Source organism: Elephas maximus, chromosome 25 (genome assembly GCF_024166365.1).
Source record: "Elephas maximus indicus isolate mEleMax1 chromosome 25, mEleMax1 primary haplotype, whole genome shotgun sequence".
Lineage (NCBI taxonomy): Eukaryota > Metazoa > Chordata > Mammalia > Proboscidea > Elephantidae > Elephas > Elephas maximus.
In genome coordinates this window covers 37,253,024-37,368,122 of record NC_064843.1, presented here as the reverse complement: position 1 = coordinate 37,368,122, position 115,099 = coordinate 37,253,024, and the positions used below count along the sequence as shown (strand labels likewise).

The 115,099-nt window shown below is 46.9% G+C and overlaps 4 protein-coding genes and 1 long non-coding RNA gene across 5 annotated transcripts; 3 read left to right on the top strand and 2 right to left on the bottom strand.

The window, feature by feature from the left end:
- The first annotated feature begins 11,070 nt into the window (after positions 1-11,070).
- Positions 11,071-61,579, top strand: TM9SF4 (transmembrane 9 superfamily member 4). Its single transcript, XM_049869080.1, has 18 exons — positions 11,071-11,299; positions 29,608-29,721; positions 34,501-34,600; positions 39,325-39,493; positions 39,595-39,724; positions 41,081-41,204; positions 42,460-42,578; positions 42,683-42,794; positions 44,309-44,379; positions 46,331-46,463; positions 47,357-47,438; positions 47,535-47,610; positions 51,145-51,228; positions 53,354-53,529; positions 54,051-54,114; positions 55,249-55,368; positions 56,199-56,288; positions 59,390-61,579. The coding sequence occupies exons 1-18, from the start codon at positions 11,285-11,287 to the stop codon at positions 59,537-59,539; spliced, it is 1,929 nt and encodes a 642-aa protein (XP_049725037.1). The 5' UTR covers positions 11,071-11,284; the 3' UTR covers positions 59,540-61,579.
- A 2,946-nt stretch (positions 61,580-64,525) lies between these two features.
- LOC126067335 (putative testis-specific Y-encoded-like protein 3) lies at positions 64,526-73,457 on the bottom strand. The gene is made up of 2 exons (XM_049869136.1): positions 73,393-73,457; positions 64,526-72,239 (listed from the first exon to the last, which is right to left on the bottom strand). The coding sequence occupies exons 1-2, from the start codon at positions 73,455-73,457 to the stop codon at positions 70,961-70,963; spliced, it is 1,344 nt and encodes a 447-aa protein (XP_049725093.1). The 3' UTR covers positions 64,526-70,960.
- Positions 73,458-74,311: 854 nt separating this feature from the next.
- LOC126067484 (uncharacterized) lies at positions 74,312-76,244 on the top strand. The gene is made up of 3 exons (XR_007515415.1): positions 74,312-74,587; positions 75,103-75,191; positions 76,116-76,244. It is a non-coding gene; the product is annotated as an uncharacterized LOC126067484 (long non-coding RNA).
- A 1,024-nt stretch (positions 76,245-77,268) lies between these two features.
- PLAGL2 (PLAG1 like zinc finger 2) lies at positions 77,269-87,861 on the bottom strand. Its single transcript, XM_049869437.1, has 3 exons — positions 87,773-87,861; positions 82,075-82,446; positions 77,269-79,337 (listed from the first exon to the last, which is right to left on the bottom strand). The coding sequence occupies exons 2-3, from the start codon at positions 82,332-82,334 to the stop codon at positions 78,107-78,109; spliced, it is 1,491 nt and encodes a 496-aa protein (XP_049725394.1). The 5' UTR covers positions 82,335-82,446; positions 87,773-87,861; the 3' UTR covers positions 77,269-78,106.
- Positions 87,862-87,971: 110 nt separating this feature from the next.
- POFUT1 (protein O-fucosyltransferase 1) lies at positions 87,972-109,485 on the top strand. Its single transcript, XM_049869599.1, has 7 exons — positions 87,972-88,206; positions 90,175-90,296; positions 95,277-95,459; positions 96,631-96,743; positions 101,771-101,963; positions 103,525-103,767; positions 105,896-109,485. The coding sequence occupies exons 1-7, from the start codon at positions 88,074-88,076 to the stop codon at positions 106,082-106,084; spliced, it is 1,176 nt and encodes a 391-aa protein (XP_049725556.1). The 5' UTR covers positions 87,972-88,073; the 3' UTR covers positions 106,085-109,485.
- Positions 109,486-115,099: the final 5,614 nt, after the last annotated feature.

The following is a 115,099-nucleotide window of genomic DNA, read 5'->3' as shown; positions in this document are numbered from 1 at the left end:
AATCAGTCCAATGTCTGCGAAACCACTGAGAATCATAGCCTAGCTGTCATGGATTGAATTATGTCCCCCCAAAAATAAGTGTATCAATTTGGCTGGGCCATGATTTCCAGTATTGTGTGGTTGTCCTCCATTTTGTGATTGTAATTTTATGTTAAAGAGGATTAGAGTGGGATTGTAACAGGTGACATTCCTGATCCAACCTAAAGGAGTTTCCCTGGGGTGTGGCCTGCACCACCTTTTATCTCTCAAGAGATAAAAGAGAAAGGGAAGCAAGCAGAGAGTTGGGGACCTCACACCACCAAGAAAGTGCCAGGAGCAGAGTGCGTCCTTTGGACCCCAGGGTTCCTGCACAGTGAAGCTCCTAGTCCTGGAGGAAGATTGACGAGAAGGCCGACAGAGAGAGAAAGCCTTCCCCTGGAGCTGACAGCTTGGATTTAGACTTTTAGCCTGCTTTACTGTGAAGAAATAAATTTCTCTTTGTTAAAGCCATCCGCTTGTGGTATTTCTGTTATAGTAGTGCTAAATGACTGAGACAGAATTTGGTACCGACAGAGTAGGGTGCTGTTCTAACAGATACCTAAAATGTGGAAGCGGTTTTGAAACTGAATGGATAGAGGAGCAACAGTGACAGAGGGCCAGCAGCAGCAGAGAACTTGCAGCGGTAGAGAAGCAGCAGCAGCAGTCTGCAACTGCAGCGTGAGATGGCACTGGAGCTGACCCATGGAGCGAGAGAGCCGACTGCCTGGGAGCAGGAGGCTACATGGCTGAGTAGGGTGCCTCCAGGCACTTTTTGGTAGCACTAGGCTTCTTGACCCACAGAGAAAGAGAGCGGCGTGCCGGTGAGCAAGACGCCTCGCCTCCTGGCAGAGTGGGGTGCCTCCAGGCACTTATCTGTGGAGCTACAGAGCTTTGGAACACTTGCTGCAGCAGGGCAGATGTGGGCATGAGGCCCGAAGAGCTGAGAGGCCAAGAAACTAGGAAACAGAAGCTGAAGAGACTACACAAGAAGGCCAGCTGCCTGAGTCTCTAAAGGTGTGGCCACAACCTCTGGGGTTTCAAAGGGTGAAATCACCACGGCCTCTGGTGTTTCTAAGGGTGAAATCACCACTCAGATAGACTAGGAGAATGGTGCGCCTAAAGCCGAGGGAGCACCTAAAGCTGAGGGAGCGGAGTTGCCATCCCAGGGGGCCTGGAAGGTGGAGTTGAAGCCCTGGGCCGAGGGGCCTCCACTCAGAATCCAGAGAGTGTGGCCAATACCTAGAGTCTGGAGGGCAGGGCCATTGTGTAAATTGTCTCAGAGAACAAAGGATTATTTTCAGAGGTTTGAGGGCTAATGTAATGTGTTCTGCTGACTTGCTTGGTGCCTGTTATCCCTTCTTTTCTACCACTTTCTCCCATTTGCAATGGAAATACCTAGCTTGTGTCTGTTCTGCCGTTGTACCCTTGGAAGCAGATAACTTGTATTCTAGAGTTCACGGATGAAGAGGAATTTTTGAATTTTGGACTTGGAGTTAAGACTTTTGCTATGCTATGATGGGGTGAATTATGTTTTGCATGTTGCAAGGATGTAATTTTTGGGGGGACAAAGGGTAGAATGTCATGGATTGAATTATGTCCCCCCAAAAATATGTGTTTCAGTTTCGCTGGGCCATGATTCTCCGTATTGAGTGACTTTCCTACATGTTGTAAATCCTGCCTCTATGATGTCAGTGAGGGAGGATGGGTGGCAGTTATTTCAGTGACTCCAAGACTGGATTGTATCTTGAGGCAATCTCTTGAGATACAAAAGAAAGAAGTGAGCAGAGAGACGGGAACCTCATACCACCAAGAAAGCAGCATCAGGAGCAGAACGCATCCCTTGGACCTGGGGTCCCTGCGCCTGAGAAGCTCCTCAACCAGGGGAAGATTGATGAGAAGGCTGACGGAGAGAGAAAGCCTTCCTCTGGAGCAGACATCCTGAATTTGGACTTTTTAGCCTACTTTACTGTGAATAAATAAATTTCTCTTTGTCAAAGCCACCCACTTGTGGTATTTCTGTTTTAGCAGCACTGGATAACTAAAACTCTAACCAAGGTGACACATAGTATTAACCATTGCAGCATCTGTTACTGTTGAAATCCTGGGGTCTGGAGATGTGGCTGCTGAAAGCTACTTGGTACCCTGCATGGGAGGCTCTCATATGGGAGGGGAAGGAGACCTGGAAGAAAACACAGGGGACAAGGAGGTGGTGGGCACTTCCTGCTTGTTGCCTCAGCTGAAGATCCCTGGAAGTGAGCTTATGTCACAGAGGGTGTTACTAATTGCCAGTCTGACACAAAGGGTCCTTGTCTTTTCCCGAGTAAGAATACACGCAAAAGACAAACTTTATTTTCAGCAAGCTTTATCTTGCTTGAGTCAAGCAAAAGGAGTCAGCAGGGATCTAAGCCTCTCCAAAAGACTGACTTGAAAAGGGAAGCAAGGCTAGGGCTTATATGGGTTTGGTGGAGACAACAGAGTAATGAATATTTAGTGGGCTTCTTTCAAGGGGCGGGTACTTCTCAGAATGGCGGCGCATGTTAATTAGGTTGCATGTGTATCTGGTATCCAAGATGGGACCCGCTGATATTCAAGATGGAGTCCTCTAGGCAGCCCTTGGCATCACTTATTATGGGATATAGTGCAAGCACACTTGATCTTCGGCACTACATCGCCATCTTTGGAGGGCTAAGGAGGGTCATACAGCAGTCACACTCTGCTCCTCTGTGCGTATGGAACCTGCAAAGGAGGAGGGGACTAGAAAGACACTAAGAAGGAGATAGTAATTCACAGGCTGCCCCAATCATATCTCCTGTTGATGGAGTGGGTTCCTGTTTACCCAATTTCTAGATAGTAATCTTTTAAAAGCTCTTTTGTTCAGCCACAGTTAACCCTATTTGTTTCAAGGGAAAGAGGGAGAGGTGGTCTGTGGGGTAAGAAGCAAATGGCACTTTTCTGTATTATTGCATCCCCTAAAGGATCTACATTACAGTACCCTCTAGGGTCCCATGGAAACCCTATGCTGAATTGATTCTGTACCTGCAAGTAGGACAGGGACCTAACCTTAGACACTGGGTATAAGAGCAGTGGAAAACAAAAGTAACAATGTTTCAATTTACCTAGCTAATGATTGAATTTCTCTCTTGCTCCCTGGCTTGGGATGTGTCCTTTCTTTATCTGAAGGCAGAGTCCAGGGTCGCATGATGGGAATCTGCAGTTGTGACTTGTATATTGGATTACTGTTCAGCAAATATTTACTCCCTCCCCCTGGGAGGGGTACACTTCCCTGCCTTGTTGATGTTGTGCTTGGCCATGAGACTGTTTTAGCCAATGGGATATTAGGAGATACATGCAAGCAAAGGCTTGAATGTGCTTGTGGTGTTGGCCTTGTCCTCTTGTACTCCAGCCTTTTGCCTTGGAGAAAACACGCTTCAGGTAGCTGCTGGTCCAAGGAAGATTAGTGACATATGGAGCCGACCTTGTCCCAAACTGCAACTTGGAGTTAAGAGCCCAGCCTGGATCAACTGAACCTTAGCTGCCCTGCAGATGTGTGCAAGAGAAGTAGATGCTTATTATTATAAATCTTTGAATTCTGAAGTTTTTTGTTTGTTTTCTGTTTCATAGCAATAACTGACAAACATGACCTCAGGGATTAGAGCCTATCATGGGGTCAATTCCTTCTTCCCTTCCAGTTCATACTGTTCTCTAAACCCTACCAGCACTCTGATTCATTCTTCTGATGACAAGAAAGATGGATGAAAACATGGGGATAGATTTTGTGTCACCAATTCTATGGGAAAACTGTAATAATGCCTCCTCTAGAAGGTGACAATGGAAGAGATGGGTATGATGCCTCTTCTAATGTGTCAGTGACCTACCTCAATCTAGCCTCTAGCTGTGGCTTTGGGTTTAAACACAAGGAAAGTATTTGTATCATCTTTCCCCTGAGATTTGAAATAAAATTCCCACCTAGGCCTTCAATTTTGTCCTGTGTCCACCGCCATCACAGTATGTTCTTGCTTAAGGCTATATTGATTTGCATTCTATTTCTATCCTGTTCGTTTTGGGAAGTTGGTGATGACTGCTAGTTGTCCCATATCCACACTCTCCCTTCTTTCAGAGAAAAAAAAAATTATTAGAATCACATGACCACCCTGAATGAAGGCTACACTGACCACCCCCTTTTGCAGCCAAGGGTGGCCATGTGATTAAGCTCTGGCCAATGGATTGTAAGTGGAAGTGAGACAGATATGGTTAACTGCTGGTGGAACAAAAGAGCTGTTAAAAGATTACCATCTAGAAGTTGGGTAAATAAGAACCACACCCTGTCAACATGAGATAAGGCTGAAACAATTATATGTGACTGCTGTTTAACCTTCCTTAGCCCTCTGAAGAGAAGATGGTGATGTAGTGCCAAAGATCAGTGCGCTTGTGCTATATCCCATAATAAGTGACGCCAAGGGCTGCCAAGAGGAGACAATCTTGAATATCAGCGGGTCCCATCTTGGACACCAGATACACGTGCAACCTAATTAACATGCGCCGCCATTCTGAGAAGTACCCGCCCCTTGAAAGAAGCCCACTAAATATTCATTACTCTCCTGTCTCCACCGAACCCATATAAGCCCTAGCCTTGCTTCCCTTTTCAAGTCAGTCTTTTGGAGAGGCTTAGATCCCTGCTGACTCCTTTTGCTTGACTCAAGCAAAATAAAGCTTGCTGAAGATAAAGTTTGTCTTTTGTGTGTATTCTTACTCAGGAAAAGACAAGGACCCTTTGTGTCAGATTGGCAATTGGTATCAGAAGTATAGTATAACAGCTTCCAGGAACCTTGCTTAAATGACAGCTGGTGTAGGTTCTTTGCCCCTTGTTTTTCATTTCTTCCTCAATTTTACCACCTGGAATGTGATATGAATGCTGTAGCTCTAGCTGCCATCTTGGACCCGGAGAACCAAGGATGAACTCTAGGAATAATGTCATGGATTGAATTGTGTCCCCCAAAAATAAGTATATCAATTTGGCTAGGCCATGAGTCCCGGTATGATGTGATTGTCCACCATTTTATCATCTGATGAGATTTTCCTATGTCTTGTAAATCCTACCTCTGTGACGTTAATGAGGTGGGATAGGCGGCAGTTATGTTAATGAAGCAGGACTCAATCTACAAGACTGGATTGTGTCTTCAGCCAATCTATTTTGAGATATAAAAGACAGAAGCAAGCAGAGAGACAGGGGGACCTCAAAACATTAAGAAAGCAGTACCAGGAGCAGAGTGTGTCTTTTGGACCTCGGGTTCCTGCATGGCGAAACTCCTGGTCCAGGGGAAGATTGATGACAAGGATCTTCCTCCAGAGCCTACAAAGCCTCCCCCTGGAGCTGACGCTCTGTATTTGGACTTCTAGCCTACTAGACTGTGAGGAAATAAATTTCTCTTTATTAAAGCCATCTTGTTTTTTGTGGTACTTCTGTTATAGCAGCACTAGATAATTAAGACAAAGCTGAATGGAGCCTGGGTCCCTGAGGATGTTTTGGGGCAGAGCCACCATACCAGGCTGGATTGTTCTCCTCCAGACTTTTGCCCCGGAGGCTATGGCAAACACTGTTAGCACCCTGACCATATCCCTTAATGTCCCCTGGACTTTCAGCTGTTGTTATCTGCATGGCTGTGCCTGAGGGCTCTTCTTCTAGAACTGCAGAAAGCCTCGGTTGCCAGTGTTCTCAGAAGGCTGGACTTGCCAAGGAATTACCACCCCATAGAAAGGCCTGCTGATCGGCTTCCAAAAGGTCACACTTTGAAAACGCTGTGTAGTGCACAGGTTGCCATGGGTTGGAATCAACTTATGGCAACTGGTTTGGGGGTAGTTCTCAACTAATGACTCTGGGGAGTTGGTGTATGCCTACCCCAGCTCCCTTGCGCCTTGGATGGGACAACTCTGCAGTGCATGTTTTGCACCATTTCCCAGAATTTCCCTGTGGGATTAAGCTCTAGTTACCCACAGTGGTAACTTGCTTAACAACATACTTTTATTGGTTACCTTTCCTTCCCTATATCACTTCCCCGTTACACCAATGGTAGTGGTGTGCTGGTAAAGTTTAACAACAGGTTCTCCACGTATAGTTCCAACATGAATGTGGCTTGACATTTTTGTTTCTACTAATGAATAAGATGAAAGTGAAACGATGAAGACATATATCAGAACTTTACTTGTTAGTCAGGGATGTGAACAACTTCCTGACTGAATGTAATGAGTTGTGAATACTGTCAAATTTTTTTGCTATTCACAATGTAACAGCTACAGACAACACACTTTTAAGTTTAACCTACATTATTAATATTTTGTCCATCGCTTTAAGTCAAGACCAGGGTTTAGCAAACTATGGCAAAGCATGTTTTATTGGAACATGCCCATTATTTACCTACAGTCTTTAACTGCTTTTACCCTATAATGGCAGAGTGAAGTATCTGTGACACAACCTTATGGTATGTAAAGCCTGAAATATTTACTATCTGGCCATTTACAGAAAAATTTTGCTGATCCCTTGTCTTAGTTATCTAGTGCTGCTATAACAGAAATACCACAAGTAGATGGTTTTAACGAAGAGAAATTTATTTTCTCACAGTCTAGTAGGCTACAAGTTCAAACTCAGGGCATCAGCTCCAGGGGCAGGCTTTCTCTCTGTCAGTTCTGGAGGAAGGTCCTTGCCATCAAACTTCCCCTGGGCTAGGAGCTTCTCTGCGCAGGAGCCCTGGGTCTAAAGGACATACTCTGCTCCTGGCACTGCTTTCATAGTGGTGTGAGGTCCCCCTGTCTCTCTGCTCACTTCTGTCTTTTATATCTCAAAAGAGATTGGCTTAAGACACTATCTAATCTTGTAGATCTCATCAATATAACTGCTGATAATCCATCTCATTAACATTGTAGTGACAGGATTTACAACGCATAGGGAAATCACATCGATGACAAAATGGTAGAAAAATCATACAATACTGGGAATTATGGCCTAGCCAAGTTGACAGATAGTTTTGGGGAACACAATTCAATCTACGACACCCTGGTCTAGACCATCAACAAAACAATAAATCAAGCCCTAATTTGTAGCATTCGCTGATTTCCTTGATGTAATTATTCCCACCGTGACCAATTCCAAGCTACCAACCAGACCTCCATGAATTTCATGGGCCTTAAGCACTTTTGCCTTTTTGGAACACTTCCTTCATAAAATTATATTTTACAACTGTATTTTTATAAAGAAAAATAATATTATATATTAAAATGTTTTCTTCAACCTAAAATGTCATTTTTTCCTTCTGATTTTAAAAGAAATCAATTTCTTTTAAACATTTCCATGGCCTCTATAAGTATCATGGGCCTTGGGTACTGTGCTTACCGTGTTAATTGATAAGTTGGCCCTGCTACTAATCGGATGTCACTGAACACAGAGTTGGGAAGAGATGCGCAGTAGCATACCATTTAACAGTGTTTCCACCATACAGATACAATAGACATAACCTCAAGAGCACAAATAATAGTAAAATGTAGTAAAATAATTATGAAGTAATGAGTTTTAGAGTATTTATTACCTTTGTTTTTAATATAATTTGCTTAATGTTAGTTTAATTTTCAATAATGCCTGTGGTTCACAACCAGTTCACGAAATTCCTAGAAATTTACCAATTAGCTCTCGTAAGCCAGTATAAAACGGCTCCAACATACCGCCTTCTGTTAATGTCCCATCACCTTCCAAATAAATACTTTTATTTGAATCCTTCTCTCAGAGTCTGCTTCTGGGGAACCCAAACTAAGACAAAGGAAATTAAGCTTCTATCTTGTTAAGCCATTGTTATTTAGGGGGATCATTCTCAACTGACAGAGTAAGGTTTGAGGTTAATATACAATGCAAGTGTTCAACAAATACTTTTTTATGACGTACATAATAGAGATACAGATGTGTTACAGAAAGGTCTGTGCCTGGAACATGGTAAGTAAGGAAAAATGGTCGGAGACAAGGCCACACCATGCACAGCATTGCAGGCCAGGGTGAGGACTCTGGATTTTATGTTAATCACAATGGGAAGTACTAAAAAAACTAGAGGGTTGTAAATAAGGGAGAAACATGGTCCAATTCTTGTTTTTAAAAGACTGTTTTGATTGCCAAAAAGAGAATAGAGATTAGCGGTAATAGAGTGGGAGTAGGAAAACCAGGTAGAAGACCTGGGTGAGAGAGAGGAGAGTGGCCTAGATAAGGATGGTGCAATGAATTAATGAATTGTTACAAAATGGCTCCCAACCAATCATGCTTCCTTTGTGTGGTCCTCTCCCACTTTGACTCCAGACTGACTTTGTGACTTCCATTGACCAATAGAATGTGGTGGAACTGATGTTACTTAGGAAACCTTGCAGCTTCCAATCTTACCCTCATGGATCCCTGAGACCATGTGAAGAAGACCCTCCTTGAGGATGAGAGAACATGTGGAGAGCCAGCACCAACCACCCAGACATATGAAGCCAACTTGGACCCTCCAGCCTTCGTTGAGCTGTCAGATTCATTCTTGTTTTGAGTCACTGGGTTTTGAGGTGGTGTGTTATGTAGCAATAGATAACTGAAATCCATGTGAGAAGGGCAGATTTAGTACATTCTACCCTTCTCCTCGAAGACAATTTAGGAGCAGATTTGTTTCCTGAAAGCCCATCCCCACCCTCCCATTCTCCTTGGAAAAGCACTTTCACAGGTGTCTGGGACTGTATGCCCTGATGTTAACCATGATAGCCTTTTTGGTTTGGATTTGGTTTTCTATGTCTGTTTAGTTGTACAGCAGAGGTTTGGACATGATTTAGTGGATTTGATTTGAGCCTTAGCCTCCTTCTGATTCATTGGGTTATCTTATCTAAGCCCCTTAACCTCTCTGCCTCTCACTTCTATATCATCCCAAGGATAAGAAGGCCTGCTGTACTGACCTCAAAATAGTAATAGCGAACATGAATATGGCACTTACCATTTAACAGCACTATTCTAAGCCATCTACATATATTAAGTTCTTCAGTCCACATGACCATCTTATGAGGTAGGATCTTTTATGATCCCTGCTCTACAGATGAGGAAGTTGAGGTTTAGAGAGGCTAAGAAACTTGCCAAAGTCATGGAGGTAATAAGTGGTAGAAATAGGATCTCAACCCAGGCAGCCTAGCCCCAGAATTTTGGCTTATGCTGTCAAAGGAGATTGGGATATGAAAGCCCTTTGGTAAAAATACAAAGCATGAGGAGAATGGAAATACCAAGGAATAATATGCCATTCATGAAGCTTTGTTCCTCATCAGTCATCCCTCTTCAGGTAGCCTGAAATGGTGGGAAGTATCCAGAATTCAAGGAGCAGGAGAACTGGTTGCCAGTCTGGAATCTATGACTTAACTATGAGACCCCGGGAAAATCCCTTCCAGTCTCTTATCCTCCACCATGGGGATAATGTCTGTTCTGCTACACCTCATGATGGTTGTGCAGGTCATAAGTGTTCATGAGTGTGTGTTTCAGTTATCCACTGCTGTATAACAAACCACCACAAAACTTAAAACAACTGGGCTCAGCTGGGCAGTTATTCTGTTCCACATGGTATTGGATGAGCCATTTTCTATGACATTGTTTAGGTCGGTTGAGTAACTTGCTTCAGTCATACACTTGGCTAGATAGCACATGATGAAGTCCATGAAGATGTCTCCCTCCAACACAACAGAGACTCCCTGATGGACCAGGAGAGCAGTGGGATGCAGGCCTCAAATTCTCATAAAAAGACCAGACTTAATGGTCTGACTGAGACTAGAAGGACCCCAGGGGTCATGGTCCCCAGACTTTTAATTAGCCCAAGACTGGAACCATTCCCAAAGCCAACTCTTCAGACAGAGATTGGACTGGACTATAAGATAGAAAATGATGCTGGTGAGAAGTAAGCTTCTTGGCTCAGGTGGACACATGAGACTATGTGAGCAGCTCCTGTCTGGAAGCGAGATGAGAAGGCAGAGGGAGACAGACACTGGCTGAATGGACACAGGGAATACAGGGTGGAGAGAAGGTGTGCTGTTTCATTAGGGGGAAGAGCAACTAGGAGTACATAGCAAGGTGTATATAAATTTTTGTATCAGAGCGTGACTTGATTTGTAAACTTTCACTTAAAGCACAACAAAAATTAAAAAAAAAATTACAGCCAAGGGGAAAAAAAAAAAGAGATGTCTCCCTCCACTAAATATGCTGGTTTTCATTTAATAAATATTGCATTGGGCACCTACCATATACCAGAAGAGATACTGTTGTTTGCTGCTGTCATGTTGTCGGGTCTCCCGGACTCACAGTGACCCCATACCCAACCAAGTTAAAGGCTGACCATTCCTGTGCCATCCCCATGATCAGTTGAGGTTTGGGCCATTGTGATCCATGGGGTTTAACTGGCTAATTTTCAGAAATAGCTTGCCAAGTCTTTCTTCCTAGTCTGGAAGCTCTGCTGAAACCTGTTCAGCATCACAGCAACATGCAAGCCTGCAGACGTTGGTAGTGGCTGCGCATGAGTTGCATTGGCTGGGAATCAAACTGGGTCTCTCTCAGGGAAGACAAGAATTCTACCACTGAACCACCATTACAAATTAGCATATAAGGACAATTACTTATTGAATACATACTATGTACATTATGTCATCGATTCCTCATTGTAAATCTACTATGAAAATGTTATCTTAAGTATCTCCCCATTTTATAGATGAGAAGACAGAAGCAGAGGGACGTTAAAAAACTGATAGGATCCTACCCTCACAGGCATTACAATCTATTGCAGAAAATATATGACAATCAAGTAAATAATTAAATATACAATTTCAAATTATTCTCCGAATCGGACTGCTATTGGAGCCCAAGTGCCAATCCTTCTTCCCGACATCAAAGCTCCAGGTAACCCTGGCAACGGGTTGTACTGCCAACAGTAAAGATGGCGCCCAGAAAGCGAGCGCGTTTCCACATACCCCCACTACCCACAATGCAGTTGAGAGAGGAGGCAACGTCTCTGCCAGGAGCTAATATGGCGGCCATAGTTACACCACTCTTTTTCTTCACCTAATCGGCGACCTAACGACCCACAACAGCGTTCCGAGCAGGAGCTAAGTCTCCTTTACCCCTCCGGTGGGCACAGCTCCAGTAGCAACTTAAGTCTGTGGGACACCTCGCTGAGTTAAAATCTGTAACCAGGGAAGCGCCATTTCCGCTGACATCATTACGGCGACACGTGGATCCAAGATGGCGACGGCGATGGTGAGTGAAGGAGACTCCGGGAGCCGGAGCTGGAGCTGGGCTCTCCGGGGGATCCGAGGACCTTCCGGCTCCCCATGCCTGGTTCCGAGCCGCCTCTGGGACCCCTATATCAGGCCTGAGAACCGCCCCTGACTGGGCTCGCTTCCCTCCAAATCCCCCCCCCCAGCCTTGGTCCCGCTCCCCGCACTCAGGCTTGTCAAGGCCCTGAGTTTTGGGGGAGGCGCTGGGTCGGAGGGAAGGCCTTGGCCACTGTCTTAGCCGGGTGCCGTTCCTGTTTTCGTTCCCGCCCCCGTCACCCCCTTTTCTAGTCCTCACCTCCAGGCCCTGACCCGTTCGAGAGTCCCCCATTATCGTCACTTTCGCTCCTCCCCCTCACGTCCGGATCTTGCTCACCCCGCATCCCCGCCTTCCCACCATCCTGAGCGACCTACGAATGCGACCTCACTTCTGACCGGCCTCACAGTCCAGGTCCTGTCTCAGACCCTTTCCAGAGCCCTGTCCTCCCAACCTCATGCACACCTCTTGACTTCCCGCTGCCCCAGAGTATGCCCTCATCCCCCGCCCCCCAGCTTCCATCCCCAGACCCCTGCCCTTGTATTCTCTCAATCAACTCCCTGGCCTTTTGGGGGGACCCGTTGATCCCATTGGTTCTCAAACTTTACAGTGCATAAGTATCTCGGGTGTGTTGGGGGAGAAACGTGTTAAAATTGCAGCTTCCTGATCCTGGCTCTCAAAAGATTCTAATTCAGCAGGGTTAGGTGATGCCCAGAAATTCCATTTGCACTTTATAAGCATGCCAGTGATTTTGATGGAAGTGGCCTGTGAACTATGTTTTAAAAAGCACTATACTAGCCCCACCTGGCTGCCCCACACCCCCCCACACCCCAGCAGGGCCACACAGCTCTTCAGGAGTGCAGGTTCGTTCCCAGGGTGTGTGCATCAGGGTGAAGGTAAGAGAATTGTGCTTGGACGGTGGATAAGAACTTGCTGGTCCCAGGACAGAACCCTGGAAATAGCTCTTCGAAGGACTGGCCTTGCTTGCAGAAGCTCAGCTGGAGACACCAAAACCAAAATTGAAGTCACTTAGTCCAGAGTGATTTTCAGGGTCTTCTTGTATGTTGCTTCCTCAGCAGATACTTTTATCCAGGGAGTGAATGCAAAGGAAGACTGAGAGAAAAGGACGTGACATTTGACTTTAGCAAAGGAAGATTCTTGCTTACACTCTTTGGTGTTGGTTTTCTTGAGCCAGGGTTAGCTTATTGACTGATAAAGGGTCTCCCTGCCTCTGTTAATGAAGTATTCCTTATTTAGCACCTCAGAGGTAGGGTAAAAGGTTTCACAGCCTTAATGGTTTCTGTGGTCTCAGACTTTAGTCTAAACCACAAGTGGGGCAAATCCCAAAAGTGGTATGTTGAAAGCTCCCCCCTCCCCGTTTTTTTTTCACCAGACCACATTCAGAATAAGGATGATGTAAGAACTTAACAGGAAGTCACACCCTCTCTTGGCTATAGACGGGAAAAGTTCAATAAAGTAGCATTTATGGTATTTTACTGGAAAATTCCTGCCTGGTTCAGAGACTTTTAAGAGGTGATAAGTTGGCAGTACATATTTCTAGTACACATTTATTTAATCAACAAATATTTGAGTGTTTCTTCTGTATCAGAAACTAGCACAGAATTAGAGGGTCAAGGTCCCTACCCTTGTTGAGGTTTTCTAGTCTGAGGAGACAGGCTATGAACAAGATAATGTCAGAGTGGTAAGTGCTGTGAAGATAGCAATATGAAGCCATAGTGACTGGGGGGATGGAGTGACACAACTACTTTGGATTGGGTGGTCAGAGACGTCTTCTCAGAAAATGTGATACAAGTTGAGACCTGATTGATAAGAAAGAATCAGCATCCAAAGTTCCAGGGCAGAGTGTTTCAGGCAAAGGAAATGGCAAGTGTAAAGGTCCAAGGGTGGAAAGAGTTTGGTATTGAGCTTGGTTTGAGAAACATACAGAAGGCTATAGGGGGCTGAATCGAGGTGAGGGGTGGGGGGTGGGGGTAGGAGAGAATTATACAAGACGAAATTGAAAAGAAGCAGGAGCAGCTTAGTTTCTAGAAGCATGCCTGTGATTGCTTTGAATTGAGTCTACAGTTTACAGTCTGTGGACTAGATCTTGAAATAGCCTTTTCTATTAGTGTGCTTTCACTTTCAGGACTATACATTAAGGGTGTCATCTTGTTCTCAAACTGGAGAGTTTAGATTTTATTCTAAGCACAGTGGAAAGTGATGTTTGTTGTGTCACCTGGGAGTATTGTGTTTTCATTAATGAAAAAAGTAGCTTATTTCAAGGAAGTATATATGTATACCGTGATCCACAGAGGCCAATTTAAAGGGTGCACTTGGGAAATTTCATGTTTGGTGCAATCGTGAAAAGGTGTACAGGCAGGTTTATTACCAGGATATGTGTGTAACGGGCAAAGTGGAGCCACAGATAGACGGTTTGGTCTGTGTCGAGCACTTTTCTTACACAGAAGTCAGAACAGTCCTTACACCCTCATAAACACAAATATTTCGCATTTCACAACCATTGGGGGTGGGGGTGTGTCTGCTTTGGGGTACAACCAAGGAGGTCATACAACCAGAGAGGAACTGAGTGGCCATGGGAACAGGCTGGTTTTTTTGTTTTGTTGCATTGAAGACGGGGGTTGTGGGTGCAAGTTTCTGACCACCCAAGTGTTATTTATGGGCTTTTCCCTGCTCCTTGTCCTTGGTAAATGACTCTTTCCTCCCTGAGGGTTGGGCTGCCACCACCCAGGACTGTGTTAGCCTGGTGGGTGTTTCCTGAACGTTCAGGGCAAGACTTCTCCCACCGTAGGAGCAGATAGCTGGTATAAGCTGGAATTTTCTTTGGTTTTCCTGCCTTTCTCCTGCACTGGATTTAAACTATTGCTATAAAGCTTCAGAATCCAGAGTTGATCTAACTGGGTCTGAGGTAAGAGGCAGGCTCATATATCTCACTTTTTATGGAAAACTTCTCTTGGTAATATTATTTTGGTAGAACTTGGGAGATGCCCACTGGGTATATTTTTAGGCATCTTAGGAGTCTAAAAGTTTTAATTCGGAGAATAAAACCCTGACTTCTCTCACATATATCATTATTCACACTTTTTAAAATACTTTTTTTAACCTGGGATATAGTTTACATAACATAAAATTAACTCTATTAAAGTGTGGTACAGTGGTTTTTAGTACAGTCATAAGGTTGTACAACCAGCATCACTATCTATAATTCCAGAACATTTTTATCACCCCCAAAAGAAAACCCATACCCATCAGCAGTCACTCCTTCAAGCCCCTGACAACCACTAATCTACTTTCTGTCTATGGCCTTGTCTGTTCTAGACATTCCATATAGATGAAATTATACAATATGTAGCCTTTTGTGTCTGACTTCTTTCATATAGCATAATGTTTTCAAGGTCCATCTATGTGGTAATGTGTCAGTACTTCATTCCTTTTTATTGCCAAATAATATATTGTATGATTATGCCACATTTTCTTTTTCCATTCACTAATGGACATCTAGGTTATTTCCACTTTTGACTGTTATGAGTAACGCTGCTATGTACATTCATATTCAGTTCTCTTGAGTGTATACCTAGGAGTGGAATTGCTAGGTCCGTTCGTACTGTTTTGAGGTTACTTTGGGTTGATCCAGTCCAGAGTGGGGGAATGGACCGAATGACCTCAAGGTTCTTTTGAACAGATGGAGGCAATGCTAGCCAGTCTCCCACCTTCAGTCAAAAGCAGAAGAACTGTTTTTAGTGACAGAATCTGGTGCTAACCTTTGGGCAGCTGAATGGGTAGAGTCCTGGAACGGAAGGTCTGAGCTGTGCCCCCAGTCTCGTGTGTGGGGTTGTGGGAAGTTGCTGTCTCCTTTGGGCCTCACGTGTGGGTGGGAGAGTCAGGAGCCTGGGTTTAGTCCCAACATTGTGCGTGATTCACTGTTTGGCCTGGGGCAAATTACTTTGGCTCTCTTAGTTTCCACATATGGACTTGATTTCTAAATTCCAGGTTGAAAATTCTGTGGTTTAGAGTGTTCGCGTTTAAGGTAACTTAGGCAAATATGCCTACAAAATCAGATTCGTTTTGCTGGGGTCTTTGTTTTTTTTTTTTTCATAGTCATTTACCCTGAGGTCTTTCCAAGCTGTTGCTGGTTGTGTTATCTGTCTGAGCTCTTGAGTTGGCCCATCTGGCACGTGTTCAGCAGGAGCTGCTATGTTCTTGGAGCTGGGGTGCTGGCTGACACCCTTCAAACCCGTTGCCGTCAAGTTGATTCCGATTCATAGCGACCCTACAGGACAGAGTAGAACTGCCCCATAGGGTTTCCAAGGAGCACTTGGTGGAGTCAAACTGCTGACCTTTTGGTTGGCAGCTGAGCTCTTAATCACTGCACCACCAGGGCTCCCTATGCTGACACCACATCTTGGTTAAAATGTGTTTCTCCAAGGAGTTCTTTTCGAAGGATGCTCTCAATCCCCCCCGGAAGTACAGAGGAGGCAGAGATAGCACTAAGTTGCTTCTTGGTTTCTCTTTTACAACCTGGACAAAAGTTTGCCTTTGATCTCAGCATTAAAGAAGCAGGTTGCAGAATGTTGGAAAAGGTTGAGTTTTGATCTCTTGGCACTGTCAGGAAGGTGGGAAGGACCATGGATGAACAGGGCCATCTGGTCAGAGTTGAATGATAGGAGCCACTTAAACGTGCATCCCCAAACCTGCTTTGATCCCTGAACCATTTGCTGACGCCAGCATTTCCCAAATGGGGGCATAGATGGATGGGAACACCCAGGACTGCTCAGTTCCGTCTCATTCCTCTTCATTGCTTCCGTCTCTGACTTCCTAACATGATTTCTCACCTATGCCTGATGCATTAAACTGACAGACCTCCCAGGTTTTATGTTTAGAGGGTACACTAAATGCTACTTGCATTTCTTAGGAAACCAAATTGAATCACAAGTTGGAACTGAATTCTTAAGCCACTTTAGTAAGGGAATCTGGGTGCTTTGGCAAGTCCCTTAACCTCTCTGGGCCTCAAGTTCTACTTGAAGTAGATCAGATGCTCTAAATTGGCAGTCCATGGACCACATCTTGATGTAGACTTGGGTTTGTCTGTTTGTCTTTTAGCTGGCACAGGACTTTAAAATGTTTTTAGTTGACAACATTTAATAATTGGGAGATTTCATGTTAAAAAGTCTAGATTTCCATTTTCTCTTAAAATTTGGGCCCGAATTCCCCAATAGGAGAATAGGCATACAGGGGCCAGTTCTCCACTTGGCCTTCAACTCCCTATTGTCTCATTCCCATGGTTTAGGTCACTTACATGGCCCCTGAGTGGTTGAATTTGTAACCTCCGAATGAAATGGTTTCTATGTGATGTTCTGATTCTGATTTTCTGATTCAAAAGCTATTAAAGGCTTGTGGTAATTCCCTATGTTACCTGACGCCCAGGGGAAAGAATTCTATTTGCATGGTACATTTATTTGATAAACTATACGCTCACTTAATAGTCCATGTAATCCTTACGAAAGTCAATTTTGCAGATGAAGAAACTACAGCTTGGCCCAAGAACCTGGGCTAACTAAACTGATGGGTTTTGTGACTTTGGCCAAACTGTCTGCCTCTTTAAGTCTCAATTTCCTTATTTCTTAAACAGAGATGATATCTTCCTCAAAGGATTATTGCCAGGATTAAATGAAATGTGAGATCAAAGTTCCAAGCACAAAACAGGCTCTCTGTAACTCTGAGTACTCTTTTCTACTCCAGGTATTGAAGTCTGCCAGTAGAGTTGCTTGGACCAGCTGGAAGCTCTTTTATAAATACCCAAAAGGAAGAGGGAAGTTCATTGCATTCCTTATTTCTGTACTTGTGTGGCCTCAAGGTTTAAGTCTGGTTGCCTGTTGCTTTGTGAGGGTGCTTATTAGTTTCACCTGGATTTGCACAGCCTGTTAAGGTGTTTCCCTACCCCAATAGCAGTTTTTTGGGTCTAGTTTATGTGTCTCTGCTCAACAGCTACTCCGTATCTGTGGTCTCTGACATAAAGGCTACATTTTCAGATCTCCTGTGGCTAATTTGGTTCTGTTTTTCTTGCTCTGTGAGTTCTTTAGCTCCATGGGGCTGCTTGGTAAGTAGTCTTTAGTTGTCATTCATGTGTGGTTGAATTCTTAGGGAGCTTTAACTGGTTGGTTAATTATTTCTGTTAACTGTTGGCAAACTGTGCCCCAGAGCCTTTTTGCTGTTGTTAATCTGGGGAACAGTTATTAATGTGGCCTTACAATGGTGACTTTGAGATAGAAAGAGAAGAATTTAGCTTATTTTTAAAGAAAGGTATGGAACAGTGGCCAAAAAAGACTGTTCAGACTAGTCAGACTGGGTGATGCTATTTATGGGAAAGGAAATTGCAAAGCAGAGGAGCTCCGGAAAAGAAAAGGTTAACTTCTGGTCACAGAAAAATGTGAGTGAATGAAATATTTTGAGTTCTCAGAGGAAACTTCCCTATTTTCCTTGGTAGAGGTTAATTGTTCATACCTTTCAAACTGGGTGGGGCAAGTTTTTGTGGGGCTGGGAGTACTTTCTAGCCCTAGCAGCCATTCTTTGGGCTGTTGTTTAGGAGAGATTTTTCTGCATGCCTACCCCCCAAGAATAAAACAGATAGGGAGAGAAAGACCTTGATTCTTGGGTCTCTTCAGTTTTACAGCTTTCCTGGTTGCCATGTCTTTGCCAGTGGTGGGGTATTAGATTATAACCTGAAGGGCTTCTAGATTGCCGTCGCCTTGTTCCTTGACTTGCTGCCTGTCCTTGCAGTCTCGTGACCAAACCCACTGCCGTCGAGTTGATTCCGACTCATAGCGACCCTACAGGACAGAGTAGAACTGCCCCATAGAGTTTCCAAGGAACGCCTGGTGGATTTGAACTGACGAACTCTTGGTTCGCAGCTGTAGCTCTTAACCACTACGCCACCAGGGTTTCCAAGTCCCATGACAAGTAGAACAAATTAACTGTGAATGGGCTGCATCACATCTCTTGGGACTCCTACTCCTTTCAGGGCTCTGAACATTGCAAAAAATGTTTGCTAAATACTTGATTGACTTCTCAGACTGAACCTCATATGGGAGTTACTGTGGCGATCAATTAAAAATTATAGGAAGATACAAAGGAGCTTCCCAAGAACCAGGTTATTTGCTGCACCTTGACTTCCTCGCAGAAATGCAGTGTTCCTCTATCAGGCCGTCAGGCCTTCAGAGGTAGAGCAGCAGCATCCAGGCCAAGGGCCTTATCAGGAGCTCGTGAATTTCTAGGTCCCTGACCTCTCTCTGGAATCATACACCAGATTCTGTGTATTGGAACTTTTTTTTTTTCCCTGGGAGGAGGGTCTCTAGCTTTTATAAGAGTCTATGAGGAGTTCGGGACACCTTCCCCAAGGTTAAGAATTGCTGATCTTGATTCACTTACCCATATACAGGATGCCAGAATCCCCTCTGCGTTGTTCTTGCTTTGTTATGCCCACTTCCTGTACATCTTCAGGGGAACTCACCCAAGATTTTCAGAGGCAGTCCATTTCCTCCCCCTTTTTAAAGTCTAAATATATTTATTTTGAATAAAGGTGATCTACATACATGGGAAAAAAGTTAGTATAAAAAAGCTACAAAAATTTTTAAAAGGTCACTGCTACTCCCAATCCATTCATGAAAGGTACTCTTTTTTCCTCCAGAACATTTTTATGTATATATATTTATGTGTATAAATGTACATGTATGGACATAGATTTGTGTATATAAAAACATCTCTATGTTTTTAAACTGTTCTAAAAATTTCCAGTGTATACAAAAATAGAAGAAATAGTATAATAAACCCCCATTATCCATCACCCAGTTTCAACAAGGATCAATATATTGCCAAACTTGTTTTATTCCTCCCCATACCCTATCCCTAGCTGGGTATTCTCCCCCCTCCCCGGGTTTATTGAGGTATAATTTAATATCCTAAAATCACCCATTGTGAGTGTACAGGTCAGTGATTTTTCAGTGAATGTATAGACTTGTACAACCATCACCACAATGACACAGTATTTTAGAACATTTCCGCCACCCCAACAAGTTCTCTTATGCCCATTTGCAATCAGTCTCTGCTCCCACCCAGCCAACCACTAATCTGCTTTCTGTCTCTATAGATTTGCCTTTCTGGGCATTTCATATAAATGGAACCATACAGTGTATAAACTTTTGTGTCTGGCATCTTTTATTTAGCATAATGTTTTTGAGGTTTTTGGGGTGGTAATATATATTGGTAGTTCATTCCTTTTTACTGCTGTATTGCATCGTATGGATACATTTTGTTTATCCATTCACTAATCCACCTTTGGATTGTTTCCAGTTTTGGACTATTGTGAATAAAGTGGCTATGAACATTCATTACAAGTCTTGTACAGACAAATATTTCTTTTTCTCCTAGACAAATACCTAGGATTAGAATTGCTGGGTAGTTTGGTAAGTTTAACTTTTTAAGAAATTGCCAGACGGTTTTCCAAAGTGGCTCTACCGTTGACATTCCCACCAACAGTCTATGAGTGTTGTAGTTTTCTCCACATCCTCAACAACACCTGTTATTGCCTTGTCTTTTTGAGTTTAGCCTTTCTAGTGAGTGTGGTTTTGATTTGCATTTTCTAATGACAAATTATATTGAGCATCTTTTCATGTGATTATTAGCCATTGGTATGTCTTTGGAGCCCTGGTAGCAGAGTGGTTAAGAACTCAGCTGCTAATCAAAAGGTTGGCAGTTGAAATGCACCAGCTGCTCCTTGGAAACCCTATGGAGCAGTTCTGCCCTGTCCTGTAAGGTCGCTATGAGTCAGAGTCAACTCGGCGGCAACAGGTTTGATTTTTTTTGGTTTGGTATATGTTTGGTGAAATGTCTATACATACCTTTTGCCCATTTTCAAATTGGGTTTGTCTTCTTACTAAGTTGTAGGATTTCTTTCTATATTCTGGATACAAGTCCCTTATCAGATACATGATTTGCAAAGTCTTTTCTGCCAATCTGTGGCTTGTCTGGAAACCCTGGTGGCGTAGTGGTTAAGTGCTGTGGCTACTAACCAAAAGGTCGGCAGTTCAGATTCACCAGGTGCTCCTTGGAAACCCTGTGGAGCAGTTCTCTGTCTTACAGGGTCACTATGAGTCGGAATCGACTTGACGGCAGTGGGTTTTTTGGTTTTGGTGGCTTGTCTTTTTATTTTCTTAATAGTATCGTTTGAAGTGTAAAAGTTTTTAATTTTGACGAAATAACAATTTATCAACTTTTTTATTTTATGGATTATGCTTTTGGTTTTGTATCTAAGACATCTTTGCCTAACCCAAGATCATGAAAATTTTCTCCTGTCTTTTCTTCTAGAAGATTTATAGTTTTAGGTTTTATATTTAGGCCTGTGATCCATTTTGAGTTAATTTTTGTGTATGGTTTGAGGTTCCTTTTGCATATGGATATCCAATTGCCTGAGCACCAGTTTGTTGAAAAGACTGTCCTTTCCATGTTGAATTGCCTTGATACCTTTGTTAAAAATCCTTTCACTGTAAATGTAGGCATTTATTCTTAGACCTTAAAATTCTGTTCCATTGATCTATATGCCTACTATTACCATAATGTCTTGATTGCTTTAACTTTTTAATAAGTTTAGAAATTGGGTAGTATAAATCCTCCATTTTTTAAAAGTCATTTTGGATATTCTGGGTTTTTGTATTTCCATATAAAATTAGGATCAAGTTGCCAGTTTCTACAAAAAAAAAAAAAGCTTGTTGGGATTTTGATAGGGATAGCATTGAATCTATAGATCAATTTGGGGAAAATTGCTATCTTAATAATATTGAGTCTTATAATTCATGATCGTGGAATGTCTCTCCAATCTTCAACATTTTATTTCTAAATATTTCATCTTTGTTGGCGCTATTATAAATGGAACTGTTTTCTTAATTATGTTTGCATCGTTTGTTGCTAGTTTGTGGAAATACAGTTGACTTTTATATATTGATCTTGTGTTCCGTGACCTTGCTCACCTTATTAGTTCTAGTAGTTGTTTTGTGGATTCCTTAGCGTTTTCTATATGTAGGATCATGTGATCTGCAAATAAAGGCACTTTTACTTCTTTCGAAACTGGATGCCTTTAACATGCTATTTCTTTCTTTCTTTATTGCACAGCTAGGAGGTGATGGGTCAAGGATTTGAATTCATGTCTGTATGGCCCGCAAAGCCTGTGCTTTTTCCACTATACCAGTGGCTCTCAAAGTATGATCCCAAGACCAGCAATATCAGCATCTCCTGGGAACTTGTTAGAAATGCAGAGTTTGAGGCCTTACCCCAGACCTGCTGAATCATAATCTGCATTTTAACAAGGTCTCTAGGTAATTTGTATACACCCATTAAAGTTTGAAAAGCACCAGCCTCCAACCAAAAACTCCTTATAGTTGCCACCAGGCCTTTGTGTATGTTCCTTGACTTTCCTGGAATACCACTTCTTCCCTTCCTTCTCCTCTCCCTTCAGGCCTTAGATTTGAGTTTTTAGACCTACACCCCTCCCTTCAAGACTTGGTATGTTTCTGGTCCTGTGTATTCCCCAACCTGCTGTCCTCAGGCCGCTGATAACATCAGGGACCTAGTGTTGTGCTTGGTCAATGACTTGTTGCCATCGGCCAACTGACTGAAAGCTCCTTGTGAGGGTGCATTCTATAAGGCTTACGCGATGCCGTACACATAGTAGGTGTTCAATAAATAGATGGTGAATTGACTTCTGTACTGGTAAAAGCATAGATCTTGGGGTCAAACTGTTGTTGTTAGGTGCTGGTAATTTTCAACTCATAGCAACCCCATGTAACAGAGTAGAACTGCCCCATAGGGTTTTCTAGCCTGTAATCTTTATGGGAGGAGTCCTAGTGGCACAAAGGTTAAGCACGCAACTGCTCACTGGAAGGTCAACAGTTCGAACCCACCAGCCACTCTGTGGGAGAAAAGACCTGGCGATCTGCTCCTGTAAAGATTACAGTCTAGGAAACCCTGTGGGCAGTTCAGTTCTGTCCTATAGGATCACTATGACTCAGTGGCACAGGACAGCAATGGTGGGTTAGCAGCTGAGTACTTAAACATTGTGCCAACAGGGCTCCTTGGGGGCAGATTGCCTGGGCACAAATTATGTTGTTGTTAGGTGCCATCGAGTTGGTTCCCACTCATGGCGACCCCATGTACATCAGAACGAAACACTGCCCAGTCCTGTGCCATCCTCACAATCCTTGCCACACTTGAGCCCATTATTACGGCCACTGTGTCAGTCCATCTCATTGAGGGCCTTCCTCTTTTTTGCTAACCTTCTACTCTACCAAGCACGATGCCCTTCTCAGGGATTGGTCCTTCCTGATAACATGTCTAAAGTAAGTGAGACAAAATATCGCCATCCTTGAGTCCAAGGAACATTCTGACCGTACTTCTTCCAAGACAGGTTTGTTTGTTCTTCTGGCACTACATGGTATATTCAGTATTCTTTGCCAACACCATAATTCAAAGGCTTCAGTTCTTCTTTGGTCTTCCTTATTTATTGTCCAGTTTTCACATGCATATAAAAAACCCAAAAACCTGTTGCCGTCGAGTTGATTCTGGCTCATAGAGACCCTACAGGACAGAGTAGAACTGCCCCATAGGGTTCTGAGGAGCAACTGGTGGATTTGAACAGCTGACCTTTTGGTTAGCAGCCTTAGCTCTTAACCACTGCACCACCAGGGCTAGGCAATTGAAAATACCATGGCTTGGGTCAGGTACACCCTAGTCCTCAAAGTGTTATCCATAATTTGTTATGATCCACATAGTCAAATGCCTTTGCATAGTCAGTAAAACACAGGTAAACATCTTTCACGTGAGAGCAACAATAGGTTAGCAGCTAATGCTTAACCATTGTACCAGCAAGGCTCCTTGGGGGCCAGACTGCCTTGGGCACAAATTATGGCTCAGCCAATTGCTAGCTTTAACCTTGAGCAAGTTATGTCACCTCTGTGGGCCTGAGCTTCTTCTCTATGAAATCAGGATGATAAAAGAGTCCCTACCTCAGGATTGTTGTGAAGATTTGCTAAGTTAGTGGATGAAGAGAACCTAGAACTGTGCCTGGCTATGTACATAATTCCGTGTTTGGTAAGTGTTAACTGCCGTCGTTAGCAGCTTCATCATTACATGCTCATCACCTTGTACCACAACTCACCTGCCCCTACATTTGGGCTGGGTGAACTTGGACAAGCTGTTGGGTTAAATGGACATCACCTGTGAAATGATGGTCAAACTCCCCATCTCCCAGGTGGTTGTGAGGATGGCACAAATCAGTGTTTGTAAAATGCTTAGCACAAAGTAGGGACTCAGTTCATGGGTGGGAGGGCCCATGTCTGCCGTAGAGCCTTGCCATGGTACTTAGGGACTTTGTGGCTTCTTGTTGCTTTTTGGCATATTTTCCTGCCAAGGTGAGTATTATCTTTGTTGCTGTGTCTGTCTTTGTTTTGTGTGTGTGTGCTTGCTCCAGGGGTTTGAGACTTTGGAACAAAAGTGTATTGAAGTCTTTCAGGATTTGCTTTTTATTCCTCACAGCCTGAGCTCTCAGGGAGCCCTTGAGTACCCTCAGGGTGGTGTATCTCAGCTGGGATTGGAGGATTCTGTATCAGAAGAAGGCAGAACTGGAGTAACTTCTTAGAGTTAATCGGCTTGATAACCAGAGGAGATCGTAATCCTCTGCCCTGGCTTCCAATCACATATCGGATAAGGTAGAGAGGTCAGATGTCCGGGTTCTTCAGAGGGGGAATTCAGAACACATGCGTTTTTGATTAGCAAGAAATAATGACAATACCCTATATAAGAGTGGTGGTTTACTGCATATTCATGTTTTCAAATCCATGTCTTTGGATCCCCACTTCTACCATATGAATCCAGCCTAATAAGTGAGGCCGTGGAGCCCGGCAAAGTGGACCGGCTAAGGATGCACAGCTGAGGGTGCACGCTCTGCCCTTATTTTAGGGCCCCAAGCTTATGCTGTCCTGGTATGTGAAAGCTGCCTGCCTATTGATTATCAGGGTGTAATTTTAGACCTGCTCAAAGAGAAATATAGATGCAGCGCCTTTGTTGTAAGGGATTTGTATCACCTAGGATAGACACTTGTACAGAGCAGAACAGTGGTTCTTAAACTTTAATTTGGGGAGCTTGCTTAAAAGTAGATTCTGATTTACTAGTTCTAGTGTAGAGCCTGAGATTCTGCATTTCTAAAGAGCTTCCAGATAACACTGATGGTGCTTTCCACAGATGCCACTTTGAGTAGTAAGGATCTAGAGACCTTTTAAAAACGCTGATGGCAGGCCCGCATCTCTCAGAGACTCTGGCTTTTAATTGGTGTGGGATGAGATCAGTATTTTTAAAAAATTCTTCAAGTTATTCTAATATGCATTGAAGTTGAGAACTGCTGTTCTGGACATGCAGATAGGTTGTGGGCATGGTAGGCGTTCTCAGCCTAGGTCCGTGGACAGGAGAGAAGGTGAGGGAGAATGTCAAGAACTGCTGAAATGTGAGGGGTTTTTTTTTTTTCTTTTTTAAACCAGATTCTCAAGGGGATACAGTGAAGATTAAGAACCATAGTATTAAACCTGTATGTGAATGAATGCTTTCATATTTGTATAGATCAAAGGTTAGTTGGTGCTTATTATTAATTTGTTTGATAAGAATTTATTGAATACCCCATCAGCAAAGCTAGACAAGTGATTCGTGCAGGTAGAGGAGTTGGCAGATACTCAATGACCATAACTTAACACAAAAAATGCTGTAGTAGGGCTTTAAACAAGTGCAAATTTATATATGTGTCAAGTGAACTAATAAGCAACAGTCTTTGAATGTGTATAAGTGAGAAAGTCCTTTTGAGTATTGGGTAATGTTTCCATTCTCTTGCCTCTAGTGCCATCATAGAGATATTTACAAAGTGCCTTGGAAAGTAAGGGAGAAAGAGAATAATTCCCCCCACGGGGTCTGAGAGGTCCTTGAAGGAAGAAATATTTCACCTGGACCTTGAAGGGTAGGTAGTACTTGAATAAGGCTAGTCCGAGTGTCATACGGCCTGAGTAAAGGCTCAGCGGTAGCCTCACCTGTGTCTCCCTGAAGGCTTAGAAAGGAAAGACGGGAGGTTCTCCTGGAAAGTCGTAGGATTGCTCTGACCTAGGTGTTCACAATCGTGATGTTTTCTCTTGCCTGTTTTATTTCATAAGTGGTATAAATACTATATAATCCTCACAAAAAGAAAATATAGATACACAAAAAAGCCCACCAATTAGATAATCCATTTTGTCTCTTAAATCTTTCCAAAGATAACTTAAAAAAAGGAATCCTGGTGTACAGTGCTTTATACCTTACCTTTTCTACTTAAAACTTGGACATACCAACTAAAGAAGTAATACATTATCACTTTTTGACTACATAAATGGACATACCATAATTTAATCCATTCTCCTAATATTGGATATTTTACTATTATAAGTAGTGAATGAACTACTTCACTATTTTAAATAATGCTATAGTAAACATTTTCTTTTGTGCATTTTTGGCATACTTGTTACATTTTTCTTAACATGTCTAGAAGTACAATTGCAGGGTCAAAGAGAATGTACATTTAGGGGGCTTTTGATATAGAGTGCCAAATCCCCTCCCCCCCACCCCAAAGTGTTGTTCCAGCTTAGTCTCTCCAGCCACATGAAAACAGTGACATTTTAGCATCCAAAACTGAGAGTGTCATCTTGGTGTGGTCATTAGTTCTCAGCTAAACTTCTCAATTGCTTTTGGTTGCCAACTTCAGTATTATCAATTATGTTCAAAGATTCTAGCTTATTACCAGAATATTCTTTGCCATTTTTCATCTCTTCATCCTTCTAGGATAAATTGATTTATGCTTTGTCAATAGTACCTTTGGTTGAGGATGTCAGTTTTCTGCCTAGTTTTTCAAAAATTCAAAACTTTTTTTAATTGTGCTTTAAGTGAAAGTGTACAAATCCAGTCAGCCTCTCACACAAAAATTTGTGTACACCTTGCTGTATATTCCTAGTTGCTCTCCCCCTAGTGAGACAGCACACTCTTTCTCTCCACCTTCTATTTTTGTGTCCATTCAGCCTGCTTCTGTCACCCTCTGCCTTCTTATCTCCCCTCCAAACAGGAGCTGCCCACGTAGTCTCATGTGTCTACTTGACCCAAGATGCTCACTCACCAATATCATTTTCTATCCTATAGTTCAGTCCCTGTCTGAAGAGTTGACTTTGGGAATGGTTCCTGTCTTGGGCTAACAGAAGTTCTGGGGACCATGACCTCCGGGGTCCTTCTAGTCTCAGTCAGACCATTAAGTCTGGTCTTTTTATGAGAATTTGAGGCCTGGATCCCACTGCTCTCCTGCTCCCTCAGGGCTTTTCTGTTGTGATCCTTGTCAGGGCAGCCATTGGTGGTAGCCTGGCACCATCTAGTTCTTCTGGTCTCAGGCTGATACAGTCTCTGGTTTATGTGGCCGTTTCTGTCTCTTGGGCTTATAATTACCTTGTGTCTTTGGTGTTCTTCATTATCCTTTGCTCCATGTGGGTTGAGACCAATTGATGCATCTTAGATGGCCACTTGCTAGTGTCAAAACAACTTTTGAATGTCAGTTTACGCTATTTAATACAGAATTTGTCTTATGTTTTGGCTGGTTGGAATTCAGGTACAAAGAGGAAAAAGAGGGCAGGATTTATTTCTCTCACATGAAGCAATCACATTCTAAGGACTGACAAATGAGGGCTAGCAAAGGGCTCCAAAGAGGGAGGGTCAGAGTCTCCAGGTGACGGATCAAGTGGGAGAAGTCCTCTGATGGAGAGGAAATCAGATGCTGTAACTAGGCCACAATCAGTAGGCCTTCTATCGCTACTAAGAAAGAATAAAAATCTGTTTGATGTTGTATTCAAGGCAGACCCACGATAGTAACCCCTTCCCTTTGTACACGCGTAGACTGTCTCTAGCAGAATTTCCTAGGAACTGGTGATAGCGATTGTCTATGGGGAACTAGAGTGCAAGGAAGATTTATTCAGGGTATACCCATTTGTACAGTTTGAATTACTTATTGTATATATTGTACTTTTTCAAATTTTTTTTTAAAGCTGGTTATTTTTAAAAAGCCTTACCCATCTGTGGTTGTGTAAGACGTTAACATAAGCTAGGTGAAGGGTATATAGAGACTATAGTATCTTTGCAGCTCTTCTGTAAATCTAAATTTATTTCAAAATAAAAAGGCTTTTTTAAAAAAGACAAAATACTATATTCTCTTCCTATACCAAAACCTGCCCCATGAGGCAATTTTGTACCTTCTAGCCTTATTTCTTTGAAGAATCACCCTGTTCTACCCCTAAATCTGCTGAGCTCCTGATTACCAAAACGATACAGTGGTCTTAGCCTCTGTTTTTATTGGGGCCAAACTATTATTTCATATTTTATAATGAACATCATAACTGAGTTCACATCAACTGGTAGATGTTTATAAAAGTTTACAACGAATTGGCGGGGGGAGGGGGCGGGGAGGAAACACTGTGAGCATATTGCTTTTAAGACTTTGACCAAGCTGTCTATCTACAAAAAGTGCACCGGGCTCAGAACTTGAAACTGTTAAAGCCATTTTTCTCAACTTATGGTCCATGTGAAAATGCAGATGTCTGTTTTTGGCAAGCCCCCTTGATGATTTTGATGCCCTATAAAACTGAATTTCAGAAAGAATCATCAGAGAGAGTGTGTGTATGTATTAGCTCTGTGGGTAGAGGGGCTGCAGCAGCAAGATGATCAGCTTGGAGGCTGTGGCCTTCGTCCGGGAGGGAGGAAATAAAGGACTGAAACATAGCAGCAGTAACGGGGGTGGACTGAGGAGGCAGGTGCAGAAACACAGTTGAGTTGGTGATTCAGGTGTATGGACGACGAAAGTCTTTGGGGAGACCAGGAGGAGGGAGAGTAATCAGGCAGGCAGGTCTTCTCATTCCTTAAGGAGGTGAAGAGCTGCTATTGCCGAAGAGAAAGGGATGTTTTGGCCAGCATTGATCGGGTGAATTTCTTGAGGCCAGAAATTGATCTTTCTTACCTTTGATTCCCAAGTGACTATCCTGCATGCAAATATTTACTGAGTGCCTATTCTGTGCCAGGCACTGTTCATGGCGCTATGGATACAGTCCATGCATCCACAGTTTACACTCAAGTGGACAGAGCAGATAATACTCCAATAAATAAATATGTATTGTACATGTCAAGTAGATAAGTTCACAAAGAGAAATAAAACAGAGTAAGGGGTTGGAGAAATGGGTCATGGGAGCCCTGAGAATGTTATTTTAATAACATGGTTCATAAAGGCTTCTCTGAGGAGACATTTGAGAGAGACCTGAGTGAAATAAGAGAGGAGATGAGCCATGCTATTATCTGTGGGAAAGGCATTCTGGCAGAGGGAACAGTGAAGGCAAAGGCCCTGAGGGGTGGGAAACAGCTTGCCGTGATCAAGTGACATCAAGGTGGCCAGTGTGGCTGGAGCAAGTGAGCAGGGAGGCGGAGAATAGGAGGTGATGAGATCAGTACAGTTTTGGAGAAGGTTTCCAGGAAAATCAGGAGCTTCCTGACAAAGCAAACCTATGCTATAAGAAGAAACAAGAATTAATGGAACATTGTAGAGCTTTATTTCCTTCTAGCTATATTAGAGAGGGAGCCCCTGGGTGGTGCAAGTGCTGTTAACCGAAAGGTTGGAGGTTTGAGTCCACCCAGAGGCACCTTGAAATAAAGTCCTGATGATATACTTCCAAAAAATCAGCCATTGAAAATCCTATGAAATGCAGCTCTACTCTTACACACAACACACACGAGATCGACATGAATTGGAGTCAACCCGACAACTGGTGGTGGTGGATAATGGAGAGAAGTACAACATGAAATGGTTAAAAGAACACTGATCTGGAAGCAGGGAGATGTGGGTCCTGTATTACAGTCTTTGCTTTGCCCTGGTGTTAATTACTTGACTCATTGTATGGCTCTTTTCTGAAATGCAACATCAGTACCTTGTTGCCCTCTTGGTGGCATTTGTGTGGCAGCACTTACAAGTGTCCCAGGCTTCTCAGAGAGAGGACAATTCTGGGTCAGGTAAAGCAGACATGAAGGTGGAATGACTTTGTCTGCCCCAGGGTGATGGTCATCACTTTCCCCCATTACAACTGGGCCTCTCTTCTTCCAAGCAGGATTGGTTGTCATGGTCCCTGCTGCTTCTTTCTCTCATATGCGAAACAAGAGCGTTCTATGTCCCTGGGGTTGCACCAATCAACTTCCACCAGAACGACCCTGTAGAAATCAAGGTAAGTGAATTCCTGGACTCTTGGAGCCCCTGTACCAGCCATTCCAGCTGGAAGACCCTGGGAACTGTTCGTGTACATCCTGTGATGCTGTAGTTGAAGAGAACAAAGACCAGTGACAGTGTCCTGTGAAAAAAAGGGTTCACTGCACTGGCAGGAAGGAGAGTGTCCTCGGGAACCCAGCAGGTCCAGGAACTCTGCCTCTGACCCTCCATCTCTCTCTATGCCTGTGGCTCTCTGGCTCTGCCTGTGAGTGTATCCGCCCCTTTTTCTTTTTGTCTCTACTCTCTCCGTTTCTGGCTTTTTCTGTGTCACCATCTCTGTGTGTGCATGTGTCTCTGTCTCTCTCAGCCTGCCTCCTCCTCTATGGTATCCCTGCTTCCCTTTTTCATCTGCTCCATTCTCCTCTCTGTTACCACTTTCTCTGCATAACTTACACACAGCATATAATGGCCTCTCTGGTTTTTCAGTTTTAGCTTCCACCACCAGCTGAGTTTTCCAGTTCGTTATTTCCAAATTGTGTACTGCATACCAGAGTGGTGGTATATGAAATGATTTTAAGTGGCTCATAAATATTTTAATAATTATTTTCTTTTAATATGTACTAAGAAATATAGCTAGTACATCAATTCATGATTTTATGGCTGTCATTGTTTTCCATTTTTAATAGAGATATAATGTTTGCTTATTAAATAAATGCGCTTAAGTAAAAATGAGCCAGATACAAGTAAATAGTAGAATAAGTGGAAAGTAGATAGGGTAGGTTGGTGCGTGAACAATTAGGGTTTGGGAAACATTGCGCTAATTCAGAGTCCGAAGGAAAGCCACCCAGCGGGGGCAACCTCAGCTTTTCAAGCTGGATGCTTACCTTTGGGCCATCAGCTATGGCAAGGGTGGAGAGTAGGGAATGGAGTCTCCTGGTTGAGCAGGGCCATTGGGCAGGCTGGCACCTTGATTAATGTCTCTACAACAATGGATTCTTGGTGGCATTTCCAGAGCCCCAGTGGGGGAGTGCCATCTTGAGTCAGGTTACCAGGAAGCAGACTCTGAGGTGGTGATTTTTGTGCAGGAGATTTATGGGGGAGTCTCTGGGGTCACCACTGTGAGGGAGTGAGGGAAGTGAGATTGGGCGGAGGGAAAAGTTGAGCAGCCGTGGTGCAGCAAAGGCCATGGGAGGCCCTGGAGCTGGAATGGCCTTTAGAGTTGTTCACACTAGGGCAAGGGAACCAGGTCTCTACTCCCCTGCATGGACCAGTCCTTGGATATAGACTGCCCCCAGGGAGGGGACTCTCCTCTACCATCACCTGAATATCACTACGGTTAACACTTAAGTGAATGTTTCCAAATCTTGATGTCTGTACAGTGTTTATACTGTAGGATACTTGGCAATCTCATGCCTCCATAAATCTCCAACTTCTTGACTACCACGCTGGTCGCCTGTAGGCAGAATAACGTGGTTGAAATTTTTAAGGTGCCCTTCAGATGTTTAATGATTCTATCAACGTGTAAAGTTATGGAAATAAATTCTCCTAAAACAAACGTACATTTCTTGCTTCATTACCATGATAATGTTAGCCACATCTTCATTGGTATGTGCTAAAGCAAAGTAGTGAGGATGCGTGAAAATAAAGCTTTTATTCTGTCCTGAATCGCAGTGTTCCAAAGGAGAAGCAGAAAGCAAGAAAGTCATGAAGGGCCATCCTCATGACTTGCCCTCGTGTGCACGCTCCTTTGTTTGTCACCATTTTTGGGGTATTAACAAAATTACAAATTACTGCATGCCATGCTCATTTGGGGCATCAGATATGCTGATAACTTCTGATTATCCAGGGGAAGGTTAACTAGTTTATAGGTTAGAAATATAAATAATATGTCTTAATTATCTAGTGGAGCCCTGGTGGCGAAGTGGTTAAGAGCTCAGGCTGCAAACATTAAGCAATTCAAATCTACCAGCCACTCCTTGATCACTATGAGTCAGAATCAACTCAACGGCACACAACAACAACAACAGTTATCTAGTGCTGCTATAACAGAAATACCACAAGTGGGTGACTTTAACAAACAGAAATTTGTCTTCTCACAGTTTAGGAGGCTAGAAGTCCGAGTTCAGAGTGCTGGCTGTAGGGGAAGTCTTTCTATCTCTGTCAGCCCTGAAGGAAGGTCCTTGGCTCTTTGGAGCTTCTCCTCCTGGGAGATCTTCGTGTGGCTTGGCATCTCTCTTCCCCCATCTCTGCTTCTCAGTTTGCTTGTTTAATCTCTTTTATATCTTAATAGAGACTGACTCAAGACACACCTACACTAATCCTGTCCCATGAATATAACAGAGACAGCCCATTCCCAAATGGGATTATAACCACAGGCATAGAGGTTAGGATTTACAACACACATTTTGGGGGGACACGATTTAACCCATAACATAATACATTTGTAGAAAAATTAAAACTGCCATAAATCAAGTTAAAAAAGAACAGAGATTTTATCAGTCTTGTTGTCTGCTGTATCACCAGCTCCGAGGTACTGCTCCAGACCCAGCTGGAAGGTGTTACAAAACCTGTGATACATACACATTGCCCTTCTAAAATCTGGAAAGTTCTTAATTCCAAAGCAAGAACTTCAGATAAGGGTTGTTGTAGATCTGGACTCTAAGAATTATGTATACTTTTGCATGGTACATGAGGAATGGTCCTCATAGTCCTTAAATAATAAAGATAATTTTATGGGTATCAGTGGTGGTTCAGTGATAGAATTCTCCGCCTTCCGTGTAGAAGACCCAGGTTTGATTCCTGGCCAGTGCACCTCATGTGCAGCCACCATCCCTCAGTGGAGGTTTGCATGTTGCCATGATGCTGAACAGATTTCAGCAGAGCTTCCAGACTAAGACTAGGAAGAAAGGCCTGGCAATCTGCTTCCAGAAACAGCTGATGAAAACCCTGTGGATCACAGAGGTCTGATCTGGAACTGATCGTGGGAATGGTACCGGACCAGGCAGCCTTTTGTTCCATTGGACATGAGGTTACCGTGAGTCAGGGCCAACTCGATGTCAGCTAACAACAACAACAAAGATAATTTTAATTACTTTTAGATTTAAAAAATTCACGTTTTGCAACATTTTGATTGGTTCTGTTTTATCTGTGGTTTGAGGTTGTCTGTGACTTTCACCTGTTCCTTTTTCAGCCTTAACCCAGATACTTGAGTTGACTGTAGTCAAAATCATGCATGTTAAATCTATAAGATTTTATTGTGTATGTGCAATATGTCTGTATTTCTCCTACACATGCATCTCTTAGCCTGCGGCTTTCATATGACCTTAGGTCAGTATTTCCCAAACTGCAGTATATTCACAGTAGCACTGGAGTAACAAAGTCAACCAGGCTTCTTTGCTGTAGACCTTCTCAGAGCCCCTTAGTATGCTTAGTCATGTCGGGGAGTGGGGGGGGGTGGTGCTGGTTAAGTGTAGCATTTGTTCAGGAAAGCATCTGTCACCATTTCCAGAACCGTATTCTCTGTGCTTGCATCATTTCCTAAACATTCTCCTTTGTGGTCTTCCTAAGCCTCAGTTTTAATGGCTGCGTAATATTTCATTGATGACTATATCATGGTTTATTGACTGATTTCCCGTTGTAGGGGCTTTTGATTGTTTTCCATTTTTCCTCTCTTCTCTCATTCAGCAAACATTTAATGAGTACCTACTCCTCTGTGCCCCGGTGGTGCAGTGGTTAAGAGCTCAAAACCAAAAACCAAACCCACTGCCGTCGAATCGATTCCGACTCATAGCGACCCCATAGGACAGAGTAGAACTGCCCAATAGAATTTCCAAGGAGCGCCTGGCGGATTCAAACTGTCGACCTCATGGTTAGCAGCCGTAGCACTTAACCACTACGCCACCAGGGTGTCCGGTTAAGAGCTCAGCTGCTAACAAAAAGGTCAGCAATTTGAATCTGCCAGCCATTCCTTGGAAACCCTATGGGGCAGTTCTACTCTGTCCTTTAGGGTTGCAATGAGTCGAAATTGACTCGCGGGCTATGGGTTTGGCTTTTCTTTTAACTCTGTGCCTAGCTCTGTAGGCACTGGGGTTACAGAAGTGACGAAGATCCCCATGGCCCTTGCCCGTATACAGCTTAGATCTTAAATTCAAGTGGGAGTGACTGAAAAAAAACAACGGGTAAACAAAACAATTGCACCTTACCAGACATGCTGTGAAGGAAACTTCATGGTGCTGAAGTAGAGAATAGTGGGGCGTTCCTTTAGATGAGATGGACAGGGAAGGCCTCCCAGGTAAGGGGCTTCAAGCTGAGTCCCGAATATGACAAGGAGCCAAATACGCACAGAGTAGGGCAGAAAGGAGCAGCAGGTTCAAAGCCCGAGGCAGGAGAGAGCTTGATGTGTTAAAGGAGCTGAAGGGAGACCACTATGGTTATGAACAAGGAGCGGACCTCTTTGTGCCTCAAGTTTTTTCCTCATTTGTAGTTATTTCCTTAGGAAAGATTCCCGGAAGTGAAATTATTGGATCAAAGGATATCAACATGTTCATGACTCAGTGTATATTGAATTTGGTTGTTTTTAAACCTATCATGTAGTCTAAAATTAATGAAATGTGAAGTAATTCAGAGTTGTGCTCAGTATGCTATAGTCTGTGTCTGCTGCACTTAGTTTGCTTATTAGGTAATATTGTCAGCTGTACTAAAGATGTGTGGGCGCCAGGGAGGGCTTACTGAAACAGTCATCTTGATCTGGGAAATTTCTGCTAGACTCAGGACTTAATGGCCTCTTTTCTCCCACCAGGCTGTGAAGCTCACCAGCTCTCGAACGCAGCTACCTTACGAATACTACTCACTGCCCTTCTGCCAGCCCAGGAAAATAACCTACAAGGCAGAGAATCTGGGTAAGTTCTTCTCTGCTGTCAGCCTGTCCCGAAGGAGAACCCAGATCTTTTCATAATAATAAAGGCAGTTAACCTTCTACAGCACTTACTGTGTGCCGGGCACTGTTCTGCTTAGTGTACACATACATTTGCTCTTTTAATCCTGTCCCAGCAGCCCGGGGGAGGTGCTTAATGGCTAAACTGGGCTTCGAATCCACTAAGCCTGGCTTCAGAGTCAGAGCCCTAGGCTACTAATCAGCACTGGCTCTCCCTTAATTTCTAGTTAACTCCTCCTCTTTTGTGACTTTTGTCACCTAATCTCCTTTTAAGGAGCCCTGGTGGTGCAATAGTTAAGTGCTTGGCTGCTAACAGAAAGGTCAGTGGTTGGAACCTACCAGCACCTCTATGGGAAAAAAGACCTGACAATCTGCTTCAAAAAGATTACAGCCTAGAAAACCCTATGGGGCCGTTCTGCTCTGTCATACAGGGTCGCTTTGAGTTGAAATTGACTTAGTGACAATAGATTATGATTATGAGTCGGAATTGACTTGACAGCACACAACGACCATCTGCTTTTAATTGAAAGAGTGATTACATTTGGCCCTACAGCAAGCAGCGACATCACCGTAGTTGTGAAGCTGTATGGACTCTGCTCAAATAACGTGTGACACCCCCAGCACGGTCCTGACACAGGTCTTTCATAAAAGTAGCCATTCGATTCTAATTTAAATAATTCTCCAGTTGGTGAAATTTCAGGCTTAAAGGAAAAAACACTTGGTGGCATCTAATCAGGGTATAATTATTGGTGCTTATTCTATGCCTGTCTCTGTGTTAAGTCCTGCAGATAAAAACGTGGAACGATGCTCTCCTCGACCTTAAGGAACTTAAGAGACTTTCCTCTTCTCTTATACCTTAGAAGGAGAAAGTAGAGAACTGGCTCTCGAGCAGGCCCCTGAAAGGGCTGTCTTCTCTGTCAGGGCTACGCATGGCTCAGATAGCTCTGCAACCTCTAGCTGACAAGTGTATGTACTGCCAAGTATTAGGGTCCTGGAACAGCTGGAAGTAAGTCTTGGAGCTACTTTAACCAAAAGCAGATAGCACCACCTACCCCAAATGCCACCTGTGCCTAAGTCTTGCCTTGTGGTAAAGAACAGAGATTGGCCTCAGGGCCCAGGCTGGCTCCCATGGACTGCCTGGGTTCTTCCTCCTGCCCACCACCTGCCTTTCTTCTCTCCACACCGTGCTGTGCTCCAGCCATTTTGCCTCTGCCTGGGAAGCCTGACCTGCTTGGTCCTCCAGGCCTCTTTACAGCAGCTCCTCCCTTCCCCTTGGAGCTGGTGTGGATTAGTTGGCAGCCCAAGGCTCTGCAATGGGCAGACCTCAGTGTGACCCTAACTTCTCTGAGCCTCTGCTGAATCTTTCATGAACCTGGGGGCAACATTTCTGCCTGATTGAAGTGGAGGCCTTGGTGGAATCTGTGTAAAAAAGTTATAGCTCATTCTGCCTACTTGTGGTGCCTCCTTCATGGTCTAGGGGCTCCTTAGGAGGGGAGATTCTGTCTTCCAGCCTCCTCTCTCTCTCTCCTGGGCTTCTAGCCCAGTCTCTAACACACAGTAGGCACTCAGTACATGGTGGCGTCCTACCTGAGTGAAGCAAAAACATCCTTCGTTGACTGCCTGTTGGGTTGCAGGCCTTGTGCTCTGCTGTTTCCTGATCATCATCACATCAACGCTTGCAGTGCTCTTCCTGTGAGCCGGGCCTGTTCCAAGCACTTCTGTGCTTCAGCTTACTTAGTTCTCACAACAACCCTATGAGGTAGGTGCTTTTGCTGTCTCAGATTATAGATGAGGAAAGTGGGGCACAGGGACGTGAAGTGACTTAGTCCAGGTCACTCCAGTAAGTGGCGGAGGCTCAGAAACCCTGTTTCAGAGTCTGTGCCCTTAAGCACCACACTCTGTACGCTGTCTTCTTTGATTCTTGTAGTAACTCTCAAGCCCAATATGATTGCCCCCATTTCATAGTAGAGGGAACAGTGGCTTCATGGGTTTGAAACACTGGCTAAGGGTTATGTGGCACATAGGTGGAGAAATTGAGATTTTAACCCAGGTTTCTTTTTACTTGAAAGCCGGAATTCTTTCCGTTATCTTAGGTTGCCCAGAGGCTCATTTGGACCCTGTGAGGGCCGTGCTCATGATGACCACATTTATGAGGATTCCTATTGTGGTGTGTGTGTTGGAGCAACCATGGAGATGTGCTGGAATACAGCATCAGACTCTTTTAGGGGTCCCCATTCATAGTTTGCCGTTAATGTAGCGTGGTGACTATCTGCTCCCAGCTTGACAAAGTTCAAAGGAATACTTCTCTATTAGAAATGAGCCATTCCAGACCAATATGTCCTCTTTCTTTGTTTAAATTTAATTTCCAAATATCAGGAAGTGATACCTGCCTACCTTTGTCTGCAGCTGTGTTCTGCAGTCTGTGTGTTCTTTCTCTCCCAGGCAAGCTGCTTGCTGACCTGAACAGAGGTGGGCAGCCCGGCCTGGTTTAAAGAGCCCAGGTGTTTAGCACACTCACACCCATTTTTATGATCACGGGCAAGTCGCTGTCCTTTTTCGATTCTCCACTTTGTCATCTGTAAAATGACAGAGGATGACCCGAATCATTGCAGCAGTGGGCCATAGAGATGTTTTATTGGTGCCCTTGCTGTCCTCTGGCCAGGCAATCCCTGGGCTTTGCAGGCTCACCTGCATTATAAGGCCTCCAGCCAGTTCTTTGCATCCTCCATGTTTTCTTCACAAAACTGCCTCAGTGATCTTTCTGTAGCCAGATCAGGTAACATCTTCCCCTGGCCTTGTTGGAAACTCTTCATTAACTTTTGTTGCTCTCTGGATAAGGATCAAAACTCCAGTGTGGCCCAGGCCCCATGAGGTCTAGTTCTAGCCTGTCTCACCTGCTCCCCTTGAGTCACTCTCCCCCTTGCTGTCTGCATTGTAACCACACGGACATAATGGTCCTTCTTTCTAGAATATTCTTCCCTTATCTCTTTACCTAGCTAACACCTCTCTTCCTTTAAAGCTCACTTCAAGCCCTACTTTCTCAGGGAAGCTTTCCGAAACCTGTTTCCCCATGTCTAAAGCACGTTCCTCTTGTTATGAGATATATTTTCATTATTGTGTTTAATCAGAATCTGTCTTTCCACTAGATAAGCTCCATGAGTGTGCCTGTTCACCATGATATCTTCAGGACCTGGTACATAGCTAGTACATGGTCCATGTCTGTGTGTCAGTGAATGACTAGGCAGAGAGTGCCACATCAAGTGTCTACACTTGGTAGGCAGGTGTTAAACCAAGTGTATGTGAAGGTGTTAGTCTCCTTCGGCTTGCCCGGGTTTCACATCATCATAGAGGGATTGCTAGAATGGCTCAGAAAGAAAGTGCCGTTTGACTTAGTTGGCAGTCCCTCACTGCTTAGTGTCTGCTAGCACACCATCTGGCACCAGGTTATTCTGAGGCAGCAGCCATGCAAGGGGCCTGCCAGTTCATTAAGTAAAAAGATGTTTTGGCCAAAAATCTCAGGTGTTAGATTTCATCCTCCTCCCCTCCCTGCCTGAACCAGGGTCTGAAGACAGAAAATAGGGAACAATCTCTGCCCTTAAAGAGCTCAGCATTGGGTAGGGGAGCCAGGAGCATAAATATAGCAGTACATTGTACAAAGTACTGTCACTGGTGTATGAAAAGGTGCAGAGGTGATGCTGATGACAGTAATAGTATTTGTTGCCTGTCTATTCTGTACCTGGCACTTTATTTGTACCGATGCCTTTATTTCTCAGGAGGGGGGTATTCTATCCCCATTTTACAGTTGGGAGAATTGAGGCTCAGCGAGGTTAAGTGACTTATCCAGGATTGTTCAACTAGTCAGTGGCAAAGCCAGGTTTGAACACAGATGACCTGGAGTTAGAGCCCACTGTCTTCACTGCTTGGAAACCCTGGTGGTATAGTGGTTAAGTGCTACGGCTGTTAACCAAGAGGTTGGCAGTTCAAATCCGCCAGGTGCTCCTTGGAAACTCTATGGGGCAGTTCTGCTCTGTCCCATAGGGTTGCTATGAGTCGGAATTGACTCGAAGGCAGTGGGTTTGGTTTTTGGTTTGTCTTCACTGCTACGTGACGCTGCCTCCGCCTGGAGGGAATTCAGAGGAGGGCTTGACAAGCTCTATCCTGAAGAGGTCAGGCAGGGCTTCCCAGAGAGAGTGAAATAGAAAGTGAGCCTGAAAGGTGAGGAGAAGTTTTCCAGGAGCATAGGGCAGGGAAGGGTATTCCAGGCATGAGAGGGTGAGGTCCAGAGGCATGAAGCAATGTGGGATGTTTGATGAGCTCTGAGAGGTTGGTGGTGCTAGAGCCTAAAGGAGGAGAGGAGAGTGATAGGTGGAAGGTTAGACAGGCATGGACCAGGTGGGGAAGGGCATTGAATGCCAAGCTAAGGAACTGCCGAAGGCCCTGGAAGTCTTTTTTTTAATATAATTTTATTGTGCTTTAGGTGAAAGTTTACAGTACAAGTTAGTTTCTCATTCAAAAATTTATATACAAACTATTTTGTGACAGTGATTGCAGTCCCTGCAACGTGTCAGCACTCTCCCCATTTCCACCCCGTGGAAGTCTGTTCCTGCCCTGTGCTTCTGTTTGTGTGACTACTGACCTCAGCAACCTCAGAGCTGAAGCTCTGAGCTCAATCTGTCTCTCTTATGGCAGGAGAGGTGCTGAGAGGGGACCGGATTGTCAACACCCCTTTCCAGGTTCTCATGAATAGTGAGAAGAAGTGTGAAGTTCTATGCGGCCAGTCCAATAAGCCCATGACCCTGACGGTGGAACAGAGTCGGCTCGTGGCCGAGCGGATCACGGAGGACTACTATGTCCACCTGTAAGTTGGCCTCTGCTGCCTGCTGGCACTGAATTCATGTAGGGGAGGGCAGTGCTGAGAGAGGCAGTCCAAGGGCACTGAGCAGGGCCTTGGGTTTTCAGCATTGCCGACAACCTGCCTGTGGCCACCCGGCTGGAGCTCTATGCCAACCGAGACAGCGACGACAAGAAGAAGGAAAAAGATGTGCAGTTTGAACATGGCTACCGGCTTGGCTTCACAGATGTCAACAAGGTAGAGTATCTCTTATCTGCTTAGTCGGAGAGCTGGAGAGCCACACTGCACAGGTCACAAGCACTCAGGGCCATGGAGAAGGGAGAACATTTAGCTCTGAGCTCATGATACAGAAAAGGTGGGACTCAGCCAAGGGGAGCTTCTTCTGGTACCCCGGGCATGGTCTGAGTGCTTTGGGCCAGGCTGTGATAAATGCTGCAAGGAGGTGAAAGGCAGTGTCCCTACAAGGTCAGATTCCATTTGTATAAGATTAAAAGTAACAGCAACAACAACAAAAATCATCATGTACAGGAGAGAGGGCTAAGTAGCAGTCATGACCTGATTTTGATCCTGCCTACGCTGGTTACTAGTTGCATGGGTGACGTCAAGCCTGAGGCTTCACCTTTCTGAGCCTCCCTTTCCTTATCTTTAAAATGTACTAATAACCATATCTGCCCCAATGGATTGTTTTGCAGAGAAAATCAGATAATCCATGTCAGCACTTTGTAACACAAAACTGAAACCCATTGCCATAGAGTCCATTCTGACTCAGAATAAAACTGCCCTATAGGGTTTCCAGGGCTGTAAATCTTTACAGAAGCCAACTGCTGCACCTTTCTCCCACGGAGCAGCTGGTAGGTTCAAACTGCCAGCCTTTGGGTTAGCAGCCGAGTGCTTAACCACTGCACCACCAGGATTCCTTCCTTGTAGCACAGCCCCTGAGAAATATGCTAGTAGCGGCAATGACTAACAGTGATTCTCTTTGCTTATCTTTCTAGTTTTCTAAACTGGTAGATATCACTTAAGGAGTAAAGGACAGAAGCGTTTCTTCTGAAGCACAGCCCCGTCCTTAAAGGGCTTCTATCCTAGTTGGGAGGAGAGCTGACAGTGTAAGGCCTGGATCTTAAGTCCCACCGGCCTTTGCCGATTGTCAATCCCAGAGGAGTTCAGAGGGAACTCACTGTGCGTTCAGGCCACCACAGAGGAGGTGGGCCTTGAAAATAGGTGGACTTGAACTGAGTGAAGTCAGGGTGGCATTCCAGTTGGGGTGAGTGCTGTGAACAAGAAGCAGAGTCAGGACTGTTTGTGGGGGAGGCAAGGGCTGGGGATACCAGGTGGATTCGTGTGGCTTAGAAAATGATGACAGCAGATATACTCAGGTCAGATGATAGATAGAAGGCCCTGAAGCCAGGCTGAGGGATTTGGCTTTTATCTGGTAAGCGCAGGGAGCAAGATGATGGAAGCAGTGTTTTGGGAAGGTTGGCGCAGCTGAGCGTGCTGGGGAGGGGAGGCCCGTGCCTGGAGCGGTCCCCTGGATGATTTCCTGGTTGTTCCTTGGCTGCTAGCTCTTCTACTGTCTGTGTTGCCCCGTTCTAGATCTACTTGCATAATCACCTCTCGTTCATCCTTTACTACCACCGGGAGGATGTGGAAGAGGACCAAGAGCACACATACCGTGTCGTCCGCTTCGAGGTGATTCCCCAGAGCATCAGGCTGGAGGGTGAGTGGGGAGGTATGGCCAAAGGGGCAGGGCTGGATGGGGCTGGGCTTCCACACCGAGGGCCTTCTCGCTCTTGGCCCCTGAAATGCTCTCCAGGCTGATGGGGTCCAGTTAATGGCATGTGGGCCCAGCCAAGCTAGGGCCACTGCATTCCCATTCAAGAAGGGGATGGGGCGCTGACATCTTTTGTGTCCTGGGCACCTTACCTTTCTTACCTCTTCCTGGCAACCCCTGGAGGTATGTGGGTGTTAGAGATGAGGAACCGGAGGCTCAGGGAGGTTAGTGACGTGGCCGAGATCAAGCTGCAATTTAGGCTGGACTGAGCCTCTTCACAAGAACCAGCCAGCTCACCCTGGGCTGAAGAACAAGGGGCAGGGATACAAAGAGACTGGGCGGCAGGTTTTTTCTGTTTTGCTCCCTCTGTGTGAATGGTTGGCATAAACTAAAATTTGCCCAGAGTCTGCAGCTGTGAGGGAATTTGACAGCCTGGCCTCATAGGACCTGGTCCTGCATCACCTCACCTGTCAGCCCTCCCTCACCCCAGGGTGCTCTGCTGTCAAGCAGGCCTGGCCTTTTTGTCCATGGTGCCGGTTCTAGCTTTTTTCTTTTTTAAATCTGTAGAACTATTTTTCAAATAAAATCTCACACAGAAGTCTTCTGTAAAACAGATTCTGCACTTTCAGAACACCATAGTTTCTCTTCTTCAGTGAGTTTCATACACAGTTTACGGTTATGTACATGATGATTTGAAAGTGTCTGCTCCCCCAAGCTCTTTGAGGTTAGAGACTGTGGCCAGCACCCAGCACAGTACCTGGCGCATAGTTGGTGCTTATTATGTTTGATGGTTGAATGAACAGATGGATAATGGGATGAACAAATGAGTAAATGAATTAATGCCTGAAAGAAGCATCCCAGTAGCTGTAGTACTAAAGTGCTTGAAGGAGTGATTGAATGATGAATGTATGATAGAATAAGTCAGTGTCGTTTTGTGTGTTGAACAGGATTGACTAAGTGGACGTGTGAACTGAGTAAGGGAAGATCAAGATCAATGGATTAAACGAGTGACTCAGATCCCCTCTTGCCCATGAACACACCTGTTTGCAGCCCCTAAGGCCCTTTGGGAGGTCAGGGCTCTGGGGAGCTCAATTTAAAAGCCATTGTTGCCAGCCATAGCAACCTCCACTTGGGTGCTGAGCGCCAGGATTACAGCAGCGTGCAAGCCCTCGGGAATAGACCGAGTCTTTGTCTCTCACAGACCTCAAAACAGATGAGAAGAGTTCATGCACCCTGCCCGAGGGAACCAACTCCTCACCCCAAGAAATTGACCCCACCAAAGAGAATCAGCTGTTCTTTACCTACTCTGTACACTGGGAGGTAAGAAACGTCCGGAGTCCAAGGGCAGGGGAGGAGGGCTCTGGTCTGGCCCAGGAGTCCTCTAGCAGGACCCCTGACTCTCAGTGCTTCTTCCCACCCACCAGGAAAGTGACATCAAATGGGCCTCCCGGTGGGATACTTACCTAACCATGAGTGACGTGCAGATCCACTGGTTTTCCATCATTAACTCCGTTGTGGTGGTCTTCTTCCTGTCGGGTGAGAGGTCTCATGAGTCAACAGGTGGGGAGAGCCAGGGGATGAGGGACTGAGGTAATCTGTCACTTATGGGGGACTGCTAAGGTGTTCTCAGGGCCAGGTGTGGGTCAAAAACAGACATCGGGGGTACACAGATGAGCAAGAGTCAGGCTACTCTGGAGAGCTCACTAGAGGAAGACAAATACATCTCTTTATGTGTTCCTTCATAAGGTTCGTTCAGCAGAGATTTTGTCGTTGCGCGTTCTGTGCCAGATGCTAGGGTATGGTGTTCAGCAAGCCCAACCCAGGTCCTGTCGCCAAGGAGTCCATGTCTTAGTAGTGGGAGGGAGGCAAAAAGGCACATGCGGAGTGGAGTTCCAGTTAGCGATAAGTGCTATGAAGCAGATAAATGAGGCAGCCAAATGCGCAGCAGTTAAGGGAAGGATGAAGTCTACTTTAGAGAAGGCCTCTCTGATAGGAGGAGCGTCCAATCAGAGACCCAGAGAAAGACTGTTCCAGCAAGGACCACAGCCCTGCCGTGGGACAAGCTTGACCAGAAGCCAGTTTGCGAGAGGGTGGTGAGCAACGGGAAGGCTGGTGGACAGAGGTGGAATGAAACTAATCCCTTCACTCTCAGTTGGGAAGTAAAGACGGTGTTGTTGTTAGCTGCCGTCAGGTTGGCCCCCGGCTCACACCAGCCCCAGCACAGTGGGGTCAGACCTCCGTGATCTACCTGGTTTTCGTTGGCTGATTTTTCGGAAGTAGATCGCCAGGACTGTCTACCAGAGATAATGTTAGCTGCTGTTTATTAAGCATTTACTGCAGGGCCAACTGCTAAGCTTAAGCACTTTACGAACCTCTTAATCCTTGAAGACCCATGAGCTAAGCCTGAAAGCATTAAGTATCTTAGCTCAAGGCCCTACAGCCCATTCTCTTACCCGCCACACTCTGCCTGACCGCGGGGTGCTATGGAAGCACAAATGGGGCCTCAGAACCGCTTAGGCGTGTGGAGAGGTGAAGATGCCCAGTTTGAGTCTTGGAGCATGAGAAGGAGTTAGGGTAGGGAGGGTTGTTATGGACAAAGGTAAGAGCAAGGGTAAAGAGGAGGGGAGAAAGGAAGGGAGAGAGAGATGATGCTCTGAACTGTAACTAAAAGCAAGAAATATTAGAAACGAGTGGGAGGTGAGCCTGGGAGAAGATGAGGCTGGAGAAGTTAGCAGGACCAACCCATGGAGGAGGTGGGACAGTGCTCTACCTGGGATACGATCAGTGTCCTTTGGCTTCTCCCACCCATCCCAGCAGTCCTTGTATTCCCCTGCCTGGTTGCGCCCTCCGTGCACCCCTTCCCTGGCAGCTGTGGTGGAGCTGTGCTCAGTAGAGGACCTGAGACGGCTGCACCGCCAGTTTCCGCTGGAGGAAGGAAGCCATGCCATGCTGGCTGTCACACACTAGATCGCCAAACCACAGGAGGGCGTGGAGCACAGTAGACAGAGCTGGCGGTGCTGACGACTCCTCCCCGCCCCTGTCTGTCTCAGGCATCCTGAGCATGATCATCATCCGGACCCTCCGGAAGGACATCGCCAACTACAACAAGGAGGATGACATTGTACGAGGTCTTGGCGGGGGAGGGAGGGGCTGGGAGGCCAAGGGCAGGCCCAGTGAGGAGGGACTCCCAAATGAGCACAGTCGTCTTTTTAATACTGATTGTTGACAAGGTTAACATGAGACAAGTCCCTTCATGTACCACCCAAACCACAAAAAACCCACTGCCATCGAGTCGATTCCAACTCATAGCGACCTTATAGTGTAGAGTAGAACTAGTCCACAGGGTTTCCAAGGAACAGCTGGTGGATTCGAACTGTTGACCTTTTGGTTAGCAGCCATAGCTTTTAACCACTAAGCCACCAGAGTTTCCATGTACCACCCATGGCAGTGTAATTTATTTTCCGAAAAGCGGTTGGCAGTACCTGTCAAGAACTGCAAAATAATTAGCTTACTTTGACAGTGTAATTTTTCTAGAATTCTTCCAAAGGATCAAAAACTCACACCTCAGACTTGGTCCACAGATATTTATTACAGCTTTATTTATAATTGAAAGAAACTAGATATAGCCTAATTTTCCCACAACAGTAGAGAGGTTAAATTATGATACAGCTGTACGATGAAAACTTGTGCAGACATTAAAATAGTACTTTCAAAGAGTACTATTGACATGAGGAAATCTCATAGCCAAATATCAGCCAAAAATGACAAAGAGGAAATGTAGTATGGTCCCCATTTTATGGGTTCAAAATTGTATACACACAATCTCTGGGTCCCAAATGAGATCTACTCATAACTGTGTGTTTAAGTCAAATTTGTAGGTAAGTGAGAACAGGTACATATGGTGTTTAGCCTTACGTTAGTGCAAGAGAAGGCTCGAAGCCTTTTCAGTGATTTAAAAGCTTCACCTGCATCAAGTGAAGGTAATTGTGATGAAGACTTCATTTCGAGTAGCGGTTGAGTCGGTCTTTTCAAAGTCACTGCAAAGTTACGTAACATTAAAGGGCAAGTACCAGCCGTCTGTAGGTCAGAGGTTCGTAACCCGGGGACTGCCTGTGTACGTTTATGTGTGTACGTACATAAAAGACTATAGAAAATTTATCCGAAAAAACCGTGGTGTCATTAAGTGATGGGAGTATAAAACCAAAACCTGTTGCCATCAAGTCGATTCCAACTTACAGCGACCCTATAGGGCAGAGTAGAACTGCCCCATAGAGTTTCCAAGGAGTGCCTGGTGGATTCGAACTGCCGACCTTTTGGTTAGCAGCCGTAGCTCTTAACCACTACACCACCAGGGTTTCCGGTGGGAGTGTAGATCGTTATTCTTTTTTTTTTTTTTTTAATGTCTTCTGTACTTTTAAAAGTTTTTCCATAACAAACACTTATTTCTTTTTGTTCGTTTGAATTTCGTATCATATGCTAAAAACAGAAACCCTAGTGGGTAGTGGTTAAGTGATACGGCTGCTGCCCAAAAGGTCAGCAGTTCGAATGCACCAGGCACTCCTTGGAAACTCAATGGGGCAGTTCTGCACTGTCCTTTAGAGGGTCACTATGAGTCAGAATCATCTCGATGGCAACGGGGTTTTTTATACTAAAAACAGATTTTTTACTTTTTTTTTAATTGTACAAGTAGAACACATACTACTTTTGTAATCAGGAAAAATAATAATAAATTGCTTCTAAATCTTACCACCCAAAAACTATTGTGGTGAACGTGTTAGTGTGTTTTACATGACTTCTTCCCATGCATTTGGTTTGTGGAATTTGGGGAGGAGACTTTCCTTTTACTCAGCTGTCACCATCACGTTTGTCCCTTCCTTTTCCAAGTGATACTTTTCTGAGGAGCACTTTCTCCTATAAGTGACACACCTGTGTTTTCTGACTGTTCAGACAGGGGCTGGTTGGCATCCGAGGGACCCTCAGCCCAGGTTAGGTGACATAGGTCTTTGGGGGTGGTCCCTGCAGGACCTGCCTCCTCAACCAAGAACTGCATGCACTCTGGCCCTTTGTTGCAGGAAGACACCATGGAAGAGTCAGGGTGGAAGCTGGTGCACGGCGACGTCTTCAGGCCGCCCCAGTACCCCATGATCCTCAGCTCCCTGCTGGGCTCAGGCATTCAGCTCTTCTGTATGATACTCATTGTCATCTGTGAGTGTGCCTAGCAGGGCCGGGTGTGGGGCTGTCGCGAGAGGGCCATGGGGCCTGATTCTGAGGTGTGGCTGCCTCTGCCACATGCCTCAGGAAGAGCAGGCTGGGCTTCCCTCCCTGGAGAAGGGGGCCAAGCGCTTGGCACTGGGTGGGCATCTCAGCATTCCTGAGCCAGACAGGCATCCAGCCTAGCAAGAGGGATGGGTCCTGTCAGCCCCAGGCCCTGGTCACAGTGACCCTTCTTACAGCTTCCCAGCTGTGTGCACAGAGCCCACCACGTCGGCCCTATCATTGAAGCTGTGCCACATCAGTACTGCAAGGTTGGCCTCCTTGGGCAGCTGAGCAGTCTGAATGGCAACAGTGGTTATGTGATTTGCCCAGAGTCACATGTAGCTAGTCAGTGCCAGGGTTGGGACTGGAATCAGGTCTTTTTTCCTAGACAAAAAACTACTGTATATTCGTTACAGGCAGCTCTGGAGTCAGTCTACTAGATTTCTATCTCAGCCTCATGCCTCCAAGTTTTGTGACCTCAGGCGAGCCACTTAACCTCTGTGAGCCCCAGTTTCCTCATCTGAAAAATGGGGAAGGTAGCCTCTACCTCGCAGGGCTGATAGGTGGGTTCAGTGAACTGGCATCCATAATGCTCTTAACCTAGCGCCTGGTTTGTCACAGGTGCCCTGCAGGCTGGAAGCTGCAAGTAAGGGAAGGACAGTGAACGCCTAGTAGCTGCTGCAACCCTGTAAACCCCAGCGAAGACCCTGTAGTGGAGAAGGGACTATGCAATTGAGAAGGCCAGGGTCAGAAAGAACCCTGTCAGTTAGCATAGGATGGAAGTTGGGGGTCTGATGATCAGCCACCCTGACATTCTCTCCCCTTCTTCCCTCCCTCCACAGTTGTGGCCATGCTTGGCATGCTGTCACCCTCCAGCCGGGGAGCACTCATGACCACGGCCTGCTTCCTCTTCATGTTCATGGGGTAGGTATGAGTGTGCGGGCTCTCGGGGCTGGCACAGACCTCCTTCCCTCCAGCTGACAGGTCCCTGTGCTATGGATCCCTCCTGTTTTCCCACAGGGTGTTTGGTGGATTTTCTGCTGGTCGTCTCTACCGCACTCTAAAAGGCCACCGGTGGAAGAAAGGAGCCTTCTGTGTAAGTATCCTAAACCTCCCCCTGGCATCTGGTGGGGAGCCGAGAAGCTTCCTCCTGGGCAGAGGCCATAGGCCCAGGAATCAGAGCAGCTAAAGTGGAGGAGTGGAGGCAGGCCCTGGGGGGATTTCAGGGCCAGAAGCTGAGCAACAACATGCCGAGGGTCAGGAATACTAGGCTCTTAGCCACAGGCTCGCAGAGGGACCTCTTAGGCCCTTAGTTGTCCCAACCATAAAATAAAAGGATTTGAATTTAGATGATTTTAGCCTACATTGTTTGATGGCTTAAGCAAGAGAAGAAATAGGGAATTTAGAATGACAGAATGTAGGCATCAAGCCCAGGTGTCAAAGTTTAGGGTCAAAAACTGATCAGCAAGGCTGCTGGGAGAGTACCCTGCCCAACAGAGAGAAGAGGCCAGGCCCCATACTGCCATCAGCCTGGGTCCCAGACTTCAATGCCTCATGTCCTCTTCAGTGAGGACAACTGCCCTTCTCTCTGTTCTCCTGGTGGCCAGGAGAGAGCTTGACAGGAAAAAAGACCATAGACGCTGGAGGAAAACGGGGAAGTAGACATCACCTCCTGGGGAACCCTCAGCCCCTTCTCCTAGAGCAAGTAAGGCCCTTAGAGGAAAGCCTTCAGGTGGCTGGATTCAGAGAACCCTCTAGTCCCCACGTTTGGAAGCCATTTTCATAGCTGTCAAAAGACCAGGGAGAGGTCAGGCTGCCCTAGCTCTGGCTGCAGTAGCCCTGGCACATAGTAGGCTTTCAGTGAAGAAGAAACGTGATGGTGATTATTCTGGACGAATCAAAGAGAAATTACTGAGTTCTTGATATAGCAGGTATTTTTCTCAGGCCACTGAGTGCTATGAGCTGGGATCTAGAGAGGAGTAAAACACACTGCTTTCCTCCACTGATGAGGCTCTTCTCAGTTGAGGTCTTCTGTCACATACCCTCCAGGATCTGCTCTCATCATGAGCCCAGTCTCGGCCCCAAACCATCTGCTAGCATTCAGTGGTAGGGTCATTCACCTAGCCCCCCAAGCAGAAACCTGATAGCTTCCTTTCCTCCTCCTACTCCCCTGTGTCCCACCTCTTCTCAGACATCAAGTGTTGAGGGTTTTCTTGCTAAATGTTCCAGACTTTCCTCCCACCTCTTCATCTCCAAGGAGCCCTGGTGGCACAGTGGTTAAGAGCTCAGCTGCTAACCAAAAGGTTGGTGGTTCGAACCCACCTGCTGTTACGTGGGAGAAAGATGTGGCAGGCTACTTCAGTACTGATTACAGCCTTGGAAACCCTATGGGGGCAGTTCTACTCTGTCCTATACGGTCACTATGAGTCGGAATCCACTCGACAGCAGTGGTTTTGGTTTCTGGTTTTCTTCATCTCTGAGCTCAGACCCAAGTTCAGGCATCTTTGCATCTCACCTGGACCCTTGACCTTCCTGGTTGCCCTGTAAGATTCTGACCCTTCCCTGGTGGCCTGCCTTCCTCCACCAGTGGGCGTCTGCTGTAGCCCACAGCAGTGCAGGCACGCACTTTCTCCAGCTTTTGCCTGGGCCACCTCCCGTCTCCTCACTTGTCCCATCTGGTCGGCGTCCCCTCATCCTTTAAGTCTTAGCTCCAACATTACTCCTCCTTCCCTTTTCTGACCTCAGTGTCCGCCTTGGTGCTCCAGTGGAGCCTGGGCAGAGCCTTATGCCTACCAGTAGTACCTCTTGTGTTGTTTCTACTTTTATAGATCTGTCTTCCTCTTTGGAACTTTTTTTCCTGTTTTTTCTCTTAGTATCTAACACTGTGCCCACTCCATAAATTTCAGCCAGGAAGGAGATGAGAAATTGCCTGCTACACAACAGAGTAAAGCAGGAGTACAAAAGAAGGGAGGAGATGACCTTTGAAACCAGACTTAATGGTCTGACTGAGACTAGAAGGACCCGGGAGGTCATGGTCCCTCGACCTTCTGTTAGCCCACGACAAGAGCCATTCCCAAAGCTAACTCTTCAGACAGGGATTGGACTGGACTATGGGATAAACAATGATACTGGTGAAGAACGAGCTTTTTGGATCAAGTAGACATACGAGACTATGTTGGCATCTCCTGTCTGAAGGGGAGATGAGAGGGTAGAGGGAGCCAGAAGCTGGCCAAATGGATACGAAAAGAGAGAGCAGAGGGAAAGAGTGTGCTGTCTCATTAGGGGGAGAGCAGTTAGGAGTATATAGCAAGGTGTTTATAAATTTTTGTATGAGAGTCAGACTTGATTTGTAAACTTTCACTTAAAGCACAATAAAAATTAAAAAAAAAAAAAAAAAAGACCTTTGAGCTGGTCCTCAAAGATGAGGGTTTCAGCTGGAGGGAAGTAGCCAGCAATGGGTCTCAGGTTCTCAAATTGCTTAGTTTACAGTCATGGCTCTCTTCTTATCTGGTAACCTTGAACAGCCCTCTGAGCCTCAGTTTCCCCATGTCTCCACTGGGGATAATTACCTCTCAGGGGTGTTGCGTGGATGGAAAGAGACTGTGCATGTCAGGTCCTCAGCACAGCACTGTTCCATGGGAGAAAGATGTGGCAGTCTGCTTCCATAAGGATTATGGAAGTGGAGGCTCTGAGGTGTTGGTAGCTCCACCTATGTAAAGGCCCAGGGATGGGGATATACAGGAACAGTGAGTGACCAGTGGTTAGGTGCCGGGGACAGCGGGCCACAGGTGATACTGGCAGTGGAGGTTGAGCACCAGGTCGTAGAGTCTCAGTCAGTGTGGTCAGCGACCCGCATGGATGCTCAGGCAGCCACAGCAGCCTGGGCCCTGGAGGCCCCAGCATGGCAAGAAGGAGCTTCGATGGTAGGTTGGGAACTTTGGTTCCACATGCCTGGGCTTAGCCCAAAAGATTCTGACTAAATAGAATACACCGCAGTTTGCTGAGAGCTTGGGCACTGGAGTCAGACCGCCTGTGTTGGGACCTCTGCTCTACCCTTAGCTGGCTGTATAAAGTCGGGGGCACAGAGGTGGTTAACAGTGCGGGGCCTCAGTGTACTCACCTATACAAGGGAATGATGATAGTCCTTCCCATCTAGAGCTGTAGTGAGGAGCAGGTGAGATGGTGTATGTAGAGCCCAGCGCCTGCCACCTCAAAGACTCAATTAGAGCTTATCTGCCGTTATGCTACTGTCACAAATCCAGGTGGTCTGGGTTGGGGCCAAGACATACATGTTTTGTAAAGTTTTATTCATTTGTTCACTTATTCAACAAATATTTATTGAGCAGCTACCCTGTTCTAAGTGCTGGGAGTACATCAGTAAGGGAGACATAACAGCAATACATAATTACAAACTGGGACGAGAGCAAGAAAGGGGCAATTCAGGGATCTAAGAGGACATAAAACAAGAGGCCTGTCCACTCTAGGGGTCAGGAAAGGCTTTCAGGAAGGAACAATGCTGAGCTGAGTCCTGAAAGGCAGGAGGGGTTGAGAACCTCTGGTCTGGGAGCCTACTGGGCCAGGTGGAAGCTGCCTGGATGCAGCTCCTCATCCTGGCCCCTCTTACTTCCAGACAGCAACACTGTACCCTGGGGTGGTGTTTGGCATCTGCTTCGTGTTAAATTGCTTCATCTGGGGAAAGCACTCATCAGGAGCGGTAAGTGCCCTCCCCTCCCCCAGCAAGCGAGAGTCAGCTGTGCTCATCCCCACTTCCCCAGGTCACTTCCTGCTGTTCCCCTTCCCTTTTCTGAGTCCTCAGAGCTCTGTTCCCAGCCTTGGGGCTGAGCGCTAGCTGGGGTTTCCCCAGCTCTGCCCATCCATTGCCCTGCCCTGGCCCTGGCCTTCCTGCGGGCTCTTCCAGACAGCTGGCCAAAGCTCACTTCTCTAAAGGGAAGTTTCCGCAGTCCAGGGGTCAACTGGGGAATTTCCCTTTGTTCTCAACCAAGGGAGAGTGGCCTGGTGTGAGTGTATTAGGTCACTATCCCAAAACAGGGCTTTATGCCCCAGCACCAGCCCCTGCAGATCGAGGAGGGAGGAAGGGGAAGATGAGGTTGTCTGTCCCTTAGAGCGGCGACCCTGCCAGCCTCAGTCCATTGCTAGCAGTGCCCAGGACTTAACTGAGTAGGTTTCTGAGCTCAGTTGTGGGTGGGGGAGATGGGTTCTTCATCAAGTAGCTGGGCTGCGGTAGGGGTGGGGCAGGCATTTGCCATCCCCTCTACCTGCAGGTGCCCGGAGTCATGCTCTTCATTCTGACTCCCTCCATTTTCTATACCTGTGTTCCTTCTCTCTGTCTCAGTATTTTTCTCCCATTTAAGAACTACACACTCATTGTAGGAATTTTGGAGAAGTACAGAGAAGTTAAAGAAGAAAATAACACATCCTCAACCACCCATGGATAAATACTATGTAGATTAGTGTACGTTTTTTCCATCCTTTGTAGATACATTTAAAATGGAGTTATATAACTTTAAAATTATAAACTAATGAGCATTTATACGGTGCTTGATTTGCAGTAAGCACTGTCCTATACATCTTACGTATATTCATTTCTTCCTTTTTGCACAGTTCTTGTGCACACGTAATACCATACAGAAGAAAACAAAGAAGAAAACGAGGGCTTGGTTCTAATCTCCCCACACCCCACCTGAGGAAATACTGTTTGTTTTTTGGCATAGGCTTTTCCAAGCATGTAGCCGTGTAAATATTGGGGTGTTTTTATAAAAAGGGAACCCTTCTATGTGTACAGTGGTTTTGTTGTTGTTGTTTGGTTTTTTTTTTTTGATAGAACAAGGAGTTTATTGCTGCCACGCACTAGTTCCTGGGGCTTTGGTGTTAGGTCACACATAACTGGAGAAATGTAACGAGTCCCCCTTAATCTCAGCGACCACCTTTACCACCACTCCCTTACAGGAGTTTCACAGCAGGTGTTGCAGACACCAGTCATTTAGCTGATTTCCCCAGCATACCCAGACTGCCCAAGGATGTTATGGGCCTCAAAATCAGTGCAGCATAGAGCACCCCTGTTGTCACGAAAACGGGAGGAACGTCTGTGGGAGGTTCTTTAACTGGTGGCCCAAGCACGTAGACCACTCTGTTAATGTGGTGACCCGTGTGGGGTGCGAGCTAGCCAGGAAAATAGAGTCTCAGTCGGGTTCTTCTTTATGGAAAGCCTCACACATAACTGTGGGAATGACAGGGAACCCTGCCAGCCTCAGTCCGTTGCTAGCAGCTGCCTGGGACTTACCGAGTAGGGTTCTGAACTCCTTTGGGGTGAGGGCGATGGGGTCTTCATCAAGTAGCTGGGCTGCAGTGGAGGTGGGGCAGGCATCTGCCACCCACTCTGCCTGCAGGTGCCTGTTTTAGAACCTGCTTTTTTCACTTAACATATTGTGTTTTATTTTAGCAAAATTGGGAACACATTATTTATGTAGTTTTTTTTTTTTTCTTTCTTTCTTAATGTACCACATTTAATTTCCTTTCCTGACCCTTTCATGTTCTCAGTCCTTTCTCTCCCTGTTCTGTCCCCACTTCCATCCTGGATGTCTGGCTCCTCTGGGATACCATGGTTCCTTCTTCACTTGGAGCCCAAATGACCCCCTCCCATCTGTTCTCCACTTGTTCCCCAGGGCTGGAGCCAGCCCCAGGAGGTCCTGGCCTTGAGTATGGGAGCCCTGTGGGGGACTGTGCCTGCAGGACCTTCTTCACGTGGCCCTGTTATGCATGGGACCCCTCCTTAGCCTCCCCTGGGCCTTGTGGGGGCCTCATGGGCACTGTATCCACAGGTGCCCTTTCCCACCATGGTGGCTCTGCTGTGCATGTGGTTTGGGATCTCCCTGCCCCTAGTCTACTTGGGCTACTACTTCGGCTTCCGCAAGCAGCCATATGACAACCCTGTGCGCACCAACCAGATTCCCCGGCAGATCCCCGAACAGCGGTGGTACATGAACCGGTTTGTAGGGTGAGTTATTGGGCAGGGGGCTTCCAGGGTGGGCAAGACCAGTAGTGCCCTGAGCTATCTCCCTAGGGGGACATGGAAGAGGGTAATCTGTCCCCGAGGGTGCTGTGACCCCTGTTCCTGCAGCTCCTGCCAGTTCCAGTAGACTTCATGAAGGCTTAGCTTCCACTCCAAGCTAAAGAGGACAGGGTTGTAGCCACACTTGGTGTGAACCTAGGAACCAGGATAGGGAAGGGGAGGGATGAAAGGGGGTGGTAAGACAGATTAAACCACTACTTAGACCTCAGGCAAATCACCTCACCTCTTTGCACCTCAGTTTCCCCATCTGTAAAAAATGGGGAGAATGGGAGAATGATCCCCATCCTTCCTCCCTCTCAAGGGGTTTAATGGTACAGAAGCATGCCAAAAGAGGTGGCTGACCCTGTACCTGTGTAAGCACTGTCATTCATGGTGCTTGGAGGGAGCTTGGGGCTTGCAGATGGCCTGGCTCTCCTGGCAGTGTTAACCCTCCCCTTCTGCTGCAGCATCCTCATGGCTGGAATCCTGCCCTTCGGCGCCATGTTCATCGAGCTTTTCTTCATCTTCAGTGTGAGTACTGTGGCCTGAGCCCCTTCTCTACCCTCTGCTGCACACACAGGCTTCACCCACTCCATCCTAGTCTCCATCCAGTAGGCGGGGTTACTGCCAGTGAGGTTTCAGATGGGCCATTTAACCTCTCGGAGCCCCCATTCTTCACCCTGAAATAGGAGTGACAGTCCTCCCTTCTCAGAATGGCTTGGAAGGTTAAGTGAGATATGCTATGGGTACAGGATCTGATGTGTGGGAAGGGCCCAGTAAATGCAAACTGCTTCAATAAAGTTGCAATCAATCACCACCATTATTAGTATCTTTGTTGCATCTGCTTCAGTTTTTGAGTCCCTACTTGTCTTTACTTAAGTTACACAAAACTCTTTGGAAAATGGGGGGTTGTGATCCCTAATCCATAGGGTCATTGTGAGGCTGAAATGAGATCATGTTTGTGAAATGCACAGTGCTTGGTGTGCAGAGATGGTGATGATGGTTACTCCTATCCCAGGAGTACCCTGGTAGCCAAAGCAAGAGTTGGCTGGAGGGCTCCTTAGAGTCACGCAGGCCTGGCTGACCCACCTTGGTGCCCAGCGCAGATAGGCCCTCACACCAAGTCGGTACTGGGCAAGTATCCACTGCTCTGGAGTGGTCCTGTCTTCCTCACCCTCTCAGCCTGCCCAGAAGAGGGTCAAAGGATGGGTAGGCTGCCCTGGGGCCTGTGCATTCTCCCTGAGAGGGCTCCTTCATTCTGCTTGTGCGATACTGGGCCAGTCGCCCAGCCTCTCTAAGCCTCAGCCCTAAAAGGCCAAGCTTCATAGGATCACATGTGGAAATGTATAAGGCACATAGTGCAGTGCCGGACAAGCTGCCAAGTTCAGGCTGGCACCCACCCAAAGCAAGCTCAGCTATGCCTAGCCCCTCCCCAAGACCAGCCTGGCTCACCCTCTGCTCTAGGGAGGAGGGGCAGCCAGCCACATGCCAGGCCACAGGCCCTGATGGTGTCGTGCGGGTGTCTCCATTCCTTCTCTGGAGGGAGGCAGTATGCCAGTCCTCGAGCTCCTGAGAGATGGCATTCCTGAGACCAGGCAGGGTGTGCCGGGGCAGAGGCAGCTGTGGAGGCAGGCCTGCTGAAGGGCAGCTTTGCTCTGTCTGCAGGCCATCTGGGAGAATCAGTTCTATTACCTCTTTGGCTTCCTGTTTCTCGTCTTCATCATCCTGGTGGTGTCCTGTTCCCAAATCAGCATCGTCATGGTGTACTTCCAGCTGTGTGCAGAGGTGAGGGCAGTGGGGCCAGGAGGTGGGGGGGGGGCTGGAACCGGCCTTGAACAGGTTAGTGAAGTTGTGCAGAGAGGTTAGTCTGGGTTTCCAGTATGGTCCGCCCTTTTCCTGGCTCTGAGATCTTGAATAAGTAAGTTACTTCTCCTTTCGGAGCCTTCATTTCTTCAGCTTTGAACTGGAGTTGAGGATACCTACCTCGCAGCATAGTTGTCACTGTGACGTCACGAGAGGACATTAGGCTTATCAGTGTTGAGTCCATTCCTGTAGTAGTTTTTCCAACAGGCTCATGCAGATTGGGTGATCTGTCCTCCCACTGGGAACTAGCTCTTGGCAAGAGGGGTCAACAAGGGCTCTGGACAAGAGCCTGGCTTAGAGTCCTGGCTCCTCCGCTTAGTGCTCCAGGCAAGTTGCTTAACCTCCCTGTGCCTTCTGTCCCTCCAGTAAGTCAGGGATTGTAATAGGACCTGCCTGAGGTGCCTGGCGCAGGGATTAAATGAGCTGATTCTCCATAGCGTGTAGAAAGGTGCCTGGCACATGGCAAGCATTTACACAGGAAATGTTCGTAGTTGTTACTACTCTTTCTTTTTTGTTGACTATTTTAAAATTGAGGTATAATTTATAAACACAGGTTCACTCCTTGTAATGTACAGTCTTATGAATTTTTAGAAACAATCTTGTAACTACCATCATGGCAGAGATTGAAAACATTTCCATCGCCCCAGACATTACTGTTCCTACCCAGTCTCTAGCTCCTCAGGCAACCGTGAAACTTGGCAGAAGAGGATTTTCTTGGAGCCAGTGGTGACCCTTCTTCTGCTTCTTCTCAGGATTACCGCTGGTGGTGGAGGAATTTCCTAGTCTCTGGGGGCTCTGCGTTCTACGTCCTGGTCTATGCCATCTTTTATTTTGTTAACAAGGTACTGCCCTCCTTAAGGGAGCCCCTTTGCCTCTCGGGGCAGGAGGGTGCTGGGGGGATGGGAAACCAAGCATGTGGATCTTTTCCACAGAGAGAGGGGAGGACCAAAGCCATGCTAGAACTGCTGCTGCTCTAGAACATGCGTCTTTTTAGGAAAAAAAAAATCTGTATTCTCGGACCCAGTTCTCTATGTTTGGGAGACAAAAGCCTTCAGGATAAATGACAACAGACTGCATGGCAAAACCTATGCGATGCAGCCAAAGCAGCACGTAAAGAAACATGGCACCTAACAGTGAATGCATTTTTTAGGAAATAAGAGAGTCTGATAATAGTTTTCACTTCAAGAAGCTAGAAGAGAGGAACAAAAAAACGAAAGAATAAAGAAAGTTAATGAGAGGAGTTAAAAGTGGAAAATGCTGAAATAGCCTTTAGTACCTAAATTTAGGACCTCGGGCTTCCGGTCTCTGAAGGCTTCGCCATTCAAGTTCTGCAGAGTAAGGAGAGGGCGGGAAGGGCTTCACCGGCATCCAGGAGGCCTTGCTGCCGCCTGCCAGAGGTGAAGTGTGGGCTGAGAAAGGGAGCCAGGCTTCCCTGACCCGGGCAGACTCACAGAGCTCATTTTCCCCCAAGAGTGGCGTGAATAAGAATACAAACGATCCCCAGAACAGTTTTGATTATTTCATGAATGACACATAAACCAGATGGTCCATTGAGGGGAGTGTAGGGTAACTGGTGGGCCCCTCCCTCTGAGGTTATACAGAAAACAATCCTGTCTCTTTGGGCCTCCAAAGCCCAGACAAAAGTAGTCCCCTGCTTGCAACCAGGGTTTATTCCCAAAATGGAGTTGTGGGTTGGTTGATTGAAGCTTGGAATGCCCTTCCCAAAAATATCAGGCTGGAAAGAACTTTAAGGATCGTTTAGTACAGTGTTCACTCTTCTTTCTAGATGACCATGTTCCTGCCCTCCAGCAGTCCCAACAAACGATGATATAGCACAGGGGTCAGCAGACTGCAGTCTGGGCCAACAGGCCTGCTTCTGTAAATGAAGTTTTACTGGAACATAGCCATGCTCATTCGTTTACATGTCATCTATGGCTGCTTTTATACTGCAGCAGCAGGCTTGAGTAGTTGCATCAGAGACCGTATGGCCCGCAAAATCTAAAACATTTGTAATTTGGCCCTTTACGAAAACGTTTACCAACTCCTGATCTAGCACATCCACTGACAGAGAGGACATTTCCTCCTGACACTCATTCTTGCTCTGGACAGCTCCTACCGTTATCAAGGCCTTCCTTGATCCGTGATGAAATCTGCATCCCTGTAACTTCTATCTTCAGACCTTAGCCATGTGCCCAGGATCATCCGGAACCAATCTGATATCCCTCCTATGCAGCTTATAGGAATCAGAACTCTTTGAGTGGCAGGTGACCAAAACCCAGTTCAAACCGGTGTAAGCAAAAGGGAGTGTATTGGCTGATATAACTGGAAGTTTTAAGAAGTTGGAATTCTGGCCAGAAGCATGGATAGATCCAGGACTGCAAATGATACCAGGGCACTGTGTCCCACCTCGGCTCTGTATGTTTGCTTAGCTTCATTCTGCAGGTAGCCTCTTTCCAGCTTAGCAGGCCTAGATCAAGGAAAAAAAGTCTTTCCTTCACCATTATATATCAGTCCCAGGGAAGATCTCATTGGCCCTGCTTGTGTTGCAGGCCCATCCCTCAGTGGTTCACCAAGGCCAATCAGATGGAATATTCTGATTGACTAGCTTAGTCTTGTGCTGGGGTTGACAGTTGCAACAGAACCACAGAGTAGGGAGTGGGTTCCCCAAAATACCTGGAAGAAGGAAGACAGGGAACAGTTTGGGCAAACAAAACCCAGCTACCATAGCCTCCTACACTGAGGCTCTGAGATCATGTCACAGCCTTCTGTCCTTCCTCCTTTCTGCCCCAATCTGCCTTTTCTGTTCTCAAAACCCCTTCTTCTGGCCCCAGTTACCTTCTCTGTAAAATGAGGGCCTCGGCCTGCGTGAGGTCTAAGCCCTTTCCAGCTCTGCCTTCTTGCCTTTGTCCCTTTCCTTTTTTACCACCACCCTGCCCTTCGCCTTGCTCTTGCCCCCGTCCAGCCACGAGAATGTTTAAAAGGAGAGATGGAGGTTGAGCCTGCAAATATGGCTTTTACTCCCAGTTTAAAGGTTATTTACTCTTAGGGAAAGAGTTTCAAATAGTGGCCTTTATCATTTTCTTGCTGGGTTTCTGTCATTTTGTGACCACATGCCTACCCATGAGCCCTAGAACAAACCCCGCTGAAGCCCTGGTGTACTGTCATGTCATGGTACCAGAGCACCAGATTAGCTCCATGTCCCAGGAAACACTACAATAACACAGATGCTGGTATCCTTTCCCAGAACTCTAACCTCCGCCCTGGTTATAAAGGAGTCTAAAATGTGCTGAGATAAAAATCGGTGTGAGATTTTAATGGAAGTGACTGAGGCGTTCTCTGGAGGAGAGGAATGTAGGCCAAGGCAGGCTGATGGTGGCATGCTGGTCCTTAAAGCTGGGAGCTTTGGACACCCCCAACCCTGACTGCTCCTCTAGCCATCCAGGAGTCTGCTATTCAGGGGACTAGAGATGGCCCATTGGCCCAGGAAGTGGCACAGCTATGGCCATTCCTGCCTATGGCATTCCAGCTTGTCTCCCAGTCTTCCCTAGGAAGACTCCTCCTACCGCCACAAGAAATGGCCTGGGACAGTGGCATTGGGCCTTGGATTTCTGGCCCTCTATACCCAGGTTCAAATCCCAGCACCTTCTACTTCCTGGCTGTGTAGCTGTGGGTGTTGTTTAACCCCTTTGTTCCCCATCGGTCAAATGGGAATAATAATGTACAAGGTGGTCATGAGTATACAGGGTGATACTGGTACACACGAAGGTTAGCCATGGCTGTGAACCTCGTCAGCGCCTCGCTGCGTACCTGGAGCAAGCCCTTGTTCCAAGCCAGGCCTCAGTTCAACCACTAGATCAGTGAGGGTTGGGGCCCAACAGTTTCTCATGGCCGCCTGGCACTAAATATCCACCCATCTGTTCTTCTTGTCCCACCTGTGCCCCAGCTGGACATCGTCGAGTTCATCCCCTCTCTCCTCTACTTTGGCTACACGGCTCTCATGGTCCTGTCCTTCTGGCTGCTCACGGGCACCATCGGCTTCTACGCAGCCTACATGTTTGTCCGCAAAATCTACGCTGCCGTGAAGATAGACTGATAGGGGTGGACCATGGCCAGGCCCACTCTGTCCTTGGACAGGAAAGCCACCCTGCGTGGGGAACTGCAGGCACGCAAAATAAAATAACTCCTGCTCGTTTGGAATGTAACTCCTGGCACGGTGTTCCTGGATCCTGGGGCTGTATGGTGGGTGGGAGGACCTGTAGATAAATCTTGATTTTTCTTCATCATCTTGTTCCAGTTCTGTGTGGGATGAGTTTTTTGTGGGTTGTTTTTTCTTCAGTGCTAAGAAAGTTCCTTCCAGCAGGAACTCTCCAACCTGTTTGTTCAGGTTTACTTTTGGTTCGAGGCTTTTTTTCCTTAATTTTTTAACAAACGGATCCAGGATGGATAAATCCACTGAGATACTGGGTTTTGGTCACTGTCTCCACCTCAGTTCCTCGGGGCTATTGGCCACCCCCTGACTACCTGGAAGAGGAGAAGCTGGGCCTTATGGGGCTTCATTGACGCTTCCAAGCCTCTCTCTGCTCGTCTTCACCATTGACGCCATGACAAAGCACAGCTGCAGCCTGGACTTTGTCCTCAGTGCCATGCAGCTCCACCAGCCCTGTTTCCTCCCCCATCCCCTTCCCAGCCTCCTCCAGGGCTGCCTGAGGCCAGGCTTTCCGTCAGCCCTTTGGGGCAACTTGTCACCAGGAGCGAGCCCAAGGCTTGGTTGCTACAAGAAAATGCCCTGGATGTGGATGTACTTGGGGCCAAGAGCCCTAGGACAGCAGGAATCACCGCAGTTCAGAGCAGCAGGAGGTTGCTCGACCCAGCAAGGAGGAAGAGACTTGAAGTGAACTGGCCATAGCATTGTGCCAAGAAACCCTGGGCCTGGGGCTAAGTATTTCCAGGGCCAAGCACCTACATCTGTGTCTGGGAAGGGGTGGCTAAGGCTGCCAGGGTCCTCACCCCATCAGGATTGCTCCCCAGCCCTTTCTGCAGGAGGTTGCTGCTCTTTCCAAAGCGTGCTGGTGATGGGTCCCCTTCTCCCCGACTCCCAGACAGAACAAGGGGGCTCTGTGATCTCAGGTCCCCTCCTTTCAGTGGCTGGGCAGAGGCATTCTCTCCCTGGGGTCCCAGGCCTCAGTGCCCACACACAGCTCTTTTAGCCAGACCCATCCCCTCTACTCTGTCTGAGTTCTTGCCTCCTCCTCTTTGGGATTTCCAGAGAACTGTGAGAAGGAAGATGGAAGGTAAGTTCTATAATGCCTTCCCCAGATCCTAGGAATAGCCAAGGAACCCAGTCTCACGTTGGCAGGAGAGAGCTAACGTGGCTGCCCTAGCTCCTCTCCCACCCGCCCCCCCCCCTTCCTGACCCCCTGCCTGCCCCTGTTCACGTCAAAATCATTTGGTCTTAAGTCGTAAGAGACCAAACCCACTCTGGGATTAGAGTTGAAGTAACAGCCGCTCACCCTGTGCCAGCCCCTTTGGGACTCCCACCACAGGACAGAGCTCAGGATGCTGGTTAGGCTAGGACACCCTTCCCCCCAGACTCTCCCAGCAGCCCTCACCCTTGTGCCGGCCCCTTTGGGACCCCCACCACAGGACGGAGCTCAGGATGCTGGTTAGGCTAGGACACCCTTCCCCCCAGACTCTCCCAGCAGCCCTCACCCTGTGCTGGCCCCTTTGGGACTCCCACCACAGGACAGAGCTCAGGATGCTGGTTAGGCTAGGAACACCCTTCCCCCCAGACCCTCCCAGCAGCCCTCACCAGCTCTACCAGTCAAACCAGTGAACTTCTCAGTCTCTTGCCTCACGGCGACTCCGCAGTGCCAAGCGGCGTCCACCAAGAATCAGGTTGGAGAAGAGGGAACCCAAGTAGTAGAGAAGGATATTGGAGTCTTACGTGCATTCAAATCTTGATTTTTTTCCCCCCGAAGGAGATTGTTTCTGGGGAGAGTGGGGAAATGGACTCCTCATAAGGGGTTCAGACATCACCAAGTTTTCTGACTTTTTAAATCATCATCATTATTATTTTTAATTAAAAAAATGCCTGTATGCCTTTTTGGTCCAGTTGTAAATAAATATGTCGTCATCCTGTTATGTCTCTTGAATTTCATGTAAGGGTTGTGGGGTCTGAGGTGAGACAATGTCCCCAGATGGGTTGGGTTGAGTGGTTTCCCTCAAAATTCTCTCATGCCAGGCTTCCTAGGGCTCAGGCCGCTGCTGTTCCCTCGCCCACAGCCTCTCCCAGCTGCTCAGCCCCTCCATACTGTATTGCAAACATTGGCCCTTCTGATCCCACAAGCAGGAAGCAGCAATTGAATGTGAGCTTTGGTGGCAGTAAGACCTGGTTTTGTGTATTTTACTGCCAAGTCATTTCACCTCTATCATGTAAGTACCCCTTCAATTGCAAGCAGCAGAAACAGATCAAACTTACTGAAGCCCCAAAGAGAATTGATTAGCTCCTGAGTCATGAAGGATAGGGGTTGATCTGGCTTCACCTCTGCTTGGATCCAGGTGCTCAAAGGATAGCCTTAGGCCTGTCCCTTTCTCCACTTGTGCTTCTCTCTGGCCCATTGTCCACTGTCTTCCGTATCGGAGAGGTGGGGAGAGCTTGGGTCAGAGTACTTTACGCTGACTTCAGTTTGGTAAGCCCAGAGGAAAAAAGATGTCTCCCTCTCTGCTTTGATGTATTTAATATACATTTATTCAAGCCAGATAAATCCCAGAAGAGGTCTCTGATTGACCCAGGTTGTATTAATGTTTGTGTATCTTAGACCAATCACATATCCAGGGAGATGGAGTATGATTACAGCCCAGGCCTGAACCATATACCCTGAGGGTACTGGATACTGTGAAGTGAATTTCAGCCCCACCATTCTTCCCTTATCTCACTTAGAATGGAGATAAGGGAAGAATGGTTTCCCAAGGTAAGGGATGGAAAGCAAATAAAACTTAACAGTTACCTGTTATACCCTATCCCCTCCAACTCCAAGCCTTGGTTTCCTTATCTGCAGTGGAAAATGGTGCTGGTACTATTTATGGACTACTGTGCAGGCATTTCCAAACATTTCATATATTAGCCTATTTAATCCTGATTTTGTTATTAGCCCCGTTTTACAGATGAGGTAACTGAGGTATCAAGTAGTTGTAACTGCTGGGGGGCCCATAGCAGGTGAGTGGTGGAGTAGTATTCAAACCAAGGTGCCTTGGTTGGGACCCCTGCTGAAAATTTGCGTTTCTAACAAGTTTCCAGGTGATGCTAACGCTGCTGGTTAGGGACCAATTCTGAGAACCACTAGTAGAGCAGTGGGTCTCAAGATTTATTATACATGAGAATCACCTGGGGATCTTGTTAAACTGTAGATTCTGCCTCAGTATATCTGGGATGGAATTCCAAATTCTCGGCAGGGGTTTAAACCGGAACGAATGGGTATAAAGCCCTGAGTCTGAGGCAGCCAGACCCAGAACCTGTCTTTCTAACCAGTATACTACAGCTGCCTTTAAAAAAAAAAATAAACAGCTTTATTGTGGTATAATTGATATAAAACAAACTACAAAATTTGACTTTTTTTTCTTAGTGCCTTGGTTTTTTCTTTTTTTATTGTGCTTTAGATGGTTTGCAGAGCCAATTAGTTTCTCATTAAATAATACACATCGTTTTGTGACATTGGTTGCCAATCCCCACCATGTGTCAACACCCTCCCTTTCTTGACCTTGAGTTCCCCAGTTCCGTTCATCCAGCCTTCCTGCTCCTTCCTGCCTTCTTGTCCTTGCCCCTGGGCTGGTGTGCCCATTTAGTCTCGTATACATTGTTGAGCTATGCGTATTATTGTTTTATGGGCCTCACATTTTGATAAGTTTTAATGCACATGAAACCATCATCACAATCAAGATCATGAACGTATCCATCAGCCAAAAAGTTTCCTCATGCCCCTTTGTTGTTCTGCTCTCTAGCCCTTCTCCACCCCCAGGGAACCACTGAGCTGCTGTTACTATAGATTAGTTTGCATTTCCCAGAGCTCTGTGGAATCAGTATGTATTCTTTTTTTCTTTCGTTCAGCAATTAAGATTCATCCATGTTGTTATATGTATCAATAGTTCGTTCCTTTTTTTAATTTCGGAGTAATATTCTATTGTATGGCTATACCACAATTTATCTGTTCATCTGTTGACAAACATTTGGGTTGTTTCCAGTTAACCCTTAAAATAAAGCTGCTATGAACGTTTCATTTATGTACAAGTCTTCATGTGGACATTTCCTTTTCTCTTGGGTAAGTACTTAGCAGTGAAATGGCTGGGTCATATGGTACGTGTGTGTTTAACTTAAACTGCCAAGCTTTTTCCTAAGGTGGTTGTACCATTTTGCATTCCCACCAGCAATATATGAGTCGCATTTCCTCTACATCCTAATACTTGGTATAAACCAACCAAACGCAGTGCCGTAGAGTCAATTCCGACTCATAGCGACCCGATAGGACAGAGTAGAACTGCCCCATAGAGTTTCCAAGGAGCGCCTGGCAGATTCGAACTGCCGACCCTTTGGTTAGCAGCCGTAGCACTTAACCACTATGCCACCACGGTTTATGGTCAGTCTTTTTCATTTTAGCCATTCTGACTCGATGGTACTGGGTGTTGGTAACAGGTATAAAGTGGTATCACATTGTGACTTTAATTTGCATTTCCCTAATGAAAAATTAAATTGAGCATCTTTTCATGTGCTTATTTACTGTCCATGTATCTTCGGTGAAGTGTCTGTTGAAACCTTTTGCCCATTTTTTATTGGGTTGTTTGTTTCCTTATTGCTGAGTTTTAAGAGCTCTTTAGATATTCTGGATATATCAGATATGTTTTGCAAAGATATTCTCCCAGTCTGTGGCTTGTGTTTTCATTCTCTTAACTGTCTTTTGAAGAGAAGTTTTAATTCTGATGATGTCCAGTTTATTTCTTCTTTTATGGACTTTGTTTTCGGTATCATATTTAAGACATCTTTGTCTAACCTAAGATCACAATGATTTTTTCGTATGTTTTCTTCTAGAAGTTTTATAGTTTTAGGTTTTACATTTAGGTCTATGATCCATTTTGAGGCAATTTTAATATACAATATATATGAGGTATGGATCCACATGTGTTTTCTTGCATATGAAAATCCGCCTGTTTGAGTGCCATTTGTTGAGAAGGCTATCCTTTTGCCTTTGCCTTTGTGCCTTCGATAAAAATTGTCCATAAATGTGTGGATTTATTTCTGGAATTTGCATCCTGTTCCATTCATTTGTCTACTTTTATGCCAATACCACACTTTTGGCTCCCGGGGTGTAGCAAATGGTTAAGCCCTCAACTACTAGCTGAAAGGTTTGCAATTTGAACACACCCAGAGGCACCTCTGAAGACAGGACTGGCAATCTGCTTCTGAAAAACCACGGCCTTTCAAAAACCCTTTGGAGCAGTTCTACTCCAAACACATGGGGTTGCCATGAGTCAGAACTGACCGGACAGTAATGGATTTGGTTTTGTTGTGTGCCAGGCACTAGCCTAGGTTCAGGAAGGCAGGCGTGAACAAGACAGACACATCTCCGCTCTCATGAGAGTTCTCAGCACAGTGGGGGAACACAAATAACCAGGCTTATCCAACACAGTGTGGCCTCAGCGAGGGATGGGTGACCTGGGGTAGCCAGGGCCAGAGATGAGTAGCACCTGAGCTGAATCTTGAAAAATGGACAAGAGTTAGGGAAAGAGGCATGAGCGAACATTCAGACTGGGAGAGCAACACAGACAAGGCCAGGAGAGGTGAGTAGGCGGTGCATGTGGAGAGGAGGCACCTTCTGAGGAATTTGAAAGATTTACAGGAAACCCTATAGGGCATTTCTACGCTGTCTTACAGGGTCACTGTGAGTCAAAATTAAGTCAATGGCAATGAGTTCTAAGAAATTTGAAGTTTCTCCGTTTGATGAGGAAACTAGGGGAGAGCTGTCAAGGCCGCAAGGTGTTGTCAAGAGCTGCCCGGGGCACGCACCACCACAGCCCGGGGTGCCTGCTCACCATAGCCCTCGCCCTTGCAATCCTGAGTCAGCTCTGATAGTGGAACCTGTGAGGAAGGGGCCTCAAAGTTCATCAACCCAAGTCAATGTTTAGTTTTCCTGCTGAGCAAGGACAAGGTGGGACTTTCTTGAATTTTTGTGTTGAAATCGTATCCTTGGAGGAAAATTTCAAAGTCCCCAGAGCTGTAATCAGGCCAGTTGCCGATTACCAGTAATTGCCATAGTTTTGGATAGATTTTTCTCAGATTGGAAAGAACTCGTCCAAAGTTCTTTCCCAGGCCAACAAGATAGTGCAGAGGCCTGAGACCGAAGGTGAGCAAAACCTTGGAGTCAGAGCCTTGTGTTTGCTCTTCCCACTTGCGCAGGAAGTACCCGTCTCACCCTGACCTCCTTCCTTGCCCTTGCAGCAGGTCTAAGCCAGGTGGCCATCTCTCCACAGTGGGGACTGGGAAATGGACCCGGAGACATTTACTGCCTCAATTCCAATGACTGGAGGAGAGCTGCCTTCAGAGAGTTTCAAGCCCTGGGGAGGACCCTCACGGGGCTTCTGCGCCTCCGTACATGCTGTTGCCCTCGCCCACCCAGACGACCTTGCTACTCCTTGAGGGTGTGAGGCATTCATTCATTCCACACAGAGTTACTGAGCCCCAGGCTGTGTCGGGCACTATTCTAGGTGAGTGGGACACAGCAGCAAACAAAGTCCCCAAGACATAGAGAACAAGGCGAATGAATGAATGTACAATCTAATATCAAGTGGTCAGAAGTGCCACAAAATCCAAATCAGAGAAAGGGAAGGGAGAGGGGCAGGGCGTTTTTCAGGAAGGGTGGTCAGGGAAGTCTTCCCTGAAGAGGTGAAATCGTAACATTTGAACAGAGACTTGAAGAGCGGAACCAGCTGTACAAATATCTGGAGAAGGCAGCTCCAGGCAGACGGACAGCAAGCAAGAAGGTCCTGAGCCAGGCTTGAGAACCAGCAGGAGGCTGGTGTAGCTGGAAAGAGATACGGAGGGGAGTGGCATAGGAGGTGAAGTAGAAGAGCCACGGGGAGCACTTTGTGAGACTCGGGCCTTTGGAGTGATTGGAACAGAGGCAGGACATGGCCTGTCCTAGGTTTAGAGGCCACTCTGGCTGCTGACTGTCCATATAAGCACCTGGCACAGAGCAGGTGCTCAGTAAATGTTAGCGGAACGTCTCATTGTTTTTCAGCTTTGCCATTGGACGCGAGCTCACTGAAGGCAGAGAAGCTAGAACAGTCATCTCGTAGCCCCAGTGCCCAGTACATACGGGATGCTAACATGTGTGAATAAACAGGTGAGTGAATCAGAGCAAGCAGCAGTGGGTTCCCCACATTAGGAAAGTGGCTGGGACATGCCCCTGACAAGGCCAGCCATGGTGTGATGGAAGGTGCCATGCAGCAGAGAGCAGATAAGCACCGTTGTCAAGGCCTGAGGTGCAGCTGGGTCCAGATTTGGGCTGCTGGAGCCGACATGCACCTGCCAGCCACCAGGTATGGGCAGCAAACCACGTGAACACCAACTTCCAGGATCACCGGGAGCTTAGAGGCTCACTCTGATTCCCCAGGGAGTGTCAATGACAGGTGCTCGGCACAAGAGACACCCAGAGGGTGGAGCCTGGCCAGGCAAGGGTGCCCAAAATTCTGGCTTTAGATTGTACTTGGGAGGTGGTAGTAGTTGTGGGCTGGGGCAATCATGGGCGACTTTCTGAAGGAGCTGCCACCTGGACAGATGGATAAGGTTCAAACTGAAGACACTAGAGAAATGAAGTTGTAAACACCTCCCCTTAACTCCAGCTGCCCTGTGTGAGTTCCCCTCTTCTCTGAACCATGCCTGATACCCCTCTCCACTGTCTGCAGTAAATGCCTTGGTTTGGCATTCAGAGTTCCTATTTTCACAAGTGGGTCTCAACCTACCCACCAGCCTTGCCTTCCCCATGCAGCCACACCCAGGGCACTTGCTGTGCCCTGAACACATCCTGTAATTTCATACCCAGTGCCTTTGCTCATGCTGTTTGTTCTGCTGAGAATTCTCTTCTCCAACCCCACTTTCTCAACAACTGCCTAGTCCTCAAAGGCCAGCTCCAGTGTCCCTTCTCCAAAGAAGTCTGCACCCTCTGGTCCCATATCACATTCAGTTGGAGTAAGCTATATGCCAAGCTGGACTTAGTTGTATTCTGTCTCCTGAGGGTGACCATTACATACCAGTTTAGGCCTCTTGGCGTAATTATTAGTAGCACTCCCTTTCATTTCCAAATGCGTTCCAGCTGGATGACAAGTTATATGGTCACCCTTCATCTCCTCCCACCCTTCTCCATTCAACTTAAAGCCTCTGGACAGGAAGAATGCCTTGTTACTTTGTTTTGTATAGGGTTGCTATGAGTCGGAATCGACTCAATGGCAGTAAGTTTGTTTTTTTTGGTTTAGCACCCTAGGTGGTGCAAATGATTAACGTGCTCTGCTGCTAACTAAAGGTTGGAGATTTGAGCTCACCCAGGGGCACCTTGGAAGAAAGGCCTGGCCATCCATTTCTGAAAAATCAGCCATTTGAAAACCTTATGGAGTGCAGTTCTACTCTGACACGCACGGGGTCGCCATGAGTCTGGAATCGACTTACTGGCAGCTGGTTTCTGGTTGTTTTTTTGTTTGTTTTTAGCATAATACTGACATGACTGGATAAAGTCATTCACAAAACAAATAATTATTGAGGTGCTGGACATAGCCACATGGCGCAAAACAGCAGATAGATGGGCCCTTGTTCTGACACACGTTAGAGGGGGAAAGATAAAACAATATCATTTCAGAGAGTAGCAAGTGATATGGAAAAAATCTGGAAGGGATGGGAGATGGGAAGGGTGGAGAATCATTCTAGGCAGGCAGGCCAGGGAAGGCCTCTGAAGTGATGTTTGAACTGAGGCCAGAACGAATGAGGGAGCCAGAGAAGAGGGTATCTGGAGGAAGAAAATTCCAGAAAGAGGGAAAAGCAAGTGTAAAACCTTCGAGGATGGAACATGCTTGGTGTTTAAAGGGCAGCAGAGAGGCCAGGGGCAGGTGTAAAAGGAATGATGGAGGGTGGCTGACGGGGGTAGTCAGCAGGACAGAAAATACAGGGCTTTGTGGCCATGATAAGAAAGTAGGATTGTTTTGCCAGTGGAGGGTTTTGGACAGGGCGAGTACATGATCTAAGCTGTTTCCCCCCGCCAGATATAAAGGTTTTCATTTTATTTTTTTATCATGCATATAGAAGACAAGGTGCCATCAATCCTCTTCTGACTGGACAAAGCCACCTCACAAATATTTCTGTTTAGAAGCAGAGACATCATAGTGGTGCCATTACAACACAGCCACCAGGGCACAGAATCATCCAGACCACCCAGAGTTAGATTTCTTTTGGGAGGTTTTCTCACAGAACGTGGTAACAATGCCCAGTCTTAAATCCTACAAAACCACCTTCTTCAAACTCCACTTCTAAGTACAGTTATAGTAACAGGCCACAGTAACTTGATAACAATCGTGAATAGTCATAAGTTTCCAAACGGCACAGAAAAATTACACTGATACTCTTGTAAATGTTCTCAACTAAAAGCAACAAGCAGGCCTATGCGGCTCAATTTCCCCACCCCACTGAAACGGATAAAGGGATGATGCAGAGAGTCTTACTTAACAGCGGCAAAATAAAAAGCATTCATTTCCTACATACTCAACATTATACCTGGACAGAGAAAGAGACAGAGAGGAAGAGAGAGAACGAGAGAAAAGGACAGAGGAAGAGAACCTCTAAAGTTACATTGTTCTGTTACGGGTTTTTCTAATTTACAAAAGGTATTGGTGAATCAAAAAAGGCAGGAAAACTCAGGGGCTCTCCTCCCTCCACCCCGCATGCTCTCTGCCACTCCTGCCTTTCCATTGCGCTGTGGCTTCTGTTGCCCTCCCCATCACTTTGGGCTAAGGTCTCCCTGGGTCCTTGGGAGCACAGGCAAGGCCTTCGTGGGAAGGACCTGGACAATGTCATAAGCCCCCCAGAAATGAGACACGAGACAACAGCCCGCAAGCCTGGTTGGGAAGAGGGAGGCTTGGAGGAAAGGGAGAAGAAAGTGGAGTTGGGCTAAAGTTAGTCTCAAAGAACACAGCATAGGAACAATGAACTCTCCCTGCTCCTGTGGGCCTGGACTGCCTGGTCTCTCTGTCCTGCAGCCCTCCATGGGCCCCCTCGAAGGTTCTAGGTCTTGTTAAAGGAGCAGAGGGGCAGTCTACTTTCTGGACCTCTAGAGAGAGAGAGAGAGGAAAGTTCAACAAGAAAGCCTGTCTCCTTAGCTGTTTGTAAAAACCTTGTTTCTTTAGTTTTTTTTTTTTTCTTCCTTCTGTTTCTGGGCAGGTGTAGACAGGCCTCATGACCAGAAATACCTCTTCCCAGCACCCCCAGCCTGGCAGCTGGAAAACACTGAGGCAAAAAGCCTGAATGCCGTATGGGTCCAGTGACTGGGGCCCATGAAGGTGGGCTCCTGGAAGGAATGCTGTCTTTGCCCCTGCCTCAAGCACATGCCCAAATAAACCAGCCTGGCAGAGTTCCTGGGCGAGGGGAGTTGTAGTTCTCCTGTGCATTGACAGGTGGCCCACCTGGGCCCACAGGTAGTTCCTGAGGTCCTTGTAGACCACGGGTCAGGAACAGGGCTGACGGCAGCCTGGGCAAAACTCATCCAAAAGGTCTTTGCCAGGTGCTGGTGGAGCATGGCACAGACCTTCACAGTCGATAGGCCACGATGTAGGACAAACACAGGAGTAGAAAGAGCAGGGTGATCACAAAGAACGCACTGCCCTCTGCTTCGTGCCCTTGGCCTTCTCCATGCTCAGTAGCCATCTGCTAGCCGCATGTCCATTCTGCCAGATGCCCAACAGTCTAGTTGGTGGTAGCGTAGCCTGTGGTCCTGAAGCCGTGGAATGTCTAGGTCTGGCAGATAGCCAGCACCAAATGAACCTGCTTCATCTTGGGTGATGAGGCTTAGCTTGCCACAGCCCATGTGTGAGGCCACCATGATCACAGCCAGCATGAAGGAAAAGCCCAGCATGTTGTAGGCTTGAAGTAGGAGGCCTCAAAGATGCACTGGTCATCCTAGCAATGACTCATAGGCGCCCATGTCAAAAATGGATGGGAAGGCCATGACGGATAGGTCCAGGCCGTGAGGGTCAAATGACATGCACATCTGCAGCACTGGCATGTAACAGCAACGTGATGTTGGCACAGAAGCACACGTGGAAACACGAAGGCCACAATCTGGGAGCTGAGTACACTGAACTGAACGTCCAGAGGAGCCAGAATGCTCAGAGGAGAAAGGAGATGGTAGGGGGCCCCTCATCAGCCTAAGCACAGGTCCACAGGAGACTGAAGGGAGTCTTAGGTAGGGAGCATGTCCCAGGGCAGGACTTAGCCCGACTGGAACCCGTAGGGCCTAGGAGGGACCTCTATGGGCCACCGTGCTAGGCCCTGCCTGGCTCCGCCTGGCCTATCCCCAAGCAGGTAGTACTGCAGAGGGTTGGGCCACAGGTCCTCTTTAATAATCTGGGCAACCCTGTCGGCCTCGGCGAGGCTGTGCTGTGAGAACCAGCTGAAGAAGCTGCGGACGGTGTCCCGGTTCCTGTGTACGAGGGCGGGGGGTTCCTGGCCCCGGTGCCATCGGATTCGAGTGGCAATACACACCACCCGGCCTGAGGGTCTGCATTCATACTCCTTCACGATGACTTTGTTCCGGAAGTAGGGGTTGCTCCAAAATCGGAACTTGAACTTGCAGCCGGTCCTGGCGTGCCTGAGCTCCCTCACCTCCAAATTCATCAGGTAGCCGAGCATGTCTTCATCTCGAGGGCTGATCATGGCTGACAGCTGCGGGTGATTCAGGAAGGCGGTGACCCAGAAGCCTGGAATATTCTGTATAATGAAGCTCCTCCGGGCTAGGTGCAGCCGGCGCATCCGCCCAAACCTACGCTCAAGCCGGAGGTAGGCCCGGTCGGCCTGGGCACTCACCGCCTCCAGCTCCCACTGGATGGCCTCCAGTGGGTCCACGACAGGGCCATCAACGTTCAGGGGCCCTGGAACCTCCTGCTCCTCCGCTACCACCTCCAGCTTCTCCTCCGCCACCAGCTTCTCCAACACCTCCATCTTCTCCTCCCCCACCTCCTCCGCCCCCACCTGCGGCTTCTCCACCTCCTCCATGAAGATGGCGCCCTCCTCAGTCGTCACTTCCTCGGCCTTCCCGCTGGCTCCCGCCCGGCCCCCCCACCCTGCGCCACGGGTTTCTGGGGCCTCGTCCCCGACAGGACCGTCTTCCAGGCTCCGGCCAGTCACCACGGAGGCCACTTCCCGGCGCTCTGGGGCAGGCGGGGCGCTCCCAGGGCCCGCGGCCGGGTCGGGGTGCCCGCGCGACCTCGCTTCTCGGGCCAGGGCCTTGGGGCCGGCCGGCGGACACGCGTCGGCTTGCAGGCCCCCAGCGCCTTTCTCTGCCATCACCTGTGGGACCTGTGGCCTGGGGGGCTCGGGCGCGCGGGCGACACAGGCGGCTCTGGAAAAGGGGGCGGCTGACAGCGGCTGCGGGACGGCGGGTGGGAGTCGGGGAGGTGCGTTCTTCTCCGGAGCGCGCTCCGCCCCTTGCGCCCACCCTTTCCGGATGTGATTCGCAGGGGTTTCTCGGATGTGAGGGGGGCCTGGAGGACTAGAAGAGGGACAGGGCACTGCCCGGTGGGGACGCGATCGCGGGCGACGGCCAGAACTGGCCCCAGATTAGTAGGGCGCTGGCGGTTGAGGGAGAAGTGCAGGGGTGAACCGAGCAAGGAGCAGCTTGGAGCAGGCACCAAGGGACAAACTTAAGCCCTGATCACGCCACTACGCCCAGGTGATTAGTGTTCCCCAGATTTGGGTGGACAGGTGGGATTCGCTCGGCTCCCAAATTCGACTGTGGCTTTGGGACAGCTGTGTGACACTTGCACCTTGTACAGGATAAATTATTCAGGCATACACAGAGGACTCAAGAGGTAGCTTTGGAAGAGACTGACCAGACTCAAACTGGGAGCCACAGATGACAGGTCGGAATGAAAAGGCCTGGGGCAAGAAAGGTCTTACAGTACTGCAAACGAGGGAGCAAGTGGGTATCTGTCTGGGTTCCCCCGTATGACTGGATCTTCCTGTGCTGGGTGGCTGCAAGGAGGCGGGTCTTGCTTCATCTGTTGTCCTAGGCCCAGGGGCTATTGCTCTTTGCTAGCCAACTCACAAACACAAACTCCAGAGTGCAAGCTGTATTCTTGGGTAAGCTAAGACCCTGGTTGGACCAGACCCTGCAGCCCTGACCCTGCAAATACAGCTGCACTCCTGTGGTCTCAGCTGTGGGGGAGGGAGTGGTCAGTACTCCCAATGCCCCCATTTCTGCCTGGAACCCCCTGCCACCTCCTCCAGAAAGCCTTCAGTCTTCTCCCACCCAGGGGATAAGATAAACCCCCTTCTCTAGCTGTTCCCTGGGGTGGACAGCTAACATTTGTCAATTATAATGGAAGGCCAAAGAGATGAAGGATCAGCCCACTGCCTTTTACACAAAACACCTGTATATTAACACAAGCACTTGGGCTGGGTCCTGAGAGTAAACGGCATTACTTGGCTCTATAACACTGGCTTCAGGCCACAGAAAAGCCAGTTCAGTCTGAGGGATGGGAGGATCTCAGCACAAGGGACAGGGCCCAGGATGATGATGACTATCTACATTAGGGTCTGGCCAAGCAATGCCATCAGGTGAGTATCTGTCAGCCTCAACAGTGCCTGAACCCAATGGTTGGGCACAAGCGTGGGCAAGGTCAGGTCCTAGCTCTGTCACTTACCAGCTGTAGATCTTAGGCAGCGGGTGACTACGGTAGACCTTTGTCTTTTCTTGGACAACCAACATCCATTCCTCATCTTAATAGTACCTGCAACTTCCTCTGGGAAATCACTTCTCCCCTCGTCTTAGCCTTGTCATCACTGGCTATACTGATTGGTTCTAGAATGGCACAGAACTCCATCAGGGCCAGTGAAACATGTTTACTGGGGCTTCTGTGAACAAAAGGACTCCTTTTCTAACAGAGCCTGGGAAGGGTCCCTTTCTGCTCCTGGTCAGCACTGTGTGAGAATGAGAGGTCTAGAATCATGGCAGCCTTCTACTCATACACAAAAGGAGAAGCCCCTCTGCACGGCCTGAAGTTGAAGTCACAATTGCACAAGATGGGGCAGAGAGAAACAGGAACGATGAGACCAACCACGTTTGAGCTGCTGGATCAATCCTACAGACTGCTTTACATCAGGCATTTTCGGTTACATGAAATTGCACTGCTTAAGCCAATTAAGAATTTGATTTTCTGACCCTTGCATCCAAGACTTTTTAACTGATAAAATGATGCCACCTACCTCAAAGACATCCAATTAAGACATTTTCATTTAAAAGTACAGAGTTGTACAAGGTGCTAATGTGAGGAGTTGTTAACTCTCTGCCCTACACTCACCAATCCCTGGGCTACTGAAGATGTCTGGACATTCCAATTCTTCCCCAGTCTGTCTCCAACCCTCCCCCATCAGAAAGGTTCACAACTTCCAAACACATCATTCAGAAGTTTTTAATAAACAACTTCATTATAAAAACTTTTTTTGAAAATGTAATTCTGTAAAACATTGAAAAATCTACTTTAACAAAGATACGCCCTGTGCATTTTCTAATGGCACTTATATTTTACAATAAAAACCTTGTTTTATATAAAGCCAAAAATACTCCAAGAGGTTATTTACTGTGTTTACAAAGTGCTAGAAGGTTTTGTCTTGTATTTTTCTCTCTTTAAATAATCTGGCGTTACAAAGGAGTGGCTCCAAAGCCTTGACCACTGGAAGGGAAGGGCCTAAGAAGAGTTTTCGGGAGTTCTAGTGCCGAATACTCAGAGGTGGAGGAGTGTGTATGCGGAGAATCAGCTAAGAAAGTCGGCTGACGCCTAAAGAATTGGACTGGAATACTTTTTCCAAAGCCCTCCACGGAGGTACTAGATGACCGTGGTAAGTTCTCCTCTCTTTAGGGCTGGTGTACCCCTCCTCTCTCCCCAGACCCTACTCTCCAGTGGCAAAGGTCGCAGCCAATTCCTTCCACAGCAGGTTCAGAGCTCCAGGAGAGGCCAGGATGGGGTCCCAGAGGAATCTGGACTTTTCTGGCCAACACCTGCCTAAGGCAAAGTTTCTTATTACATAAATATCCTTGTTAAAAAGCAAAATATTGATCCTGTACAAAATAAACTGTTCAAAAAAAAAATCGTGCTTAAAAACAGCTCCTAGATAAGAGGGAAGGTAAAGGGTGGAGAAAACAGCTACCAAAAGGGGAGGAGGAATTTAAAGGGCTACTAGGGAAAGTTCAGGGCAGTGGGAAATTTTCAACTTAGGACAATTACCTACGAGCAAAAAATTAATCACACCTGCTTCCCAGATTTCCATTAACAAAATGCCATTTGTAAAAGGTTTATGGGGGAAAAAAAAAAAAACTCCTTGGTGTTCCTTTCCTTGCCTCCCACCTCTTAAAGATGATGCAGAGATCCTTTGAGCTGACACACCTGGGCATGTCACCCTTGGCCTCCAGGACTACAGCCATCCCTGACCAGCTACTGTGAAGGTTAGAGGGGCCCTACCCCTGTTCAAGGCAGCTCATTGGTGACAGAGGCTGGGGGAGGTGGCAGGGAAAGGGGACATCACCCCTTTTTGTGGTCCCTGTTTGGTCTTTGCCACATGCCACGGCTGCTACCTGGGCAGATGCCCCTCAGGCTCTTACGGCCTCAGTAAGGATACTGAAGTGGGTTTGAGCACTGAGCGTAGGATACAGGTGTTCTTATCCTTGGAACGACCAGGCCAATGAGGCTTTATTTTTTTTTAATTTTGGGAAGGGAGGTTTAAGAAACAGCTGGGTGGCCATGGTCCAAAAAAGGCAATGGCAGATGTTCCTCTGCACCAGCAAACTTCACAGTGACAGGGAGATTCCTAGTGGATGGTGAGGCCACTGAGGGAAGAAGGAAGAGGACAGAAGGGAAGTGAGGAGGGGAAGGGAGGAGAAAAAACAAAGATGAGCGAGGCCCCAGTTACAAGGTTTTAAATAGTTGCTTTGTCTGTATGAGTTTACCAGCATCACTAATGGAGGAAGAGAATTCAAGGGGAAGTAAAGAGCAGGCAGAAAGGAGAGGACTCCTTTTATAGCCTGGGGCTTTACATTCTAAGGCCCATTTGCCTCTGTGAACCAAGGGTACAGAGAAGGTGGCAGGGAGTGTAAGAACTATTGCTGGGTCTAGTGATAAAGACCAGGCACAGCAAGGAGAATGGCAGCAGTGAACCGCGCTTGGATTTCAACATACCATTTCCTATGAGTCCCAATAACATGCACAGCATGTAGGTGGTGGCTACATACCAAGGTGGACGCTTTTTTTTTTTTTTTTTAATAATAAATCTTCCTAGTCCCTGGGACTCACTGAAAGTAATTTTTATAAGCAAATTGCCTAGTCTGATCGTAACTTGCCTGACATTTTTATCTTTTTGTTGTTGTTTTAAGGTATCCCAAGCTACCCTGCCTAAATGAAAACATGCTTATTCATTCCATATTGCTTCCAATCAGGGACCGGAGGAGCTAAGTTTTAAGGTTTTCACCTCAAACAAGGATTACTGGCCTGGGCAGGAGCAGAAGCCTGGTCTTGGACCTGCTCAGTTCCCAATGGTAAACCAAAGTGATTTCTAGACAGAAAAGGGGTTAGACTGGAAGGAGGTTGAGGCTTGAGTGACGAGGCAGGTCCTTGGTAGTCTGTCCTGAAACCCTAGCGGAGAAGCCAGCATGAGGCACCTGCTTGAGAAAAGTGCCAGAAACTGCTGGCTGTATCTGTAGGAGTTAACAGTGAAGAGGTAGAAGTGTGTTTCTGAATCAGAGGGGAGGTGTCCCAAGAGGGTCCCACAATGGTGGTCCCTGAGCTGCCTCCCTCCCACAGTGGGAAGGGCAAAGCCCACACAGAACTGAGATTGAAGTAGGGATGGGACTGGGCTGGGTTCTGGGTAAGGGCTCTGCTGTATGTGGCAGGGAAGCCCCACAAGTCAGAAAAGAACTAATCATTTGGTGCAAGAAACCTTGCTGGGTACTCGGGGGCAAAACCGAGGGAGGCCACTAGGTTAAGGTGGAAGTTCTTTGATGGAGAGCAGAGAGGAGCCTATGTACAGTGGCCCTGAGCCCGTGAGGCCTACAAAATGGAGAAGACGGGAGAAACGCTATGGTTGAGAAAAAGTTGGGTACTGGAGGCAACAATGGAACCACAGGTTAGGACTCAACTCTATCTGCCCAGTCCCAACTTTCTGAAAATTCTTCTTCGAACAACCCACAGCTTTCTGGAAAAGCGATACGTAGGAGAGAGAAAAATTAGGGGTTCACGCCCTCTCCTTTGCTATCCACACCACCCTAGAACCCACAGTCCCTCCTTTCAAAACTAGTAATAGCTCCTGATGTTCAGGACAGGGTAGGGATGGGAGGTGACGGTAGAGGGCATGCCTTTCACGTCTTCCCTTCTCCAGTTTAAAAGGAAGAGGATGAGGGGGTCATGATGTACTTGGAAGAAAAACAGAACTGCAGACCTGTGAGAAACTGCTCCGATCTTCTTGCCTGTCTCCTGTGGACACTGCCGAGGAAGGCAGGAACTGACGCAGTCATGGAAGATGGCAGAGACTGAAGCAGTCCAAAGTCAGTTTATTTCCCCACAGGGGAAAAATGTGACCTCAAGTGAAGAGAAGTCAGTGAGACCCGACTCCGCCGTGTAAACAGGGCTCCAGTTAACACCAGGTACCAAATGGTTCGGGCTGGTGCCAACTGGAATGGACTGGTGGGAATGGATTCACGGTGTGTAAACAACGTTCACTGCAATCACTCTAAGGCTAACAGCTCAGGGAAGGGAGGTGAAATGGTATGTCTGAGGCGACTCTGTAAACGGTACCGTTGCTGAACAACACTGACTGAAAATGGAGGTGTTGGTGCAGGAGGGGTAGGGAAGTGGAGGACAGAGGCCCTCTCCTGCCCGTGGCTGGAGGCAGACCATGGAGCCAAGTGACCCTCCGCAGCAGGGCATGACCAACTGAGCGCTGTCGGGTCTGTACGTCGGAACCAGAAGGCGGGCTTCTTGGGCTATTTCTCTCGAGGTCATCCAAGGTGAAACCCTCACTGTTTCTACATCTCCAAGAGGCCTCCCCCTTCCCCAAAGAAAAGGAGGTTCTGATGCTTTGGAGAGGGAGAGGGCTAAGTGTGGCTCCCGATTCAGATCAAAAACAAAAAAAAACAAAAAAAACCTGAAGTCCTATGGTATAAGATCTTTTCACGGGGTTGGGGCTCAAGGCTCCTCCTAGAATTGATCCTAGAGCCTGAACCCCCAAACCAAGTGCTCCACATAGACACTGGAATTTCTCTTTGAACCCAGCTCTGAAAGCTCAGCTGCCTTCATGGGGGATGAGGATGGGATGGGTATTGAGGCTCCCTGACAGAGCCAAAGACTGAGCTGGGGGCTTCCTTGGGGGCTACTGGAATGCCTGGTGGAAACGAGGCAGGGTGGTGGTGCTCAGGCCAGAGGTGAAGACAGGAGGCAAGGAGTGCAAAGGCCCAAAGTTCAGAGGCCCCCCAGTCCCTGGGGAATCTTGAGGCTGAGCCTGCAAAGTGGTAAGCAGGGGCTGTGCCTCGGCCTGGGAGTAGCCCATGACCAGGCCTCCTGTGGCCCCAGGCGGGTTACATGGGGGCAGGTTGAGTGGAAGAAAGCCCAATAAGTGGGAGAAGTCCACATTAGCAGCGCAGAGGGCCTCAGAGAGGTTGGCGGGACTCTTGGCGAGCAGTGCTTCATCAAGGAGGGCCGCAGCTGCCGCCGGCTGAGGTGAGGCGGGCTGGGGTTCGGCAGACGAGAGAGACAGGCTTCCGGGAAGCTCCGCCAGAAAACTATCCACCTCCACTTTGGGCAATTTGTCGGGCAAGTATGAGGTAGATCCAAGCTGGTATTTTGGAGGGAGCTGAGCTGGGGAAGAGATAGGTGAGGATTCCAGAGGGTAGGTCATACCCATGGGCAGCGTGTTGTGCACCAAGGAGTGTGGCATGCCCGTGCTGGGCATGGTAGGGATGTGGGCACCATACATGCCCATGGGCAACATGCCAGGGAACGCCTTGGCCCCCATCATGTCCCGAGAGGCCATGCACAGCACAGGGCTCAGCTCTTCCTTTACGCTGACGGTGGAGCTGCAGCTGAGCAGACCTAGCATGTCCACTGGCTCTGTCTTGATCTTGAGCAGCTCCTGCGAGTGGCTCTTCTTGACATGCCGCGTCAGGTGGTCCTTGCGGCCGAACCGCTGGGCACAGTACTGGCACAGGAAGTCCTTACGGCCCGTGTGTACTACCAGGTGCCGCCGCACGTCCTTACGAGTATAGAATCGTCGGTCACAGTGGTCGCAGGGGTGCTTTTTCTCCTTGGCACCACCTGCTACACGGCGTGAGTGGGCTTTCAGGTGTTCTAGCAGGGCCTGGGTACTCTCAAAGGTCTGCAGGCACACCTTGCAGCTGAGGTCGCCGCTGCTGGCGGCATGCATGGCCAGGTGGCGCCGATAGCCCAGCTTTGTATTATAATTCTTACCGCACTCAGAACAGTGGAGGGCCTCTTTGTTGGGGTCGTGGGTCTGCAGATGGTTCCGCAGATGGTCCTTGCGGTGAAACATCTTATCACAATACATGCACTGGTGGGGTTTCTGGGCTGAGTGGGTGGCCATGTGCCTGGGGGTGGGAATGGAGGACAGAGGAGAAAGCAGAAAGAGAGGAGATCACAAGGGCTGGCTGGACAACCAAGATATCTATTAACGGGGAACGAGATCCAAAAATTATGGTAAAGCCAGAGAACAGACTACTATGCCGACTATCTTCTATAGGTATCTGCAACCATGCAAAATCATACATACTGCTATTCTTTGCACCACTGTTTGTAGCAGCAAAAAATCAGGAAACCTGAATCCATCAATAAGGAGCTGGTTAAATTATACTAAGTCCACAAAGAGTCAACAATTATAAAAAAATGAAACAGCCTGTATGTACCCACTGGCGACAAGTTCCTAGATACATGGAATGGAGAAAAGGAGGCAGAACAGTATGTGTAGAATGGAATTATGTACATAACAACAGGGGGAAACACATGTGCATGTGCTTGTATATCCTTCAAGTATTTCTAGAAGGATATGTAAGAAATGACAGCCTGGTTCCCTATGGGGAGAAGAACGGGGTGGTTTACGGCTGGGTGTAATGGAGAATTTTCGCTGTATACGTTTTAGTACCAACTTCGAATCATGTAAATTTCCTTAAATAAAATTTAAATTTAAAAAAATGACACAGTGCTATACCATACAAACAGTAAACCCTAATGTAAGCTATTTAGTTAACAATAATGTACCAAAATTGGTTCATCAGTAGAACAAATGTACTACACAAATGCAAGATGTAAGTAACAGGAGAAACTGTGCAGGAGGAGAGAGGATACATGGGAACTCTCTGCTTTCTGTACAATTTTTCTGTAAATCAAAACTGCTTTAAAAAATAAGGGCTTTTATTTTTTTTTTAATGAGACAATAAAGGGAAAGTGAAATACAGTGTGTGCACTACAATTCCTTTTGAAAATTAAAATGGCAAAGGAATACATATTTAAATGTCTCAAGAATGATACAAAAGAAACTAACCCCACTGGCTGCGTCTGGGGAGGAGAACAGAGGAATAGTGACTTCGAGTGTGAGGACAATTCATTTTTCAGCACTTGCCCATCTGCACCATTTGAATTGCTTGCCACATAAACCATTACATTTTCAAAGTGTTTTAATGGTTTGGCACCTCAGTGTCCCTTGGTTTACCTGCTCCCATCTGGCTGGAAAGCAACTCAGAGTCCAGGAACTGTATTCACAGCTCCGCCGTACATTCCAAGTCAGCTCTGCACAACTTCGAGGGCTCACTGTTTGCCAGGCCCTGTGTGAGCTGTGTCATTAACCTTGTTCTCCAGGTGAGGAGGCTGACGCACAGGGCAGCCCCCGCCACCAGCAGTAAGTGACAGAGGCCAGATTTAAGCATAGGCCTTCTCCAAGCCTGGGGGTACTCAGCTACGCCGCAGCAGCTGTCTGTAGTACAGCATCAAACTCTACGGGGCAGTTCTCCTCTGTCCTGTAGGGTCGCTATGAGTCGGAATCGACTCGACGCCACTGGGTTGGTTTTATAAGGGTTATTATTAACCTCCTGTGACACAATTGCCACAACACATAAGGGGGAGGTGCTGAGTGACCTACACTCCATTTCCCTCATTTTGCAGGTGAAGAAACTGAGGCAAAAGAGTTTTCATAACTTCCCTAAGGTCCCACAGTGGTTTACTGGCAGAGTCAGGGCTCCTGCTCCCTGGACCAGAACCTTTCCTGCAGCCTCCCACTGATACCCAGGCACTAAGGGAGTCTAGCAGGATACCCTGACTGGAGTCCACGTACGATATAGGAGCACAGAGAGAATCAAAACATTTCTGAGGATAAGAGAACAGTCATGAGGCCAGTCCTGGCCACCAGACTGCTCCTTCACCTCTTCTAGTTCTTTCCATATCAACTGTGTTTTCCAGACAAGGAACTGAGGCTCTCTGTGGTCATCTTGTTCACGTATTTACTTGTTTGCTGTCTGTCTCCACGGGGGACAGCACCCCCATCTGTCTACTACTCTGTCCCTAGCACTGACCACTGTTGTCTCATATAAAGGAGGAGCTCAGTAAACAGTTGGGTAGATGAATGGATGGTTGGAGGACTGTATCAGGCCTATTTCATTTGAGAAGGGTATGCTCACGGTTTCTCTGATAGAAAGGCAAGGATAAAATCCAAATAACTTCTGACCAGAGCTCCCAGCCCACCAAAGCACCAAAGCTGCTCTGTCGTATCTGCTTTACTCCAGGACTTTTATATTCTATTTCGCTTTAAGTAGAGGTTCTTAGTTTACAAATTTCAGAAAAGCCCCTGACAGAGACAGAAGTAACAATCCAAATGTCAGGCTGGTTCAGTAGAAGAGGCACTGCAGGACCTGGAATTTAGCTTGGCACCTAAGAAGCTATGTAATTTCACATAACTTACTTACCCTCTCTAAGCCTCCACTTTAAAATTTACAGACTGGACCAGAGGGTCTCCTTTTCCTCCTAAAGTTCTAAGACTTATTCCTACCTTGCAGCTAATGTTCTCATCACTACACTGATGGGGGTAGAGAAAGTAGTATTGAAAAAACTGTTCAGTCTCGGTTGTTCATGGCTGCTGGACACTATATAGTCTAGTGTCTAAAAAATTCTCCCGTTATTTTTTAGTGAGTAATCCCAAATGGTTGGCATTCAAGGGACATAAATGGGACAAATTACTCTTCACTCTTCTGCCACAAATAAAGTCCCACATTCAGTGGGGTCTGTAGTTCTGTCCTCTGGGGACCCTGGGGCAAAAAGAGGTCTGGGAGTGCCACCTACCTATACAGCTTGTACTTGGAGGCAAAAGCCTTGCCACAGTGCAGCTGAGGGCAGCTATACGGTCTCTGCTCTGGATGAGGGAGGCTGTGAGGCCTCAGCTTCTCCCCATTTGAGAAGGGTGTCCCCGAGATTTCACATTGGCATTTCACTTGACTCTCCGTCTCCCGGCCCCGAGGCCTGGGAACTAGTTTCCAGCCCACTTCCTCCTCCTGCTTTGCATCTTGAATCCAGGGGGGGACGCTGGTGAAAAATGTGGTCATGGCAAGGCTAATGGCGAAGGGCCATGTTATTCAGAAAGCCTCCCCATCAGCTCCACATGGGCTCTCTGCTGTCACAGCCTTCGACGCAGCCTTCAGAAAACAATCTCTTCACCTGAAACATCAGAACACCTGGTGTTAGTGAGCCCAATGCCATGAAAAGCATGAGCTCTGGAGGCAGACAGATCCCCGTTCCAATCCCAGCCCTTCCACTTAAAAACTGTGTGACTTTCAGCAAATTACTTCACTGAACCGTTTCCTCATCGATAAAATGGGCGTAATGATCCCCTAAATCGTAAGGATGTTTTCAAGATTAACTGAGATAATGAATCTAAAGCACTTAGCAGATGGCTGGGCACCTAGTAAGTGCTTGGTGGTAACTATTATTATTAGTACCATCTAGTCTAATAAGAACTGAGATAATCTGAGAAAGTAAAAGCCCTAAAGCTCCAAAATTTCTCTTTTGACTTTGCTTTTACATCCTTTCCACTAAACCTAGAGATAGCAGTTCCTCCTCCTCCTCCTCAGCCTATTCCCTCCCCCACCCCATCCACTGCTTTTCACAATTCTCTTCACGAAGGTGCTAAGGAGCAATAAAATGCCCAAAAGGCAACGGAGAAGAAGGAAAGAGAAGCCTTTACTTAAGAAATTTACACCCGGGAAGCTCAGCCCCGCATCAGTATCTGGGGCTGAATGTGCTTCTTAGCAGCACGCCACCATCCGGAGGTTCTGTCTGAGATGGCAGTGGTAGGCTCTCGGCATTTCCCCTAGCCAGTACTGGTCCCAGCCTGATCTCTGCCACCTCTCTGGGCCTCTTCATCTCGAGGCCCAGACCATGCCTCCTAAGCAGAGCCTGCCCAACACCCAGAGGTACTCAGAGGCCTTCCTGCGGATCCTCAGGCCATGCGTACCTTTCTCCATTATGAACACGGAATTGCTGAATTGCTTAGTCTCCTCCGTCAGACTCTGATTCTTTAAAGGACTCAGACCATCTCTCTTCCATCTCCATATGCCAATCACCCAGACAATGAATCTCAACATTTTTTAGATGGATAAATTAGCCAATGAATACAAGTTGATTCTCAGGGGCTAACTTATGGGTTCGCAGCCCTTCCAAAGCGGGGCGCCAAAATCCTGAATTCTGAGTGTTTCTCTTACTGGGTAGAAATGGTAGTGGGCGGACTCGAGCAAAGGATGACAAAACTCCTTTCCTGGCACCAAGTCAGAGAAAGAGAGGATGGGAGTCACCGTACTGATGCTCAAAAGGGGGACAACAGACCAAATTTCATACTCATTTAAGCTCACCACAGATTACCAACCACAAAGCAACCTGCTAAAACAGGGGGATTCCCTTTAAAGAAGTCTGCCAAAATTTGATCATGAGGCTTTTCTATGTGAAGGGCGCAAAGGGGGTGTCTGGGGATTGTCCGTGAGCATCTGGAGAGGGCTCCAACTACACAAACTAACTGTGGGCCAGAGAATGCTTGCTCAGCTCATTAGCACCTGCTGCTTACAGTGACCATTTCATCCAACAGACTGGCCGTGAACGAGATGATGGGATCAGTAGGTTTATGCCCCAGAGAGCTTTGCTCTTCATTAACACGAGCTGTGTCCTGTTCAGGAGCCATTCCTCTTGTTGAAGAAACACTGCAATGTAATATGATAAACATTTCCCCATCACGAGTGATTTGCCCAGAAAGATCTGCACAAAGGTGGCTGCATTTTGCATGAGTCACATGCTGGGGAGGGGTAGGTAGCACTAAAAGCTAGTCCCACTTAAGCCTTCGAGTCATCACGGCATATTTGCCTGCTTCACTATAAACCTCAAAGGCCTCTGATGTGTGGCCTTCATTGTTTAAGTTCCCTCCTCCTTTTCAAGAGTGGAATTACCCGTTCATAATACCAGCAATTACTATATACCTTGGAACTAAGGGGAGCGAGAGCATGAGTGTGTACATCCACTTTGGGGGGAGTTTTCCCCCTAACTTCCAAGTCAAATTGTGGTCCTCCTTGATGTCTGAAATCATGCACCTCAGTCTCTAGGAAGTTGGGAAATGGCAGCCAGAGGGAATGGAAGCAAGTCGCATCACTTTGGCTGATATGTGAGAGGGAAGCGTAGCCCTGGAAACTCCACACAAACTCAGAAAGAGAACGGTACGTCCCCTACCTCCCACACGTCCACCTCATCTGTTCTCCTGTACAAGCACAAACAAGACACAGCAGTTTAGTGTGCTGTTACTGAAAGAGTGAGTAATGGGCTTCTAGGAAAGAGGTTGGTGGTGGCTAAGGCGAGCTCACGAGGTTGTACTGATACAGAGAACCAAAGGAGGAGGGCAGCAGCCATGTGCTCGCCTTGATCTGCATTTAATTGGCAGTGGCTTTAAAAAGAAAACAACCAAATAACCTCATCCTACTCCTTTAAGCTTTTAAAAAAGGCACAGTGAAGCCCTTACCTACGGTCACTGGCAGGCTGTTGGAAAACCAAAGCTACTAGTGTTACCTTGGGAACCCTTTTGGGGGTCTAGTCTCTCTTCCCGGTCCTTTGTCTGCAAACTCCTCTGAACCAGGGAGACAGCTGGGCTGGTCTCACATAATCAGAAGACCTGTTCCTTCAGACTTCTCCTTCCTCAGCAAAACTTTGAAAGAATTCTGCTTCTCTTTCAAAGCTGTTCTTCTGGTCTCACATTCTAACCTTAACAACTATAAAGAAGCTGACAGAACCTGTTCCCATAAAACAAACACAATCCCTCCCAGTTACCAGTATAACTCTGTATTTTCAGCCTTTCTTCTGGCACCTGATCTGAAGAGGGAGGTAGCATGGAAAGAACCTTGGACTTGCTATCAGAAGAGCTTCCACTTACCGGCCATGAAACTGTGGGCAGGTTACTTTATTTCTCTGAACCTCAGTTTCTCTAATTTCTGAAACATTTCTTCTTCCTACCTATAGGATTTTTGTGGCAAATTAAGTGACTCTTCAAAGTGCCTGCCACAAAATGTGTGCTGAATACATGCAGTTCCCCCTGTGAGGCCTAAACTGCATCTGCCTTTCCTGCACTGGGCCAGGGTAGCACTTCTTTTTTCCCCCCTCCTTTAATGTTATTAATATTTCTCAGGCCTCACAGTAAGTTTCCTTCCCTTCCCAATATCTCCCCAGAATGCAGCCTTCCCCTTTTCCCTCACAACTAACCCTCAGCACATCCCCTTTAACCAACCAACCCCGCTTACTTTACCTTCCTCCAGCACCATCTCCTGGGCTAGAGTTCTCCCAAATGCTTACTTTAGGAACTTCTTTTATTATTAAGGCTCCGTTCCCAAATTGGACTGTCTGCCAAAAACTGTGCATGGCGCTCTCTGGAAGCCAAAGGAGAGACAAATTGCTTCCCAGTCTATCTTCTGTGTGTGCCATGATGCTTGCTGACCTCTGACGAAACTAGTTTTTATGGTGTTACATCATCTCTATAGAAACTACGTTCCTTCTCCATTATTAGTCTGTTTCCTCATCTGTAAACCTAAAAATACTTACCTCACAGGCTTGTTGTGAGGATTATTTTAGTCAGGTATGCAAAGGGCTAAGCACAGGGTTTGGCCCCCTGTAAGTGCCCAACAAAAGGGAGTTATTATCTTTGCCTTGGTATTGAGTTGCATGTTCCCACCTTCTGTGGGAATTCACTTGAATTCTCCCAGTCTCCCCACAAACTGTTCATAGTCCCCTGCAGCAAGAAAAGGGTTAATCTCTGAGTGTTCTTTACCAGAGAGACCCACAGAGGATTAACAGCTCCACTTCACTGACTACCCTAAAATAGCTTTTATCCCTCCTGCCCAAGAGCTACTTGGGGATCTGAAGAACTCAATTCAACACCTGCTGAGGAGGAAACACACCCAGGAACGTTCCTTATGGTGGACAGAACCTTCCCTAAAGCAGAGCCCAAAATAGCAACTGGGAAATTATAAATAGACTGGGGGGGGGGACCAGGTCCCAACCTGAGCACCAGAAACAAATCCAAAGACACACTGGTTGGCTGGAAAACTGGGAAGGAAAGGGAGAAGGGAATAGCTGTCCTCCTCCCCCGCCCCCAACACACACTCAAGTGGTGGGAGAATTAAATTACAGGGAGGCTGGAGTCTCAATGACTTGCATCATTCCAAGAGACATCAAACAGGATTAACAGAGGTTGCATTTACTCTCGGATGGATAGTTTTTCTGCCAGTATAGATGGGCCCTCTTTGGGGTCCCTTTAATTCACTATCTCCCCTGGTTCCCACTGCCTTCAACTCCTGGGGAGGCGAGGCCTTGAGCAAATGGCTGCTATGCACCACAGCCCCACTTTTACGGTGCCTACTCCAGCTGGTGGCTTCACCTTGGGTGGAGGGGAGTGTTGGAAACTCAAGGCCAGCTCAGACAGTCCCAGGCTGACAGCTGGAAAATAACACAAGCCAGGAGACAGGCTACACCTGCAGGTGAAAGCACCAACTGCTTCAACCCAATTGCCTGCTTATCCTCTGCCTTACAGGTCCCTCTTCCCTACTGAGCCGGGGCCACAGCCTGGCTCAGAAGCCAGCTTCTGGACCACCCCACTGTGTAGTAGGAAGGCTAAATACCCCTGGGGCTGGGAGAGATGGGGGTGGATGGCAGCCAGAGAAAAGAAAGAAATTCAGGAAGAAGTCTGGAGAGGGTCCGAGAGATGGTAAAGAAGGGCAAGTATGGCAAGGAATCATGAGCAAGTTATCCGGGTCTTTAAAAAACCCCAAAAGAAAGACAGGAGGATCATAAGGGCTGGAGGGTCCCTGGGGTTAAGGATACTGAGAAATAAATTCTCTGAATTGCAAGAGGGTCTCAAAATGGGTATCCGAATGGAAGATGATGTCTAAGGTTTGGGGACATGGCCGCTGAGGAGGCAACTACAGGTAGCGTTTATTTGGGTCCTCCAGACCGAAGTATTTGAGCGAAGCCTCAAAAGCGGTTATGCAGGTCTGGAAATGGAAACAGAGGATAAAGAGGAGACTATTTGGAGTAGAAAAGAGGGGGTTATGCGGACCTGAGTAGGCGTGTCCGAGGGGAGGGAGCAGGTGCAGCTTATCTGCGTCCCCCAGACCCGGGTCCCTGGTAAGGTCAGCTGCGCGTTATCTGGGACTCCAGGACGCCTGGGGGTCGGGAGTGGGGGTCCCTCAGGGCTGCGTCTCCAGGTCTCTGAGAGGGGGCCAGTAGGGTTTATTCGGGTTCCTCTACACCTAGGTATCGGATTCAGGAATAGTTTTGGTCACCCTGGGGCGTATCTGGGTCCGGGTTGACGCGGAGGGGCCCCCAGTCTGGGGTGTGGGCGACCGCGCTGAGGGGCCCTAGATGAGGGGCCCCGCCGCGCCGGGTACTGGGCGCGCGGGCGCAACAAGACGGCCCCCCGCCCCGCTCCCCGCCGTCCCCCAGGGTCCTCGCCGGCACTCACCGCGCTCCGGGCCCCGTGCTGCGGGCCGGGCCGCGCTCGGGCTCCGCCAGGCCCGCTCAGGCCCCGGTAGTGGCGGCGGTCGGGCCATTGTGCGGTGCATTGTGGGAGCCGCGCGAGCGGGCGCTCGGGCCGTGCAGGGGGCGGTGCCGCGGGTTCTCTATGGTCCCGCCCGCCCGCGAGCTAGAGCGGCCGGGACGGTGCGCGGGCGGCGCGCGGGGACAGCCGGGAGCAGGGCGGATGCTCTAGTCCCTGTTTCCCTCCCCGCCTCCGCGCCGCGGCGCGCTCAGGCTCCGCAGCCGATATGGGCGCCGCCGCGTGGGCACCGCTGCCTCTGCCGCCGCGCCTGTCCCTCCTGCTGCTGCTTTTGCCCCTCCCTGGGCTGCCCGCGGGCTCCTGGGACCCGGCCGGTTACCTGCTCTACTGCCCCTGCATGGGTAAGGCCTCCCGAGCCCTCTGCTCAGTTGGGGAAACTGAGGCCGGGAAAGGAGAAGCCACTTCTCCGAAGCGTCCAGTGACGCCTTAACAGGTCCAGGAACGAACCCCAGCTCAGGGTCAAGGTCTGCTCCTCTCCTCTTGGCCCCAATTGCAAGGGCGCTGAGGGGGTCACCGTGTCCAACCTTCCATTTGACAGAAGAGAAAACTGAGACCCAGAGAGGTTACGTGTGTTGAGCGAGGTCCTCCAGTTAGGGATGGGCGGAGCTATAGTCTGAGCCAGCCCTGAGTCTAGTAAATGAAGTTAGTGGGGCAGGACTTAATGAAAGCTGACCCACGCTAGCTCCAGGAATTCTTTCATTCATTCAACGAATATTTATGGGGTGCCTACTTCGTGCTGGGCCCTGTCCTCTGGGCTGGGGATACGGCGGTGAATAAAACAGCAAAACTCCGTGCCCTTGTAGACCCTTCATTTTAGTTAGTTAGAGGGAGACAAACAAAATATAAGCATAAAAAATAAACTTCATAGTGTCTTACCAAAAAAAACCCAAACCCACTGGCATCGAGTCGATTCCGACTCATGGCAACCCTATAGGACAGAGTAGAACTGTCCTATAGTTTCGAAGGAGCGCTTGGCAGATTTGAACTGCCGACCTCTTGGTTGGCAGCCATAGCGCTTAACCACTACGCCACCAGGGTTTCCCATAGTGTCTTGAAAAAAATTTTTTTTTAATTTTAGAAGGTGATAAATGCTATGGAAAAATAAACTTGAGCAGGGTAAGGCCGAATCCAAGGGCTGGCTGAGGGCTGCAGTTTAAACGGAGTGGTAGGTCATCATTGTAAAAGTCATGGCAGGCCCACGCACAACTGAATAAAACGCTGCCCGGTTCCTGTGCCAACCCCATGATCCGATGTGGATCAAACTGTTGTGATCCATAAGGTTTTCATTGGCTGGTTTTTGGAAGTAGATTGCCAGGCCTTTCTTCCTAGTTTGTCTTAGTCTGGAAGCTCTTCTGAAACCTGTTCAGTATCATAGCAACATGCAGACCACCACCGACAGACAGGTGGTGGCTGTGCCTGAGATGCACCGGTCAGGAACACCCTGTCCTTTACTTCTGTCTAACCAACTCCTCCCCCTCTTTCAGATCCCAAGTTAAATGTCACCAGAAAGAACTTAGCTGACCTCAACCCAAGTAACCACCTCCTGGTTATTCTCCATCACCAAAACTTTTTGTTTATTTATTTCAAATATAAAAAATTTTCACTATATATGTATTTGTTTACATGTTTAGTGTCTCCCCAGCTACACTGAGTGCCATGAGGGCACAGACCTTGTCCTTTCTCATTCCTGCATCCCAGCACCTACTACAGAGCCTGGCACATTGTGGCACTCAATATTTGTGGAATGATTGAATCGACACCATGCTAGGATAACAAAAAGAATCAGACAGGGTCTTTACCCCGAGGCATTCACAGGCAAGGAAACAGCCAGTGCAAAGGCCAGGAAGTGAGCAAGCACATTCAAGGAAAAGTGAAGAAGCATAAGTAACTCAAAACCAGGATGGAAGACAGAGAGGGGGAGTGAGTACCGTAGATGCTTGGTGAAAGGGTCCCAGTAAATGAGGCACTACAGTTGCCCCTTCATTTGCAGGTGGGTGGAGATCGAAGTGGAAAGGACTTCCTGACTGAGGGAACAGCAAGAGCAAAGGCATGGGATGGGGGTGGGAAGTGGAGAGCATGTTTGGGAAACAGTAAGGAATCTGGAGTGGCTGAGGCTGAAGGGGTGGGGCCTGAAGGGCCTTATGTCAGACCCAGAATCCAGACTTGATTCCAAGCTTCTAGCTTAGCTCTCCTGGCTCTCCTTGGTCTCCTGGCCTTCCCTAGCCCTGACTCCATATCCTTTCTGAGCCCAGCATGACCCAGGCCCTCGATGCCCCAGGCCTCGCCTTAACCCAATGTTCCATTTCCAGGGCGCTTTGGGAACCAGGCTGATCACTTCTTGGGCTCCCTGGCATTTGCAAAGCTGCTGAACCGCACACTAGCTGTACCCCCCTGGATTGAGTACCAGCATCACAAGCCTCCCTTCACCAACGTGAGTATCACCCACTGACCTCAGCCCTCATCCACATCCACTCTTCCCAACCCTCCTCACCTTTGCTTGACCCCTAAGTCCTTTACCTCCCACTTCCTCAGGCTTGCCCTACCCCCACCCAGAAATGACTTCCCTGGCATAACAACAGCTAACATTTATCCAGTACCTGGTGTGTGCCAGGCACTCTTCTGAGTGCTGCTTAAGGATTAACTCATTTCCCTCTTAACACATCCCTATGAGGCAATTATGCTATTACCAGTTTTGAAGGAGAAACAGAGGCACAGGTTAGTTAATAACGTGCCCAGGGCCACAAACCCAGGCAGTCTGGCTCCAGCGCCGCCTCTCACCCTATCACTCTTTGACCAATAGGATACACAGAGAGTGAGACCAACTGGGGCTGAAAATAGAGGTTTCAAGGCCAGGTGACTGGCTCTGGAGTCAGACAAGCGTGAGTTTGAATTCCAGCTCTGCTATTCACAGACTGTGTGGCTTTGGGCAAGTTACCTAACTTCTCTGAACCCTAGTTTCCTCATTTCCCTAACTCATAGGGTGCTTTGAAAGTTTTAACTGAAATAAGGTATATAAAGGGCTTAGAGCAGTGCCTAGTGCAAGGTAAGTACTTGCCTTGCCGCTCTCAGCCCCTCCCTACATTCCTCAGGTGCTAGAAAGCCTGGCTTTTGCATGTGCTGGTCCCCCTGCCTGGAGTGCCTTCTCCCCACCCCTGCCATCTTTTCTTACTAGCCTATCAAGTTTCCACTTAGATTCCTTTTCCTTGGGAATACCCCAAGCCCCAGTCCCTGGCTGGTTAGTGCCTTGCACTGAAGACTGCCTTGCCATCCCCTGCCTCAGTGATGCCCAGCACCCTTGTAATTTCTTGCTTATTCTTTGTGTCCTCCACTGGCCCTGTGAGTGTCTCTGCTCACGTAGTATCCCCGGGGACCTGTTACTTGGTAAGCACTGAATTAGTATCTAAAGAATCGACTTAAAAAATTTTAATAGACTTCAAAAACTATGCTTACTGTGTTCACAACAAGAAGCCCTAGTGTAGTGGTTAAGCACTCATCTGCTAACTGGAGGGTTCGCGGTTGGAACCCACCGGCAGTTCCTCGGGAGAAAGATGTGGCAGTCTGCTTTGGAAAAAGATTGCAGCCTTGGAAACCCTATGGGGCAGTTCTACTCTGTCCTATTGGGTCACTATGAGTTGGGATTGACTCGATGGCAACGGGTTTATGTTGAAAACATGGCATTTCATTCTTATAGCATTTTTCTTTGCATAGGTTTTATTTTTTCCTTGGTTTGCCTGTGTTTAGAGTTGTTAACACTTAGGCGTTAAGAGCCAGAGTACCTGAGATCATAACCTGGCTTGGCCACTTACCAGCTATGTAACATGGGCAGAATACTTGACCTCTCTGCTTCTCAGTTTTGTCATCTGTAAACTAGGCTGGTAATGGTTGCTGCTGCCTTCCAGAATGAGGCATAAATGAGTTAGTGATTGTAACACGCTGGGAACATTGTCTGCCTCCCTCTTAGAATCAGATGAGCACATCAGGGTAAAATGCCTCAGACATAGGAAGTAACTGGGTGCTATTGGTGGTGGTCTCATTTTTTACAGTTACAGTTTAGAAATTGCCCATCTATCTCACTTTTGCTGCCTTGCTCTCTTTCCCCTTGCCTTCTTGGCCAAGATTCTTTCCAAGTCTTTACTTCCTTGCTTTCTTTGAGTTACTCAACTTGCCCTGATTGGCCCCCCCTTCCTCACTGTGACCATTCTCACAAGTGGGGAAGGCCCTTGGACTTGCCAAATCCAGGGTCATTTCGCAGTCCTTATCTCACCTGACCTCCCAGTGCCATTTGGCCTTTTGAACCTCTCTCTTTCCTGGACTTCTCTACTCCCCTGGCTCCAAGACACCCCCTGTTCCTGCTTTAGCCCTGACCTCTCAGCATTTGGGAGTCCCTGGGTGGTACAAGCAGTTAACATGCTCAGCTGTTAATCAAAAGATTGGAAGCTCGAGTCCACCCAGAGATGCCTCAGAAGAAAGGCCAGGCAATTTACTTCCAAAAAATCACCAGTTGAAAACCCTATGGAGCACAGCCTACTCTGACACACATGGGGTTGCCATGAGTTGAAGTTGACGTGATGGCAACTAGTTTTCTCAGCGTTTTCCTTTTTATACTGTATTGAGGGCTCCTCTTTCTCCATCTGCTGTTTAAATGTTGGTGTTTCTCCTTGTTCTGCTTTCTTTTTAGCTGTTTGATCTCAGGTGAGTTATCTAGATTTTCTATGCCATGGTTTCTTTATAAGTCAACTGAAAATGGTTACATTCCTACCTCTTGGGATTAAATGAGCAAATCCACGTAAACAGACGAGTACAGTGCCTAGAGGTGAGACAGATTCAATAAGTACTAGTTTCCATTACCACCATGAGCCCTGGTGGCGCAGTGGTTAAGAGCTACAGTGAGCTAAGGCTGCTAACCAAAGGCCAGCAGTTTGAATCTACCTCTCCTTGGAAACTCTATGGGACAGTCCTACTCTGTCCTATCAAGTTACTGTGAGTCAGAATTCACTCAACAGCAAAGGATTTTTTTTTTTTTTTTTTTTTGGTATTACTACCATATTTGCTTTACTATAAATTTCTGTTAACTCTGTGGCTTTTACCACTCTCCATGTACCTCCCAAATTTATCTGTGGCCCAGGTTCTCCTCTAACTGTTGGCATATGTTTCTAACTCTTAGACTCTTGAGTCTGTTTAGATGTCCCACAGATATCTCAGATTCACAAAGCCAGAACTGAGCTCAGAATCTTTCCCTTCAAACCTGTGTCACTTCCTATATTCCCAGCCTTAGTTTATGTCACCTCCGTTAATCTGGATATCAAACCAGGAACCTGGAGGTCATCCTAGTACCTCCCTTTCCATAAGTACTCTGACCTCAAACCCTCTGCTTTGCCTTCCTTTATATGTTTTAGTCTGTTCATGCTTCTCCATCTCTTACTTTGATACATAAGAGGTGCTCAGTAAATACATATTGAATGAATGCTTGAACACACAAAAGGACCATTGTAGTAGCCTCCTAATTCCTCTCCCTACCTCTGATCTGACCATCAATACATTCTTTTCTCTGTCACCAGAGTGGCCTTTCAAATAGGTAATTCTCATATTATTTCTGATTAAAATCCTTTGGCAATACCTCATTGCTAATAGTTAAGATTCCCAAAGTCTGTTCATTAGAATGCCAGTGGCTCATGCCGAGAGGGTTCTGTGGTTGAATTAGTTTGGGAAATTGCATTCTCAATTCCTCATCCCACCCCCACCCCCAAATTTATAGCTTCTCAATACACACTAGCATATTAATGGCCCTGAGATGTTGTACAGTATAGAAACCAGCTTAACCCAGCATTTCCCAGGCCTGTTTGACTGGAGCAGTTTTATCACAGAGTCCTTTATCTACCTGAACTAGTGGAACATGCTTGGGAAACACTGACCTATAAGATAAAGTCCAAGTTTTATTCCATGGTGTTCTAAGAAAAATTTTAAAATCTAGAGAAATACAAAGATTAATTCAACCACCATCCATATGCCCATCACTAGAGGTTATCACTTTAACATTTTCTCATCATTGCTTCATCTTCTTTATTAACAAGGAAATGTTATAAAGTTAATAAAAAGACAAAGTCTCTGTTGGCCCCTCTCGCTAATCCTAGTTTCTTCCTCCCCTCCCCCCTCCTCCCAGAGGCAACCACTATCATGAATTTGTGTATTTGGTATGGCTTCTTCGAAGTTCTTTCCCGTATTTCCATAGTGGCAGTGAGCATTCTCATACTCATGGTGCAAAGTACAAGAACGTCTTTAGGGAAAATACCCAGGAGTGGGAGGAGCGCTTTAAATTCTATTAGATACTGCCAGATTGCATTTCAAAGTGGTTATTCCAGTGTATACCACCCATATCTGAGAGTACCCGTTTACCCACTTCCGTTCCAATAATTAGAGTCTCATGGATGAGAAAGAATATATTGTAATTGTAACTTTATTTTCCCTAACTCCTGGTGAGGTTGCATATCTTTTGATTTGAGCGTACTGGCTATTTGTGTTTCTTTTCTTTCTTTCTTTCCTTTTTTATTTTAGTTTATTTTGTTGTTGTTGTTGACAATTTACACAGCAAAACCAAAAAACCAAACCCATTGCCATCTAGTTGATTCTGACTTATAGCAACCTTATAGGACAGAGTAGAACTGTACCATAAGGTTTCTAAGGAACGGCTGGTGGGTTCGAACTCCTGATCCTTTGATTAACAACCAAGCTGTTAACCACCGTGCCACCAGTGCTCCATACACAGCGAAACATTCACCAGTTCAACAGTTTCTACACGTACAATTCAGCGACATTTATTACGTTCTTTGAGTTGTGCAACCATTCTCACCCTCCTTTTCTGAGTTGTTCCTCCTCCATTAACGCAAACTCACTGCCCCCTAAGGTTCCTATCTTATCTTTTGAGTTGCTGTTGTCAATTTGATCCCATATAGATCTTAAACAGCATAATGCTTAAGGTAGTTTTTTACTAGTTAAGCTCAACTGTTGTTTGGCTTTAAAAAGACTTCAGGGGATATTTTTTGGTTTAAGGTTTAAAGATTATTCCAGGGCAGTAGTTTCAGGGGTTTTTCTGGGTTTCTTTTGCTGTGGGTTGCTCACGCCTATCTTTGTCCATATTTTCTCTTGAGTCATTTGTTTTTTTTCTTATAGACCAGCAGGCATTTTTGAGCACAAGGGATATTGCCATTTTTTTTTTCCTTTGGTTTGTGAATGCCTTTTCCCAGGCTGTCTTCTTTCTTAACTTTGGTGTTTTTTGCCAAAAGTTTCTTGTTATCATATAGTGCAGCCTGTATGGGTCTTGAATTGTATGGTTTTATATAATAAGAGTCTCTAAAACAGCCACTGGGACACTGAGGAAGGGCCTCTGCCCCTCTCTTCCCCGCTTTTCCTGCAGCTCCATGTGTCCTATCAGAAGTACTTCAAGCTGGAGCCCCTCCAGGCCTACCATCGGGTCATCAGCCTGGAGGACTTCATGGAGAAGCTGGCACCCACCCACTGGCCCCCTGAGAAGCGGGTAGCTTACTGCTTTGAAGTGGCAGCCCAGCGAAGCCCTGATAAAAAGACATGCCCCATGAAGGTGGGTCCTGTGAGGCAGGGGGACCCCTTTTGCCCTTCGCATGTCCTCTAGGCCTCTGAGACACTGTGTGATGGCAGTATGTGGGGGAAGCCACCAGAAGGGCTTAGAATAGAAAAATGGAGAGGTAAGTCCTACTTCTGGCATTTGTTGTCGGTGTCACCTTAGGCAAATAACTTTGCTTCTCTGAACCTTTATTTCTACATAGAGGTGCCCATGCCCACTCTGCTTCCCTCATAAAGTGTCATGTGGGCCAGGCGTAAGAGTTTTCGTAAATGGTAAAATGCCACATTAGTAATAATACTCATACTCACATAGCACATACTTTGTGCCGGGTACCATGCAAGGAGCTTTTCACAAATGAACTCATTTAACCGTCAAGCAACACCATAAGGAAAGTACTATTACCATCCGCATTTTATAGAGAGGAAACTGAGTGTGGCACAGAGAGGTTTAATACCTTTCCTAAGGTCACTCAACAAGTAGGTAATGGAGCTGGTATTCAACCATAGGTAATTTGGCTCGATGGTCCATCCTGTAACTTGTATACTTTCCTGCCTCTTAGTGGGCCGATGAAAGACTATCATATTTTATTAGTAGAAATTTATAAATGGCACTTTGGGAATAAAACAATCCTCAAATAAATCATTTGGTGCTTATGCTAAAGTCTGAGGAGGGTGGTTGGAAGAGCTGTGAACCTTGAGAAAGGAGACCTGGCTTACAGCCCCAACACTGACCTTACTTGTTGTGTGACCTTGGGTAAGTGCCTTGCCCTCTCTGGGCCTTGGTTTCCATCTTGAAAATGAGGGTATTAGATCAGCTGGTCTTCAGAGTCTCTGGAAGCTTTAGCCTGTAGTCCCAAATCCAAGGTCCTCTTCCTCCCTAGACCCCTACAGATGGTAGGGTGAGATGTGTCATGTGAGGAGGAAAGGCTCCTTCAGACACTGGTGAGCATCTGCCAGAAACCAGACTGGAGGCCTAGACTGGAGGTCCAGCTGTTCTCCTCAGACCCTACCCAAGAGCTATAAAGTGACATTCCTACTGGGCCATCCCGTGACAGTGTTTCAGTCAGAGTTGGATTGCCCAGGGATCCCCCCCTTGCAGTTCCTCGGTCCCATCCTCTAGATAGCTTTCCCTCCCTGTGGGTAAGTCTTCTACCACACTCTTTCTGCAGGAAGGAAACCCCTTTGGCCCATTCTGGGACCAGTTTCATGTGAGTTTCAACAAGTCAGAGCTTTTTGCAGGCATTTCCTTCAGCGCTTCCTACAAGGACCAGTGGATTCAGAGGTACTTGGAGGGCGCAGCATGCTGGGTTTGGGGGTTGGGTATGGGGCCCATAACCCGCCTGCCAGGGCATTCAGCACCTCTGCTGGCCCTCTCTTCTGCCCTGATGTGTAAGGTGTGGCTGCTCTGTCTCTTGAACTTGGGATCCTGTGTGATCCGTTCCCATCTCAGTGCCTGACATGGTGGAACGTTGACCTGCCACAAGGTTGAGCAAGAGTTTATCGGCTGATAAGGGATGTCATAAAAAGAACATTGTGCGGTCATATGAGTCTCAATTTCCTCCTCTAGGCGTGAGAATCACTCCCTTGTTACCTTCCTCTTCCCAAGGTGAAAATTGGAAGCAGCTTCTAGACAAGAACAACTTCAGGTGCAGACTAAGAAATGATGTCATCCTGATAATTATTAGATGTGCTATATTAATTGTCCTCCAGTAGGCCCTATTAAAAAAAAAAAAATAGGTTAGCAGGGCATAGGCACAGGCCGTGAAATATTTATAGAGCGTCTGCCATATATGAGACACGGTATTCAAGGACCAAAGGTGTTATAAAAATGAAGAAGCCCCAGCCTTCAGGGAGCTACAGTCTAGCTATTATGATGATTACTAACGTAGTGCACTTGACCTTGGTGCTAGAGCATGGCAAGAAAGAGCATGGGCTTAGAAGTCAGAGCTGGGTTCCAGTCCAGCCCAGAAGCTGTGAGGAGCATGTAAACTTATGCGTGGTAAGCATGTAACACAGCACCTGGCATTTAGAAACCCAGAGATAGACTGATGTAGAGAAACAAGCACAGGTTCTGGAGTAAGACAGTTCTGAGCTGCCTCTTTCTAGCTGAGTGACCCTGTGCAAGCAGCTTCGGCTCTCCAGCCTGAGTTTCCTCTTTGGTCTAATGGAAGTAGTACTAATGGCACCTGCCTCATAGCACATATGGTGCATGGCACGTAGTAAGTGGCCAACCAGTGTTAGCTGTTACTATTATTATTCACATGCTTTATTTTAAGTCTTTGAAGATTTTCATGAAATGGGTATTATCAATTTCCATTTTACAGATGAGGAAACTAAGCTCAGTGAGCTTGAATAACTTTGCCTGAGGTCATGTTGCTGTTCAGTGGGCAGCCACGAGCTATATGTAAGTCTTTAATAATAAGAGCTAAGATTTGTTCCTACTCCTGAAAATAAATTCCAATCAAAACCCTGTGGAACACAGTTCTACCCCAACATGCACGGGGTCGCCCTGAGTTGAAATTGACTCAATGGCAACTGGAAAAAAATGTTTTTATTTAGTGCTCTCTTTGTGCCAGACACCATTCTAGGTCTTTACCAATATTAACTCATTTAATCCTCCCACAGGGCTGTAGGATAGGTATTATTGCCATTGGTGTTCTACACGTGAGAAAAAGGAAGCAAAGAGGGATGAAGTCACTTGTCCAGGTCATGCAGCTTGAGGTGGCAGACCAGGATTGGAACCCAGGCAGTCTGACTCCAGAGCACCCTTTCTTGAGCACCATGGAGCAAATAGCCGTGCCTTAGAACAGCAGCCAATTCCTATATGGGACTTGCCTTCAGAGTTAGCTTGTGAGCAACTGAGAATCCTCAGTCATGGCAGATCCTGCACCCCCTCATTGTTGATCTAAACAGGACACTCTCATTTGATCGCCTGCTTAGTTTTCCCATTCAGCTCTGAATGACTTGCAGCTCTTGCTAGAAGGCAGACATGCCTTCAAAGGATGAAATTTGCCCCTATAGACAATATGCCAGGAAAAAAAAAAAGGCCGGCAACCCTAAACGTAGCTCCAAAAGCAAAGTTCCAGGAAGTCAAAAAAAGCACACAATCCTAGTCAGAAGGGAAGGGACAGTGCTACGTGGATGCATCTGTCAGGAGACATTGCTGAAATAGTTTTCATTCTCCCACAGTCTTGTTTGAATTCGTGGAGTTGTAGGAATTGCATGAGGGCTTGAGGAAGTTTGTGCCTGACAGCTGAATTTTTGAGAAAGGAAGACTAGGAGAGAAGATGAGGTCCCCAGAGGCTGTTTGGGAGAGTTAGAGCCACCTGAGCAGCTCCTGCCTTCACTCCTTCCTTGCTTCAACACGTACAGTATTTAAAGAGCAGTTCCTAAGTGTCAAGTACTGGGCTGGCTGTCGGGAGTTTAGCTAAGGATGAGGCAGATAAGGCCTCTGCCCTTAGAGAGCTCATAGTCTAATGGAAGAGAGAATGAATAAATAGACACATAAGGTAGTTCTACTATGGTGTAAGTGCCATGAAAGATGTAAACAGGTGGTATGTAACCGGCAGGGCTGAGACCAGAACTGAGGCCTAAAGGATGGGAAGGAGCCAGCCAGGCAAGGGGCTGGAGCAAAAGGTAGTTCTTCATGGCAGATATAAGCTTGTATGCTCAAAGGGCAGAGAGGAGGACAGTGTGACTAGTGTGGAGTGATCAAGGGGGAGAATGGTAGGATGTTCCTATTGTCTGTGGTCACCGTAATAAACCACTCCAAAACTTAGTGGCTTAATAATCAGTTCTTATTTCTCACAGTTCTGTAGTTAACTGGGCTCAGCTGGGCAGTTCTTACTTGTGGTCTCCGGTGCAGTCAGCTGTCAGCAGGCTTGGCTGGGCTGCATGTCCAACAGATCTCACTCACGGCTGGCAGGTGATGCTGGCTCTTGTCTGGGAGCTTGGTGTGTGTACACCTGACCCCCCTGTGTTGCTAGGGTTTCTTCCAGCTTGGCAGCTGGGCTCCAAGACAGTGTGTCCAGAGGATGAACATCCCTAGAGATAGGACGTGGAAGCTGCTGATCCTTTACAGCCTGGGCCTGGAAGCCAGTACAGTGTCACTTCTGCCAAATGTTTTGGGAGGGGATATAGGTATACCCCACTGAGTGGAAGGAGAGTCAAAGAATCAGTGGCCATCTTGAATCTGCCAGGCAGGTGACGAGATTGGAGAGGTGAGCAGGGGTCAGACCATGCAGGGCTTTTTAGACCATGTTAAGACAATCTGACAAGCCTATGAATGGCTCGTAGGGGTGACTTCGAGAGGGTATGTATTTTAAACATTTTTATGTTCTCTGTACCTCAATTTCCTTATATGTAAAATGAGAATGACACTAATGGTTACCTCATGGGGCTCTTCGTGAAACTCAAATGAGTTAATACACATAAAGCAGTTGGAACATTGCCTGTCACATAATAAGGCCCAATAAGATTCATGTATGTGTATATATAAACAGACAATTAGAGTCTAACAAGGCAAGCGTTATATAGAGCCAGGCTGTCAATGAACTCTTGCTTGTCACTTCCTTGGCCCAGGCTCTGGACCAGTACGTGTGGGAATAATGAACAAGACCACTAGGTTCCTAATTTCTTGGGGCTGACAGCCGAGCAGGGAAGGCAGTTGTTGAGCACATCATTGTGTAGAGGGTGACACAGGAAAAGTGGGACAGGGAGCCCTCCCCAAAGACCTGAGGTTTGGGAATGGTGGCTGGTCATAGAGGTTTAGAAGGAGTTTGCTGAGCAAGATGTTTGGATTGGGTGTGAAGAATGAGTGGCATGTCCATTGCAGCACTGTTGTATGAGCGAAACAACCTCACTGTCCACCAGGAGGGGAATAAATAAATCAGGTGTAGTTTAGTCATGGAAAATGAAATAATTAGAAGCTAACATGATCACATGATCCACACAACCAAATCTCTAAAACATAAAGTTAAATTGAAAAAAGCAAGTTGAGCTAGATTACATGCAATATGATAAAAACAGAATTTTCTGAGCACTTTCTGTGTGCCAAGCAGTGTTTTAAGTTGTTGGTGTGTGTTGACCCATTTAATCCTCTCAACAGCCCTGTGAGGTAGGAAATATTATCAGCTCTTTTATACAGAGGACACCAAGGCACAGAGTGGTTAAGTCACCTGCCTGAGTTAGTAAGTGGCATAGTTAGCGTTGGAACAGGTGGTCTGGCTTGACACTTTACTGCATTGTGTAAAAAGCTTTTTGATTTTATAGAAATGTATGTAGTAAAAGTCTAAACAAGCATAAAAACATATTATCTTACGGGAAGGGGAGGAAAAGAAGGGAAAGGTGGGATAGAGCTTTATTAAGGTATGTGTCTTTTAAAAAAATCTGAGACACAGGAAGTAAAGTATTAGTATCTGCTAAATTGGTTCACAGGTATGTGAATTGTTAAATTATTTTAATATTTTGCCTGTATAGGTTCACATATTTCATAGTTTTTAATTGAAATTACCTTCGAGATCATTGAAATACACATGGCAGTTGTAAGAAATAATACAGAGAGACCTTGTGTAGTACCCCTTATCCTGTTTCCCCCAATGGTAACATTCTGTAAACTATGGCACAATATCTCAACCTGAATATGGACATTGATACCGCTTACCTATCTTCTTCAAATTTCTCCACTTTTACTTGTACTCATTTGTGTATATGTATGTGTGTAGTTAACTCTATAAAATTTTATCACATGCATAAAAAAAAACACCAAACCCATTGCCGTCGAGTCGATTCCAACTCACAGCAACCCTATAGGACAGAGTAGAACTGCCCCATAGAGTTTCCAAGTGGGTGATATAACCCAGTGTATGCGTTCCCTGTAAGTGTGCCCCATCCCTTGCCCTCTGTAAGCAGCTGCACGTCCCAACCCCGCCGTGTGGGTAAAAGGGCAAAAGCTCGTCCAGACACCCCACCCTGGAGTGAATTACCGCACCACAGATTGGAAGCCAGCATGACATACAAAAGGTTGGAACACTCTACTGTAAATTTTTAATTGTTAAGCAAGCACAGAGGGTTGTAAATTCCGTGCGGCGAGACAGGATTGCATATTGTGCCTGTCACCGCAGCCGCCAAGGTTTCTTATCAGCCCGTTGGGATTTCACAACGTCTCGTGCTTCTTGCATGTTACAGGGGCCCCTCCACAGGGTCTCTGGGACATGGTGCAATGCCATCCTTTTTCCTGGGGTGGGGGTTAGGGGATAGCCAGGCTCTCTGTGTGTCCTCTGACTTCCCCTTACTCCATCTCGTGCCTAGATTTTCTCCAAAGGAACATCCGGTGCTCGCCCTGCCAGGGGCCCCGGCTCAGTTCCCTGTCCTGGAGGAACATAGGCCACTCCAGAAGTACGTGGTGTGGTCAGATGAGATGGTGAAGACAGGAGAAGCTCAGATCCATGCCCACCTCATCCGGCCCTATGTGGGCATTCATCTGCGCATCGGCTCTGACTGGGTAACTCCCCCTCCTCTCACAGGCTACTGTGACACATCCCTGAGCAGGGCCCAGGCCTGAGGGGATTGAAAACTGAGCCCATGACACCAGGTCCCAGCCAGGGCAGAGAGGGCTGTCACTCAGCCAAGTCCAGTGGATTGTGTCCCATGATTCCACTGCAGCATGTACCAGGAATGTGGCCACACAGTGCTTGCTTGCCAGCTCTTACTTATTTTTTGATTTTACTTATTTTGTCATTGTTCTCAGCTCTTATTTTAATAGTTCCCATTTTCATCCTCATTTTGCAGATGAATAGACTGAGGGATAGAGCGACACCGCAGGTCGGGCAGCAAGCCAGGGAGAGGGCCACAGCCCAGGGGTCCTTTGCTCTGGCTCAGTGTTGAGCCAGCAGATTCCCTGTTGAAAGACAAGCTATTGGAGATTGGGTGGGACTCCCAGGAAATGAAGATATCATCCTCCCAGAATTTGCAGGCTGCTTAAATCTGCAGGAACCTCATAAGATTATCCTCCTTGTGAAAATGGGCGGGACTAATGTAGTCTCCTTGATTTATAAAAAGAAGATAATGTGTGTGCGTTTTTCTTTGCTGAAAACTTGGAAAGTACTGAAAAGTATAGAAATTAGATTAAAATGTGCCCATAGTCAATTGAAGAGGAATCACATTCATTTACTAGGTCCCCTCCCTAACCCCCTTCTACAAAGAAAAAAAAACCAGACCCAGTTTATTTTATGGGTGGTTTCAGCCAAACCTTCAAGGAACAGATAATTCTCATCTGTACTTTCCTGGAACATAAAAAGATATAGGATACTAACTAGTTTTTATATGTGTGTGTGTGTATACATATATATATATATATATAAATAGTGCTAGCTTAACACTAATACCAAACTCAGGAAGGTCAGCTCAGAAAATTTATCACCTGTGCTTACTTATGAACCTAGACACGTAGACCCTAAGTAAAATATTAGCACGTAAAATCCAATAGAGTGTTAAAGAACATACAACATGAACAAGCAGAATTTATCCCAGGAAGGCAGTGACATTTACTATTAATACTCAAAGAAGAAAAATCATATGATCATTTCAGCAGAGGCCAAGAAAGCATTTGATAAAAGTCAACACCCATTCATGATACCAACTCATAACCAACCAGGAATAGAAGGGACCCACCTTAACTTGATAAAGGCTATCTCTTTGAAACCCACAGCAAACATCATACTTCATGGGGAACTATCAGAAGCCTTCCCACTGAAGTCAGGAATCAGATAAGACTGCCCATTATAACCACCACTGTTGAGAATTCTACTGGAGGTCCTAGATAATGCAGTATGCCCAAGAAAAAGAAATTTTATTAAAAAAAAAAAAAATCCTACCACTCAGAAATAACCACTCTTACTATTTTGTTGCATTTCCTACTTACCTCAGTGTTTAAAAAAAAAAAAAAAAAAACTAGTTGAACTCCTCCTGTATAGCCTGTCTTTTTCCACTTGCCAGTTCTTGCCACTGAGGTTCCAGGGCAGTTGCTTGTCTTTAACTCTGGCCCCATGCCTGTCCCCTCATAGAAGAATGCCTGCACCATGCTGAAGGATGGGACTGCAGGCTCCCACTTCATGGCCTCACCACAGTGTGTGGGCTACAGCCGCAGCACAGCTGCCCCGCTCACCATGACCATGTGCCTCCCCGACCTAAAGGAAATCCAGCGGGCCGTGAAGCTCTGGGTGAGGGCGCTGAATGCCCAGTCGGTCTACATCGCCACGGATTCTGAGAGCTATGTGCCTGAAATCCAACAGCTCTTCACAGGGAAGGTATGCATGAAAGTGGGGAATTAGGAGTGCCAGGTGAGTGTGCGCAGGAAGGGGGTCCAATAAAGCACCAGAGTGGCCCTGCTGCTCCCGCTACATGCTTCACATTATCCCACCACCAGACTTTTGCCTGGGCTGTTTTCTCTGCTTGGACATTCATTCCCTCTCTAATTCTTATCCTTTCAAACCCCAGCTCAAACACCTCCCCCACAGATCTCCCCACTTTCCCCTCCACTCCTGAAGTTAATGTGTGCCTGCTAAGAGCTGTCACGGACTGTAGGGACATGTCTTATTTCTTCCTAGGCATTGTGGGCTCCTTAAAGGCAAGAGTCAAGGCTGAATCACTGTTCTAGTCCTTGGCATCTAGCCTAGTGCTTTGACCTCCTTGGGAGCAAACACTCACACTACCATCACCAGTCCCTAGGATGGTGCTTAACACATAGTAAGCGCTCAGTAAATGTTGAAGCACATAAAGTGTAGACCCTTGGTAGAGATCCAGTATAGCAGAGGGGTGAAGAGCAGGGACTCTGGCACCAGAGAACTTGGACTTTATTCACTGTGCAACCTTGGAGGAGTTACTTCACCTCCCTGGGCTCTGTTTCTTCGTCTGTAAAATGGGACCGAGAATAGTACCCGTCTCTTAGTGTAGTTATAAAGATCAGGTATAAAGCAGTGAAAAGAGTTCCTGGAACAAAGTAAGAGTTCATTAAAGTTAACTATCATCAATAAAAGAAGTAGGTGGTTGAATAAAGGGAAGGCTCTTTTGTGCTTAGCAAATGCTTAAGGAAGTTGTAAATGATAAGTATTCAGTATACGAATAAATAGTAAAACGTGTGTGGCAAATCCATATTGTATCAGTGGAGAGTAGGTAATAAGTATGTATGGGTAAACTGACTTAATAATAAGCATCAGGAAGACTTTTTTGCATGAACTAAGGAGTTAAATGCACATGTAGACCTTAAAAGACAGACATCTGCTTTCCAGCAGTGGGTGCCCTTGGCTTTATGTCGAGGGGCTCCGTTTCTCTCTCTTGCCCCAGTGTATAGAGGAAGTGCTGAGTAAGTGCGTGCTCTTCTCCCACCCACCCGTTTTAGAGATAGAACATCAGAGCTGGGACAGACCTTAGGGGTCCTCTGACCCAACCTCTGCGTTTTATAGCTGAGGAACCCAAAGTCCTGAGAAAGGATAGAATTTACCCAAGATGGTTCCAGAGCTAATTATAGTGGGTATGACACAGAGTGGGTAAGTTTCAGGGTGTGGGTGGAATTGTTTGGGGGATTTTGGCCATGATTGAACTAGTTTTATTTCTTTGCTTCAGTCTAACTGACATGGTGGTGGTTTTCGTTACATCAGAAATCTCTGTGTGACAGCAAAGCTCTTTCAGCCCTAGCTCTGTCCGCACCCCCACCTCTCTACTGAGGTGAAGCATTTGGAGAGTCCCAGGGAGTTTTTTTTTTTTGGTGAGTTTTTAGAGTTGATGCGTTTGTGATACTTTGAGCTACTTACTGTTTGCTATTTCCTGTTCCTGTGCCACTGCTCTTACCCTTGCTTCTCTGTGAAGCTGGGCTGGTGCTGAGCTAGCAATACTGCTAACCATTCCCTTGGAGGGTTTCTCGCGGCTAGAGTGGACAGGACTTTTGGCTTGGAGGTGGGGTGCGTGGGAGAAGGAGGTGGCATCTAGGCTGCAGAACTGGATGAGTAGGGTCGCTGTTTGGTCAGATCACAGGTTTTGTGGGGGGAGGAGCCCGTCAGGCTAGGGCTTTATGAGAAAGGTAGACCTTGAACTGAGCCTTGAGAGTATGATCCGGATTTTAATGAGCGGGGAAGAGGCATTCCAGGCAGAGGGAACAACACAGGCAAAGGCGCTGAGGTGTGAATGAACGATGCGTTTGGAGCTGAGACTAGACGTAGGGAAAAAGTGCTGGGGGCAAGGTGTTCCACGTGGGTATGGGCGGCAGCTGGGCAACAGCTCTCAGACACTCAACTCCATGTCTTCACCCTCCTTGTTCCTCTTTTTGTGTCTGTAACCTCAGCTCAGGGGAAGAAGGTTGGGGTTATGGACGAGATGGCTGAGCTGAGCACTGTGGCCTGTAGCCCTTTTGGCTGATCCCCTCTGCCCTTCCTCCTGCAGGTGAAGGTGGTGAGCTTGAAGCCGGACGTGGCCCAGATCGACCTGTACATCCTTGGCCAGGCCAACCACTTCATTGGCAACTGCGTCTCCTCCTTCACTGCCTTCGTGAAGCGGGAACGGGACCTCCAGGGGAGGCCATCCTCTTTCTTCGGCATGGACAGGCCCCCTCAGCTGCGGGACGAGTTCTGATCTGGACTGGAGCACATCAACAGACTGAGCTGGGCCCTCCAGCCAGGCCTGGCAGCCAGCTATGCTCCCAGGACTGATGCCCAAGGGTGCAAGCTCCTCTGCTTGCCTGCCAGAGACAGAAAGGTACCAGGGACTTCCTGGCAGGGAAGAGGCCGGGCTCTTGGACACAGGACTTCTAACTGCTAGGGGCTGGAGCCTCTCTCCCCCTCCATGGACTTTCTGCTGTATCTCTGGGAATTCTCCCATCAGCAGAGCAGTCCAACTCTATGTTTTGGTGTGCCCTGCTCTGAGCAGCCTGGGACGGTGAGCTCTCTTCAGAGAGATTTTTATGTTTTCATATATATATGTATATAAAGCCACTGCCATCGAGTCGATTCCGACTCATAGTGACCCTATAGGACAGAGTAGAACTGCCCCATTGAGTTTCCATGGAGCGCCTAGTGGATTCGAACTGCTGACCTCATATATATATATATTTTTTATTTTAATGATTTTTATACAAAATCATGATTACTCCAGAACTCTCCCTCATTTTTAAAAATCAGTGAAGTCCACAATCATAGGTACCTAAAGTGACCTTAACTAGATATGGATGAGGCCAGGGGTGGTTGTATTGACTGCTCTTCCAGGTGACCCCCCCGCCAAGTGGCCTTCAGACCTGTCCCCACTGCCTGCCCAGAGCCATTGTCAGCACCCCCCTTCCTAGGGCACTTCCGGGGTTTGGGGTATGAACACTCTCCTCCGGCATAAACACTATGCAAACGTATTTTATCAACCCTGGTGTTGTGCAGTGCTCCACAGCCAGCCAGGTGTTGCTCATAGAGCACACGAACAGCAAGGAGCACACGGCATCTTGCTAGACAATCATGGCATTGCCATCAGTCAATCTTTGGGCAGTTGGCAGCCTGCTGCCCGTCTGACATCAAGAGGGGCTCAGAACATCATTAGGAGCCAGGGCTTGCTGGCCTGGTGGGCTCCTGAAGGCCTTCCACTCCCTTCTGCTGCCCTGCCCCAAAGGGCCTGGTTGGTAGAATTTAGCCATTAGGTTGGTATCCAGAGCCTGTTCTCTCCTGCAACAGAAGCCTTCAGACCATATTCTCACAAGGGGTTGTTGCCCAACCTTCTGACCAGATAGAACATGTCCCGAAGCCATCGGAATTCCCAGTTTGGACGCAGCTTTGCCCCTTCCCATCCAGTGTAATCTCTCTACCAGCCCCCATGAGGCTTAAAATATTACAAGTTCTAAGTTTGTCTCTCAGGTGCTGCAGGTTTAATCATCCCATGACTCCTGAGAATGTGATTTTTCAACTCTGTGATTCTGAACTTTCATGTCTGTTACCTGCCAATCTCTTAAACCTCCCTTGACCTTCAATCCTGGAGTGGAAGAGGCGGCTCCTACAGCAAGCCAGGCCCATAGCCCCTGTGCAAACTGGGTCAGAGGTCAGAAGTGGCAGGGTGATGGAGGACTCAAACACCAGAGGTTGCATCTGCTCTTTAGAACTACTGCTCAACTCTAGGTGGGGGAAACTACAGGAAGGGCTTTGTATGTTTTCCTCCTGGGCAGAGAGTACAGTGTTTTCAATCCTGGGTGGCCTCTGAGAGATGGCTTATCTGTCCAGACTTGCTCACAAGCCCCATTCAGAAAAACAGCCCCAAACACGGGAGCCAGTGCAGCCCCTGCTTTCATGGGGTCATGGCAAGCGGGGAGTAGACTCATCGGCCACCTCCATTTGCTGCTGGCAGCCTCACACTAGGCCCGCACTTCAGAAGGTAGGGCTCTGATGGGCTGTCCAAATCATCCTGATTAGCATCAGCAGTGTTTCTGGAGGAGAGGGCATGGATTTCTAGTCAGCTCCAACTGTGGTCTGTGGGCATGTACTTTACCCCTCTTCGACCCAGTTTCCCCACTTATAAAATGGTGATAAAACCAACAGACTGTTGAAAGGCTTAACTCAGACAGATAAAGGCATCATAAACTTGAAAGAGACAAAGGCTGTTGATAAATTTGACTGCTTCTTGGTGCATACCTACTCTGTGCCAGGCACTGCGCTTGCTAAGTGCTTTTGGGCATGATCTTGTTTAGTCCCCACCCAAGCCCTGGGAAAACAGGAACTGTGAGTATCCTTCTCTTTCTGCACAGGGAACAATTAATACTCAGAGATTCCCCTTAATTTGCCCAAGGCCACACAGCTGGTGGTGGTGAGCCAGGGTTTGACCACCCAAAGCCAGTGCTCTTAGCCACCATGCTCTGCTGCCTCCAGTTCACAGAACGCACTTTATTGACACTGTGTGCACTGTGGAGGCCTCAGATGGAAAGCTGGCACCTGCCTGGAAGCCTCGAGGAGGGGGAGGTCCCCCAAGAAACAAAGCTCACATGAAGCTTAGAGTTTCCAGGGGTATTTATTTAGTTCAACAATCTTTTATTCAACAGGTGTTTATTGACCGCCTACTGTGTGCCAGGCTCTGGGCTAGGTACTATGGATATAGCAGAGAACAAAACAGATAGTCTTTGCTCTCGAGGAATTGGCATTCTAGTAAGTGGAAAACTAATAAAATAAATGTACTGTAGGAGGTGTTGATAAGTGCCCTGAAGTAAAAAAAGGATATGGGGGTGAGGGTGGTGCCGCTTTAGATAAGGAGCTCAGGCGAGGCTCTGAGGAGCTGCTCTGGAGGAAGGAGCACACCCACCCACATGTCTGCAGGCTGAGGACACAGCTGTGCAAAGGCCCTGAAGCTGGAGCGTGTTTGAAGAGTAGCAAGGAGGCCAGCCTGGCTGGAGTGTGGCAGGGGTGCGGCCAGGAATGGAGTAGTAGATCTGGGCCATAGGAGCTGTGGACTTGGCTTCTATTCAGAGAGATATGGGAAGCCTTTGTAGGGTTCCGGGGCCAGGAGGGTCATGATCTGATTGACATTTTCGAAGGACTCTGGTTGTCAAGTGGAGAAGAGGCTGGAGGAAGGGAGGGGCAAAGCAGAGAGACCAGTTCAGGCTGTCACAGGGATGCAGACGAGATTCTGCATATATAAGATTATTTTTTAATTTCGGTCTTTTAAGTCTTTGTTTTAATCATGCAACATATACAATTTAAGGTCCTGCTTTTTCATTTAACACTGTATCATGTTTTTCATGTTAGTACATAGCTCGAATAAACATTTTTAATGATATAAGATTCTATTAAGGGATATCCCATAGTTTACTCTGTCCTTTTTGTATTACAATTTAGTGTGTTTCCAACTTTTACTGTTATAAATAACTATTAGAAAAATATTTTTATTTGTGAGAGTTTTTCTATATCTAAAATTTTCATTGAGATAAATTCCCAGAAGTGGATTTGTTGGGTCAAAGACTTCAAAGGTTTTATTATGGAAAAATTCAAATACACATAAAATTGTGAGTAATAAACTCCCAGTTCCAATAATTATCAACATTTTACCTTCGTATTTTATCTGCCGTCCTATTCCCAGGTCTGTTTGCTTGTTTGCTGGAGTGGTTTAAAGAAAATCTGAATATGTGTTGAAGGAAGAGCCACCAGGATTTGCCAAATGTAGGGTGGGAAGGAAAGAGGAGTCCAGGATGTTTCAAGGTTTAGGGTCCAAGCAACATGGAGAATGGAGTTGTCCTTGACTTACACAATGACCTTGCCTATCATCTCACCTCGCTATACTTCACCTCCAAGTTAAAAGTGCTAATAGTGGTCCAGGCAGTGTTTCTCAAAGAGTGGTATCCAGAGGTTCCCTGGGGTGCTGATGAGTAAGATCTGGGACCCACTTAAGACCTAAGGAGTCAGAATATCTGACAGGTAGTGCACAGGAATCTGCGTTTTCACCTACAAGTGATTTTGATGCCCAGTGGTCCAAGGCAGGCTTAAATTAGAGTCTTTAGTCCCGCAGCATGGGTATCACCTTGTTGAAAAGGCAGAATCTCAGGCCTCACTCTGGACCTGCTGAGTCAGAATCTCTGGGGAAGGGGCCCAGGAGTCTGTTTTAATAAACTCTTCAGGACCTTAAGTTTGAGAAGCACTGGTCTGAGAGATGTGGGGACCTGGCACTCCAGTCAGCCAGCAAGTGCTCACCGAGGCCCTTCTCTGCAGGCCCCTCCCTGGTAAGCCCTGAGGAGGATGTCCGCTCATAAAGATCCTGCCTGAAGATTCCACCAAGCATAGTCAACACAATGAGGTGCTTTTAGGAGGTGCCCAAGGTGCAATTTGTATTGTAGTGTTGATTTATTTCTCTTAGTGTGTACTGAAGGAGAAATATACAATTAGATTATCAAACCTTTGATTTAATGTATTGTGTTTGAATGAGGCCAAAATTATGTAAGTAAAACAAAGAGAATTCAGTGAAAGAAAAATAACAAGTAAATTATAGTAAAGATGGGTTGTGGATTAGGTAGAAATGGAGACGCTGGTATTCAGAAACAACCAAAGCTGGGAAACACTTAACCTGATACATCTTACAAAAAAACAAAAACAAAAACTTTTGCCGTCAAGTCGATTCCGGCTCATGGTGACCATATAGGACAGAGTAGAACTGCCCCATACAGTTTCCAAGGAGTGCCTAGTGGATTCGAACTGCCGATCTTTTGGTTAGTAGCTGTAGTACCTAACCACTATGCCACCAGGGCTTCCCGGTACATCATAAACCAAAAACCAAACACCAAACCCACTGCCGTTCAGTCGATTCCGGCTCATAGCGACCCCATAGGACAGAATAGAACTGCCCCATAGAGTTTCCAAGGAGCACCTGGTGGATTCAAACTGCCTACCTTTTGGTTAGCAGCTGTAGCACTTAACCACTACGCCACCAGGGCTCCTAAAATCTGCAGGGAGAGGGGAGGAAGAAAGTGAGTGAGGAAAGAAAGGAGACAGGAAAGGAAAAAGAATTGCTTTCTTATTTCCATTTTATGTTTACTTCAAAAGAAGCTCATTATTATTTTTATTTTTTATTACCGTTGCCATCAAGTCAATTCCGACTCCTAGCGACCCTGTAGGACAGAATAGAACTGCCCCATAGGGTTTCCAAGGAGTTCCTGGTGGATTCAAACTGCCGATATTTAGGTTAGCAGCTGAAGTCTTAACCACCGTCCCACCAGGGTTTCCAAAAGAAGCTACTTTTCACTGGCCTGAAAATAAACATCCCATCCTCTCCTCAGTTCTCTCTCTGTCCTTAGTGGAGTTGACAGGAAAAAAAAAAACATAGCCTGAAGGCAAATCCTGCACTCCGGATAATGTCAGAATTAATTCAGATTCTTGCTTGAAACCTGGTTTGTTTTGGGGTTGGGACCTTTCCCTTTAGATAACATTATTTAAGAGCAAGCAGGTTTGGTTTATTTTTACATCTAATCCTTTATTGATCATCTGCCGGATGCCGGATGCCAAGCGTAACCAGGTAAACAGTGGGAAGGGAAGGAACAAAAGGCATTTCCCAGAAGCATCCTCCTTTCTTGAGTGCAGTGACTCAGCAGGGGGGACAATGCCTACCTGGGGGTGGTGTGGGGAGTCCCGGTCCACCTGGGGAGAATATTCCCTACTGCCTCCTCCATTCCTCTGAAAACCCACCAGCTGAACTGGCGACACATTGGTTTAGGTGGTACAGGAAACCCTGGTGGCATAGTGGTTAAGAGCTACAGCTGCTAACCAAGAGGTTGGCAGTTCGAATCCACCAGGCAGTCCTTGGAAACCCGATGGGGCAGTTCTACTCTGTCCTGTAGGGTCCCTGTGAGTTGGAATCAACCTGATAGCAGTGGGTTTGGGTTTTTTTGGTTTGGGACATTAGCAGAAGGAGAGCATTCTCTTTAAAGTTTGTTCTTAATCCCACTAACAATTCCAAAGAAAATAGCAGTTTGGTGCTAGCCTGTCATTAACACCTCTCTAACATTTGTTAATAATCCTTCCTCCAGACCTGGAGAGCAGACCTCAGACTTGGGCAACATTAGCTAGCTGGAGTTTAGAAACTGTTTTACTTTCATTGCATTTATTTTAGAGTATTTCTTATTTGTGGTTTTTCATTTATAAACATGACTTAAAGTTTCCTTTTAAGAAATTTGTTTAGGTTACAAAAAATTGATTTAGAGAAAAATATTAAGTAACCGATCTGGCAGGCTTTGTGAAGCTGAAGTCTGGGAGACCCTCACTCAGCCTCATCTTTATGCTGGGTCCTGAAGATACCTCAGAAAAAGACCCTCTTTCCGGTGGGTTGTGGGCGATGGGAAAGGATAAGTCTTGAAAGTTCTATGAGAGAAGACTGTACAGTCCGTTCATACTCCACCCACTCTTTGTACCTCCATGCTTTCCCTCTGCTTATAACAGTCATTGTTTCCAGAACTTATTCTATGGAATGTACCTCTTCGGAGCGCCATAAAACCCAGAAGCCAAACCCACTGCAATCAAGTTGATTCCAACTCATGGTGACCCCGTGTGTTTACAGAAGCAGATTGCGAGGCCTTTCTTCCTCAGCCCCGCTAGACTATTAGTAGTCTAGTGCAAATTGTTTGCGCCTCGCAGGGCCCTTTCCTGAGTTCCCATAGTGCCTTGAAATTGTCATAATAACCAACATTTGTTGTTTACCATGTGCCAGGCTGTCTTTGATCACTATACATAAACTGACTCATCTAATTCACAGAACATAGGGTTGGCTCTCTTATTCTCTCCATTTTGCATATAAGGGCACTGAAGTCCAGAGAGGTGAAGTAACTAGCTCAGGGTCACACAGCTTGTAAGCAGCAAAGCCAGGACCAAACCCTGGAATATGGTACAAAAGTCAGTACCTTTAACCCCTGTGATGTACTGCCTCTTCATGGGACTGATCAGAGGACGTTTGTGTTGTTCGCTAATCTGTTTCCTCAGCTAGACCAGGGCTTCCCCCAAGAACGGAGACCACCTAACTCAGTGTTTGGTTTATAAACGTACTCAGTATATATGGTTGGATGAACAAATGTGCAAAGAAAAGACCTGGGAAGGTGAGATGACTTCTGGTCGACAGGGCAGAAAGGATTCAAAGAGAAGGTAGGAGGTACCTGTGGGGAGGAAGGAATGGAATTCCAGATGACGGAAACCGCATGAGCAAAGGCACAAATTGGGGGGCATAAACTATCTAGCATGGCTGGATTGGGGGGAGCATTTGGAACTTTGCAGCGGCAGAACCTAGCAGGGGTAGCATCTAGAATGCGAGAGTAAGGAGGTTATAGGAGCAATGGGAGCCACTGAAGCTATGATGCAAGAGAGGTGACAACATCGAAACTGGGCTTTAGGGCAGTTAATCTGTGAGTTTAAAATGATTTTGAGGGGCAAGACTGAAGTAAAAAGCCACAAGAATAAAATAAATCTGTAGGGAGCAGTGAGCAGGACTGAGCGTGGATTTAGGGAAGTGGAGACCGGAGATGGGGCAGAGTAGAAAGGTTTGAGCAGAGCATGAGGAGCCTGGGAATGCCTAAGATTCGGCCCTTGCCTTTAGGAAGCCAGGGGTGGCTTTTGAATAGAGGGTGTTGATCAGATCTTAGTCAGGGATGTCTCTGGGTCAGTGAAGGATAGGGTGGGGACAGGGGCTTTTCAAGGCTCACCAAGGGGATGTCCGAACCATCTGTGAGCAAAGAGGCCCCCGTGGTGCCCATTAAAGTCAGGGCCAAAAGGCAGAGGTTTGGTTGTATAAACTGTATTCAAAATTTTATTGAAAATCATGTACAAGGTAAAAAAAAAATTCAAAAAGTACAAAAGAATATAGCTGTAGAGTGAAAAATGAGCACCCCTTTGAGCCTAGACCCCTCCCTACTGCTAACAGTTTCTTGTAGACCTTCCAGAAATTTTTCATGCCACCTATCGGGTCTGGGGTCGGCATACATCTATGTGTATATCTTTTTTCTTTTTTTGAACACAAAATCATACCGTTCTGGCTCTTGCTTTTTTCACATGATATGCCTTAGAACTTCTTCCATATCAGATATGTAGCTCTTTCTACTTCTTTTTATCAGCCACACCATGTTCCATAAGATGAATAGACTGTAATGTATTTACCCTATCATGAGACATTGAGATTGTTGACGTCTTTGGCCATCACAAGCAATGCTACAAAGAAGAATCTGGAACAGGTGCCACTGCCCACATCTGAAAGTGCATCAATCAGTAGGATATGTTTCTGGAAGGGTGTGTGGGGAAAAAAAAAGGGTGTGAGCATTTGCAATTTTGATTGGCATAGCCACATTGCCCCCCAAAGAAGTTGTGCCAATTCGTCCTCCCCAGCAGAGTGCCAGTTTCCTACACTGTCTAGCTTCATTGGCCTTTCACATGGCTTAGGCAGAAGGCACTGGCCTTGGGACTGGACACTGATTTCTTCTGGCACTGGAGTGTGCTGGCCACGTGCAACCCTGAAAAGCTAGGGTTCAAGGCAAAGCTCAGGCAGCAACTACCGTAACTCAAACAAGTTGCTGGCTTGTCTGAACCTCAGTTTTTATATCTGTAAAATGGAACTCATGTCTTCAGTTAATCTCACACTAAAGTCAGGTCCTAAAGCATAGAGACAAAATTTAATCTCTTCTGCCTTGATTTGTTAAAACCACATGTGACATACCTCCATTCTACTTTGGAGGGTTGTGAAAATTAAAGAACATTACCACAGTACCTGGCAGGTAATAAATGCTTGACAATAATGGGTGTTATTACTTAGCAAAGTTGTATAACTTTTTTGAGCTCAGTTTATTCAGCTATATACCAACAGTTGACACGGGGCTGCCAAAGTGCGTGAAGATGCATAGCAGCCTTAGGAGGGCCCCAGATTTGGGAACTGAACTTTGCTGGGACTCTGGCAGCCCTGCGAGGCACCGACTGCTGTAAGCTCCCTTTAGGTCTTGCCCTGGCTTCTCAATGTTATGTTTGTTCACGGTGAGGCCATATCCTCCCCCAGCTATTGCCCGTGAATGCTTTGCCTGCTGGGGAAATGGGCTGGCAGGACAGACACCTCCTGCCTCCAGGGAATTCGGCTTCTGAGGAGCAGGGCCTAGACGGAACCTAGGGCTCAGGCCACTAG

Excerpts from the sequence above, each read along its gene's own strand:
- POFUT1 (XM_049869599.1), top strand. The coding sequence starts at position 88,074 with ATGGGCGCCGCCGCGTGGGCACCGCTGCCTCTGCCGCCGCGCCTGTCC. Across the intron at positions 90,297-95,276 it reads ACAAGCCTCCCTTCACCAAC|CTCCATGTGTCCTATCAGAA; the intron begins GTGAGTATCACC and ends CTTTTCCTGCAG. Across the intron at positions 95,460-96,630 it reads AAAAGACATGCCCCATGAAG|GAAGGAAACCCCTTTGGCCC; the intron begins GTGGGTCCTGTG and ends CTCTTTCTGCAG.
- PLAGL2 (XM_049869437.1), bottom strand. The coding sequence starts at position 82,334 with ATGACCACATTTTTCACCAGCGTCCCCCCCTGGATTCAAGATGCAAAG. Across the intron at positions 79,338-82,074 it reads TCCAAGTACAAGCTGTATAG|GCACATGGCCACCCACTCAG; the intron begins GTAGGTGGCACT and ends TCCCACCCCCAG.
- LOC126067335 (XM_049869136.1), bottom strand. The coding sequence starts at position 73,457 with ATGTTGGTTGTCCAAGAAAAGACAAAGGTCTACCGTAGTCACCCGCTG. Across the intron at positions 72,240-73,392 it reads CTGCCTAAGATCTACAGCTG|TCCTCCAGGCCCCCCTCACA; the intron begins GTAAGTGACAGA and ends TCCCTCTTCTAG.
- TM9SF4 (XM_049869080.1), top strand. Across the intron at positions 42,795-44,308 it reads GGTGGTCTTCTTCCTGTCGG|GCATCCTGAGCATGATCATC; the intron begins GTGAGAGGTCTC and ends TGTCTGTCTCAG. Across the intron at positions 53,530-54,050 it reads TACATGAACCGGTTTGTAGG|CATCCTCATGGCTGGAATCC; the intron begins GTGAGTTATTGG and ends CTTCTGCTGCAG.